The sequence below is a fragment of the Labrus bergylta genome, chromosome 16, assembly GCF_963930695.1.
Source record: "Labrus bergylta chromosome 16, fLabBer1.1, whole genome shotgun sequence".
Classification (NCBI taxonomy): domain Eukaryota; kingdom Metazoa; phylum Chordata; class Actinopteri; order Labriformes; family Labridae; genus Labrus; species Labrus bergylta.
This window is the reverse complement of record NC_089210.1, coordinates 9,224,607-9,364,882: the sequence shown is the minus strand read 5'-3', so window position 1 is coordinate 9,364,882 and position 140,276 is coordinate 9,224,607. Positions and strand designations below refer to the sequence as shown.

Below are 140,276 nucleotides of genomic sequence, written 5' to 3'. Positions count from 1 at the left end.
GAACACTTGCTGTTTACGTGATAGTGCTTTGGTGAAGAGTTTATTATTGGTCATTGCATTCTATCCTCCAATTCACTGTTGAAAATGCAAACAAAAAGGAAGACAAACTGGTCAATCACGTTAGGTTAATTAATATCTAATTAAAGGTTTGTTCAGATGTAATTATCGGAATGAGTCTGTGAAATCAGCCATCAGACCATTTTCCCATGCTTTGGTCCATACTATTACTTGAACAGGCAAGCCTCTGGTTTCCAACCCAAATCCCGATATGGACTGAGCTTCTGTATATCTTTCTAGCGTCTACTGTCTATGTTGTGTTTTATTATCATTAATTTGTATTATATTCCTTGGCGGGATATTTACCACCCTGTCCTCTAAAATGACGGAAAGCAGGAAAGTCTAACACAACCTCTGAGTAACATCACCTTCTCTTAATCAGCCTGGCTCCCCTTTTCTTCATGACTCTTTGGCCATGTAAAGGGAGAAGCAGGCGGGTAATAGCGACAAATTTAGTGGCTTAAACGACGACAGCTTTACGACGCCTGAGCGGCCTCTATGACTCCATTCCTGTCGGATTCTATTAGCTTGGTCTGCACCGTGCGTTTCGATTGGCTCTTGGCCTATTCCCAGCAGTTACTGAAGCACCTCCCGTAAATAAACCAAATGGTTGCATCTTGTAGTGTGTATGTGTGTGTGTGTGTGGGGGGGGGGGCTCTTGTGTGAAGAAAGATCTGACAAAGTGGTTGAGTAGTTTAATATTGAGCATCGAGCTGAAAGGACAGAGTCGAGCTGAAATGCATCAGTGTGAGAGTTTAAATCTGACTAGCATTTAAGAAGAAATACAAGCAGCCAGGGGAGAGAGGCACTCTTAAATCAAGACAAGTGGTCTCATTCCTCTACAAACACACACACACACACACACCTATAAACAAAAAGAAAAATGTCTCTATCCAGCAGCTGCCAGGTGGAAGTCTAAAAAAGGCCACCTGTCTAATAACAGTTTCTGATGCGCACAGCTCAGCAATATGAAACCAAGCATCTGCCCGCTGCCCTCCAAATTGATCTTGTTAACAGCTTGCAAAACTGTGTTCCTCTTTTTATCCGATTTATTTGGGTTTTCTCCCATCCCAAAAAATAAGTTTGTGTTTATCAATACAAGCAATCATGTCTTGAGGATGCAATATGTTTCGCACCAGCTCTCGATAGCCAGGTGTCAAGGAGCACACAGTGTTTCCATCAGGATAGTTTTTTTTTTTTGTTATTATGTTCACTACCAACTATGTTAAAAAAAAAAAACAGTCTTTTTTTTGGAGAAACCAGAAGCCCCAAGGGTAAAAGAAAAACATGGAAAAATACTAATACCAATAATTAGATTGCAGTTCCTGACATGCTGCGGTTGAATCGGTTTTTTTAATGGCTCTGAGATGATGGCCTTTGAAAAACATTTCATTCGACTAATGAAAATACAAGATGACTGCTGTAAAAAGAAAGGCTGGTGAGACTTTTTCTTACATGGAATCATAAGACTTATTCAGACTGCCCGCTCAAGAAGTGAAATTTCAGCACCCGCAGTGTCTTCACCTGTCGCACATTCGCAACGCCGTAAGGCAACGTTTTTCATGTCAGGAAATGCACAGGAGTACTTAACTCCTCTAAAGATCGCACAAGCTTTTTTGTCACTGAGCAAGCAAACACCAGCAACTGGGCTCAACCATTGACCATCTCCATTTCCTCCTGTTGTACAAGAAGTGAAGCAGAGTTATCCCCTGCGACATGCGCTCACATATTGTGCATTTTGGAGCCAGACAGAGTCTGTGCAGTAGGCTACTGGAACAGAGGTATTGATGTCCCGCCCCTTCCACAAACCAAAACATACATTAACAGTTTAAACGGAAAATATCCTTCAGGTCCATAAAGACCACATCAGAACAGATTCTTGTGACGGTTTGAAGTAGACACTTACAGTATTGAAAAGTGCTTTACTCTGGCAGTCCCGCTCTTGCAGAGGGTTACTCTTGAACTTCCTCCTTTACTCTGCTCAGCCGGTGCTGCAGGAGAAACATTTGACAACAGAGCTGTCAATCATGGCATTATACCCCCTTTTATAGCATCACAAACTAAAACTGCAATTTCAGAATATGAACACTCAGGCATTAATTGAGCTTTAGAACCACCAGTAATGACAGAAACCATGTTGGAGAGAAATGTTTGCAGCCAGTCAGTAGGGGGCGCTCTTAATGATTTGGCATCACTATATGGACCTGTCATGTTAGAATGATTTTTCTCTGCTGGAGAAATAAGTGAGCTACTAGTCCAGTTATTTTTTGCTGATTTACCTGCAAAATTATTTTGGGATCTTTATGCCTTTTTTTTTTTTCACTGAATGTTGTTGGTAGCGGAGACGCGAACAACATGGTTGCTACAACTTTTTCTTATGTATTTTTTCTTAAAATTTTAGCATAAAATGTGGAAGTGTTGCCTCTATTAAGCGTGTGTTTAAAATGTAAAGCATTATTATAATAAAGAAAGTCATCAAGCTTTTGTACAATATTACAGTTTATGAATGCTCTTGCAAAGATTTCTTATTCTTATTAAAGATATCAGATCCTTTTAGTTTAAAAAAAAGTTCATTTTGTTTGACTATGGAATCAGTTTAAGTGACATACAACCGAAATCAGTACAAAGGCCCCGAGAAGAAAACACTGTTTCTTGTTTTGTTTGTTTGTTTCCTTTTTTCAAGTAGAGCTGCAGCTCATTAAAACTTCAAATACTTTTGCAAGGACCAAAATACTGAAAGCCATGAATTTCTCTGTCAGGAATTTCTTTTTAGCACCAGCCATGAAAAGAAACTGTGACGTTGTTGAGAAACAGTGAATGGGGAAGAAAGGAAAGGCAGCCTTTGAGATTTCTTGGAGAAGATTCAATTATTTCACACATTTACTGTTAAGAGTCAAACATTCATTCAGAAATGTCCTAAAGAAACACATTCCTCCCTTCACATGCACAAAGCAACTGAATTTTTAACTTTCACATAAAAGACCAGTGAGAACACTCTCAGCTCAGCTCTTATTATCTAATCAATTCCTGGTATTTTAACACCCTTAATATCAATTTTCACGGCGAGGAAGCCTGTTGGAATTTTTTTTACATTTTCACACCAATAATCCCTCCTGCACTAATTAAATCCACACGGAAAATGACGAAAGGAGCCGAGAAGTTCCTCCTACCAGTTTAGCATCACACATTAACACACCTGCGCCTTTAATAGATTGGTAATCACAGCAAGCTATCGGCTAATATTTCAGCGCCAAAAAGAGCTTTAACCAAGCACAAAGTACAAACATACGTCACATTAGGAATATGACATAGAATAAAAAATAAAAAAAACACATTTAGGCCTTTAAAACTCACCTTTCATTCGTTTTTTTCCGCGTAACAGAGAAAGGTATTTTCAAAAGGAGCGTCAGGTGTTCTTCCTGGTTAAGGTGTGTTCAGTCGCCCAATCAGCGGCTGGCCACGCGCCGTGCCCTCTTTATCATAAAGCTCCCACGCGGGGTTTGTTTAGGTTTTGCAAACACTCGACATTCAATACATTTCTGATTTTGAATGTCTGAAATTAAACCTATATGCTCAGTCTGTGTCTAGAGAAATTAAAGTTGTTGTATTTTTTAATCACCTTTCATCAAGTTAATTCGGATGTAATGATATATATTAAAAAAAAAAGTAATCCAGGGGCCAAATTTGGCATCATAGTTGTTTAAAGAAAAAGAAAACGGAGAGCAGCTAAGGTTAAGTGTTAAGTAACTTTCCACAAGTTAAGGTTATCAGTCCTGCTTAACAGTATTATGTTGCATTATTTTGTAGGCATGTGGGCAGTACTTGAAGGTGGAGCTACTTTTATAATCTTGTTGTTGTTATGTTATATTTATGCATATGTGCAAAAGTATCTATACTGTTTGAAGTATGAACGCTAGTGAAGCTTGTTATAAGTATGTCTACCTTATAGTGTTGTGCATGCATAAATGGGGGTTATTCATCATGTTTATTCCTGACTGTAACATGCCCCTTTGGATCTTGGTGTTTTGTAATATACATGACATCTTAATGAAGGAAACAGATAGACATAACAACCAGTTATTCACTTTAATTTCTTCCCAGAATTGTTGTCAATACAAGACAAAAACATATTTCCTGGCAAGCACTATGAAATGCGGGAAGCTTGTCATGTATATATGTTTTTGTAAATAATTTCCCACATGAAAGTGGGTCATCACATCAAGATACTGTATATGCAAGATGTGTCAGGGCACACAAGATAATGCAACAAGCAATTAAAAATGTACTGAGAATAATGCAAACATGAATCATAGTGCAGTTGTGTTGTAAAGATGTGCAGCTTTACTGGCTTTGATGATCTGGCATGAAAAGACATTTCGTAATATGATTATGATCTTGATGCCAGCATGTAAATTGGCTTTGAAAAGAATAGTGTGCAAGCTTGTTTATGTTGTTGCAGATGTAAGTAGGCAGTGATGCAGATATTAAGTCACCACACATGTGGGTAGCAACCCATGTAGGGTAACTTGGCAAATTAACAGTGTTACAAGAATATCGTGATATGATTTTCTCTTTTGATGGTTGAAATCAAATTCATCCAACTTCAACAAAAGCGCTTGGGATGCACAACGAGTTTGCTGTGAAGCGCATCCAAAAGGTTGTCTGGTGTGATATTTACTTTTAAGGCAAGGGAAATTAGAACAATAAATAAAGAAGAATCTGGCAATTGAATAAAGAGGAGAAGAGAAAAAGTTGTCACGACACCTGGATTGTTTTCTTCTGTTTGATCTCACGAGGAGCCGAATGCTGTCGGGAAGAAATTCAAAGGATCTTTTCACAGGTGGAATTTGAACCACTGTTGTGTGAAACAGTCCACGTTCCCACAGTTTGAATTATATACATCCGTTGATCCTCTGCTCTGGCACTTGGGGTAATAATACAAACTTTTTTTTTTTTGTTTGTTTTAATGTGACGCGCGTCCCTGCATGATTCATAATGTGGAATTTTCCCAGCTGGTGGGATGTTTCAGTACATGAAATTGTATTACTGTGCCACAATCCCGGCTTACTCTACAGGTCTGGCACCGTGTTCAGCCGTGGCTCGGCGCTGGAGTTTAATGCAATTATAAATAAATAAGCATGTGGTCGGGAAGAAGACAGGGCCCTATGGGGACAGGCTTGGAGAAAATAGAGGAAGTTTAATTAAAGCTGCAATCTGCACTCCCACACACACACACACACACACACACACACACACACACACACACACACACACAATAACAGAGGCACACAGTAATATAGGCAAACCAGTTGATTGTGTTTGCATGTGCACTTGCCTTTATAAGAGTTTGTCTTTAACTGCAACCATACAAAAGATATTGTGTGAGTATCCACACTGCTCCATCCATCCATGTGTGCACGTCTTTAAAGGCAAATCAATATAGGAGGAGGGGAATGTATCTGTAGAGTAATCCTGTGTTGCATTCAGGTAAAGCTGCTATTACACTCTCCGCACAAACGATTTCGGCCATGTTTTTTGTTTCATTATTTTTTGCAAAATGATTGAACTGCCAGTCTCTTTGTAATTACCTGAGGGGTGCCGGCAAAGGAACAGCCAGTAAAAAAAAAAAGAAAAAAAAAAAAGGCTGATGAGGGAGTATTGAATTTGCACTTCAATTAGAGTGCTTATAAAGTGTGGATTACACAAGGACTTCGGGGCCACAGCTCTCACTCTATTACCACCAAGCATTATGGGAGGAGGGACAGCAGCTGGGGGGAGGGACGGAGGGGTGGGGTGGACAGTGAAGGCATTGGGGTGAAGAAGCAAGGTGGCGGACAACGATGCGAAAAAGAAAATTAAGAGATGTTGAGCCAAGTGTTTAATCAGATCCATTCAAAGGCTGATAAACTGAGGGGACGAAACGAGGAGGAAAAATAGGAGGGCCATCCATCCGTGTGTGACTCAGGTCTTCCTCTCTGTAAGTTCTGGCCATGGACTCCACAAGGACGTCTAAAAACACACAACCATCTCAGTTTCTTAAACTGCCTGCCACCACTATACTGATTTGTAACGCCTGCGTGCCTGCACTGCTTTCATTTCCACTGCCTGTGTTGTTTAAACAAGTCTTCTCAGAGTTGATGAGGGTATACAGAGGAATTTGTTCAAAAAAAAAAAAAAAGTTGTATAAAAAACAACCTCGACAATGCGTCTGAGTCCCTGAGTTAATTCTCAAATGGATTATTGAGCCAATGAGTGAAAATCACCGGCCATTCAGAGTGGATTTGTCTGCGAGGCAGCGATAAACGACAGCTCGCTTTGCTGCAGCTTAGCTCCTCGATTCGGAGAAGAAGATGCTTGAAGGACATGCTTTTAGAGTAAACAGTGCCAGTGGCAGTGAAGAAAAAAGGGAACATTGATTACTTGGCTGTATATGCATATAAAAGTGATGCGAGATGATACGAATGTGAATAATGATTCATTGTAATAGAGCCTGATGAGGAATTCTTGGCCTTAGGCTACTCTTTTGATTGTGAGATTTTCAAGTGTTTTAAGGTCCTCTTTTTTGACTCTGAAACCACTTTCAATTACTTAACACAGAATTTAGCTGGTATGATACATGTGTAGAGGTCACCTGGATTCAATTTGTTATAAGATATCTGGCAGTAAAGGGGGATGAAAGCTAATGCTAATCGGTCTTGTAGAAATAAAGAAATGCCTTTTGGCTCTTTACAAAAATGGGGATTTCATGTCTGCACGTACCTTTAATCTCCCAGACTCCTGCTATTTTGTGTCTGTTTAGATCATCTACCTCCTTTCCACCTTTCTCCCCCCCCCTCTCTCTCTCTCTCTCTCTCTCTCTCTCTCATTGGTACTGTCAACAAAGAATGTGCAGGCTTCCCACAGGCCCTAAAGGAATCTCTCACACTGCACTCACATAATCACTTCAGACCCGGCTGTTTAGGCCGACATCTCCACTGGGAGTTACCAGCCGCTTGCTGCAGGCCAAATCAGACCGCTGAGTGTAAAAAAAAAAAAAAAAAAAAAAAAAAATCAACTGCAACAGTGAAACAAAGAAGAGCAAGTGAGACAGAGCAGCGTGACCAGTCTGAGAACATCAAGGACTCGTCTTTTTTTTTTTGGTGGCTGAATGTCACACTCTCCTCCTGCAGTAATGGGATGATTTGGTGCCCTCCTGTATGACAATGATAGACTTTAAGAGGCTTCCTTTGAGTATACAACACGCACATATTGTGTAGGAACACAAGTGTGTTCAGGTGTCTGGAAAGTCAAGCATGTGTCTCTTACTGCCATATGACCAGATTGAATTCCACGACTGCGTTTGAAGACTGAATGATGATTCAAAGCATCATCTACTTATATCCAAAAAAGCTGCGTTTAATGACATGTTTAATGACTCATGACGCAGGCAAATGGGCTATATTTAAAATCTCGAAGACGTCAGAAAAAAAATGCCTTTTTTTTCTCCAATTAGAGGCATCCTTTTGGAAACAGAATCACACTTCTTCTATAGAGGCTCAAAAAGGAAGTGCTGACGCCTGGTCCCTTGCTTATGTCAGGCTTTGACAGGCTGGAAATTCATCAAATAATCAAGGTGGGAGAATATTTTAACAATGGCAGGCAGAAGATAACAGAGAAAATACAAAACAGAGAGTTGAATGTATCTGCTTCACTTCCCTTTCTTCTTTTTTCTTCATATTTTTGTTTTTGTCAATTACTTTTTTTGGCTTTGATGTTCAGTTTGGACAAACTCTGGTTAAAGCAAGGGTTAATGATGTTTTCTTTTTGTCAACAAAAAAGCTGCACCTAAAAGTTGCACTCTTGCAGATGTGTTGCTCTGAGTTAGGCATATTTTTATAGGTTGAAAAAAAGCACATCCTTGCTTGAAGCGTACTTTGCCTCAGTGAACCAAATTATTAATATCTTAATTAACAACTACAATACGGAGAAAGTGCGAGACACACAAGCGAAATGAAAGATGCTTGTTCCTTTCAGGCTGTCAGAGAATGAGCTATGCAGCTAAATTTGACTGACTCCAAAAGCTAATTCCCCTCCAGCACTGAAACAGAGACATTTGCATAGTAAAGGCTTACATAGGACCTTAAATGTTTTCAGGGTAAAAAATATGTGGAGTACTACATAAGAAGGCACAAGAGCACATTTAAGGTTTTGAGGACTTTTTAATATTAACTTGCTGAAACAAAGATCAAACAGTTCCGTGTTACAGTTTAGCAAACTTGACTCGTTAAAATTGAAAGGATGAATTGAGGTACTTTTATTCTATAAAGTTGGGGGACTCACAGGAAGCTCGTGTACATTTCAGTTTCATAGGGACACTCACACATACAGACTAAAGGGCAACAGGCTGTCAATTATTGTGAACAAAACACAGCCTGGCAACTCCTACACTGTTAAACCCAAAGACGCTGATGCAGCAAAACATGAGGAACTCTATACTTCATTCGATCTTGGACCAACCTTGATCAACCGAGCCCACTTGTTTTGTCTTACAGCTGATAGTGGCGGAGCTGTTATCACCAACGTAGTTGCATAAAATTACATTAGACAAATTTGGGAAACAGTGTGCATTGACAAATAATATCTAGAGACCATTCACTGTATCTAAGAAGTAGACAAAGCCATGTGATGTCAACTATTGGACAAATTGTGGACTTTTGTTATATTTCATGTATAGAGACAAGTATATTTCTACAAAAGGTTGCAGCTTGAGATGAGGGAATAGTTGGCAAGCGCTATAATCTAGCTTGTTAGCTAGCATGGTAGATTGACAATTTGCTGTGACTATGAGATGTATTGTAATATTAATTCTTGCGAAATGTACTCGTCTTAAAATATAGGATTGTTTTTGGCTCTCAAGTTAGAGAAGATGGTGGGCTGCAGCAGCAAGAGTGGTCATTTTAAGTTATCCGTTTAAGTGTAGTTTACATGCTGAGAGCGAGCTTGTCAGCATGTCCACACACTCTGTTAGCTTATTTTGTCTGATGAATATTGAACTGGTCAACAACCAGCACAAATAGAATCTTTTTCCATAGAAAAATAATAGTCTACTAGCTTATACACCAGCTAATGAGCTTGCCCAAGAGTAGACTCTAGTTTGAAAAGCTGCGTTTGTAGACCCATCCAACTTTCCACTGCTACCCAGATGTCCACATGTGCTAACTCTGGCTTCAGAAAACCAATATGGATGATGCCATATATCTGAACATGAGGCAAAGATAGAACAAGAATGATACAGAATGCACTGACAAAAAGGAATGGCAGAAATGATAAAAGACATCCATTGTTTTGGGGGTTCTGAATGACAGTAGGTATTATTAATCATCAGTGGACAATATGGCCTGATGAATTCAACCCCAAAGATGCCCTGTTCTGTGTCTTTCAAACTTCTGTCATCAACCTCAAATAAAGGAGTTGCTTTGACACAAAGGACGCTGGCTGTCTTTCAAAGATTTGACATGCTTGGCTCGATTTCAAACATGTTGCGTAATTAGGCCTTCACTCTTTCCAATCCTGAAGATAAACAAGGACATGAAAAAAATGCCCAAAAGTCACACCATGAAGAACAAACGGAGCTGCAATTTGTCAACAGAAAAACTGCATGTCATTTACTAAAAACACTTAATTTCTTTCTTGGTGGTGTATATAAAGGGCGTCAGCTGTTTGCTCAAATCTTCTGCTCACTCACCAGAAGTGGAAAATCACTGGAGTCACACAAACTAGGGTGATCTGTTGTCTTGACACAGCCGGGGCATAATGACCTCACCCCACAGGTCGAAACATTTTTCTGTACTCTCTCCCCCAAATGAGGCTGCCTCTGCTCATTAGAGAACCTGCGTTTTAAAAACACAGAAAAACAACCTGTGCTGGGGCCATTAAAGATGCCATTGACTTTTTAATTAAGTCTCATGAAGGGCCTATCAATGTGAGGGTGGTAATGTACGGCGGCGTAAAGCCAATCCCATCCCATTTCTGTGTTCTTTGGGACTTTAACAGATCTTTTCTCATTTCACTCTATTAGCAAAGGTCTGGGATTGTATCACTGCATATCTCAGGAGTCTCCGTGTAATTCATCATCAATTCCCATATTCCAACATTTGATTTGTGAAGCATGTGCAATATGGGCAATTTGCAATATATGCTGTTTGTGGTGCTCAGGTAAATGAATGCAGCATTTAAGTCAAAGAGACATTTCTCCACAGAACAATAAAATATATCGTATTGTATAGCGTATTGTTGTATCATACCTTTCTATTATCGTTACAGTTGTATTGGATCATACCAGATCCCATCTTATAATATCCTACCTCATCCTATGGTACAGTACGGTACAGTTGGGTATCGAATCATATCCTATCCTATCATATTGTATCGCGTCATATTGTGTAGCGTGGTATAGAAAGAAAGGAAGTTGTTCTCATTGATATATGAGTTCTAAAAACAGTCTCCAAGGTCCCTGCCAAGCATTAAAAAGGAACATTTGCACAAAGTCAGCAGGTTGCTAGCTAGCTCAAAAGGAGAGTTTGGACATACATCAGCTTTGATAGTAGGAATATGAAAATCACAGTGTTAATATGCTAAATACCATTTCAAGCCTAAATAGTGCTTATATGTCATATGTGGTGTTGTTGTTTTTGACATTTTGCTGTTTACAAAAGGCCGATAAATTATGAAAGTGCAGGTTTAAGTCTGTCCCAAAAGAGAGGAAATGTATGAATAACTTAAGATTTGAATAAAAAGCAGTTGGAAAAAGAAGAGTTTTAATCAAAAAGTTGTGTGTAACAATAAGTGAAATACGCTGGTCTTGTCACTTTTGATAAAAGATGATTGATTCTCTCCATAAAATGAGGGTGAGGTCCTGTGGACATTTGTGGTTTCATTGTTCTGCCTGTATTACTTCAAACTTATTTTTCTTAGAACATTTTCCCCGATATGTTGACCAGAGCTCAATATTCTAACTAGCTCAAAAGCATTATTGTAAGACTCCTGGCCAGCTGATTGCATGCTCCCCTGGCCTGAACAGTTACACATATTTCATTTTCCTGTGACACTGATGTTTTGTCAGTGATGCTTGTGACATCTCATTAATTACTTCTACAGCGTCAACATTTCATAAGCGCCTTGTGCACGACTTTGTTTCATAGTTGAAAGACAGTCATCGCAAACAGCTTCACTGTCCCTCACGTGTGTGCACTCGTTACACTCAGATAGTACACTCAGACATGTTTTCTCCCTTAAACTTGCATGGTCAAATGTTTTTAAAACCATTGGTTCAAAAATCAACATTTAGAGAAAATAAATCAGCAGACGGGTTGAGGGAGAGTTATAGAGAGTATGAAAACAGAAGGTAAAGAAAGTTTCAGCCACACTGGGGAGACCGCAGGATTTGGCTGGATCCAGATTCAGCTAAAAATTAAGTCTTTTTCCAAATCTGGAATGCCGACATATGAGGATATCAAAACTAACCAACAGAGGAGGAGATGGAGGAAGAACTCAATGAATTAGAAAAAGTTTTTTAAATAAAGTAATTTTTCATCAAGTCGGTAAAGTAAGCAAACTGTTTATCACAACCTAGATCCTCAAACAGACTTTGAATCCCTTCTCTTATTCCGCCTGTGGAGGAATCATGAAGAGGGGGAGATGATGTCGGAGAACCTTCGGTGACTTCTCACATGGGGCAGGTCACACTGATCTCAAATCTTCACTGACAACAGCACTGCTTCCAGAAAGACCTCCTCTGCTGTATCCAGAAGTTGTGAGAAATGAGGTGTGGAACAGTGCATGTGCAAGGGAATCCAAGTCAAACACTAGATGACGGTTAAGGGGAGATTTTCTAAATGCTCTTTTCTGATATGTGATATAATGTCAACCTTTCACGTCATACTCTAAACATTATGTGATTCATCCTCAAATTAAACGTGTGTTTTATTTGTCTGTTTCCTGCAAATCTTGCCACCCACTGATCATACATCAACCAAAAAATATTTAGTATCCCACATATTTTCCCAGAATATACAATGTTTAGGTTGGAATTGCTGAAAAGCAGAATGACTCATAGATAACTTCAGACATATTATGGAACAACATCTCTGAACATTTGTTAATGAATAGCAATAACGCTTTATGATTAGAGTTGTTCCTGGACAAACCGCAGAAAGAATTATATCCAGGGTTGTGCTGGTTAAGGGGAGTTTCAAAACATTGAATTAGGAAGCTTTGATCAAATAAAATAAAAAACATTTCCTCTCCTCCTGGCCCATTGTACTTTGAAGTTTTAGTTATTATTAAATAAAAAAATGTCCAAAAAGTAATTTGAGCAATCAACCAGCTCCCTAAAAAAAATGTTGGTTATCTGCTTATGTTCTACACTAAAATAAAATAAGTTTGTTTTGATGGTATAACCCATTGACCCATGCAATTAATTAAAGTGGCATTTACTTTAGATATTACAGTATGTAAATAGATCTACAGCACTTTGATGAACACATGCTGATGAGATATTTCCACCTCAAAGCATCAAAAGTAAGTCATGTGTTTTTCTCTCCCATATATCTAGAGAGGGGCTCCACATCTTCTCTTCTTCCTCAGCACATTGAACTGCTCCACTAATCGAAGACCTTCAGCCGGGTCCAGGACATTATCTTCAAGAAAGAAGGTAATAGGCTTGGCAATATAAATCAGTGCACAAGAAAACTCTATTATTGGTAAAGTAATGGGGACTGACGTTGTTTGTAAGCTTCAGCTGTTTGCTTAATTGCAGATTTACGAGCAACATTGGCTCTCATTTACATATGTAAATTCTGAGCAGGCCAACAGAGCCGTTCTTGGCAATGCTTCTGTTTGCCTGCAGGAGGAGGAGGGGGGGGAAGAAAAAAAAACGGGGCCGTGTGGCGAGAGAAGGAAGGAGAGGGAGATAAACAAACAGATGGAAGCTAAAATAGAAAAGGGAGATGGAGGGGAGTGTTTAAGAAGTGATGAGCAGAAAGTGAGGCAGAGCTCTGGGGTGAAGTGACGACCTGGCAGGGGAAGATGAGGAACTCAACACTTCACCTGAGAACACATAACAACCGTCTCCACCTTCCCCTAGCAGTCAGGACAAGGAAATAAAAAGAAAACATTGCTCTCTTCTGTAGGTTAAACCAGAGAGTGCCCCCTGCTGGTCGTCTGACAGTTGAATGAGTCCTCTGGGCAATTCCCTGCTAGGTTCAAGGACTCTCGCAGTCACAGTGATGATGTACTCAGGTGTGCACAGATGTTGCCGGGCCTGAGACTGTCATCTGCTAGCATTAGCAGCACTCTGTGTTACTAATTCATATAGACAGCTGGGGACAGTAGTAGCAGGTCCCTGGTGCTTTGCTTGCTTCCAGACAGCCTGCTGTCATCTAATATTGCCGGGGCACGTGTGTGTACACGCCGGTGTTAAAGGAGGAAGCAGGTAATAGCACAACACAACAGACACACTTTTATCTGCATTGTTCCAGTGAGACATTGAACCCTTACTGCATAAAACATGAAGCAGTCTCAGTGATGTCAACCATTGGTTGTTTTAAAGCCCAATGATGGCGGTTCACATATTAGAAACGAGTTAATCAAAGAGTTAAGGCTCCCCTTAAGCGTCATCGTCAACAGCTACAACTCACCCACCTGTCAGTCAAATTCGTTATGCCCCTATTTCTGCAAAACTGAACAAGTCACAACATCGATATAATCCAAAGGGTTGAGTTAAAAAAAATGTAATTCACTTTTTCCAAAAGAGAAATGAGCTAAAGATATCAATTAGATTTTTTAACTAAAACTCTGCATGCTAGGCAACATGGGAACATGCAGAAGGAGAAGGGGTCAAAAATCATTGAGAGAAACAAAAGCTCTTAGCTTAAAGAAATATTTTGCAACTTTAGGGCAGAATACAATACTCTTCCTGTTTGATTGCATTCGTAATTTGTGAGCAGCAATCTCTGAGCCTGATTATATCAATCAGCAGCAAAGAGGATATAGCATAAAACTGATTGAACCTATTCCCAGTTCATGAATATACATTATTAACTCTTCCGTGCAGTATCTGGTTAGAGGGGAAGAATGTGGAAAAAAAACTGAAGTGTGCAGGACTGAATTTCACATTTACAGTACAGCTTGAATGTAATACAATGAATGAATGAAATTGTTTGGTATAAGAAGTGAAGGCCTACCTAACTGATGGGTTCTTACAGGATGATTTTAACCATCAGAGGTCGCTCACCCTGAGCCTTTTTTCAAAATAAGTATGGCGTTCCATGAAGCGGCATCAAGATACGCTGCAGACTGCAGGAATGAAAGCCAGTTACTGATATTCCATTAATGCAACTTGGCAGCAGGCTAGGTTGGTGTCTCGGGTCAATCTCTCTCTCCTTCTCTCGTTTTATACACAGACACACACACGAGCACGCACACACACACACACACACACACACACCCACACACACACACACACACACACACACACACACACACACACACACACACACACACACACACACACACACAGGCACAAAAGGCAGGAGAAATATCGATAAAATTCATTGCCATGTCGCAGCATCTTCTCCCTTTGCTCCCACTCTGTTGACAGACTCCTCGTCTCTTCTTCTGCTGATCTTCAGGCTGTCCTGATTTATAGATCCTCCTAAGGCACCATCAAAGGGCTACCTGTTTTTAGACCTCTTTCTTCTGCTTTACTTATTCACTTTACCCCTTAGTGTGCATGTGTTGTAGAGGTGGTTAAGTAACAGTCTAGAAACTAAAAGTACTCGCAGATTGTGAGGGTTAGAGTGTGTTTATTTTTGTTTGTTTGGGTCTACTCTTCAGCATAGAAAGCCTTTTTTTTAGGACCGCTGTGTGAGGGAAATCATACCGAGGAGCTGCAAAAATTGTGCATGATAAAGTCCCTTTACAGATCTTGGAGAGGATTAGGACATACATGAGAATAGTTGTGTAGAGCTTTCACTTTTCACTCGCAAAAAACAAATTAATCGCCTCAAGTGATGTCATTTGAGTCATAGGCATTTGAGTGATGGCATTAGAAAAAACAATAGTCGTATATGCTTGAGCCATACAGGTGAAGGTCTTTACAAACATATTTCTGCATTTTCATACACAATCCAAAGCCGAGAGAGAGAGAGCAATTTTTGTTCTAGTTTGTTCTCTGAAGCTTTGGTGTCTGAAGAATTATAATTTCCATTTGGAGTACGACCAGTGAACCATGACATTTGAGCAGGCTATATGCAGGAAAAGAGAACATGTGGAGAGCAAGAGATGGGGAACGCTTGGCAAAAATACAATCTTAGGACACATCAGCTATCATATGATTTGATTCGATATAGCTTTTTATTATCATTAATAAGCAGATATCTGCATATTGGAGGAGATAACAATCTAACTGTAGGCATAGTCTTTGAGCTTTAACTATTTGCCTCAGTTAAACCAGACTGTAAACTATAACGAGAAGAAAATGATATATTCTATTTCAGCTTTGATGGTTCAAACATGAGCCTCTTTCTCCCTTACTGCTTTTAATGTGCTATGAACAAATCTCAGATTCAGCACCATGGACAGCTCCTTTGTTGGAATTTGTCAAACACTGGTGAACACAGAGGATAGGGATTATTATTTCCTTCACTTTGCCTTTAATGAGTTCACATTTAGCCAACAAAGACCATGTTAGGCTTGCACATATGTTGCAGGTCTTTGAACGCCTACAAAAACACATTCTCTTTTCCAAATCAATAATCCAATATGTTCAGTCAGAGATAACAGATCATCAGGCGATAGGTGCTACATACGAGGTGCCAAGAGGCGTCTCCGTCACGCCTGGATCACACATTTCAAGTAGAGCAAGGGGGCCCACCAAAAAGCCTCTCCAGGGACTGCCAATCACCTCTGGTAACGATAACACGGGAGACAAATGAAGGCAATAACTAGCAATGGGATTAGACCGCTTATAAAAGTGTGAAAGAGGGAAATTTGGGACATTTGTCTCCTCCACTTCAGAGCCATCGTGGCTGAGCCGAGCAGTGACAAGGAGTGTGAGACTGTGTTTAATGGGGCACATTTGGCTGATGTTATCGGCGCCTTTTTTTATTGTATGTGTTTATGAAATGTGTTCCATCAAACTTGAAGCAGACTTAAAATCCAAAATGTTAAGATTTGGCGTTTGAGGTTTTTTTGAAGGGTTTTTTTTCGGCTTTTTGTGCCTTTACTTAGAGATAGGACAGTGTATTTATCTTTTTTTAACCTTTATTTAACCAGGTAATTAACCCATTGAGATCAAAATCTCGTTCACAAGGGTGACCTGGCCAACAAGGGTGACCTGGCCAACAAGGGTGACCTGGCCAATATCAGTCAGCAGCCAGCAGTCTGAGAGAGAGAGAGTGGGATTGACATCCAGGAGAGGAAGCACAGGTCGGATTCAAACCAAGGCTGCCCGCTTGGAGACTGCCCCCAGCCTCTGTGCTATCGGCGCTCTGTGCCTGAGATTGTGATAGTATTTTGACCAATACAAGCTGAATGAGCATCAATTTCTTTCTATTGCATTCTACAACACGTTTTCTAGTTGAATTTTTACTGAATTGTTTTTCTTACATTTTATTGTTTAAACAGTTGGATTTATTTAGTCTTGCAATTTCTGTTCTATCTTTGCAAGGTTTGGTCTTGTTCTTCATCTCTTTGTTTATATTAGACTCACTCATGGGAGGCATGTTTGTATAAAAGGTGCCATGAAGTTGAATTAAATTGAGTTGGGATCTTCCAGTCCAGGAAATCCATGGAATACTTCAAACTTTTTGAAATTTCAATGCGCTAAAGTAAAGGTTTTTATATATTTGTCTCAGTTAATACTTCCCCTTGTAACCTAAAGTCACTGAAAGTGATGTCCACATGAAACCTCTATTAATTTTGTCCCTCAGCGGAAAATCAGTGACATGACACTTCTGTGTTATCTAAACAAACGTCCTGATGTCTTTTTGAAGTGAACGTTCCCTCCTAGCAGTCTATGTTCACTTCATGTCATTTTGTTCTTTCAGTGCAGACTGTTACCTGCAGGAGGAATCAAATACTTCAGAGTATCTGTAATAAAATCATGTGCTCATGGAGGTGTGCTATCACTCCTTGAACTATAGATTTACACCTCATTTCATATGAGTCTGTCACATCTCGCCTATTACTGCAGGGAACATTATACAAGGGTTTTAAAAAGCTAATGAATAATTGTTAGACAAAACTAAATAATCAGAATGTTTTGACCTAGTGGGTTCTGTCTCATCCATTTAATTTAGTAAAGTGTTTTATTTTTCACACAGGTTTCTGTGCACCTTTTCTTTTATATTTGTTATGTGGAACTAAATCTGTTTTATTACACCTGGTTTCAAAGTAGAGCACTGTAGTAAGGATTGGCGAGAGTATAAATACATCTTTTATATGAGGACTGCATATTAATGTGGGCTTTGAGTCATCACGCAAGGAAAACTTCTTATTGCAGCCTAATGCATTTCATAAAAGAACGCATCAAGGCTTTGTCAACAAATAACCCGGGTCATCAAACAGAAACCAACTGCACATCTATTAAGGCTAATCATAGTGAATAGATGGACCTCAGGGTCCGCTGAGAGCTGAGATTAAACCCAGCAGGCGGCAGCGACAAACAGTACCTGGAACTGAAGTTAATATGCAATGAAAAACAAAACACAAGCGATATTATTTTTCTACTGATCACTCGTTCATGTCTATACGTGACCGCTGATGTTTTCTGGTGATGAATTTATTTGCACAGAAAAGCTGCGTATAAAATGGGTACACTGTGTCTTAACTTCGAATAAAAAAAAAAAAGGGAAACAAATGTTGTGATGTATTTCTTATTTCTTTATGGAGGAAAGTTTGAAGTTCCACGTGATGTGGTGAAAGCAGCCTATAGGACTTCATTTGCATTTTATTTCGGGGCAAGCCGTCCACCGACTGCTGTTCCCTTTTTAAACTCAATCAAAGATGACAGGAAATATGGAGCAAGCTAAATGAGATTCATCTTCTTTTGAAGGGGATTCAACTCAAGGGAGGGAATACCATAAACCAAGAGGAACCTTTAGGAGACTACAGTCCAGAGGAAAATGTAATGTGGACTTGTCCAAACTGGAGTTATAGATCTACCAGCTGCATTTTGCCCTTTTGCTGTTGTTGGTCTGAACTTTAAAAGAAAATTAAACTTGACAGATATCTGACTGAATGTTAGAGTACGGGTGTAATTGTGTCACGGTGGTAGACGAAAAGCTCTCCAATGGGCGAATGGGCCTGTGCTTGTTGTCCACTCAGATGACTTCAGATGGATCCAGTAGGCCTAATTGGCTACATACAGCCTAATCAGACTCGCTGGATTGTCTTGCTTAACATCTTATCCCCACACTTGTATCAATTTTCAACTAAATGAGCTCGGTACACAAGATATGTAGCCAAATTAGCTGGGGGTGGGGGGGGGTGGGGGGGTAGCTGCTGATTCACTGTCTTGCTGTCAGAGCGTTCAGTGAAGGATACTTGGAGTCTTTAGGCTTCAACTGAATCTAGTGTGTGTCCTATGATGTCATATAAATGTCAGAAGTACACTGTAGTCCTGCTTTAGTTCAGTCAATTATTCAGAAAGGTTATACCTCACCCTATAGGTCGGGCCAATTGTGATATATAGCAAATTCCTGGGTGGGGACCAGAGTTTTAGAGGTTTTCATATTTTCAGGATTGTACTTTTTGTACTCTCCAAATGTTTGTTTTTTTATACTCTCCATATCTGGGGTGGGGGTGGGGAGGGTAGTGGAGGTGACATTGCAAAGACTGTTGAGTTCTGTAAAGCCGGTCATGACGTTTTAAACTGCCAGAGCTGGGAAAATGAGGCCTGAAGGAGGGAATACTCTGCATTATCTTCTAAATAATCTTTGCAAATATTCAATACCACTTTAATGAAAACAAGGTCAAGCAACCCCAGAACAGAATTAAATTAACATAAAACAGCTTTGACCTTTTGCAAATAATTACTCTCAGAAAAGAGTTTCTAAATTTTCCTATATTCTTCTGCTACCTCAGAAAATTAGCATTTAACAGCAAAAGGCTTTAGGTAATGCTTCTAAATTAAGGACGTTTGTCCGTTTTTTTAATTAAGGACAAAAGGAAGACAATGTCACATTCTGACAGCATATTGTTGCATTTTTCTATTAGTATTTCCATTCACAAACTATAGAATAAAGTATAAAATCTTTATTTATTTTTTGGAAAAATCAACCACAAATATGAGCAAATAAATAAAAAAACACCAAAAATGTAAGCTTACCTGGTTATTAGATATTAACCATTCGCTAAACCTTGGTTTTAATCTTGCTTGAGACTATTGTTGGAGTGTTTTTCCCTTTCTGTATAACTAAAAAAGCCTTATGAAAAAAGCTTTGTGAAGAGCTGTCGCTGGGGCCTGACACAATTTTACAAGCTCTAAATCTTGTTCTGGCGGTCAGGTTTTATTATTTGCCTGTATACAGTATAAGATTAGGTATATCTTTGATCTAATACAAGTTGCAGCCCTCTTTCACAATTTACAGCTCAGTTGTCTCGAAGCATAAAAGTCTTCTCCTTATTTGTCTTCTGTTTACATCCCTCTGCACGCGCCTAAAGCTTCATTTTTTTTCTGTCATTGATTTAGCATCGACTGTAGAGCTGCAGAGCACTTCAGAACAATACAGACAGCAGAGTCTTTTATCAGAACAGTGTACAAGTGTACCCAAACTGTAGCACAGAGTATAAAAGCCTCTTAGAGGAGTGTAGCTGGTGGAGGGAGTGATGATAAAAGAGGAGAGGAAAAGGAAGCATGAGCTGACGAGTAGAAAGGAGAAGTTGTCTTGGCTTTGGGCAGATGCTGGCTGCACTGCCAGCTGGTGAGGGGTGGGCCCACCTGTCTCTGGCTCTCTCCCCGTCTCCCTCTTCTCCCTCTGCTGTGTAGAAAGCGACAGATGGAGTCCGGAGGTTCTGCTCTGGTCCCGGCACTGCTTCTACATTCTGTCCAGCTCTGGCCTGAGGGCCCCATGCCAGGGGAACATGGAGACGGCGCAAAGCACCCGGCAACTCGGCCCACCATACCACGAGGGTCAATTGCTTACAGAGAGGGGTCGTATACCTCCACCCCTTTTCTCCCACAAACCCCTCTGCTACCTCCTCGTGGATGTTGGCAACAACTGCATCTTTGCTTTGAAGTCCTGGCTGAGCAGAGGCAGTTTTTTTATGCAAACATAACATGCCTTCTCAAGGTCTCTCAGCGATGCCGCTTTGAATTCATCAAGAATTGAGCCTTCATGTAAGATGCTCGTTTCTTCACAGACAGAGAGGGGGAAGTGCTAAATTGGATATGTTGTACATATTGATGTGGTGCTGCATCATCCCCAGGGAGTGCTTTGGATGTGTTGTGATGCATGAGGACTGCGTGACAGATAAGAAAGGAATCCTGATGCAAGGTGGAGGTCAAAGGGTCATGTCAAAACCCAGACGTACAAAAGTCCATCATGGAGTCGCTTGCTGACCTTCGTGTCACTGGTATGTGATAAATCAATGCATTGGGTGTATGAAGAAGCGAGATGAGCTCATTAAGGAGTTAGCCACCCACAATACATGTTCTACTGGACCTCCTATTAACCCCTTGCTCATTTGTTTGTAAAAATACACGTGGCTCTCATTACAATAAGGGACAAAGGGGAAAATGCTAACCCTAACCCATTAACCCAAAATGATTTCTTTGTGGACACTTTAAAATCATTAAGGTTCTTTTCTATCTCTCTGCAGACACTTCTTCTTTCCTGCTTGGGTTAAGTTGGTCTTGATATTCGTGGGCGTCTGTTTCGTGTACAGTAGAGCTGAATTATGACTAATATCCCCTCTCCAAAAGCTGAGTTGCTGAGCTGTTTCTCAACCCAGCAGCCTATATGGCTCCCAGAGGAACCTTTAGAGCACATTAATGGATTCCCTGCCATTCATGAGGAAAATGATTGTGTGAGAAAAATCTTAATTTTTAGTGATTCAAATATTAGACCAAATCCCGTGGTACATTTTGATGTCTTCGGTGGTCCGCAACTTCAATTGCTCAAGATTGAGGAGAATCAAGTTGTCAGGCTCAGGGCAGAGGATTCTAGGTGGGAGTTGAGGCTTTGTTCGATGACAGGCAGTAGTGTTAAACTGTAGCCAAGAGATTTACAGGGAGTTCAACCTGGATTCTTACAGCAGGGATGGTGAAGGCAACAGGGGGTCAGGCTCTGACACCGGTGAGAGAGGTGTGTTAGAGTTAGCCCTGAAGCTAGTGCTAGTTCCAGGCATCCTTAGGCTGCCCCTACAGAACCCCTGTGGAACTCCATAATCCCCAGTGTCAGACTCTAGGCTGGACACACTTTAAACTTCCTAGTTGGCTTCAGTTATGACGTAACTCTCTGTTTTGCAAAATATGTCACATTCCTATCAGAAAAAAACATTCAGTACCTGCCTCGCTCTTCCTTCAAGTTAAAGAGGCATTTCAATTTAAGACACTTAATGCAGTTTATTTGGCTTTTTGCAACACTTTTAATGATTTTTTTAATCAGCAGTTGCATTTGCTTTTGAATTTGCATCGTTTCAGCTGTTGCCAAGTATTTGCACAGGTCAGCCACCGTAGATACTCATTATATATGTTTAAGAGTAGAGAAGTACGAGAGAAAATCCTCAACGGCATCATGGGAGGTCTGTCTTTACTCAGAGGAGAGACAGAGATTTTTGAATTGGCTTTACATTTTTTTTTTATGCTTTGTTTCATTTTTATGCATTGATTTAATGTAAACGATTTCCCCACTGCACAAAAACTGAAATGAGCTTTCGACTGGCCAAAAGATTTCAGCAGTAAAACAATATGAAGGCTGAGGGATGTGTTAAATCAGTCAGTGGAACAGTTTGGACAAAGCTTCTAAATGATCAACAAACATGAAATGAATCCAAAGAGACCAATTTTCGGCAAATAATCAAGCCATTATCATTCATGACTCAATCACAGTGGAAATTACCAAGTCTGTGCTTGTGCCCAGCAGCTGAGAAGAGAGAAGAGCAGACATGTTAAGAAACAACGGGGACGATAATGGAGCTCAAACCAGTTTGTGGCTCCAGTGGGACCAGTGTTCATATGCGTCAGTGGGGTTTGCTGAGATATGGGCGCTCTGCCATACCCGACTCTGATGGAGTGCAAATTAAGTCTTGTTTCATTGTTTGAATGGAAGGCACAGGATGGGGGGAAAAATAACCAAAATCTTTGGAGGCAATATCTGTGGAAAAAAATCACATCAGGAGAGCATTCAGGGACGCCGACTGTGATCATGAGAAAAAGAACATAAATATAATGTCAGATTGTTTTACTTTCCCCATTATACAGTTGTTGAAAGAAGATTTAGATTTTTTGGTGAAGAAAAGTAATGAAAGATATCACTTGAAAGGTAATCTGCAACAAAAAATGTGTGAACTGTTCAAAGGCAAAGCTGCAAGAAACATCTGTTCATGAAAAATCAAGCCAACATAAAATTGCTGAAATTCTATTCTGTAGCGCCCAAGTGAGTTTAGAAGTGGATAAAAGTCAGCGATTGGACGCGATAAACCAGCAAATATGATGGAAGTGGATGCAGAGGCAAAGAAGATAAGATATAATCTTGAGGCAAACGCCAAGCAGATAAACCTTATTTTAAAACCAGGTCTAGTTTTGCATTGTTAGTGACTATTTGATTCATATGTTTGACCTTTTGATAAGGCATAAGCATCCAGGCTTCCAATACCATGGCTTGCTAGCTTTGCTCTATAGCAAGCTAATCAGCCAGACAGTGAACTAGCAATGGGCTTAACTTTACAGATGCTAAATCCAACATTTAACCTTCACTAACTTCTCCTCTCCCATTCCATTCTCCCAAAAACATTGGTATAGCGGCCAACATTTCAAACGTGAACTTGCTCTGAAACTGTTGTCAACAAAATGGCTAACGTCACAACTGCAAGTAACCCAAGTTAGCTTGTCTTACCACCAGTGATCAGCAAATTAATGAAAAATAGTTAAAAGTAACTACTAACTGAGTTACTGCAACCAGTTACTTGGGCAATTAACTTTAGTTTAGCTTCAATACTCATACGAATGTACTTGTTACTTAGTTTTGCTGTGACAGTGTGAGAGGAAACAACTCAAAAAATCATATAGAAAGACACAGACTACAGCTCAACACTATTCTTGTTGTTCAAACTGAGTAGGGAATAATGTCGGTACATGAAAGCTCACCAATGAATCATTATCAGCCTGCATGTGTGCGTAAACAGCATGTGATATTCTTTCACCCAGGATGCTACTTATCCTGCCGTTAGCGTAACCTATGTTGTTGGCTATTTCATGTAAAGTGACAAGTAACGAGTGCTTTTCAATTCGGCTTTTACAATTGTAGTGGAGTTACAATAACGCATTACTAAATTACTCCCAACACTCCTTCCACGAGACATAAACTGGGAAAAACCACAAAGCTTGCTGTGGGTAAACATGGGGGAATGATACATTAAGATTCCTGGCCAAAGGGGTTGTCGATTGAAGACTTTGTTGAAAAGATAGACTAGTAGCAGGACAGTTTTTAAAGTAGAGGAATATACACTCATCTGCCACTTTATTAGGTACAGCTGTTCAACTGCTTGTTAGTGAAAATATCTAATCAGCCTATCACATGTTAGCAACGCAATGCATTAAGCCATGTAGACATGGTCAATAAGATCTTCTGAAGTTCAAACCCAGCACCAGAATGGGGAAAAAAGTTGATTACAGTGACTTTGAAGGTGGTATGGTTGTTGCTAAAAGGGGGTCCAACCCGGTACTAGCAAGGTATACCTAATAAAGTGGCCGATGAGTGAATGTACCCTGTTGAAACATTTACTTTTTCAAAGACATTTAACTGGAGTTTCGCGTTCAGATTCAGGATTCATGGCTTCTTTCTTTATTTTTGCTTTATATAATTTCCAGTTCTTGATTGATTGACACTTTAAGCTCCCCTATCTCCTCTTGGAAGCTAATTTTGTTTTGATATTTTATCTCAATCTGGCTTACATTCAATGTGGGAACCATATGGGACAGACTGATGTTACCATTTTGTCCAAAGTGATTATTTCGCTGCTCTGATGCATTAAGAACATTTTGTGTGTGGCTGAAGGCAAGATAGTGTGCTGTTTGGATGGTTTGTGGTGCGGTGTGAGGAAGATGTGACATTTTGTGGTTTTGTTGGAGATGTGAGTGTTTGGCTTGTTTATTGGTGTTGCTGTTATGAGCATAAGCTGTTTGGATAGTTGGATGGTGTGGTTGGAGGTGTAAGGACATGTTGTTTGGTTGTTTGTGGTGTTGGTGGTGTAAGGATATGCTGTGTGGATGCAGTCCGGTTGCTGGTGTCAGTGGGGCTCTAATCAGCTGTTGGCAGGCGGATGAGCGGGCGGTCTCTCCCCGCAGCGGCACCCCAGGTCGAATGCCGGTTTGAAGTTTAATGATGCCAGCTGCCAGCTCCGCCAGGCTGTGAGCGCTAACGAGCTGGCACTGGCGGCGGACTGGGCCGCAGCGGCAGCACCTGGAAATGTAGCACACGTTTCACAGAGGCGGGGCTCCGCCGGGGCTGTTGAGGGGCCTGCTGGAGACCCAGGACAGCACCAAGAGGCCTGCGTCTCTTTGAAGAGCGCCCCAATTTCCATATTTCATTACGCACTGCTGACTGACAAGGCCCAGCCAGATGTTCTATTTTCAGCTATTTAAATTTTGACCTGCTTTCCTAGCATGGATGCAAAAAGAAAAAATAAGATTCCATCAAAACACAGAAGCCAAGGATGATGGGAAGTTGAATGTGGTGCTTCTGATAGTTTTTTTTTCAGCACTCCTTACGTCTTTCCATCGTATTAGGCACTGATAGAATAATCACACAATAAATGTCGCTCTTTAACTCACATTTCCCTTTGACAATCTGTTCTGAGGCGTTCACTGTCTTGCTCAAGGACTCTATAACAAGACACAATGGCTGTTTCAGGGATCAAACCTGAGACCTTGTATTTATGAAACAACCTCTAAGCATCCCGACCGCCCCAGCTCTGAATTGGCTCCGAAGTGAGTGATGCATGCTCTGAAACAGCACATAAAGCGTGCTCACCAAGCTCCTCTGTCCCTGAGATATCGGGGATGATTAATTCCTGTGGTATTCATGTTGAAACGGCTTTTAGATTGCAGTGTCCTTACTCAATCCCTCATGCAAAAATACATCGACAACCCTGACCTTTTTGTGCATCTGCTGCAAATTGCACTTTGTCATCGTGAGTGAGCAAGCACAAGGATCAATGTGGTTCTGTTGGAATAAAACTTCTACAATGCACTTTCTCTCTCTCTCTCTCTCTCTCTCCCTCTCTCTCTTATTCTCTCTCTCTCTTTAAAGGCTTCGTGTGTATCCATATCTGTGCTTCAGAAAACTTTTGAACCTGGAGTAATGAAGAAGAGAAGAGGGGGGAAAAAATAAAGGAAAAGGATAGAACACATAAGGAACGAGTGGAGAGAAGCGCAGAGTTGAGCACCGAAAGGCATAAAATTAAAAGCGCCCCCTCAGCGAGAATCAGAGAGAGAGGGAGAGAGGCTTTCAGTCATTACTTTACACAGCTCACAGCAGGCGAGTGAAAGCAGTTTATTCCTTGGGTAATGCAGCTGTGAGAGTTTGGGTCTGTGTAAGTCTGTCTAAGTGGAAATAAAGAGGTAATTGAGATGTTACTAAGGCATTAAACAGGCAGTATTGACAGAGATAAAAGAGGATGAAATGTATCACAGCGTATTTTATTCTGTCGAGTTCTGTTCACCACAATACTGTGAGAAATATCTGTTAAGTAACAAAATGAAGACTGGGTATAATGGCGGCGGCACATGTTAAGTAAAGTATCATTGCAAAGCAGTAGCTTATATAGATTAAACACAGGTGTACTAAAGATAAGGTGACATAATTGATAAGCGTTTAGCACTAAGAGGAGTGGTAAAGTGGAGGAGATATCTTTTAGAGCCCAGACTGTGTGATAACATGATAACTTTGCATCTATGTCAAGCTCTTTTAATATTTATTCCCAATTGGAAAGACAAATTGAAGACTATTGCTTACCAGATTGTTTTTTTTTTTGTTTTATTTAGAAATCTGGTATCTAGTTACAGCTTGTTAAATCGTACCATAGGCTCCAGTTCTCCAATACAATTTAGAAATGTCATAATTTAAAGATAACACATCAGAAATTTGTTGTTGACTTGTTTTACTCTGAATAATTGTCTCAATTCTCAATAGGCTGAACGCTTAATATGATCAACAACACAGTTCCTACAAGGGGAAATGTCAATTGTTTATATCAACAATTCAATCTAACAAGATGCAATTTTCACTAAATAATCAAGCCATTAGCATTCATGACTCGATTACAGTGGAAATTACCAAGTCTCTGCTTGTGCCCAGCAGCAGAGAAGAAAAAAAGAGGAGACATGTGAGGAAACAAAAGGGATGATAATAGAGCTTAAACTAGCTTGTGGCTCCAGTGGGACCACTGTTCATATGCGTCATTGTTGTTGTTTTTTTGCGAGATATGGGCGCTCTGCCATACTCGACCGTGATGGAGTGCAAATTGAATCTTGTTTCGTGATTTTGAATAGAAGGCATAGAATGAGCAAAAATGCAGCCAACAATCTATTTGGAGGCAATATCTGTGAAGAAAATCACATTTTGTTTATCACAGCAAATGTTTCATTTTTTCCACAATAAACAGGCGATAAATTTAAATTTCAAGTTTTGTCTAGGAATGATATGAGATCATCTTTCTTAAAGAAAAGTGAATGGGGACAGGTGTTATGTGTGAACTTGTCAAGCACAAAGCAAGAAACCTCAGGGGCTGACAATGTGAACATGGTGCAAAAACAATACCTACAGTACCGCAAATGGCCACCTGAGGCTGGTGAGTCAATCCCCAAGTCTCACATGGTAAAAAGCCCAACATTGCAGCAGAAATGATCATGTTTAGTCAGATATAAGTTCTACAGAAGTTCTAAGGTCTCCAGACTTTTTCTTTATGAAAACTGTAAAAGGGAGAGTTGTGACCTATGCAAACGTGCCATTTGCGTAAGTCACACGTTTAAACATGAAGAGTTGATAAATCTACTTTGAAAAAACTGTTTTGAGAAGAGATTTAAAAAATGAAACTGATTGTGTTCGCTTAATTTCCTCTGTAAAGTGCAACATTGTAAACACATTCCCTTGTAGTTAGTCACACTGGTAAGAAATAAAAAAGAACAATTTAATTAGGGTTAAACCTGCAGATTTTTATATAAGCATGAAATTAGTAATACCAGTTCTGTAAGGAAAGAAAGCAGCCAAAATATTTTTGGGAAAAGGAGATTAATTTCCTGGCAGGGATGGTTTCATGAATGATTAAAAAGAGGGACTTTCCAGCCAACAAAATGTCATCTGAATTTCTGCATAATCTTAAACAGCTGAGATGATGAAATAAAAATATTCAGGATAATAATACTTGAAAAGATTGCACAGGACTCTTTAACTACTGCTGATGTTCTGCCCTTGGTCAACATTGCGTTAGCCTCATGTGTATTTTATGTTCATAACATGAAGTTTGAAAAAGACAAATTTCATATTGCATGTAAATTGTATTTCACTTTCTTCAGGAGGCCATCATTCTTAAGCGGCAACCTTTAAGTTGTTGGAAAATGAAGCTATTGCAGAAGTACAAAAAGCTGCAGTTCCTCATGTGTCCACATCAGACTGGCTCCAAAAACCAGAAAGTCCCATTAACCCCCATATAAAATTGGACATTTGACAGCTGAATTAAACAGGTTTACAGCCTGGTGCTAAAACAGATTTTGGTCTGAATAGCTCATATCTTCATCAGCCCACACTGTTTAGGGGATGGTTTTTATGAAGGTTAAGGGTTGTGCTTAACTAGGGGCGTGGTTAATCCGGCAGCAGGTGTGTTGTAGTTCTTTGCTAGGAGCTTTAAAGGTCACTTCAGCTCCATCTCTTAAGCAATTAAAACACTTGTGTGTATGTTGAAACAAGTACATAAAGTTTATCCATCCTTCCTTGCCTTGCACTCACTTTGAAACTCATACAGCCACTATCAAGATGCTTTAGTGAGGACTTTGTTAGTATGAAAACTGCAGGATTCTCTGCACTCCCCCTGTGGCTGCTCTGCCTCACCTTTGGCGTGACCTTTAGAAGACAATTTGCAGCCGTAGCAATCGCTCTGCGCCTCGCCTCACATTATTTTCCCTCATTATTTTTTCAATGTTACCTTTGCAGTGGGGCAGAGAAAGGGTTGGATTCCACACAGGGGTCGGGGGTCAGGAGTAAGAGGGTAAAGATGCAGGTCAGATTGGCTCTACAGTTGTGGACAGCCTATGTCCTCTGAGAATTCACTGCCATAAAGCCATTTAAACTCTGAACCCTCCAGCTGTCTGTCAAAAACTGACCCTTAGTGGTGACTGTTTTTAGGTTGGGCAGTTAAGAAAGCTCCTCAGCAAGCAGACATGGTGTTGGAGGTTTCTAGAGGTCTTAATTGTCAGAAAACAATAACTTCCCTTTTTTTTTTTTATCCCAGCAGTATTAAAATGGTCCTTTTAGTCATGCTGCTAGCACGGCTTTGGGGCATGTTGATCAGTGCACTCTAGTAGACCGACAATATGCAAACTGTTACATTAAACACACATAATCTTTCACAGAGATTAATGGCCTAAATATTCAAAGTTCTCATGATTTATTCACAGATTATTGAACTTTTCCTTAGCACGACTACAGTTGAAATTTGTGCTTCTGATTCATAATGTATGACAACTATTAAAAGGATTTGAACTGGCAATAAACCCCCATATATTGTTAACTCTTTGCCTTCTACCGTCGTCGTAAAAGCACGTTATAATGCATGTGACTGTTAGTAAGCCCATCACTGCAGAGCCTCAATGAGCTGTAGTGACGACTGTAGACTTGTTGGTTTTTAACAGACTTTATAAAATATGGACGTAGTCTCTGTGACATCACCCATTAGTTCCTAAAGAGGGGCTTTGAAGCCCATTGATGAGGGTCGCCATATTGGAAGGTCTATCTCCACCTAACTTTCAAGCAGTCTAGTGACAGGCAAAGAGTTTGAGTAAAGGCGGGTCTCACTCTCCGCCCATCTGTCTGTCAAATCAGCTGCTTCCTGGGCTTTCCTAGACTGCCTGAAGTGGACAATTGAGGAGCTTCACTTTCATGCATGTTGGAGGTTGCCACTTGTTTTGTATTTTACAGTCATAACAACATAACCAAAGGAACAATTTCTGGCATTTTATTCTTCAGATGTCGAAAATATTAACATTCAAAATCATGAATGCAAAATGTTCAAACACAATCCTCATAATGTTTTTTATAAAAGTATATAAAAGCCCTGATTTACAAAGGGATCATCTGTACTGTAAAAACCCTTAATGCAAACTTAGCTGTTTATGTCAAGTAAACCCGTTACGACTGTTGTTGCATTCAATACAAGAAACCGGATGCTTCACTTGGCATTTCAAGGTGAGATAATTTCGCTTGGCAATTTAAAATAATCACTAAAAAACAGAGACAGGTAGCTAATAACGTCCAACTACACTGGCAGCATGAAATAACGCTGCCTTTAACTGAGAGGTGATTCATTAGTTCTTTACTTTCATCTTTTTTTCCCTTCTATCAGCCTACAACAGGTCTTTGTTGTCTAGCCACACAGCATGTCACTTATTTTCATTTTGCCTTCACCAAATTGAAAATCACAAGTCACGTCAACAAATAAATGAGCTCGGCACAATTCACGTATTTTCACATTATTTGAAATATTGGAAAAGTGAAGCTCTTACAAACTGTGCCAAAGTAAATTTTCATTTCACCAGATGAGAAAAAAAAAACATCCAGTCATTGAGGTGGGTTAAGTTTTAGATGTGGCCTTCTGCGCAAATACAAAGGTCTCCTTGACATTTTCGGCACAGCGTTGGCTGCTCATCCTTGTCGCATTTCTCAGAGCTGCAGGGACGGCGCGACCTGTTGACATTTACAAGCTCATCTGGATGAGAATGATGGCATTCTATAAGGAGTCACACCTCCACGTCTCCCACTATAGAGTCCTGTTTCCTCTGCTTTAGTGTCACACATGGACATGTTATTGCTTTAAACAAACATAAGTCAACCTTTACTGGAGAGATCAGGTTACTGCTCTCATCTTTTTCCAGTGCGCATCAGTAGAATCTTTTGAAAGCTTGGAATGATTGCAGTTGATGTACAGGACAGCTGGTTGGCCTAACAACTGGACTGAATACTTGAGGTTTCATCACCTTATTATCTGGAATGTCACAGCCACTACCAGAGGGACCCGCTGAAACGCCACCAGGTAGAAGTCTGCCCCTGCTATACTGATAAGGCTCTGGAAAGCAGCCAAGACCTGTGCCACGTAATGCAACAGCAGCTGAGTGAAGGCAGGACGGAGGTGAAACGAGGAGAAAGCAACACTCTGCTTCAATAACAGCCAGGCATGATGTAACTGTAAACAATGTGGTCTGGGTGGTAAAGCAAATTAAGTATAACAGATATGCATTAAAAAGACAAAACAAACAAAGATGATGCAGTATATGGAAAGCAAAATGCTCATTGATAAAAACACAACAAAAAAAAGGACCGAATTATTTTCTCTGTATGGAGGAGAAAAGACTCCTTCAATTTATTGACAACCACTGACAATCAAAATCAATAGACACGGTTTCAAAAGAACCAATGAGATGCAATGGGGAAACTTAAATATGAATCGTTGTGCGGGTGAAGCCTCTGCATCCCTCAGGCTCCTGGAGATAGTTCAACGTAGCGCTGTGCGGATCAGCTCGTCTTTGTACTTTTGGTCCAGCAGACGTGATGTTTAGAAATCTGGGCCCTGCTTCTTCAGCTTGCTGTAGTCCATGTTAACAGCGTAAAACTGAGAACACAAACAAATCGAAGGTCAGGAACAAACACTTCCAATACAATAATGGGAAATGGGGAGTTTTTGTTTTAGGGTACTGTCCTTCAATCTTAGACAATTATTATTATTTATTTTTTGATTGATTAAAGCTTCTTGTAATAAATTTAGATGTTCTTGGCAATATTACAGATTCTTTAAACTCCTACTATTGCTTTTGAAGTTAACGACTTCATCAGATTTGTTAGTGAAGGTCAGATTTAACCAGATTATGTCCTTTGATTAATCAGACTAATAGACTAAATCCCATGGCTCAGCACAAACCTGGCAAAATTCCATCATGAGCCCTGAACTAAAACACCTTTTCTCAACAGCAATTGAAATCAACACAGCATTAATTGAAAGGTAAGAGGGGGACTGGGGCACACCTTGTACTGATCAGTGGGGGCCATCTTGTTCCAGGGCTCTGGGTTGTTCTTGCGATCCCAGCTGCAGAGAAGAAAACAGGGTCACGACAGCTAAATCAACAGAGAAAAACTGTAAGATACATTCCCCCCCTCTTCTAACATGCATTTCTAATTAAATGTAGATTCACCCACATACTTGGGATGTTGTGAGGGAGAAGGAATTACATTTTTTTTTTTATGTATTGTGTCATAAATGTTCTCCTCACCAGACATCAGGGTTTCTCAGGCCCAGACGTGCCAGGTACATCATGGACATGGCTGCTCCTCCACCGATGAAGAAGAAGAGTGGGATCAGCTGTGATGTCAGACAAGAAGGTTAGACCCTTTGTTACCTTAAAAGTCAACTTGGAGGCGTTTTAAGAGAAAACACAGAGACTGCAGACAGCTTTTATATACAGAAACAGTTGCCCTACTAAACTAACTAAGGCTTACACACATTTGCAACTAACACATGCCCATTAAATGTGACTGTAATGCACTTCAACATAACCTCAAGCCAGTTGCCCTTGCGACCTGAAGCTGTCATGTGTTGAGATTAGTCAGTTTAAACCCATTATTTGCTTTATTTACATATTTTTATCAGATACAACTTCTTAACCAAGCTAGTCTATTCAAATGGAATTCAAATTCTTAAGTAACATCGCGTACACCTTGCTAAATATATACTTTTCTTGTACGTAAACATCACGCACAGCTATTCGCTACCTAGCCAGCTGACTTGCTAACTAGTAGCATCAAATGCTACTTTCAGCTCAGCAGCGGACCCTCTTCTGGTGACCTGATTTGACTCCTAAGCATCGACTGCCACAAGTTTTTACACTCGTGTTATACTAAATTCAATTAATTTGTAAAAACAAAAAAAACAAAAAACAATGAAGCATCCTTCTTGTTGGACCAAAATGTCTCAAAGTCAGTGCGGTCAAAGACTAGTTGTGCTAAGCTAAGTTAGCTACACTAACTCGCAGGGAAGGGTCAGGTTTACAATAACAACTCTTGAAATTCATATTTATTGTAAATAAACGGGGGTGTACTCACGGCTGGGTGGCTTCTCAGCTGTTTGCGGACTGTGGCGAGCATTTTTTTGGTAGTTGTTTAGATGGATTTATCTCAATTTGTACAGGAATAAACGGATTACCGACAGTGTTGCCAGAGCGCTGCGCAATTTCATCTGCAGGTTTGAGCGGAAGGAAAGGCCGAGAGAAGTAGGATGCTGCACAGACTGCCTGACCGTCAGCAGCGAAAAACACATGTTTAGTAGTTATTATTATTAATATTATTATTATATGACATGTGTAATGTATAGCTGTGAAACTGCATGTAATAAATGCAGATTTATTTAGTATTGTTTCATTAAAATGTTTTCTCGATTCAACTTTTACAGCATTTTATTCTGGCAAAACTAACTTAAAAAAAAAAAAAAATGTCCCTTTTATTTATTTTTATTTCATTTGTCAATTTTATTTCATTAAAAAAAAAAAAACAATAAAGTTAAGAAAAACAAACAAACATAAAAATCTCAAATTTTGAATGAAAAGGAGCAGAAAGATTAATCTTATAATATTTGCTTTCAACCCGAAACAAAACCAGCCCAAACACCCATACTGATATAAGTCACTCACCAAGTCGTCTTACTTTATAATTTAAAATAATAATGTAAAAAAGGTTCAGAAGAGATTATCTTTTTCTTTTTTTTAGGTGGTAGTAGGTTATTATCTTTACCTTATGTAACATTAATTGTTCAATTTTAGATTATAATGCAGCATTAAGTGAAAAGCAGCTAATTAGTTATCAACTTCTCTGAAGAACATGATGGAGATAACCAGTTTATTGCTCCAGTGCAGTCTCCTTTATCAATGCGAGTTGAACAGTCCTTACAACAATATAACAGCAGGGGGCGCTGTTTTTTTTCACCAGATTAGAGAGAAGCTACATTTGTTTTCAACAGTACCTAAATCAGGGTTGGGCCACATGCGGCCCCCATCAACCCTAAACGTGGCCCTCAGGTCATTTTTTACACATCAATTAATTGGAAACATTTAGAAAACATGACAAAATCTGCCATGAAATCATGAAAATCAGAAATATGTACATAATATTTGACAACTGGTATATGTTAAGATAAATTTGAGACATAATTGACCGTAATTGATTTTGTATACTACAATTTGGCCCTCTGGCAGTGAGAATTAAATGAATGTGGCCCTTGCTGTGACCAAAGTTGCCCCCTCCCTGACCTAAATTATAACAATTATAACACCCGTGCTTAAACGGTTATATCTCCGGTACATTCCCACTTTTATATTGGATTAAACACTATTATTTAAGCAGACGACACAGGCTTGGGGCGTAGTGACATCTTTTTTCAATAATTTTGAGTTTAAGTAATGAATGGTTAAACACCTTGGTAATAAACTATTTCATTAAAAACAGGTTGAATAAGTAGGTTGCCTGTGGTTATCTTTTTCCCTTCTAGCATTAATAAGTGCTGATCAATATAATGTGCTTGTTTGCTATTTTTGAGTCAGAAATCAACCAGAGATGAGAATCTAGACCAACTAAAGATTTCCGAACCATTAAAGTTTTCCTAAAACAAAACAAAAGACACCATGATTTTATAACAATTTCCCTTTTTAAGTTACGTTCAGCTAGAAGAAAATAAAGTTCAAACAATTCAATAGTAAGATTGGACATAACACAATAGTTTACATACAACCGTTTATATTTTATAATAACATGATGCTTGGCCAAATGTTTGCCAAGAAATTGACTACATGTGTGATTATTGCACATATTCAAGCGTCAACTTGTAAACCAAACCTTTTTTGGAAGTTTATGATTGAAATGTAGGAGATTTCTGTTTCAGGCCTTGCTTGTTTCAGTATCTATCCGAGGGGGGTGAGTTGGTTTCAAAAACAGATACTTGTCTCTTTGTCTTACAGCCCTTCATAATTCCTCTGCTGCTGTGTGGCGTCTTGCAGTTAAAAACAAAAAGATGCGAGTGGCTTCTTTGCAGTTCATCCAGGACTTGATCCCAAGTTAACCGTGTCTCTTCAACATATCCACTGTACACAACAGAAGCTGAAGTTGAAAATTACAAGAGCTCCCTTAAACACAGTGAAGTTAAAGATCTGACCATAGCAACAAAAAAAACAAACCCCGAGGCACATACAGGATGCCTGTTCATGATGTCATGTGAAAATAAGATACTGGCTATAGAGTGTTTCTTCTTGTTCTGCAATCTTTCCCTCAGGTGCGCCGTATGTTTCAGTGGGTCGTCTTCTTTGGGCCCTTGCCAAATTTAGCATCAAATCCGAGACCTGAAGTGAGAAAACCAAAGACACGTGATTAAACAGTAAGGGTTAGCATCAGTAGCTAAACACAAATGATGTTACACTTAGGTTCTCACTATTGGCTTTTACAAATTCAACCTTTAAAAACACAAAACATCATGAGCATTTGAACATCTTATTGAAACATGTCAGTGTTAAATGTAATTACTGACTTACAGCTATTCTCTCAATGCATTATTTACCATACAGTTTACATAGGAAGTCTAAGTGCTCCCCAATTGGGCCTTAGTTTTTTTTGTTTTTTCATAAACCCATACAGTAACCATCTCGGGCAACAACTTATGGCTTCAAACATGTTTTTGCAAGCAGTTTACCATTGAAGACATCGATTTTAAAACAAACCATGCACCAATTAGAAAAATATGGGCTCTTTGGAGCTGGGCCAAAAAGACAGTGACACTGAATCCAGAGAGGGCAACAACGTGCTTAAACAGAATAAACTCTCACCGAGAAACACCAGGATGGTGCCAACCCACTGCATTGTGCTCATAACGTTGCCGAACAGAATAACCGAGCCGAGGATGGTGAAGAACTTCCTGGTGGTGGTGACGATGGAGCAGGTCAGGGGCCCAAAGTACACCACCGTCATGAAGATGAAGGTCTGGATATGGAATTTAAAAAAAAAAAAAAAAGACATTTGGACACACACACACACACACACACACACACACACACACACACACACACACACACACACACACACACACACACACACACACACACACACACACACACACACACACACACACACACACACACACACACACACACACACACACACACACACACACACACACACACACACACACACACACACACACACACACACACACACACACACACACACACACACACACACACACACACACACACACACACACACACACACACACACACACACACACACACACACACACACACACACACACACACACACACACACACACACACACACACACACACACACACACACACACACACACACACACACACACACACACAAGGTTCATGACATAAAATAAGTAATTCCAAAGCTTTTACTCAAGGACATATTTATTTCGCAACACAATATGGCTCATCATCTACGTGCACCTTCATCATCAAGCCCTCTTCTCCAGACACTCACCTGGCCTAAAGCACTGGTTACTCCGAACAGAAGAATGTTGTAGATGATGCTCGGGTTGCGTTCAGTAAAACTAAGGAAGTCCCAAACTTCCCCTGTCCACAACACAGCTGAAAGCAGAAGAACAAAAAAGCATTGATGATGAATTTAGTGTCACACATTTGTTTCTTGATCATCTTTGGCACAGACGTGTAGAAACCAAATCAAAGCACAAATGTTCACAGCGTGGTCATATAGCACCACCGTGTGGAGTAATGCTGGAACAACATTTAGATTGAAATCTTTGTGTGGGGGCGTCATTAATCCGTGGGAGTGACGGTACTAGAAAACCTTCCTATCTTGGGAAATAACAGCACTTCAAAGCGATCAAAGGCAGAATTATTGCAAGGGTAGCAAAAGCGTCTTAAACGGAGGACGTCTGAAGACTTTACAACGCAGTTTAACTCTGGATTCTTTTAAAACAAATACAGCCTTTTTTTTTGTGATACGCCCTTTTAAAGCAAGAAGCAGATATGCAGCAGAGATGGAAACCTTCTCAGAGATAGAAGACGCTGCCAATTAGTTTGCTATAAGACAGATAACAGGCTCCCAGTTCTCATGCTGCTTTTGATCGTATCTTTCAGCCCATTAGTGCCTCACATTAGAAAACACCTCATTAGACCCCATTTGTTTTACGCACCTTAGTCTTTACAGTATTGAGGCAACAAAAGGTGCAGCATTCCTTATCTATAAAAGAGAACACTGAACACTTTCCCCTCCACTGAATTAATGACATTCTGCAACTCGGAAAATTGTGATCACCTTTTTCCGAAAAAGCCTCTAATGCAGATCATATTGTTTACTGATTGGAACGCCATTACTTCGAGCATCACAGCAGCTGTTTGTTGTGGTCAAAAGGAACGCAGCACATTACAGAGACAGCTATGACACAACTCGGCTGTAACCATCAATCACCTTCAAAAAGATAAAACGTCAAGCTGCAGTTTGATCGTGTGTTGAGTTTACGAGCAGTTTAAGAAGACAGCATGGTCAAAAAAAAAAGAGCTTAACCCCGTATTTAAGATATACTTAGTGATGCACCGATGCGTCGGTATTGGCCGATTGCTTCCCTGTTGACAGACATCGGCCTATCAGCAAATAATGTCGCATGCCCCCATGTCAGTGGCTGACGTGTATCTGTTGTGTTGCATAAATATAATGCATGTTAGTATGCGTAACTGCTGATTCCAGAAGAGGACCTGTTTGACAAAGTCTTATTTGTTTTCATGTTAATTGAGAAGGAAACTGTCGGCAGTGATGCATAATCACATCCCTCATTGAAAATATAGACGTGAATAATTACCAAAATGGAAAAACAATGTAATCTGCCATTGGCTACCCTGTTAAACATCAGTGTTCACAATGGGTGGATTCTAAAAATCATCTGATCTGGGATTTAGGTTAAGGAAACCCAATGAGTGGCATTTACAAGTTTAAGCTCAAGCAATAGGCAACAACATGCCAATCAGTGCCAGGTTCTGCACAGTAACACTACATCAGTTTGATGAAAATATAACTCAGAACTGTATGATGCCACAAAAGTTCACTGATTTACCTGTAAATCTTTTAAAGTGGGATTATTAAGGGAAAGCTTGACAACAGAACACTCAGCGCACCAGTCTTTCTGTATCGTTCTGTGATATTTTGGCAGTACTGAACCACATCAAGGTGATTCTTCTCATTAGTTTCTCCTCTCTGACAGCAGGGAGCCAATCAGGAAACAGCCTCGGTGCAGGCACATGTTCAGGCGAGACAGGAGTTTGGCAGAGAGCAACAGCGGACTCACCCAGTCCCAGCACCAGAGTAGACCACAAGTTGATGTTGAGCATCATGTGGTTGGCACTCGTCTGGAAGCGGGCCCTCATGTGGTCCTGCGCCACACCAGTGAGGCCGTCCAATGTCAGCGAGACGAGCTATGACGCAGCAGACACAAAACAATGAAAGAGAAGTGTCACATTAATTTACAACACATGGTAATAAATGTGCTATGAAATGGATGGGACACAAAGGCGTATGAACTCACCAACAGAATCTCTCCAAACCCAAACACATGGTCGTCTGCAACCGCTGAGCTCTTGTTTGGTTTGTAGAGAAACAGAGCGACACCGCTCACAATGAGCAGCACACACAGGTACTTAGCCAGAGGATACTTCTTCCTCAGTATTGTCACACCAAGGATCATCACTGCAACAGCACAACAACAGCATGGTGGATGGTTTGTAGCCATGGATATCACAGGGACATCGCTACAGTTTGCATTAATCCTACCTTGGATACAGTGTCAGGTCTACAACCCTGTGAGGGGGCAAATATGGATGGAGTGTGTTTGAGTGTCAGAATGTGAACTCGAGATAACCAAGAAGTAAGAGTGGGGATATAACATTCAACGTCTAAACACAACATACTGTAGCCTGAGGAACAGACTGTATATTTGGAGGAGAAAAAAAAAAAAAGTGTACTCAGTGTACTCCTTGAACAGTTTAAACAGTTTCACTTGAACCTGTACTCTATTCACAGCACATTACACCACGACACCTGCAAGGTTCTGGGTCCGTCAATATTGACACAGATTAGCATGAAGTTTAGACTAGAAGGAGGGCGGTGAAATGACTGCACATTTTTTTCAATGACAAAATCTACACAACGTTGATGAGTCCATCTAAGAATCTTTTGATTGATTTTTAATTGCTCTTATTCTTTCATTCTTTCTTCGATTGTATGTATTTTCCTTGTTGATCTTTTGTGTTTGCCTTATTGTTTGAATTGTAAACACTACTCTCTCTGTTTGGCTTGACTGTTGATGTTTGTTGTGTTATTTTCCTGAGTTCCTGACTCTGCCTCGTCTTTCAAAGCACTTTATAAACACCTGTTTTTAAACGTGCAATAAGAAATACAATTATCATTATTAATGTGTTTCATAGACATGATACAACAACAAATAAGCAATTTTGTTATGTGAAGAACATGAGATGTATGAATGAACTGTACCTGATCATGAGTTGGGTGTTTTAACTAACTCTCTCTGTTTTGTTCAAAGATTTTGTAGAATCCAGAACAGAGAAATATATATATATATAAAGGCCTTGTAATCACATGTTACTAATACCAGCTAGTTTTCTATAAGTAGTAGTTTAGGCAGGTAAATAGTAACGTCATCATGTACCTGGTATAGGTTTGCAGGATTTCCCCAATACCTAAAAATGTAAAAACATAGCTTTAGGATACTATGGCACAATGTATTATTAGTACAAAAAAACAACACAAACAAATTGTGGCAAGTTTTTGAAATTGGCAGATTCACCTGTGTGGGGTAGTTGACATACAGAAGGGCAGAGTTACTAGAGACCATGGCTCCAAGATAAGAAAGGGAACACACTCCATAGAGCCAGCTCTTAGTGGTGTCCGGTTTGGAGCCCTCAAAAAACTGGATCACTAATGATGAAGAGGAATATTTTACTTCATTTAAAAAAATAAAAACACACAACTTGGTCGCTTGTAATGCAAATATTATAGTCAGGTTCATGAGTTATAATAAAAAAAAAAGGAGTGAATTTCTCATTTATGACAATCCAAAGAGATTTCTTTGGAATGTCACAACTTCCTCAATATATATCCAGGACATACTTACAGAATTTAGCAAACAGAGCGCTGATAACACACTGAATGAGGACTAACGTCCGGGCGAATCTGAACTTCTCCTTATTGTCACCCTGACCGTAATCCCCTCTGGTGCTGGAAAGGCCAAACAAATATCTCTGTGTTAGGTGCAGGTATCACTTTCAGTATCCTTCCGGGTAGAAACATGGGATTGAAAGTGGAGTGCTTACACAGTTCTCCAAACTATAAAAAAAGCTTCTCACACAGGAGAGGCCATAATGCATTACATTACAACAGACTGGGTGGGGTGTTAGTGGTGACATTTTGTTTGGGGATCAAGAATTTCTAGCAGCTGTGTTGCTTGCTGTTGTGAATGTGCAGCAAGGAACTAGTGTCAGCATTGATGTTTATTTATTTATTTATTTATTTATTTATTTGTTAGGGACAGTGCATATTAATGAACAGCTGTAAAAAAAAAAAAGCCAGATTACAGCAGAAGTGCTAGTTTCCATCTGTTGTCCCAAATACAACGGCACAAGTGACACAAGACAATAACAAAAGGTGTTAACAATTCAGGTTTGAGAAAAAAATAAACAATATTAGAAGAGGTATCACCAGATTAAATGATCATTTTGAAATGTGATATGATCCCTGCTTTTACTCGTGGCACAAGCAACACCCTGCCAACTGTATCTGATCTGCAATAAAGGCTTCGTTCCCTTTGAGTTTTAAAGTAGCTTGTTAAGATTTGACTTTCACTTGAAGAATGAAAGACAATTATTGTAACTGCAGGCTGATGAGAAAAAAGCATTACCACATCTATTAGAGGCTAATGAAAAAAACACAAAAAAAAACACCTTTGTCAACTAACAAGTACAGATCAGCTGCTTTGGGGATTATGTGCCAACTCTTTGACTTTTGTTAACATGAACGCCAAAAATCAGACAATTTAACATCAAACCATTTCACTTTACCTTTTGCAAAAGTCTTGAGTCAGCACAGTCTGTACTTTGTTGTGCACAAGCATTCAGGCCACCATACAATTTGTGGCAGATTTGGAAACACAACGAAAGGAGGGTGTGGTGGTGTAGTGGTTGAAAGTGGTTACTTACATGGTCTCTTGTAATATCCCGTAGTAAAAGTAACAGACGAAGACTCCGAGGAAGCAGACGGCGAACCGTACCCGCATGTTGTCCCACAGCGAGGCGGGCTTCCCGGCTCCTTTTCCTGCAGCCATGCTGTCGTCCAGCAGCCCCGGGATAGAAACTGACACCGCTGCGCTCCCTGAGCCCCGCAGACCGACGTCCCGCTCCACTGTAGCCGACAGTGACGAGCCCGGAAATGGTGCTCGCGTTTTTTTCTTTTACAGTCTTCCGTTAATTTGAGGTCTCGGTGGTAAATTAAGTGGAAGGCTTTTTCCCGCGAAATATCGTCAAAACGCGTCGCGCACATGCACAGTGTGTCTCAAAGCGCGCTAATGGTACCTCGGATCGGTGAAGCTGCAGACAGACAGCAGGGCATCAGGCTATTTAATCATTGCGTCTTTATTCTAATGTATCTTTTTTTTATTATTATTATTATTATTCTCCGACTACTACTCCTACTTCCACTCAAACACTTTACAGTCATATAAATCCCATTTTCAGCTGGGATATTGGAGAACACACTGTCAATGTGGTTCCATTGAGAAATAAAAGCCTATAGTTAGTTGCAGAAAAGCATTGGCGTCAGGAAAATCGTTTTTTTGAGAAAGGACCATGTTGATGTCACCAGTCTAGCCTGATGAATTTAGTTTAATATATGGCACATTTTTTGCAAAAAAAAAAAAATATGTATGTTCTGCGTCACCACGTCACCACGTCAACACAAAACACTTCCAGAGAGGTGAATTATTACGTTTTCTTATTCACGATCAATGGCTCTACATTTTATTTGGCAGTGGTAAAGGCACCTAATAACAAACACGAGGGCCTTCTTTGAGAATGTCGCAATCCCCTTTTGTCGTAGGATGTGGATTAAAATGATTGGTCCATGTAGGGCCAAAGAGAACCTTCTTTGGCTAATCACAAAGCAGATTTCTGTGAAGTGGGAGGGGCTTACAGCAAATCCACGTGTCAAAATCAGGCACAACAACAAGAGAGAAAACCACAGCAGTTGTTAAGGTGTACCTTATATCACCTTAGTATGAACAGTCAGTGGGTATAACAGAGGACATTCTGGATGCCTGTAATTTTGCAGCTTGTGTCGTCAAAATGGCACACTAAGCATTTATTTTTACTTTTATCACCTTAATATGTAAAACGCATTATCAGGCCAGATGAAACACAGGGCAGGCATATACATTTTTAATCAGTTTTTTTATAGGATCATGCTGAAAGAAACAGCTTTTTTTTTTTTTTTTATCCGTATGAACATTAACTTGAACACATCCATGCCAAGAACAATACTTAAACATCAGCTCTTTTCTAGACAGAACCGCATAGTATAAAAAAAAGCTCATATGAAACAAAATAAAAATCACTGTTATGGACTCAAAATTTATTGATAGCGAAAAAAGAAATTGCAGCAGTGTGGTAAGAGCAAACACGCTGCCGTTTGGTAAAGCTATCAAACCTGTTCCTGTGTATAAAATACAAATGCATCCAAACATTTCTTGGGTGAATACAGAAGAGGTATCACCAGCATAGAAAGATACAAAAATATATATGTCTTCCATACATCTTTCCTATACATGCATGTGTAGAAAACTAGCCACCACAAACGAAAGGCCAAAATAATAAGAATAAATCAGAAAGTGTATCAAATTATCTTTTATCTGAACACCAACCACCAATTCAATTGCAAATGCTAATAAGAAAAGTAATACTTGTGTGTTCCAAGTGCTTTGTTTTTTTTTAATTCACTGACATAAAAAGATCTTAATCTGACTGCAGTTTTTGTCAGAACTGCTGATAGAAATAAAAAATACCAAAAAGAGCAATTTCAGATATAATTCAACCAATTTTTTAAGGTCATTTTCCAGCATTTCCCGAACTTCAGCCTTGTGTTTGTTATTCATAGCACAAATAGGTTTGTATCAAGTATCTCCAAGCATCCTGCAGAGGACGTCATTAATAAAGCCGCCAGATTTTAGGCCAGAGTTCAAATGTGATGTTGAAAAGGCTTACAGTCGCAGAGCCTCTTCATTTGATATCAGTGATCACTGTACATTACAGCAGCAGTGATAACCTAGGCGAATACATCTGGTTTCTGCCAGTCCTGATGGTGCAGTGCGGTTTAGTCCAGAGAGGCTCTGCTCACACATCCACCTACTGCATGCCAAGGTGCCTGGTGGGAGAAGCCTGACCTGGGCAGCCTGTGACTGGAGAGACTGACAGGCCCCGGAAGAGGAGGTCCATGGAGGGCAGGAGGGGCTTCAGAAGACTGACGGGGCAGAAAGCAGAGCCTCCATGGGGGGTGAAGTTGACTTTATTTGGGTCAGGACAAGATGGCTGGAGGAGAGGCTCATCCTGACAGGCAGATCTGAGGGTAAAGAGATGCAGAGACGGTTGGCATGTACCTCAGGATACTTTGTTTTCAAGGGCAGGAAAAGCTTTGCTTATAATTAAACATATTCAGAAAATCTAAATAACAAGTCAGAAACAACATTCATTTTCATATTTCTTTGCTAAATAAGTCGTAGTCAATGCCAGATTATAGGACAGAATGAAAAAAAGTATATTTTATATTCTTAACCATTCTTGGTTCTTGAGGGAGATTATTCCAGCCATAGTGAAAGAAATTGCTAACATACTCATACAGTCAATGCAGGGTGCTTTGGTCTAAAGTGTGTTAACTTACATTGCCTCGTCACATACTTGTATTCTCTCACAGCCCTCTGGCGGCTCGCGCTGGAAAGAGCAGGTTTTGGTGGCACGAGGAGAGGAGGAGCAGGTCTGCATCAGAGGAGGGTCAAGTGCAAATAAGGGGAGCGACATAGACGGAGAGAGATGCAGGTTCCCACAGTCCACTCGCTCTGCAAGGAGTGAAGACGTATACAGCGCTTTTAAACACAGTTGACATCATGCAAAAGTTTAGCATACAGTTGATGTGCCGCGTAGTGTCCAACCTGGTTTTCCAATGGGACAGGGTGAGTGTGACGGAGATATCAGAGACAGGTTCAGAGGGCAGGGGGAGTTTGAAGGTGACAGTAGCAAATGATCCAGAGGACAGGGGGAGTTTGACGGAGACAAAAGCGATGGATCTAGAGGACAGGGAGAGTGAGAAGGAGAGAGGAGGGAAGGATCCAGGGGACCTGGGGACGGCTCACTCTGAGAGCCACTGCTGCATCTCTGGGCAGGGTCCGGGGCCCTGTGGCCATCTGGGATATCTAATATCTGAAATACACAGGAGAAAACAAGAGAAAGGATTAGAGTAAAAACTGAGGGCGTAGGAGACTAATAGTTTTAGGTGGGATAACAATCCAGATTTTTTACATAAACGGTTTAAATTATGTTGAAATAGGATTTTATATTCCACTTTCTGTGCTCTAGAATCTCACCTCGTGCTGATCGTCTGCGTTATCAGAGACAAACACTTCCTCCAGCTCCAAGTTCAAACCTTCAACACTCCGTCTCAGGCGCGAGGCGAGTCTGTTCAGAGGCATCAGGGGCAACGTCTGGAGAAATACAAGAAAAATGAAAATCAATACAGAAGAAGCGTGTCTGGTCGTGGACTTTATGCAACCCTTTTTTTCTATTTAATTACAATTATTTAATGGTGTCTAGCTTCAAACTTCCGGGGTTTGAATTGTGGGACAGTTAATTAAAAATGAAAGATTCTCCGCCAGATATTCAAATATTTAAAAGGAATGGTGATCAAAATAATCCTAATCTAAAATCTAGGACATCTAATAGTAGTGTAGCAGTGCCTGAATTCCACGCACTAAAGGCTGCTCAGGGACTTCACATTCAAAAGTTTTGTATTATTAACATTTCTTTCTGATGTTTTCACCCATGTCTCATGTAAAACCCTTAATGACTGACTTGAGATATTGCCCTTGGCACGGTGTTATATGCTGGTTTCAAATAGTCTTTCTGTGACAGCTTGTCACTAACACACGAGCTTGGATGACAGCAGTTCCTAAGAAAAGCACCTGTGTTTTTTTTTATATCTCTGTTACTAAGCTCCTCCTAGTCTGCCTGTGCTTTGGCATTGGTGGTCGGCACGGACATTTTTTTGTTCTATTCATCCGTTTGTTATCTTTTCATGTTGTCAAAAGAAAATCAGAGAGCAAAAGAGCCACCTGAGAGATGCCTGCAGCGTGACCTGCTGGCAGGGGGTGGCGGTGGGGGAGCTCATGTCCGGCAGGGGGAGGGGCGTGGCGGGAGCGCTTCTGCAACTGGCTCCTCAGCTTTGCCACCTGAAAAAAAAAAAAATGATTCGGGAGTCACTTTTTGATTCATCTGAAAAGCGGGAGGTCACTTGCCTCCCCCTCAGGGGCTGTTAATGTTTCACACCATGAGTGGGGAGGCGTTCAGAGTAAGGGGGGGGTGTGAGAATGAGAAACAGGACAATCGATTCATGAACTGCTGAAGAAGTACTCGCCTCCCTAAGGTGCTCAGCGCTGCCCCACGATGCCGAGCGCTTGTGTCCAACAGCGCTCCTTCTTCCTCGCGTCTCCTCGGCCCAGGAACTCGGAGTCTATGCGGGGGAAAAAAAAAAAATCTGATCACAATGTGTGGACAAAGAGTCCAGTGTTTGAACATTTAAATGTAAGGTAGCAAAATGGCCTGTTTCTGTCATGTTTCAGAGGGCTTCTCTTTTCTTCTTTGTTAAACCCGTTGAGTTTGTATGAACACTACAAGCCAAGGTGCATAACAGAAGTGGAGCGCCACATCTCCACAGCTGTGCCCTGCCACACAGCAGCTGTACAGAGGCAGGCAACGAGAAAACCACAAAACAGCCCTGCTTCAACACGCTTCACAAAAACATCCAAACCGCATCTTTGTAGACACTCTAAATATAGTGCAAGGAAGGGCATTCAACACATTTGTTAGCACTCTTTAAGACACCACACTTATTCACAAAGTCATAAACTGTGGAGGTAAAACGTTATCAGAAAAACAGCCACTTCTTCTTTTGTTAATCACAGCGCCGACGCATCCAATTTTCACTCCTATTGTCATACCGATTTCTTCACATTGACTCTGGATCTTCTACCAGGCTGCGTCTGGTCAACTGCTCCCGACTGCTGGCAGTTCATCATCGATTAAAGCCCAGGCCGAGTTGACCAAGACTCGTAGCCCTCCAGGCTCCAAGTCAGCTGCCTTTCACACACTTAGCAACAACCTGATCCCCTCACTTCTTCATCAAGCCATTCATAAGGTGGCTAACATTACACACAAGTCACATAGCTCTCACTGCCTGACCTGCGGCTATGTCGCGGTCTCCTTTCCCCCTCTGAAATAAAACCTGGTCTTTAGGTGTCGGCCTCACAACTCAAGAGAAATCCTACCGGTGCCATAACAGCCTGCAGACACCATCTCCTGCACCTTACTGTTGACTCACATGCAGTCCATCGCTCGGCTAAATAAGTCAGAATGCCGTAAGAGTCAGTCATACAGAGACATGGGTGTTGAGTTACAGCTGGTGACCCCCACAATCATCCAAAACATGAACATGGGTGGGGGGGGGGGGGGGGGCGGGGGTGGGATCATGGGACTCAAAGCTATAAAAAGACGTACTGGTCTGGCAGGGCTAGTGTTTCCATTTTGAACGCCTCATTAACGCGTATTTAATTCCTGTTTGCGATATGGCGTACATAATATAAATAGTGCTTCCTCCCTTGATTATTTAGCTGATTGATTTATCTGTCAATTCTAGTCACGGGATTAAAAGATGAAAGGAATTTATTAAAGTATAAATTATTCAGTCAGCTGTCTAAAGTGAGAAGATGCTTGCTTTTCCTTAACAGTTCAGACTTAAACGATATTCAGTGACATCACGCAAAACAGAGAAAAGCATTCAATTCTCACATTCAAAAGGCAGGGAGAAGAAAGTATTTGGCGTTATTGCTTAAAAAAAAAAAAAAAAAAGCCTCATAAATGTTGCTTTGATGTCAAATTTGTTGGTGCTCATTTCCTTCTGTTCAATCGAAACTCGTTTTTCATGTGTGCACTCGTGAACATTTCTAGATGACTTCAGGACAGACCTGCCCCTGAAAGTTATTCACACATTTGCCCTCGCAGTGTGACGTTTGGTCAGGAGGAGGCAGGACAAGACAAAGGGATCCTGCAGTCAAAATGTATCACCAGACATCCAAGATGGCAGGCGAAAGCAGACGCTGAAGCTAAAAATGACACTTTTTGCCTTTGCATTAACTGCATTCGGACGCATAGTAGAGTGGAAAAGAGTATGAGGCTGCCTTGTTACTTGAATGACGGTCACACTGGTAAGCTCACTTGTAGCGGGTTATAAACGTCATGGTGAATTTTCCTGACTTACCTACGCTGAAATTTTACTAAGGGCCTGTGAGTGAAGGGTCTAAATAAAGCATTGAACAATCAGTAATATCATCTGTAAGTAATGCAGAGGAACTCTTGCTCAGGCTGGGGTGCATGTGTGTGGTTGAGGCGAGTGCTGGGGGATGGGGTGTCTGTATAATGAGGTCAGGAGGGGTCTGCTCCTCACAATGGGGGCAAAGGGGGTTTCGTTTGGGGTTTTAAACTGCGCGAGGAGCGAGGGTGAGGATGTGGAAGCTTGCTTGATTTTTAGTTGGGGCTTTGTGCATCAGTTAGGAGCAAATACAGTGGGGGGGGGGGGGGCAGCAGAGTTTAAAGAAGAACAAAAACAACTTCATCCAGTTGACTGCCTTCTACCCGCAGCGTCAAACTAGAATAACAAGACACCTGCAGAGCCGACGTCACATATCTCATCTTTTATAGACATCGTTAACACAAGGAAGCCAGCGCAGAGAATCATTTTCCTCTCTGTGTGCGTCTTTTCTGCAACATGAAGCAACAGGTTTCACGGCAAAGGTGTTGAGTAGACCTGCTGTTAATTCTGGTGTTATTGCAGTGATAACACAGATTAATGTGACTGTGCCATGATGTATTAATATTCACCTGTGTCGCCTTGTCGTTGACACAGCTGACAGCAGAGCTCTCTGCCTCTTTGGGCCACTGTCCCTGCAGATAGGGTCCAACGATGGTGTCCAAAGAAAGAGTGCGGCGGATGGTGGGTTTGGGCGGGCGTGCTGACGTTCTGTCAGCTTTTGGGAACACAAAAAGAGACACACAATAAGTCAGTGTGTGTATCAAGTTGTGTAAGGTTCTGGAGGAAACAACGTCTTCTGCAGAAGTTATGTAAAAGCCTGTGAGATCATGTTTAGCTTGCAGCAGCACTGCGTGTGACATTTAATGTGGACAAACATTATCTTAACACCAGTGTTTTACAAAATTGCTCCAAGGCTTCCTCCCCACCAACAAGAATGCAGCGTGCAGAGTTGTGTGTGTGCTCGTTGGCAGCTCTTTGTAATCTCTGACAGGTGTGGACCATGCTATTGACCTGGAGCTAAGCCATCACACAGAATATAGCATATCTACCACACACACACAAACACAAAGCATGCTGTCATCAGCCCGGGTTACAGGCCAGGCAGGATGTATAAATAAACAGCACAGCATGCACATTTGACTTTGATGGATACAGTTAGATGACGACAAGCTCGGCGTAAAACAAAGAGGCTGTTGCTGCGTGAGTATGAAACATGCAGCAGAGATCCCACAGGTCAGAGTGCACGAGGGGCCACTCAGAGTCCAAATAACATTATTATTAGCATAGTGTTGTGTTTCAGGGTTAGCCGTTTCTAGTGTTGACTTTACTTTTCATCTCATAGCATGCTGGAAACTTTTGGAACGAATTCAAATAGCAAAGATAATTGAAATTGAAGAAGTTCGCTGCCTGCATAACCCTTCTTTGTTTCAAATTATTTGAGTGTCAAGTCTGGGATTGAAGTCCAATAGTTGTTCTACTTTCTAGTATGACTAGTTTTACATAGTTTAACAATTTCTGTGATTCAGAATGTAAGAACTTGTTCATTGAAACATGACGTGATCAGAACTACTTCAAGTAAGGTGGATGAGTTTCTTTGGGGATGCAACCTGCTGATTTTTTGTTTTTTGTTTTGTTTTTTTGATAATTTTATTGATGAATCTGAAAAATATTATATTTATGAAACAACTAGTTGACTTTTTGTCCGTAGACTTTCCAATCAGAAGTTTCTCAGAGCACCACTTTTCCATCAGATCAACAGCTATTACAGCTTTTAATAAAACAGATAGTTTGAAAATAGTTGCTGCTTCATTTTTATCACCATGACTCAAACTAATTACTTTGACCTACTTTCCTTTGTGACCCAACACAGATCAAAGTTGGGAAGTGTTTTATTTTTCATCAATCAAATCCACTAAATGTAGGTCGTTACCACCAATAATGTAACCTTAACCACTATAAACAGTCTATTGATGATACCTTGACTCCAGATACATTTTGAAGCTCTGGACCACATGGAGGTAAACTCAGATTTAACCCCTTCCTCATTTTCTGTGTGTGTGTGTGTGTGTGTGTGTGTGTGTGTGTGTGTGTGTGTGAGAGTGTGTGTGTGTGTGTGTGTATTTACCCGTCCTGACCTCCCTGCAGAGGAGAGCGGAACCCCTCTGGAGCTGATACGGGACTGTGGCTCTGAGGGGCAGCAGGCTGGGGTTGCTGCACCCCCGAGGTGTTTCTCCACTTCTGCCCGACATCCCCCACTTCTATCTCGGGTTAAGAAAACACACACACACACACACATACACACACACACACACTCAGCTGGCTTTGCTTTTCTTCCTCTTCGGCACAGGCACCCCTCCCTTGCCCACATTCAATCCATCCTCAGAGCTGATCCACAACTCTGACCGGGCAACCAGCTCAAGTTTTGTTTTGAGAAGATGACCATGATCATTTCTGAGGCTTTTAATAATTCATTTCGGGGTTGCAGAGCGTCCAACTCCTCTTTTTAAAGTCGACTTTTATCCGTCATCCTGCGCAAACAACGCGCTTCTATCGCCGTTGTTTCCTTTTTCTGTTGTAAGCGACTAACACAACAGCTCAGCCCCGTGTGTAAATATCTAGTGTGGTAAGCAGGCCTTCAGTCGACGAGCTAGTTGGCTGCTTCAGAATACTACTGAGCACTTATTGGTCTTCACATCCATCCGTCGCGTAAAGGGAAACTCCTCCCAAAACTTAAAGTTCCCTTTTCACTGTTCTCTCCACCTCCACGTCTGGTCTATACCCCTAGATCCATTCATAGGGCTGTGTACGTGTGGTCTCCAAAGTGAGGTTCAGGGACCTCCAAAGGTCACCAACGAAGCTTTAAGGGTCTGCACCTCACTTGAAATTTCAATTGAAACATCATTAAGAAACGCTAATTACCTTCTTTGCATTGGACTATAAAGTCCATACAACATGGCAATAGTTAGTTGATGAGTTAAGGGGTAATATTTGAATCATTCCAAAGTATTCAGGTAATCATCTTTCCTTTAATAAACTATTAAACAGTGAATGCAACGCTGGTGATTTTGATGTATGATTTTTCACAACGTATACTTTGTAACTGTCACAAAACGCCTGGAGAACAATACTTAAACAGAAGAAGCAAAAATGAATACAATTATTAAAACTTAATAAATTCAATACAGGAAATAAAATCAATCAGCGGGGGGTAAAGTGTTAGCTAATAAACTCTCTGTTTCTCATTGGGAATAATGGAGGATGTGATTCAGATTCAGAAATGACTATTTAATCAGGAGGACCTTTATTCACTTTTTCAATAAAATACAAAGAAGGTCCTGATTAAATAATAACTCCTAAAAAGCAGTCAGATGGAAATGCAGTGTTTTATTTGCTCTCTTCTTAACTACAATCTTTAGTCTACAGTTTGATTGAGTGATATTGGAACTTTTGCAATAAGCGCTCATTGTAAGGGCTTTCTACGACAATGCAGAAAGATACACTTTTAACAATGATGGGACACTTGACTCAAACAGCTTCACCTCTAACTTTACAGCAAAGTGACAGGAATGGCACATAAAGAAATAGAATTGAGCACTCTCTCCTACAAATATATCAGAACAAAATAAAGAACTGCTCTTTAAAAGTATACCTATTACCTCATAGACTCCATTATTTGTAAATATTGTCCTAATACAGAAGAAAAAATGCTCCTCCTGTAAATGTATAAAGGGAACACTAGAACATTTGTTTACTCAATGTGTTCATATGACAATGTTTTGGGCCAATTTTTTAAATCTTAAAAAAAAAACTTAAGAATCTTTACTTAAAGCTTTTATATCACCTATTTAAACTGAAAATGCTCTAGAGCACCAGAGGCAGTTAAATGTACGTTCCTAGAAATATAGAAATGATAATGTACATGTTCAACGTTTCTGAAAATCATTAACTTTTTCCTTTGGCGACAGGGTTACGAGTACAAGAGTAGCTAAAGAGTTCCTTTACCACCACCTAGTGGGTTGATGGTGTAACTCCCTGTGAATACCTTGAACTACCAAGGTTTGTGGGCAATTGGCTGCATGTATTGCACGTCAATGTGAGGATATCTGTTTTAAAAAAGAAGCATAAAAATAATGCATATTGGACTCCAGGTGTGACTGTAGTGTGTCTTTAATCTAAAAAAAACAGAAAAGATAAATAACAGGTATTTGTGCTTAAGAACCATTATACAGAGAATAAGAAATGTTACACAGTCATTACATTCACCTTGTGGATGAAACTGTGACATCATCTTACAGTTTGTCACTTAACAACTCTATGCAGTGTTTCACTTCACCTCTTTACGTACCACAATCTATGTGAATCTGGGCAAGAATTCCTCTAACGTTGGCACTTTTAAGAAAATACACACAAGGTACGTTATGAAACCATGTGAGCCCGCTCGTCATTGTATTTGAGTGGAAGATCTACAGACACAAAAACAGGGCAGACCAAGCAAAGCAGTTATTTTCCAAATAAAGGGCTACGTTCTAAATGTACAAGAATGGTGTTTTTCTGCTTTGCTCCATTGTGTTCTACCGTCTCGTGATGCAATAACACAAACAAAAAGTACTGCTGTCAAAAAATGTCTTGACATTGAAATATGAGACGAAAACTATTGTTTTCAAAATGGCCACCGACATCATGCCCAACTCTGTCATGCCTTTTGATATCTTTTACATACACCAACGTAAAAATAGTGAATCTCTGAACTCATAAAACTAGATTTATCATTCTTTACACAACAGATATATCTCTAACATTTGGAAAATAAATTCACTTCAAAATAATAGATTTGTTTCTAATCTAAAGTCTAATCCTGATACAAAGTGAACGCATACAGATATAGTAGTAGTCCTTGACATTTCAGCTATTTTGAATGAAACCGTGTTCTGGGATGATTCAGTGACTGCATGACAGAAGTTCATTAAATGTGTGTTAACTGGTATCTCAAGTTTAACCATCACCCCGCCCTATTGGGCAGGAAAAATCTCTTTATTGCACATGAGTGAAGGGATGCTGGAGCATAAAATCACAGCAGCCTGTGAAGATGCAACAGAGTCCAAAACTTAGACTGAGGAGGCACTCTGAACCCTCAGACGTCCCACGTTTTACAGCAGTATCTGAACAGGACGGAGGGTGCGTTTTTCAAGGAGGATAAAGGATGTAGCAAAGAGGAGAACATATGGCTATCCCATCCAAAAGGATCAGGCTTTTTTTTTTTTTTTTATAGGTGGGGTTGGTGGTAGTTGTAGTTTTAGCTGCCGGGCAGGATGGGGTCAGAGACATGCCTCTGGATCTCCTGCATCTCTGTCGAGGTCTCCAGGTGTTCAGGGAGGGAGGGGTAACGCTGACTGCCACACATCAGTCCAGGAAGAGCTTGAGGAGGGGTGAGGTTCATGGATGGTAGAAGGGGAGGGTCGGTCTCTGGCGACATGGACACGGTGTCATCAGAGGCCACGGTGAGGTGGATCCCACTGGAAAGCGAGTCCTTGGATTTGTGCTTGAAGTCAGAGTCTGGACTCTGGAAAGAGAGCGGGAGTTGAGCCTTACTCAGACAGCAATTGTTTAATGTGCTGAACCTTCATCTAATTTAGCGCTCAAAGAAATAGTTAAATACTTTGGAAATACTGCCACTAAGCTTGGCTGAACATAAAGAATTGAAACAGCTAGCATGTCACTGTCCAAGGTTTTAAAAAAAATCCATTAACTAGCATCTCTAAAAGTCACCACTTGACACTCTACATGTCTTGTTTTATGTGAAATAATTAAAAATTAAGTATAAACACAACACCTGTAGGAGAGAGGCAGTGCTGTCCATCTGTACCGACTGGATTGGGGGGACGGTGTGGATTGTGGGTGCTCCTGTGCCGTACAGGGTGGTGGGGTGAGGCAGGTGAGGGCTTGGGGAGACGGCGCTGTAGGCTGGAGGCACTGGAGCCATCTGCCTCTGGAGGAGCTGCAGGATCACGTTTATGTCTGCTGTCATCCGGGTCTCCAGTCTGGGAGAAGAAGAAAAAAAATCAGCCGATGTGAATTCAGGAATCTCAATGAAATAGATCTCTTTCTAACCTTTTTTTTTTTTTTTTTTTTTGTACTCCTGTCATCTGCTATTTCAAAAATGTCCACTAGGTCTCTCTCTTGCACTCACTGAAATATCTCACTCTAATTCACATAAATTTACAACGGCAGCTATAAATAAGCACATGCTTGCCCTCCTTTACAGAAGACTGTCCTCCACACTTTATTACCTGTATTTGCATTTCCTCCCCCCTCTCTTTTGTGTCATATACATGTAGGAGGTATTAACAACATGCTCACAAGCAGATGGGAATTGATATGCAAACACAGCAGTAGAGGGAGGAGCTTTTAGAAGCATGACTCAGAGGCAAACATTGGCTACAGAGCAATAACAATGAATCACACTGTGTGGATATTGACAGCCATCAGGGGGTATAGCTCAGTGGTAGAGCATTTGACTGCAGATCAAGAGGTCCCCGGTTCAAATCCGGATGCCCCCTGCCAGTATGTTTTCCTACTCACAGAAACAACCGACTCACCTGTTTAGCTGGGACTGCAGCAGCTCCAGCCTGGACTCCAGCTCACTGGGCCGATCCTCAGTGCAGGGTGGAGGGTGGAAACCGGCCCTGAGCGAGGAGGCTCGTTTCTGGCTCTCCGAGAACTGACTGGCCCTGCGGTCTGGCCAGTAGCCATAAAGGCCCGACATTCGGATTGGTGCCGCTGCTGGGAGGAAATAAAATCCCTTTTTTAATTTCTCACACAGCTTGTTGTCTGCTATTGAAAAAAATATAATTGAATATGTGTGCAGAGGATTCAGTAAGAGTGTGTGCTTAACAGGACTGTGAAGTCAAGTATAGCACAACAACTGCAAACAGTCTAACAGTATCCATTTGATGAGAAATGCATAAAGAAGTAGAAGTTTTTACATAAAGCCCTTGATGTAAAGCCAACTAATAGATTTATTTTATTCAACTCAAGTTATTTTTTTGGCTATTCTTATTGGGAAGTTTCAATGTTTGGATGACAACAGGCTGAATGTGTGTACTTAAGATGGACCTGAGGTATTGTGGCACCTCTTAAATAGTTTAAATGAGAACACATTTGGCATTATTCAGACCTGATGGATGAGGGAATGTTTACCTGAGTACGGTGGCCCTCCAAGGTCCACAGGCGGCCCCATTCCAGCCGAGGGTCCGCTGTGAGGCAGGAGGTTGACCACTGCAGGTGGGTAGTCTCTGGTGTCACTGCTGGGGGGGTACAGCTCCACCTTACTTTGTCCCATGGGCTTCGTCTCCTCATCACTCGACTGTGAGCAGATACTGGGGCTGCTGCAGAGGTCATCCCAGTGGGATCCGGTTGTCACACCCTGATGGTGGTTTCCCATCAAACAGGACTGGTCAGGATAAGAGTCGTCACGGTCCATGCCGTCTGTGCAGGCAACAGATGAGACAATGTGGAGAGAGTACACGAAACAGAAACATGAGGAAATGAAAGGACCTTCACTCACCTGGTCGATTTCGGCGCCGCAGGGAGCTTCTCCGATGCCTTGCCCGGCGGTAGCCACATTCAGAGTCCTTGCCAGGAGATGTCTGGTTTATTCTATCTGCCTGATACATATCAGCTTCAGTGATTCGGAAATACACAGCAGGTCTCATACTTTAAGGACATATTTAACACTCGAGAAAATGCCAAAGGACCGTCATCACTTTCAGGATGATGTGGCTATGTGTACATTTCTTTTCTGTGGTGGCACTCACATCTCTCAGATTGAAGGTGATCTCTAAGTTGTTCCAGAACATGTCAGAGAAGTCGGGATACATGTCCAGCACTTCAAGCAGGTCATCTCTCAGGATCTTGTGAAGGTCGCAGTAGGTCAAAGCCCTGACGTCAGCGCTGGATTTGCCCGGCCTCCCATACAGACTGATGGGTTCACCGAAGATGTCGTTCTTTCCTACAGTGACAGACAAGGCAAAAACAAAGTTTGTGTAGCGACAATAATAGCACTTGTTTTAACAATTGCGAAAAGTGAAATACAAAGCATAAGGATGACGGGGATCTAAACAGCATTTCTTGTAAACACAAATAGGCTCCCTAAAACACAGCTAGGAAAGAAACGACCTATGCATGCAGCCTGGATCCGAGTGCTGGGCCTATTGATGATCAATGCCACAGTGGAATGAAAGTGGAGCTGTGCCCAAACACCCCTGGCGACACAAAACAAAGTGAGTGTGTCTTTGTGGTGTAGTTTGAATTGGGGCTTCGTCGGTACAAAAGGTTGAAAGAACAGATAAAACAAAGTGAAAAGGTTTTGGGTTTTCAGCTCACCTAGTATGGCCACCACCACATCGTCCCTGAGGATTTCTATGGAGCCTCTGGATATGAAGTAGAGGGCGGTGAGAATGTCCCCACTGTGAACCAGAGTGTCACCAGGAGGAGCGTGGGCGGTCCTGAAACGCATGGCAAGAGCCCGCAAACAGCCTTTGTTTGCACCGCGAAATGCTTTGCAGTGCTGTAGGAGACTCCGGTTCAGATGGAGGCAGATGTCAGCCTGCAGACACTCAGGGAAGCCTTTTAAAACCTGCAGGGAGACAGTGAGCACTGGGTGAATCTGCTGAAAATGTATTTTTGTTACTTTAAAATTTTCCCTGCAGCCTTTTTTTGTCTTCTATCCCTTAAAAACACGTCATCTAAAAATAGATTTTGAATCTAAAAGGTTCACAGAAAAAGAGAGTGAGAGCTGAGAGAAGGAGAGCAATGTGTCAGATCGATTCAGGCTGGTCACAAAGGACAGTGGCTCCAAGTGAGAATCTATTCTCACATTGAATTGGCACGGGCTATCAGTGCCCTCTGATGCGGTTGGCAGCCCAACCCTAAGTAGCAACATGACGCACATCAGCTCTAAAATTGCAGTCTCAATGGAAACACTCATCTGTGTTGGAATTGTCAAAGGAGCAGCCAGATTTGAACTGGGGACCTTTAAATCTGCAGTTAAACCCTCTGAGCTGTACCACCTTCTCTTTACCATGCAGAGCTGTTTTGATTCATTAACAACACATAGAATCCAAAAACCCAAAAATATGAAAAATTAACTCTTATTCATGAAGCAAATTCACTCAAAGCAACACAGGAAAGATGTACTGTATTTGTGTTCCCTTGAGAATAGAGATGGTAAAGGTTTATTTACGAGAGAAAAAAAGCAGCAGAAACAAGGTGGCCAAACCATGTAGGTCAAAGACTGGTAACAGTGGCAAATCATGACAACTGATATATAGGTTGACAATTTGAGGATAGGAAGTGCACTGACATAAGCAGGCATCAATTGCCTCCTATTATGAACCTCCCCCTTCTGGATTACTTATTAGGAAGACAATTAGGGGATTTTGACTTGAAACTTTTGTCTCAGAATAAAACAAAATAATAATTCTAACGTCAGAATTCTGTTTTTTCTTCTTTGAATACTGAGATGAGAAAACATCAGAGTTCTGATTTGAAAGTCCGTTTTGAAATCCAGAATTCTGACTTCAATCTCAGATTTGAATTCACAGAGAAAAGTCATGTAAATATTTAACGAATGCAGTGTGGACAGCGAGTGTCAGAGAGTTTTGGATTTTGCAGACAAGAAGATCAGATGTGGTATTTAAAGAAAGGGGGCACCCAGAATTGAACTGAGGACCTCTTGATCTGCAGTCAAATGCTCTACCACTGAGCTATACCCCCCATGGCTATTTAAAACCAGAAACAGTGATATGGAATAAAGTTATTTAGGGCAATATTATACAGCTCCATATTTCCAAACAATCCAACAAACAACTTTCCTACAAAAATCTTTCTATCAATTTATCACAACTCAGACAACAAGCTCTTGTGAACTAGTGTGAGCGTGACTTACAGCGTTCATGTCGATGCCGTTGGTGTAGGACCAGGCGTGTTGGAAGTACTCCTCCAGCCTCTGTCTCAGGCCTCCAGGGATCTGATGGAAACGGATGAACTCTTTGACCCTCAGCATCTGGGTGTGGTACCGAGCCGTGCCAGAGTACAGTCTCTGAATGATGGCCGACACGTTTCCAAAGATGCTGGCGTACATCAGAGCTGCAGAGAACAGTAGACAAATACTTTATTTTGGAGGAACTCATTATTAAATGTTTGGATAAGGTTTATTGCCTGTGTTGAAGGTCTTTAAGCAATATGCAGAAAACCTAATCCTAACCCTACTTTTCCAAAACAGAGTCATGAAAAAAACAACTCCTGAAACACAATATAAAAAATAGAAAATCAGGTATAACGATAAGGAGATTGTCAGCTGCAATATTAAGAGTAATAAACATCATCATCAGGGGCGCTGGTAGCGTAGTGGTTATAGAGCGCACACCCACTGTATGGAGGATATAGTCCTCCAAGTGGGCAGCCAAGGTTCAAATCCAACCTCTGGCTTCTTTCTCACGTCATTCTCCACTCTATCTACAGTCTTATCTCTACAATATAAAAAAAAAAACAAGTCTTAAAGAATAAGCTGCATCATCATTGTTTGAAGTAAAAAAGTATTTTAAACCTGCCTTATAAGAAATAAAAATTCTCTAAATATGAGAATACATGCATGAGATATGCATGTTTTTTTTTTACATGCCTGTATTTAAGAGGACAGTTGAAGTGTCCCATCATGATTTAAGTTTTTGTTCCCATTCAGTTCCAACATGGCAAAAAAATAAAACTGAGAATGTGTCTATTTTGTAGCATTCACTTAAAAAAACACGAGGATAAAGGTGCGGTCCTCTTTGGAGTATCTCCTCGACTTAATGTTACCAAGAAGATTCTGAAAAGAATACTTTTAAAGTGACAATAATATCTTTACTACATTCACATTCAATTAAAGTCGCTCAATGGAGGTATTTGATTTGTTCTCGTGAGTGCTCGTCTTCAAAGGGTTCTTATTTCAGACTCACACTCTCTCTACTCACAGCCGATAAGCATGACACAGATGGAGAAGATCTTTTCCGGGTTGGTGTTGGGCGAGACGTTTCCGAAGCCCACACTGGTCAGACTGCTGAAGGTGAAGTACAGAGCTGTGACATACTTGTCCTTGATGGAGGGGCCCGAGGCGGTGTCACTGTCGTTGTACTGTTTTCCGATCTGCTCGGCTAGGTTATCCAGCCAGCCGATCTTCATTCCCCCGATGCGGGCCGAGCCAGTGCGCTCCACGTTGCCGATTGCGTACCAGATACACGCCAGCCAATGAGCGATGAGGGCAAAGGTGCACATGAGGAGAAAAAGAACGGCAGCTCCGTATTCTGAGTAGCGGTCTAACTTCCTGGCCACTCGGACGAGCCTCAGGAGTCTGGCAGTTTTCAGAAGTCCTATCAGAGTGGTCGTCTGAGGCTGGTGGAGAGAGAAGGTGGAGTATTAATCCATGAGAATGTGTATTGAGACCTAAATGTAGCCTTAAGCATGGAAGGTATTAAAACAGAATATAATTACAGCATGACCCACTGACGGTCTAAATCAACCACAATGATCAATTACAATTAACGGCCTCAAAAACATTAAATAAACTCTCACACACTCAGTCTGAGAAACACTTAGAATCAACTGAATCCAGGATCTGAGAGTTGGACCAATCAGTGAACTTTGTGATGGATTCACCATTCAGTCTCCAAAAACTCTAAATGTTGAACTTTGAATTGTGATAAAACACCAATTTTGGTCAACTGTAAGGAAGAAAGTTGGACATTGCAAGAAAAGTGGCTGTTTTTCCACTCTGAATGGCACCATTCAGTCGTCCTTGAGGTGGAATTTCTGTAGTTATTTAGATTATAATGTACAGATGTCATTAGGTTTATTCACTGCTCTCTAATGTCAGTCAGACCTGACAGAGTTCAGTTGTTATTGGAACACCAAGGACAGCTTAGAGAGTGTCAACTGTTCTACCTGATATCTGCAAAGGATGTTTGGTAGACTTGTTGTCTGCTCCAGTGTTATTGACGTCACAGTTTAGTCTAGGTGGGTCAATGTGACACGACCCTGATAATGATGATGTCTTTTAGGATATATGCAATGTCTTTCGAGAAGTTCGGCAGATGTGACTGAGCAAGACACGAGTACAGAAGTGTGATGATGAATCATGTCTCCTCGAGTATTCATCTTATGTATAAACTTTCATCAACGTAAGCCATCTGATGTCAACTGAGTCTTATTGTATGGAGTCAAGTCTTTTCTTCAACAGTCCAAAAGTCTCTGTCCGATTAGCATATTAACAGAAAGATAAGGTATGTAATTAAATTGATCCCTAAAATTGAACACCTTGTCATGTTTGTGTAATTTACCAGTTCACAACCAGATTCAAACTGAGGACGGTTCTTTTATGGTAACCTTAAAGAGATCATATCCCCTAAATCTTCTGGGTGTCTCCTCTTCTTTCTCACCTCTTCAGACCCTGAGCGAAAAATGAGCAGGTCGAAAGGAATGGCAGCCACGATGTCGATGAGGAACCAGCCCTTGAAGTAGTGCTGTGCGATTTGTCCCGGGTGGCTGACCACCTCGTCATTGTGGTTGACGTAGGTGGTCCTAAAGTTGATGAGGATGTCCACGATGAACATGACGTCCACCACCAGGTCGACCACGTTGAGCGGGTTGCAGGTGTAGCCGCAGGGCTCCTCCACCTCGTTGAGAAGGAAGGCGGCCGAGTACGGCGTGAAGATGGCCGTGTAGATAACCAGCAGCAGGATGACCCAGTCCCACACCGCTTTGAAGGGGCTGTAGTGAAGGATGGTCCATTTGTGGATGCGGGGAGCCTGGAGCTTGTACTCTGGCAGCACGTCGGCACCGAGAGACAAAACCTGAGGGACAGAGGGAACGGATGGGGGTAAGATATTACCATCAATTACAAGTGAGATAGAGTAGATTATTCAGAAAGGAAGAACGGCTGATTTATCCCTTTGGACACAGGAACATGGGAGGCGCTCTTTGCTTGCACTCCGGCAAATACTTGGGACACCGAAAAAGAAGGGAACAATAAATCAGCGGTACAGAAGTAACAAAAAGTTGGAAGTTTTATATTTATTAAACATCTACAACGATCCAACTTTTAATTATCATTCACTATCATTCATTCACTAAATATAGCTTTCATGACCAGGTTTAATTTTTGAGGAGTTTAAATTTTTCAGCAGGTTTCATTCTTCAGATGAGGTTTAATATTCATGAAACTGCACCATCCTTCTAACTCAACAACTTCTACTTTGCATGTACTCACTGTGAATCAGAAAGGTTACTGTCCCTTGGAATGGTTCAGCTCAGTGTATTGTTTCTATTTTACATAAAAACACCAAACTAGACAGTTTGAATTTCTTTATTCCTGTAATAACAGTTTAGGCTTTTTGTTCTATCAGTCAAAGTATACTGCTTGGTTCTCAAACTTTTCACAGTGAATACCACCACATCAAATATTTGTAAGTACCACCATTACGGCCAACACTGACTTACAGTAGCGTACATACACAGGAGGCAGTTTTATTCCTGATATGCTTATCCTTTATTAGACCGCAAACCACGCACTGTGCACTGGGCTCATCCTCTGTGCCACTGACTTCAGTTTCTGCTGTGCCGCTCGATTTATTCGCCGCACTTTACTTACTAATATTTCCCGTTTGGAGCCACAAATGGCAAAAAGATTTGAACTGTTACATTTGCTTCCACGGTTTGCCATCACACACATACATACATACATACATACATACATACATACATATAGTACGGTACGCTCAGTATGATGTGAAAGCATAAACTGTTTAAACATGCCCTAAATCTCAGCCCATCGATGGCGGTTGCCAAAGTGGAAATGCTCTCTTGAACTAACTTTCTGTCTATCTGAATCTAGTATCAAACAAAGAGTAGGAGTGAGACGAGCCTAAACCTCCAGGTAAAGCTCAGTCAGATCAGCCATGTCCCTTATTATGTATAACTCTTATCCTTCATAAAGTCAAAACAGTTGAGTTGTAAAAAAAAAAAAAAGTATTCCTCCGTACTGTGTGTGCTGATTTACGTTTTTAAGACCAAATTCATGATTTGAACAAACCTGTAAACATTTAGTAAACAGTTATTTCTGCTGTAAACACTGGCTTTAACAAAAATGTGCGTCTACGAGATGTTTGGGGCTTTGAGGCCAGTCTGAAGTGCACACTCGAGGAACTGAAGTTTTTTCCCATTTCTGCATGAGCTTCTTTTTTCAACACTGGAGGCTGCCACTTTTGTGAAACGATGCGATACAACGTGACACGGCAAGACACGCATTATTGTACCACTAGTTATTTACTCTGGAACTCAAACTGAATGATGAATAAAAATGCCTGTCACGTCACTTCAATTAAGCAAGAAGTTAAAAACTGATCAACAAACAAAAAAAAAATATCACACTAGAAAGCAGCTGTTAATAATGTTGTATGCATTCATGATAAAATGCTCCACACGCTAATGAACACAGCTTGTTTGTGAAGCTGAGAACTGAAATCCAATTCACTTTTCAGTGTGTTAAATGCATGCTTAATGTAAAAAAAAAGAAATTTCTAACAAAAATAGGCAGGTGAATAAGTTACCCCACCCCATTAGGGGAAACATATTCAGACTCTATCAGTTTCTCAGACTCAGTTAGTTTCTCAATATGCGTCATTTCTAAAGCAGCAATAAGATCAGAAACAACTCAACTATTTAGCGGGACAAAAAAAGACCAGCATACAAATCCTCATCCAGAGATTCCACACCTTCCTGATGGATTTCCCTAATTGCATTAACATGCAGACCAACAATAAAAACAGTAAGATAACAGTGACTGTGGCAGCAGAACTAGTTTTATAATCCCACTGACCGGTACTACAGTTAGAGCCTCTTTGTCCAGTGTTTCATCCTGGTCTTGACCACAGCAGTAGAGGTAGAGTTTCTGCAGCCCTACCTGCCTGCTGTGTAGCGGCCATCTTCTCTGCTGCATCACCCTCTTGTATATAAATATACGGACTATTATGAAAAACCTTAAACTCAGCAACTGACAGAGTCTCCGCGTAGCTTTAACTGCTCTTAACCCGGACTACTCACTAAGTCTCCCTTTTTATCGGCGCCATGTGACCACTCCTATCAGAGTTTCGTCAATCGTGAACCAGAATTAAGTACCGACATTGATTGGGCGCCATGCAGAGGAGTGTTTTTAATTCATTGTTAACTGCAAGGTCAGGACACGGTTGCTGATGTAATTAGAGTACTGGTGTGAAAATTCGGTCCGAAGCCCAACTGTTGACATCAACAGCGCCACTATGAAACTACCCAATGCAAAGATGAACGGCACGCATTGTTTTCCTTTCATACCTTCACAAACAGTCCAACAATATTTGCATGTTTAATTTGCATAATCATGGTCATAGTCACCATGACAATAGAGGCTGGATTTGTATGATGAGAAGCTGCAGGTCTTCAACAATAACACATGGACCACAATTAAAGTCAAGCATTGTCAAATCTATTTGGAGTCAAAATCCAGCTTCAAAAATGCTCAGTCTCTCCAACTTTCCAAGTACAGAGGATTGAAATGACCAGAAATAGTCGAAGAAAAGGTACCATGGTCAAAGGTACCTGACAATATTTGATAAACAAAAACGCAGAACGAAGACGTTTATATTGAAGAATGAATTCTGCTTCAGCTTTTGCTCTGTTTCTCTCTACTTTCTGCCCAGGCAGAGTACAATATTTGTAAACAGGGTTGACCCCACAGGATTTTGCACTTATCCTAACAACAACAACATTTGTGTGTCAGTAACGGACCACAGCAGCCGCACAGATGCAAAAAGACAACACTGTAATTAGAAAGTAAACACACGAGCGAAAGTTCATTCATCCAAGAAATGTCAAGGTATTGATGTTGTCCACTCTGGCTCATAATGATCACCAGAGAACTGTCACCGCCAGTTTGCACGCAATGGTGTCCCCCTTCATGATGATGCAGAGTAAACACAGGAAGAGTTTAAAGCTCACAGATATTCAGCTTTACTAAAGGGAGCATATAGACAGTGCAAGGGGGAGAAATAACACATATTTACTATTCCAAAAAGAACTTGTTTGAACTGTGTTTTTATCTTCTGTTATGCTCAATTTGGATTAAAGCAACAATGCAAAGGGCCACATTGTCACATAAAACTCGTTTTAAATACTTACTTTTCTCCCTTGAAAATGTAACTTAATATAGTAACGTTTTAGCCAGTACGTCGTCCTAATCATGTTTTATTTAATCCAAACATAAACACACAACATATTTCTGCACTTTAAAAACACTCGATAAACTTGAAACAGGAGTAAGTGATATGCAAAAGGTTATAAATGCAAAATAAGATGAAGATTCTGTGCACAAATAAGGGACTTTGCCATAGCACAGTGACATGGCATCAGACTTAACCTCCATAAAGATGATGTCGCTCACCTGTGGAGGGAGAAGGGTTAGGTAAGAGGAGAAGAAAGCAACAAAGGAAAGGAAAGGGCAGAGTTTGGGGAGGACACCAGGGCGCTTGAGAGAGTCAGTAAGGCTACTCGAGGTACTCACAGGCTGAAGTTTGTGCTTCAAGCTCATGCTGAATCACACGACACAAGGGCAAACACAGGAAGAAAAGCAGGCAACCTCGGTCCATCAGTTTGTACCTCCCCTCTCTCTCCTGCTGCCTGCCCTGTGTGGAGCCCAGCCCCTATCACAGGATCCTCTTTTAAAACATACAGAAAGCAAAACCCACTGGCTCTATGAATGACGCCTCCTCCACACAACCTAAAGCAGAGTCCTGTGCGTGACATAACACAAAAAAAGTTTGATGTTTACCATCAATAAATGGAGTGTTTAAGAGGTTTGGATTTAACACTCTGCATCATATTCTGCAACTTGTAGGCATTCTGACTTATGGAAATATTTAACAAAACATGGAAATAATTGTATTTGCATGCAAAGTGACTGAAGTAACAATGGCACGTTTATTTCACTTTTTGTATTACCGTTTTCAGGACAGCCAATTATCATAATGTTCAAACAGACAGGCTAGTGTAAAGTCGTGCTGTAGTTTTACAGAGTTCATTTGTTGTTTTTAAACAAACTCAAAGTCACTCAGATATCGTATTTTTATTTAAATCGTTTTTGTTTTTTCAAAGAATGGCTTTAAGATGTTCCTACTTTTCAAAAATATCATGTGGCTTAGTAATAAACCATTTGTTAAGTGTATTTGAGGATAGATATTCATCCCTTTAAAGTTTATTCTTGATCACTATTTAATGTCTGTCACATGCAAAGTTATGACTTCTCTTTGAATAATGAGTTTTAATAAATAAGCATGTTTGAATCACACCACTGTATGAATATAAACATGTTAAAACACACACACTTCAGCTTTGCAGACATACAGTATATGGCCACAAGTAAAGGGTGCATCAAATAGGAAATTCCAGTAGATTCAAACTGTATCCAGATTCTTCCACATTCTCTTGTAGTATCCTCATTCACAGCCAGGGGGCGCCAAATAGACATACTTCATTCCCGGACACAAACAGAGACAACTAGTCAGAGTGTACCGGGGGTTCTCTGCAGTAACCAGTCTTTAACAATCAATCACACTGTGTGCCTCATGTTACACAGACTAATCAATGCGAGCAAAGATCAATGACAACCTTCATTTCCCTTTCTGTAAGGTGCCAATCGAAATCCAATTATAAAGGCTGGATAACCAACCATTTTATTGTATAACCAAAGATAACCAAAAGCAAATTAAGCATATAGATTGGTACAGGTTTGAAAAAAAATGATAGTTATTAAAAAAATGTACACATCGGTAAGTTTATTGACCACTGCTAAAGTTTGTTCACACATGGCAGAAGCAGCAGAGATTGACCTCCAAGCTGACCTGCAGGGTTTGACATTAGTCTTTGAACCCCATGTCTATGATACCACTCCACTCAATTAAAGTTGTTTACCACAACAACAAAAAAAGGGGCAAGAAGAAGATGGAGCTGCGGTATGATTTAGCATGTTTCAGTTGGAGGTTTGTCAGATGTACACAAGAGCATGCACACACTGCCCTCCACGTCCATTAGCTCCAGAGGCCAAGGTCACATATAGCAACAAGCCGCTCAATAAGCTCACAGTTGTTGTGCTTTTTCGCTCACTTTCATAACTGCATCTCACCAGAACCCCTTTTTTTTTTTTTTTTTTTTTACTCTCAACAACAGCTTCACACTCTGTGGTCCCCACACAGACGCACCCACAAAATCTGCTTTAATGTCCAATGGAATTTCCACAAAGCAATCCAAAAACACATCACAATAAAAAGATGGAAGACAATCCTCTAAAAAGTCATGTAGCTTAGTACATTCCCCCACAAAAAAAAATATTTTTGGGCTATTTTGGTCTTTATTGGATAGGACAGCTGAAGAGAGACGGGAGATGTAAGGAGGAGAGAGTGGGGATGACATGCAGCAAAGGCCCAAGGTCAGATTCAAACCAGAACCCGTATTTAATGAATACAATAGCCTCTGTGCATGGGACACATTTCTTCACAAGAAATAATATCACAAAATAAAAGAGATTTGAAATTTGTTCATATATTGTGTGTCATCAGAAGACATGCCGAAAATCGATAAACGTAATAAAAGCCATCTGTCTCCCAAACAACACCTTAAAAAAAAAAAAAAAATACATACCTTACATAGCAAGAGACAAACACTCCACTACCAAACCATTCAGTTTTTATCCAAAGTTTGCGAGACATTAGTAGAGTTGAGATAACAAGTGTTCTGCCGAGCCGAGGAGGCCTTCTGTTCATCCTGTCAGATTTCTCCAAAGGCCACAGAAGCCATGTTGCTTTCTGTTTGTACAGAAAGTCACAGTCTGCTGTGTTCACCACTCTCACTCCTGGTGTGAGAGCTCACTGTCGCCAAGGCAGCAACGTTCAACCACCAAGCTTTAACATTCGCAAACTTGTCAAAAAGCATGCAAATATGTAAATAAATGTAAAATAATGACACAGTGGGTTTCTATAAGCAAAGTCGTGCAGATTCCGACATCATCAGAATATCTCGTAAAGCTCTGAGCAGGTTTTATGAGCTGTATTTCTTAAAGAATAAACCAACAGCCAAACAGATGAAGTGGGACAAAACCAGTAAACTACCCTCTGTGGAAGCCCCTGTGGTAAACTAGGTTAATGTGCTGCAATCTGGGAGTCCCACAGTGTCATACTTCCACCTCTGTCCTGCACAAAACACGCAAATACACAGCAGGTGTGTTCAAGTACTACAAATTCTAATTCGGAAATCTCTTTTTATTCAGTATTCAGTGATGTAGAATTCCTAAAAAAGACAATCTTTCATATGACAGACGAATATTATAATATGTTTTGGGAACAAAAGCTCCACTCCACCAGACTAATTTAACTCTTTCATTACCGAGAAAACGTTACTCGAAGAATTGATTTCCAGCAGAAACCAGACGTGTCATTGGAGTATATTTCCATCGTGCGACAGCTTACAGTGAACACCGGGACACGCTGGTGTGATAACAGGTGGCTGAAGAGTGTGCGCCACTGTTGGTGCTATACACGTCACACCTCAGGTGAGATTATTCTTTCACACTTTCGCCCTGTGACTGCAGATGTCATTTAACATCTTGAGTGAGCCAGAAGCAAAATACCATTTATAGACGTCAATGAACTATATTTGTGCGGAGGCGATGACTGGATTTGAAAGTGCAGGCAGAACGAGGACACACAGAAAAAAACAGGACAAAAAAATGACCTGCTATCAAAGAAAACAACAGGACAAGACACCTGATAGGACTTATAGTTCCTTTCCCAAACATACATAAACCAGTTCACTACATAAATCTGTCATTTCCAGGTGCTGGAGACAGCCAGCAGTCAAATATATTCTGACACTTTTCATCAGAAATCATCTCATTCCTAAATATCAGGCTGAACAAACAACAGGTTTGTGTTATTTTGCCCAATAATTTCCAAGAATAATCACTTTTGGTTATGTTGTAAGAGTCCACCTGATGGCTCTCTAGAAAAAACCTTTTGTGCAGTAACAACCATCTAGGCCCAAATTCTTCCTGTACTTCTCATGATGGATTTTGTCCGGGTTTCAACATACTCTTTTTCATTCGACTCTAATCTTATCAGGCGTTCTATGCGTGCAGTAAGAACCGTTCATATTGACAAGATGCAGAAATGATTCCTCTTACCTGCGTGACCTGAGTGACCTTCTCTGTGACGTTCTGGGTCCGGTCTTTAATCTTGCTCGGTGCGATGATTTCAATCTCGGTGGGCGAGGGAGGCCGCATGCGGTCCGAGCCAAAGGTGAGAGTCACCTGAGGGATCCGGCTGATTGTCCTGTGTCTCATTAGGTCTGAGTCTGACGTGGAGTTCAGAGTGCTGGGCTTTAGATCTGGAGCATCAACAATTGGAAAGAAAAAATATATTGTAGCAGAATTTGCAGCCAGTCCCACTAAAGCAGCCCAAAATGAGTTGTTAATATTGCTTATCGTTGTCTTAGTTAGCATGCTACCATTTTTTTAATCCCTAAATACATTTCCTTGAACTGATGTTGAGTTAATTTCAAAGCCAAATACAGCAATGTCAGACACTCACTGCTGTTGGCTCGGGGGTCTCCAGGTCCAATGCTCCACTCTGCTCTCATGCCATCAATGTCATCCAATGAGGAGGCGCGTCGGAGGCTGCGGACACTATCCCGAGAACAGCTCCGAGGTAACGCTCCCCTTGGGAAGGGGATGCCAGGGTCCAGCCTGTCTGTCAGCAGAGAGCGCTGCGCGGTGGAGGACTGGGCTGTAGGGAAGGGATGGTCCCGGTCCTCTTCAATTAGAGCCTCGGTCTCAGACTGCATGCAGCTCTCTTTAGACGGGATCCGAAACTCTTTGAGAGGGACCTCCTCGATGTTTGGCTGTGGAGAACATGGAACAGGAGGACATGTCACTCACAAAAAAATAAATTGATAAATTGTGCAACCATAAATTGTGCAACCATACCTATGCATAGAATACACAAAAGAAAGGAATGTCTCCCTGCTAAAGAGGCCCAACGTGTACAGAGCATTCGCCTGACTTGGTCAGATAGTTGCAGAGTCAGGTGTGGATGCCGTCAGGAAATAGTTTCTTTAACAAGAAGTGATTCATCAAAACAACAGAGAAGTTAAAATATAAATAAAGGGGTTTCTGAACAGAACTCAACAATGGAAGATTTTTTTTCCCCTTATTCTTCCCTTTGGTGTGTTTCTGGCTGAGATATCAGTCGTTGGATTTTAAACAATTCCCACTGCTATTTGAGGAAGAAGACAGTTGAAAGTGCACAGTGCTTACACTGAATGGTTATGAGTAGCCCGTACCAAAATAAAAGCCGCTCTTCCAACAATTTCGACACAGAAAATTGGGGGGTTTTCAGGGCTCCAAGCACGTTTGAAAATTCAACTTTTGTGTGTATCTTTTAAATGTGATTATGCCAGAGCTAACCTGCAGGTAGTCCACAACCACACCTTCAAACTGATCTTTTGAAAGCGAAGACCTTCTCATGGAGCGCAGCACCGGTAGCCTCATCTTCAACCTGCGATTCTGACCTGAGGGGGAAATTCTTATTCAGCTCAGCTCTTATTAAAACTCAAAGTACTTATACATTTGTTTTTGTATAATAAATGACCAAAACTAGATTTTTCACACAGTCTTCACTTTAGTACATTCATATATTCAATGCTTACTGTGAGAGTTTGTTGTTTGCAGGTAGTAATCTCTACTACATACTTGTAAACTGAAAGACTGTACTCTATTTAAGTTTATAATTAAAATGTCCATGCTGACTGCTGTGATGTCATGTAACGCTACCAAACATTTTCATATGTGCAAACAGAAAATCAACACTTGTTTACAGGTACAGAAAACAAAAAAACATTTATCCATACGACTTCCTAAGTTTGAATGTTTATCATGCAGGTAAAACATAAGAGTAATGTTTACAGTAAATCAATCCTTGGGTGACTCTCTGCTTCAGGCCTGACTTCTTCAGAGAACGATCTATCAGCTCCTGGAAGTCGAGGATGAACATGATGACAATGCCTTCCTCATTTTTCACAGGAACAATGTCCACAAGACACCGTCTACACGTCCCTATGGGAATAGAGAGAGAGAGAGAGAGAGAGAGAGATCTAAATAAAGGGGGCACTCAGATTTGAACCGGGGACCTCTTGATCTGCAGTCAAATGCTCTACCACTGAGCTATACCCCCACATGGAAGTAACTGATGTTTCCATCAGATAGTTTTTATGAGGGAAGGCTTTTAAGGACGGTTATAAAAGGTTCAAAGAGGATGGGGTGGGGGGGATGGAGAGAGGTTCAAAGCTAAAATAGTCTAAATAAGCTCACTCCTGTCAGGTCTAACGTCACTCTGCAATCAGCGTGGTCTAAAAATAGAAACAGGGGAGAGAGACGCTCGCACAAACACACGCCATACGTCACACACACTAAAGTGCCTGCTTTCCCTCCCAATGCATGTGTCCACTGTGACAGGATTTTGTGTCAGGGTAAAAGAAAAACAGGTCAGCCTGGAAGACCGACTGACTTTGTTTTTACTTCCCATGTTTTTAAAAATGTCTGCCTGTTCATCCTGAGAGGACATTTAGAAAAACAAAGCATGGTAAAGACCGTTGGGTAAAAAGGAGAGAGGGGGTTAAAAATACACAGAAAATAACTAATATGGCAACACAGCAGAGGCAATACAAATGGGTTTTAATAGGAGCCTGTTTTAAGAATAGATTAACAATAAAGTATTGAGTCTGAATGCCAGATCTCAACCCAGCTCCTGTTTTAAAGCCGGATTATAAAAGCCTGAGTTTTCAAAAGCATGGCATATCACTGTAAGTGCTTCACAGGGGTGATGTTTGAACCTTTCTTCTTCCTGTGTATAACTCCTCTCCATTTCTGCAGTCTTACCTTCCTTGGCGTAGTAGAGGATCTCCACCTTGCGCTCCTCAGAGCCAAGCAGAGCCTGTGCCAGTTGGGCCAGGGCGCTCTTCATGGTGCCGGGGCCGACCAAGAACTGACAGGTACAGGGCTGCTGCATGATCTCTGCCCTGGCAAAGCCAAACATCTGGCAGAAGCCTTCGTTGCAGTAGATGATGCCGCAGTTCTTCATCTGAGCATTGGCAATCAGAAACTTGCGATCTGAAGGACAGAAGTGTCATACTTCAGTTTAAAAAAGCAGAAATGTCATGTTGTAGTTTAATGTACTGTGGCATAAAGATCCTACTTGAATTGTTAACAACACATACTTTTCAGAACTCACTCCCAGCTCTTCCTTTAACCTTCCCTTACCCCCCAAAAAATACAAAAACACTTCAAGTATCAAGGAGGATACTTGAACACACCTACTGTTGCTTTATTAAAGTTACCACAAAAGTCAATGTTCAAATTGTGTAAAAGTATCTATTATAACACTAAACTTTATACTAAACCCTTTGATTCAACAAATGTATTTAAGTACAGGTGTTTTGAATTATTGCTCTGTGCAATCAGCTGAAGAAGAGTTGATGAGGTCCATCTTTCCATGGTGCTAATGTTGTAAGCGACACAAATTCTCCCAAGGGACCGAGGAGGAGCAGGTGGCCTCTTAAAGATCAGAGCGCCTGTGGCGTCACGCCTGCTCCATTGTTAATTGTGGGAAATTACAGGTTGTCTATGGTCGATCAGGATAAGCCTGTAAGATTGTATCCTTAACTTTTTGTCATTCTTTTGTATTTGTTAATAATTAGCCCATATTCTTAGACTGATAATAATAATAATAATTGTTTATTTACATATTTCAATTTATAATGAATTCTGTCTGACATGTTTTGGTTTTCTTTAAATGGTTCTGGGTGTGTTTTAATGTAAGGAGCAAAAATGTGATCTATTAGCTCTAAATATTTTTTAAAGTTTTAAAATGTATATTGAATTAATTTGGCTCAAATATCTATTTCATGATATAAAACAATGTTTTTCCCATTTAAGTTATTCTCATTAAACTTTAAACTACAAATAAATATTTTTCTTTTATGTTTAATTCAAAGTCAAACTATTTCAGTGGTTTGACTGAGTACGGTGAAAACTGGACCACAGTTATGTTTTTTTTCCTGCATTATTGAACTCTTTGTTGTTTATTAAATGAGTTACTCACTCACAAACATTCTCAGGATTATTTTAAAGCTCGTATACCACCCATTTCCTGTTATTGATTATTGTAGTGCCTGTAGCCTACAAAGGGCCTCTACAGTCACTATGCCAAAAACACTGTCCACCAGGAAAGTGAACTGGGCCAGTTTTGTTCGAGCGTAGCTAATGTGCTGAATGAAGAGTACATACAGTAGGCTTACATATCCTCTACAGCCTCTGAACGGCCTTTTTATTATCCTGATGTGGTGATCTGGGATAAACAGTTTGCAGGCCGCACGGAGTAGAGGGGGACTCACTCAGCCCCTCTCTCTTAAGTAAAAGGTTGAGCCCCGCTGATGGAAAGCACATTCAGTCCAAAGTCATTATCTTGGACCCGGAGCGGAAACACTGATTGTCACACGGTTGCTAAGCAGCACTGCTGTCTGTGTGGCATGTGCACTCACCTGGTGGTCTATTGTGGCTGCACGCGCAACAAATACACACAAAGACATACAGTAGAGGCACAATATCATTTAGAGGGGTTTAATAGCTTAAAGAAGTAATGATGAGCTTTTCTTTTTTAGAGTTGTCACCCATCAGCTATTTCTCCATGTTGAGCTGGCTTCTGATTAGAATGTCCCAGCAATTTTAAAATCATGTTAATGATCCAAAGTGAAGAAGAGCAGGCAAAGGGGGAAATGTACCAAGGAGAAAACTGAAAAACTGAATGGAAAAATTATTGGGGTACTAAATTAGCAGCTTTTAATTTAATTTAATTTAATTTAAATAAGTAATTTCACAAGTAAATCACTGATGTTAGATTTACATGACATGGTAAATGAATATCAAAATGAGCCTAACTTGTCAAAGGAGGAGATTAAATGCAACATCTGTGTTTTATCACAAGCCTCAGCGGCTGTAGACACAAAAAAAAAAAAAGGATTTATTTTTCCATTACAGCTAGTGGAACCTGTGAGCTAATGGAACATAATGTGAGGCATCAGGTGAGCACTCACATGCAGGTGCACTAAACCTACAACATAATGGAGGGCAAACTAAGCAACAATTTCCACACACTCTCTGTCAGCAAATGTGTGGAGATTGATTTAAATCAATAAATACATTTCTCACTCCACATAACCAAAAAGCCTTACATCTGCCGTGATAAAGCATGCCATGATGAGGTCATTGGTGTCTGTTTTATCACCACTTTCTGTAGGGTCAACTACGCACCAGCAGTTTTTCAAAACTTGGGGTATTTAATTTCATTTGCACTTACTTTGCTCGTCGAATTTCCTGATGATAGTGTCCAGGTAGGTGTTCTGGAGCGCAACATGACCGCGTCTCACAGGCATTTTGCTGCTGAGAGAAAACAGCTCCCCGACACATGTACGGCTTTTAATAATAATACATATATATCACAGAAACGAGAGCTCTAATTCAAGTATCAGATTCCTCGTGTAGAAGAGGCGTCAAAAGCACGTTTTCACTCCCTTTTGGTTTTTGATGATAGTGATGGCGAGGGATGGAGCGCGAGAGGACGACGAAAAAGGATGATTGGTTGCCTGGGCGATAACACAAGCAAGGATGGTGCACGCGGATAACAAAAAGTAGACTATGCGAGGCTACAAAAGCCATGTGCGCACACGCGTAAAAACAAACCGCGCATCATTCTCAACATTTTTTTTTTTTCCTTTTTGATTTACAGCAGCCTACTTTGTGAAAGAAAGTTGGGATTAAGCGCAGAATTTCTCAGTTCTTTCTTCAGTCGGAGTTGCTCCCTCGAGTCTGGACACAACACGGTGGAGAGACGACGGTGAAGACGCTATTAGTTAAATATCCCTCATCCACTGGCCCCTGGCTTGACAGCAGCTGTTGTCGGCAGCCGTCAGTTCAGAAAGAGTCACCCAGGACCAGAACGGAAACACAATGCGACTTACTTTCAAATTAAACGCCAAGTAGGCTAATTTCATTGTTTTCACCTTTGGATGTAAAAAAAGACTGACAGCACAAGTAGCTCCCAGGAAGTGAAGCCAAATGATTCAGAGCTCTTCCTCCTCCTGACTGGCATAACCTGTGCCTCTTTCATGTTCACAGATATGGGACAAACTTCATCATGATTGGAAGCTCTACTTAAAATTAAGCAAAAATCATAAAAGTCCTCCATTCCTATCATCATTTATAGAAGTAAGTAATTTTGGATGGCTTGACCCAATTTATCCGAAATGACTTCTTTTAGTAATCGGATGTTTTATTCTGAAAACCATCCCCTGCCTCAACGTTCATTCTGCTGCGTACGACTTGACAGTGGTGTGAGTCTGACATAGTGCAGACTCTTTATCTGTCTACTCTGCTTCACTCAACATCTCAAGTCTCTGGGCTCAAAATAGCAGCATCCTCTCTTTCGGTGACTGCCATCACACTTCTGGAAAATGTATAAATCTGTATTCATGCTAAGCTTTAAAATGGTTATGTGTTGTCTGTGTGAGGTTGTCCTGTCCCTTTAAAAACTTTTGGACCTCAGTTTGTAAGTTGAAGCAAATTGTCCTCGCTCTGCTTTTACACACAAAGTTTCTTTTGGGAACAAAGGGAAAACGTGAGCTTGAGGGGTGGCATTGTGAATCAGAACACACTGATGAGCTTGATAAGTGTCACTAGAGCAGAAAGAGACATGTCAAATACAGAAAAGGTCCAAAATACGGCCAGATGAGAAGAGAAGCTATATGGCTTTACAGCCATATAAGCCTATCGTCAAAGAACTGAGCAGTAAATATGATTAATTCAAACTTGCAACATACAAAAAGACATGCAACTTAGCTTTAACAACTTGTATTTTCACCTGGATGCTAATGAAATCTCTGAACCAAAACTGGGGACACTTAGCTGGCACACACTTCGTATTTAGAGACAGAGCAGACATTCAAGCCACAGTTTCAATTGTATACCTATTTAAAGGTCACATGGAGAGTATTCAAGGAGGTCCGAGACTATTTGTTAGATTCGCACATTGTTAGATTTGTTTAGCTGCCACAGACAGGTTTTATTGACCAGCTGAGTGATGTTTACTGCTGGGAGGTATGTTCACTGGCTTCACTTCCTGCTACTTAAAGTTTCTCCAACTACAACACTGGAATGAGGCCTGCATCAAGTCATGTTGAAGGAGACTGAAGGCAGGGAGAGTGCAGATGGGTACAGAGGGTAGAGGGTGCATTAAAGGTACCATGCCGAGCCACACCTCTTCCAAGCGTGTCAGTATGGAGGACGAGACCTGACAAAAGCATAAATAAATAAATGTATGAATAAATACTGGAATAAATAAATAAAAGAATGAATAAATAAATGTGTGAGAAAATAAATAAAAACTGGTAAATAAATGGGACATAAATATTTAAATGTCTTAAATTTATTTCTACATTTATTTATTTCCACATTTATTTATTTATACATTTATTTATTTCAGGGCCAAGGATCGGAGTACTCTCACTAGTCAAACAAACTGGACTTTAGAGGTGAAGCGTTCTTGTGCACAGTACAGATTGCCTGGTGTGAGTGCGCCATAAAAGTTCTTCTTGTTGTCCTACTTCTTCTTTCTCTTATTATTATTATTATTGTTATTATTATCAATAATAATAATAATAATAATAATAATAATAATAATAATAATTAATAAGTCTAAATCAGCAGGTTTATGACCTCTCCATCTACGATGTCTCAGCTCCACTTTCTTTTGGGAAAAGTGGTCACCATAAACCCGGGTTTATTTATATAGATGTTCCTTCTGTGAGGTGTTTGGAGATCAGAGGGTATGTGGCTCTGTGCTTCAGCAGACAGGCTGAGGTGCTTGTTCTGTGTTCTGTCTCAACAGCTTTGATAATTTAGAGCTAAAAATAACCAAGGAGCATGCCTCCCCATGACCCCTTGGTGTGAGAACCGTGTGAGGCGGGAATGTGCATTTGCAAGAGACAACGAGCTGCTACCCTACATCATATTTGTAAGTTAAACTCTTTTATTACTGTGTTCAGTGCTGTAGAGCATCCCAATGGTTTTGTCCTGATAGAAATGTCCTCATAGATATGAAAACACTTTATTTTTATGACCTTGACCTATATGTGTTTGGTCTGTTTGTCTTTTTGAGATGAGATTCATCTTCATCATTCATTTGTTTGTCAAATTCAAAGATTGGTGTGAAAATATTTGACTACAGGTGTAAGCCCAGTAAAGGGTTTGAGTCGCATATTTGGAATTTTTCTATAATGTTTTTTGTCTTGCCACTTTCTTAACTTTACAGGAAAAAAGCACACCTGGAAAGTTCCATAATCAGCTATCAAACTGTCACAATAGTTATATAAAGTAATTGATTAAGCATGCTTTTCCATTAATTGATTACGTTTTTGATACACTAAATGTTGACAAGAAATATCGTTGCAAACACAATTAGAATAGCTTTGATTGCCAAATGCATGTACATATGAGTTCATATACAAAAATATATATATATAAATTCCATTACGTTCTAGTGCACAAAGGCATTACTTATTGAGAAAAAGTATGAATTGAGAGAACACTTAAAACACTGAATGCACATGTATTTTAACAAAAAGTAGCCTAAAGTATTTTGGTGTTTGAATTCCATGTTTAAGTCTACATGACAGATTGTCACCTGACACTAGCTATGGAAAGATAATGAGCAAATGCTGTTTTCTTTGCTCCATATAACAGCACTGATGGGAAATTGTTTGAGAGTCAGACGTCACAGCGGACTCTTATCTCCCCTGAAATTCCTTCAGCTCAGAGTCGCCTTTCGGTGCAGACCAGAGACCATCCATTCTTCTGATAGCAGCCAGGCTAAACAGATACTCTCTGTACTTTACACACCTCAAGTAACTGAAACACACTTCAATACACAAATCATAAGTGCATTTCTCTCAATCTCAGAGTGAAACCGGACTTCATATCTGGTTTTAGTTATGCTATAATAATTGTCCCCATGCTTCTATTGATATTTAGTTTACTGAATAAATACACATTTTTACTCTAGTTTAAGCCATATCCTATATGTTTTCAATTTTCTATTCTACTCTAAGACATGTGCTTTCATTCTTTATTCAGATATTTTTTGAGCTACCTTTCCAAGCATCCTCCCCAATTATATTGCAAAACTTGAAGTATTTTTTAAAGTGTAAAGCAAATAAACAAACTTTGTTTTTTGTCATTCCTCCCTACCAACCTATTAAAAAGTATTTTGTTTGAAAGGGATGCAATCCAGTCAAATTAGGGTTTAATAGCCATTATGTAATTTATTTTTTCAAAATTCTGTCACCAACGGCAACTTGAAGTGACCAACTTGAGTTTTAACAGGAATATTGGAACAACATTGAATATTGTCAGATGGGGTCCCATTTTGGAGGTGTCCTACTGTCATTGTACAACTTGCACATTCTGAGCCACTGCTTTGGTTCAAAGTTTGTCAGCCCTTGGGGGAGGGGGGGGGGGGTACAAGCCTGGGGTCCCAAGCAGTTGCCTATACCTACACCTCTGCCTCTGTGTTTCCTTAGACAGTGGGCCCTTGAGGAGCTGTGGTGAGGAGTCAAAACGTTACCTTAATATTTTTTTTCATTTGTGAACTGGTAATTTTCCTCCCCCACTGTTAATTTACACCTGAAAGATTGTGGCTCTTTCCTTTGACCTCAAAAACTGTTGAAAAACATACATGAGTATACAACAAATTTTAATCTTGAATTACTGTCCTTGAAATGTGATAATGTTTCTGTCGCTTTTGAATCAAAACTGATCAAACGAAAGTGTGAAAAACAGAACACATGTGATATTTATATCAAGTTTTTTGTTACTTGTTTTTGGCCTTGGCAGTTTTCTCCCTGCCCATGTACATCCTGTGTTCGGTAACACTCATCATCACCCATCTGCTCAACAGTGGGGCCTAGCCAATGGTCAGAAGCAATCAGTCCTGATGAATAGTGTTTGACCACTGCTGTCAAACCTCTAACACCCCCAAGTTAGCTGTCACAACATTTCAGTGGAATAAAACCTGATCAGTGAAGGCATGTGTCGCAATTAAATGACGATTAAAGAAACACGACTTCCGACTAAAACAAGAAAGAATCAACTCCAACAAAAGGTTTTATTGTTGGTAATTTAACAAGCTGCTATAGCATGTAGCATTGGTTAAAAACTAATGTTATATTCACAGATGCAGAGGCTTCTTTAAAAAAGCAGGATTCAGCTGTCTTTGTCATTCTAAGAACGACAGTGAATACAAACTGGGGCTGAATGTTAGAAGAGAAACGGGGGAAGGGGTTTAGTGACGGGGGGGGAGGGCGTTGCAGAGGATAGAAGGTGGGTGGGAGGCACATGGGAACACTAAATTCACATGTGTGTCCTTGGTGACAAGCGCAGCAACAGGCATCTTTGGCGTCGCACAACTCTCATTAGAGCGGGGGGGACTGCCAGGAGAGCCACTGACAGCCTGCAAAGCGAGAAGCTGCGATTATTGTGTTCTAGCTATCACATCTATCCATCCATTCTGTCCTCCAGCCTCTTTCCGTTTTTTTTTTTTTTCACCCCAGCATCTTCCCTTTCAAAATAAAATCAGAACAACACTATAGTGTTTCTTGTGCAGGTTTGTGTCGCGGGATTTGTTCGAGGTTATCTCCACCTTCTGTCTGTTGTAAATCAAACATGTCAGTGGATTACATGGAAGATGGGCAAAGGGTCACATCAGTCCCCAAACACCTCTTCCAACACCTCCAAACTGGCTATGTCCCTCACGCCTCTGCTAGAGAATGATAAAACATGCCCTGACATGTCTTGGTGTCAGAAAAAAATTGATGGGGTCATTTCAGGATGCACTCAAGTGACAGAGGAAACCACCATTTTTCTGTTTGCACAAAGTAAAATCTTGTCGTTTACTGATAAGACCTCGCATCCTGCTCTCGTTAATGTACTGTTACAATTTTTTACGAACAATATGCATGTGTCCTCAATGTAAAGGTTGCCACGGTCACTGCCCTCTTAGTTGATCACATACAAAAATCTAGACATGGATGCTTTAAGGTAAAACAAAGAAACACTGCATTGTGACTATTAAATGATATTAGACTGATTGATTAGTAATATTTACAGTCTATGTATTAGACAGAATTCAGACGTTTAAGAATGGAACTTGAAGTCATAAATTCCGATATTGGTGAAATGTTGTGTCATACTATTTATCTTGATTGATTCTTGATTACTTATTTTGCTTTCTATGGCACTTTGCTTGCTATGGCAATATGTTTTGGGGCCAAGTTTCTGATCACAATGTCCACAGATCATTAAATTAGAGTTATGTTGTTACACTAGATTTAATTTTTGTCTTCTGGTTACCCTTCTAAAGCAGACAAAGCAGGCTGTAAAGGTTTTAAGGGGAGTTAAAAAAATGAGAAGTAAATGGGGCACGATAGCCTATAGTTAGTGCGGAGGCCAGAGTCCTCCAAGCTGGTGGCCAGGGCTCGAATCCGACCTGTGGCTCCTTTCCTGCATGTCTGTCCCCACTCTCTCTCTCTCTCCCCCAATGTCCAACTCTCTCCACTGTCCTTTCTCTAAATAAAGGCAAAAAAGCCCAAAAATAGATCTTAAAAAAAGAAAGAGAGAAGTAATGTGTGCGCACACTTCTTGTCGGTCAGATGTGAGACAGTAATGCACCAGTCGAAAACACCTGAGCAGTCATAAAGGATTTTTAATACAAGACGAGACACACAGACAGATTAGGTGGCTACAACAAATGTATGAAATTAAAAATGACACCGTACAAGGGTTAAATACATTCAAACATCCAACGTCACCTGCTGTCCTGCCAAAAGGTGCTCTATAATACACACACACATGTCTCAATCCCTGTTTTTAACTATCTGAAACCGCATCCTCCATCTTATACTTACTATTACTCATTTCACATACACAAATACCATATGTCAACCTCCACAACGCTACATATTAGATGAACACAATTTGCTACATTTCAAGGCCTCGGCTATGGCAACTAATCTGAAACGATGTTACAAAATCTGGTCCATCAATCAAGTTTAAAATTAAAGTTGACCAACCTGCACCCAACTCAAGTCAAAAAACGTACTGTATGTTTTTAGAGTCATCCTAATGAGTGAGTCAAGCTGTGTTTAATGGTTAAATCATGGCTGTAGGGTAGTTATCTTATTAGCATGCAGATTCTGATAAAAAAAAAGGGTAACACTGAATAATGTGATGACTGTTTGGGGCAGCTTTGGGGGATGGAAATAAAAAAAAAATGTAAGAAGCATTCAAGTCTTCAGATTTCTGGTTGTATAACTTCAAGGAAGATCTTTATGTTCAGTTGTTGACTCCTTTATGATCTGAAAGGAAAAGAGGTGAGAGTTAAATAGACAAAAGAATAGATACATCTTTTGTGACTGATTAGCCAACATTGGGCATCAGGTGTGCTGGCCTACAATGAATACGGTTGAAAATCTGCAGAAGGGTTCAACATTGCCCCCCGGAGGGAATAGAGTCCATGTGCAGATCAGCTGCTTTTGTATGAGTGAGTGAGTGAGTGAGTGAGTGAGTGAGTTGTTCTTTAAAAGCACATGCTGTACCTCCCCATCTCGAGTCTCCACAGTTCGAACCAGGATACTCCTCTTCACATGGGCCTCTGGGGTTTTAGTGTCCAGATTGGTTTCTGAAATATCGGTATAAGCAGAGAGAAGGCACAATATTGTACCTCAACAATCCAATATTTTACTCCATCAAAGGAATTTCCCCCCCTGCCATCAAGCATTGTGTCTGACAATAAGTGATGAACAATGAAAGGTGGAAAACATGTCACTCTTTAAAAAAATGTAATTTTAAAGATCTATGAGAAAATTACTCTGTTTGTCATTTTTCTTAGTCATCATTTTATTTTTCATTTTTTGCTTAGGAAAATCCCGGTTATCTCTTACACAGTTTTTTTTAATTTTTTTTATTACAGGTACAGCTTGCTAACCAAGCTAGCTCATAACTTAGTGTCTTATAACTTTGTTCCTGGTCAGCGCTACCCACTTGTCCAAATAGGCTTCATCACTTCTGGATTTAGCAAAAAATAAATCAAAAATGACAATGACCAAAGTGACAAAGCTTTAAACAAAAGTCCATAAAACAGTGTAGTGCTGCAGTCATGGTGGCCCAGACCACTTCTAGAGTCTTTGCTTGTTTACTTGAAATATCATTTCAAAGAATTGAACATGAGGTCATTTTTGATACTAACCTCTAAACTGCAGGTTGGAAAAGCTCTGAACTGGAATGGTGATCCTAGAGGAAGAGAGAGGGAACAATATCAGTTCATAATTATTTACTATCTCAACACACATTTGTCTTCCAAACTCTGGCACACCTGCTCTCCTCTCCCTCCAGCAGCTTCCTGTAGGTGGCAATCTCGATATCCAGAGCCAGTTTGACATTGAGCAGGTCCTGATACTCCTGCAGGTGTCTCGCCATCTCCTCCTTCAGGGCGTGGATCTCCTCCTCTAAGTGGCTCACTGTATCCTGGTAACCTGAAGTCTCCATGGCAAAGCGATCCTCTATCTCACGGAGCTGGCGTTCCAGAGACTCGTTCTCAAAGAAGGGAAGAAGAGAGATATGCACGCTAAAGCTTAAGCTGAAGACCCAGTAACGGACAGCAAACATCTAATGTAGCAGAGTGTAGTATAAAGGCCAATATTATTACTTGAAAGCCTTTTCTGCTGATAAGACAGTTTGTTTCAATACTTTTGTTACTGCAGCGACTACCCCTTCTACTAGTGATGATAATATCTACCATGTATTATTACTGCTCACCATAAACACAACTGCTACAATAGTTCTCCTCTCTATTTTTAAACCATTATAATGCTTACACCACGTTTTTTCTATATAGTACAGTGTACTTGTATAAAATTGGTGATACAGTTTAAAGTCAGCTTTAATGAAGTTTTAAGGTGTTTACATTCATATTTGATAAACAGTGTACACTCGCTTTTTCCATTGTAGTCCATTTTTTATTTGTAAAGTGCTGCTGGACAACGATAACTTACATTAACCCAAAATGTCAGCACAGCTTTAATCTTGGTAAGTGGTAAATGGTCAGCCAAATAAGCTAATGCTGTCCTGATGATATCTTGAACCTAAAGATTTGGGAATATTGTGACACATGCACATGTCTAACGTTCAAGCTTAATTTTCACTATTATTTGCAGCAGTTAACAGGTGGCTTCCATTTAAAGTTACCACCAATCAGTGTTGCAGTATTAGTGTCTAATTTAGGCTGAAATATTTGCTGAAAAACACACGTTTTACTTGACAGTTAGCTGAAAAAAACAAAAACAAAACTTTACGGTTAGCTGTTCTTCCATCTTTGCATCTCTTAAACCAGCGGCATGGTTATTGTAATGTATTTAGAAATTACACTTACAATATAAAGACATATCAATGACACATTTTCCTGCAAAAGTTATTGCTACTTTTTAAAATTTTGCTTATGAGATGTAAACATGTTTCAGCTGAGAGTCATTTCTTAAAGTTTCTGATGTAGTTTTCAATTATTTTTTGGAGTATAGCCTTTAATTTGCACTAAGTATATACACTGTTGTGTTTTCTGTGTATTTTTTGTGGACTTACTGTCCCACGGAGGGCCTCCAGATCGCAGGTCACCACTTGGGTCTGACGCCTGTATTCATTGGCCTCCTGTTTGGCCTGGCGCAGGGCTTCTGCATTACGATTGGCTGCATCTGTCAGGTCAGCAAACTGTTGACAAAGACAAACAGCCTGTGAGTATATGTGATGTCATCACAGTTGCCCTATTAGTCCAATTACAGACAGTGTGATTACTTGTTATTACATTACATAAGTGACACGTAAGGGAGTCTTCTGACCTTGGAGCGGTACCACTCCTCGGTGTCCTGCATGTTCGAGGTTGCCATGGTTTCATACTGGGTCCTGATGTCTCTCAGAGCAGCCGTCAGGTCTGGTTTGGACACATCAAGGTCCACATGCACCTGCTGGGCCACGATCTGCTCCTGCAACTCACGCAGCTCCTGAGCAGGTGGAAGGAGAAATGGAGTGATGTAAGAGGAAACATGTAAAGGCGGTGACTGAATGTGGGTAAAAGGTAAAGGCAGTGACAGGTTACGTTTATTTGAACAGTTCAATTTCGATTCTTACCTCCTCGTGAGTTTTCCTCAGGAAGCTGATCTCATCCTGCAGGGCATCGATCTTTCTCTCTAATTGGACCCGATTTAGGGCCGCCTCATCCACATCCTATGAAAAGAGTGAGGCTTATTTAGAAATGAAGCTATAGACAGACACTTTTTTTTTTTTATGAATTCACTGAAATAATGGCAGAAGTACCTGTCTGAAGGCATTCAAATTGTTCTCTGCATCCTGTCGGAGGCCATTCTCTTCATTCAGCCTGATTGAAACAGAAAAGGGGAGCTCAGAGATGACAATGGATGATGCTAAATCACGACATGGCTTATTTGCCTTTTATCCATCAAGACACATACATTTATACAGCACTGTTTGAACACTTTTAGTATTGATTAACATATGATTAGCAAAACTTAGCTAATTGCATTCATAGACTATAAAACATGGGTGTGGTCTCAGCGACGTCTTATTCATTTCTGAAGAGCCGTTATAAACCCATCGATGGTGGTAGCCATATTGGACATGCTATGTACCTGATTATTGACTGAAGCCTCCTATCAGCTGCCAGTCAACTCAGCTAAGCCTAAGTTCATGCAGAGCTCTCAGCCAGATCAGTTTCTAAGAAATGTTACTCGCTTTAAGAAATGGGCTCTTGGGACTATATCCGCCATTTTTTAACCAGGCTGTAAACATGTTTATTTATGCTTTAAAAATGGGCATGTTATTATGGGATCTAATGTGGATTGCCCAGCTGTTGCATCTAGCCTCAAGTGGACCTTTGAGGTACTGCAGCCTTTTTGAACTAATGCATTGGCTCCATTTTTCAACACTGGAGGTTACAGCTTGGTTTAACTGGAGCAACATGTTGAAATTGTTTCCATTTGAAGGGAAACATGTGACTAAAAATCACAGATATGCTCATCTAGGTGTGTTAGAAATACAAAAAAATATTCAGAACACAGTTTCAGTTTTGCTCTCATGTCTTACTATTTATTTTCTTCTTGCTGCTTTTTTTTGTTGTTGCAAAAAAATCACCATGCACACTCAAGAGCATACAGCTTTTTATCATGAATATGAAACTCCTGTATAAAGGAAAACTAAATAATTGGGGACAAAAAGACTTTTTTTTTTTTAACTGAGAGTTATTGTGCTATACCCTTAGTGCCTCTGTGATGACCAATGCTCAGCTGAAAGGAGAACTTATGCATCATTACACTCTCACTCACATCTAACAGCCAGAGGCCTTTCCCACGGGATGGAGTTCACACACACACACACGCACGCACACACACACACACACAGTCCATACGCTGCCTCACATTCAGACACACACCACCCATTCAGTACATCTGCGGTCCATGAAGAAGCGTGACAACCTCATGTCCCAGACTTTGGGCTAACATCTGTAACATCATTTGCTGAATTGGTTGGTTCCTGAAAAGCAGAAGGAATCACAAAAATGACCTTTGACCTTCCAGGCCCCACCTATCACTATTCACTCCTCTTAGTGGACGAGTTTGACTAAATTAAGTCATAAATACATGCCATGCTTGCCCCTATAGTGGGAAAATATGGCTGTAAGACTGCAGTGAGTTTTTTTTTTTTAGGGTAACAGCACACAAGAGAACATCTGCCTGTCTTTTTGCTCCCATACAGGGCCACCATTGTGTTTGCCTCATTCTTCCGCACTCGCTCAGGCTGCGAGGGGTTCAGTCAGGATCAAGTTTGTAAAGATGGATCCAGGAGTAAAGCTCAGGCAGAGCACAGTGGGCTGCATTCCAGCGAATCGGAGACAGAGTTAATCTGCATATAAATGCATTCGTAATGAAAAAGATGAAAAAAGACTTTGGCAAACTAAATGCATTGTTTATAGGTTAGCTATTTAATAAAAAGTTCAAATAATGAGTTTGCAGAATCAATAACCAAACAAAGAGCTGCAGCAGAAACTATTGGTGACATGGTGTCAGGGGAAATTGCTATTTTTAACCACAGACATGCAAAGAAGCTGTGGTGCAGAAATAACATTACTGACGTTAAGCACACTTCAGAAAAAATGTATCGAAAAATATTTGTTGATAAAGGTTAAAGGCTGGAAGTTGTTTGTTACTCTTCCCCTCTATGTTAATTTCAAACTATTTTTTTCATCATATTTTAAAACTATAAAATAACACTCTTACAGTACAACAATAAAATATAGTGTTTCAGAAATTCCTAGAAACATCCAATGAGACAAATGTCAGAATGAGCTTAAATGTCATCAGCACAGTCTGCATGCATGTCAAATAAGAGGTTTGCAAAAGTCAGAGTTTCAGAACATCTTACATTATGCTTCTAATGAGAGTTATCCTTTGAAAATAAGAGTAAAGGAGAAACATAACAGGATAGTGGAATAGCGTGACTGTAAATACAACTAATCTGATCCCCCTCCCTCAGGAGTCCCACCCTGCTCCTTCATACCTTTGCTTGAGCATGGCCACATCTGATGCCATGTTGTCCCTCTCTATTTCCAGCCGAGCTTTCCCTGAAGTGAGGCCGTCCACCTGCCGTCGCAGCTCCCTCAGCTCCTCCTGGTAGATGTCTCCAAGGCGGCTAGGCTCCTTTCCCCTCAGCTGGTTCAGCTCTGCCACCAGCACCTTGTTCTGCTGCTCCAGCAGACGCACCTTCTCTATGTAGCTGGCAAAACGGTCGTTCAGGCCCATCATCTCCATCTTCTCGTTGGTGCGGGTTTCCTTGTAGTGGGCCTTCATCAGGGTGTCTGCTGAGAAGTCCAGCCGGTCCCCGGAGCTCCCCAGGAGCAGGGCGGTGTTGGTTGAGCCAAAGGAGATCCGGGATATGGGGCTGGAGTGGGTGAGATTGCGAGGGGTGCCATGCCAGGAGGCACGGCTGGAAGAAAGGCCCCCAATTCGGACTCCTGTGCTGCTCGAGCCCTGAGGCCCAAAACGCTTCCTGTAAGAGGAATGGATTCTCTGACTCTCCATGATGTGGAATGAAGCCCACTTGGGGCACAAACAGGGCTTTTATAGAGGCGGGCGAGCCCCCCAAACCCACAGCAGAGAGGCCACAGGGTGCGGCAGAGCGAGGGGAGGGTGGCAGGCAGTGAAAGGGACAAAAAAGGGAGAGCGAAGGGGTGGTGTACATGACACTCAAAGAGCTGTGTGCCAGGGATTGTCCATGCTCGTCCACTCAACGACAAATGTCTCTTGGCCTTCTCCCTCTCTCTCTCTCTCCCTTACTCTCCCCAGCCTCTGACTCACTCCCTCTCTGTCTCACTCTTACTTTCACCCCTTTTTGTCCTACTCTCCTCCTTTCTCTTCGAGCTGAATGAAAAGGAATGTGTGTGACGGGGTCTAGCCACCAATTCAACCTGACCACACATGCGCCCTCCAAAAAAACAGACTCAGAAAGTTTGATCGAACAAAGGGATGGCAATGTTGGGAAGACATTTTCACTCTGTAATCACAGAAAGAAACAGCCGGATGGCCGATTGACATAGGAAGCAGACAATTAGACACAGAGACGGGAGGAAAAAGCACATGTATTGCTGTGATTTACATGTAAGCTATTGGACAACACCCAACACATAACCTGCAGGATTAAGGGTGAATTCCTCTTTGTGAGAGGAGACAAACAGCAAGCAGGACAGGGCCGTTTTTTTTTTTTCTTGTCTTTGGATCAGTTTGTGGCACAGTTACATAACAAAGACATAACTCTTGACAATTAATCATTAAACGTCTGCTTACTTTAATGGGGAAAATGTATAATGTAAACAGATAAGGCTTTAATTAAAGTCACTGTTCTCTGCGTTTCATAGTTTAGAGAAAACATATGACCCAAAACAGACAGAACAGCAGACTTCATATGTGAAAGCGACCTTAGACTGAATCCTTGTTGACGACCGTGCTCCCCACTGACCTGCCTTCTTTGTCCTAATCCCAGAAATTACCCCAGCCTTCTGTCCCTGGCCTTGAGTTCTGTCCCAGCATTCAAAGTTTCTGTTTGCTTCTCCCCTTGGCTGATTTGTGTTTCCTCGCAACAACACTAAAGTGTTCATCTGATTATGGATCTGCTACTCCCAGAACCAACATCTCCCGCACAGTTTTGTTGCCCAGTTTTGAACTGTCGCATGAGTATGTGTGAGCCTCCACTTTACCACACTCGTCTTTGTGCTGGTTCTGAACACCTCGCCCGAGCCCCCTGTCCAGTCCCAAATACTTTTTTAAGACTCTAGCCAATATTGGCACTGAATCGTGTTGTACCTGTCTGCTTGTTGAATCTGCTTCAGTTGGAATTAAAAGCCATTGACAACATCCACTGTTTTCCTGTGTGCTGCAAATTGTGTTCTACAGAAACCACATACAAAATATTCCGATGAAAATATACATATATGTTTATGATTCCTTTTTTTCCCCAATCTCGTGTCCTGACTCAAGAGCACATTCACACACTTACATAGCAGGGGAAGCTTGTAGCCAAGGCTCCAGTGAAACAGTGGGACTTTAGGGTGTTCCCTGTGTTCTGGTTATTAGACGTCCTGATGGTTCTGTAGACAGATGGATGGAGACAAGGGGGAGGAGGGGGGATGTATAGAGGGAGGGAGAGGGTGAGACCTAATCTGAACTCCAGAAAGACTTAAAGGAGCCACATTACCACACTAGTTTGATCCATTACCTTGACAACAGCCACAGAGCCTCAAATGATTCTGTTTTTCTGACTTCTTTTTGAAGAGCAAATGATTTGATGCATGCATACTTGCATACTTGCATGCAAGTGAGCATCACTGAACACAAGAAGAATTAAGGATTTATTTTCATGGCTTATTTACCACAACTACTGTTTACTCCAATGCTGTGTAAATAGTTTTAGCCTATACAAATGTCGTAGTTTTGTCAGGCTCCAAAATCAAAAACAAAATCACAATAGTTAAAAGTATCTAAAACATTTACATTGATCTAAATTTTACAATATCAATATGAAATTGTCCTGCAAAATGTTTACTTCCTACTTTGATCGTCTTTAATACCTATTTCATGGAGTAGAAGATATCATAACCTTGTAGGAAATTATCTAAAAATAAATATTCTAAAGAAGACACATCACGTAAAAACAGTGGTTTAGTTGTTTCGCTGTGCTGTTGCTACAGGTAGTAAAACCACAACAGCAGAGGGACACAATGAACGTCTTTGTTTCTGGCTCGTAAAAATCACAGGGAGTGGAAACCAGTGGTACTGGGAGGCAGTAAATAAAGCCTCGTACGACTCTACTATCTGGCCTCAGAGTGTTGTTTGCTATTAAGGGCGAAAAACAACAACACAGTGTCTTGAATCCCAATTGGACTCTGTTAACAGAGGTTAAACGAGATGGCACACTGTAAGTCTGGCAGAGATTTGTTGACTTTAAACGGCTCCATCGTTAAGGATTGATGTTTGGTTGCATCATTAAGTAGACACTGATTGTTTCTGCTCTCTGGATTTTTTAACAATCTTGAGCGTTGCCTCAGATCTGGTCACTGAGGTAATATGTCCTGAAGATTAAACATTCAGAGAGAGAGCGAGGAGAAAGAGGAGGTGAAGGCCCCTCTCCCTCCTTCCTCGCTGATGCTGAAGTTACTAAAGGGCCAAGTCAAACAGCTGATTCATGTGTCCCACATGAGGAGACCGTTTCATTTGCAGGACGTACGAGGAAAAAGGATGCAGGGTAGAATCTCAATGCTGCTTGACTCTGACTGATCGAGGCCCAAGGAGCTGCCCGCCAGCTAAGTGTGAGTGTGTAATAACCTGCGATTGCTTTGTGCTCTGACATTTTACACCCAGAATACCCAGTGTGAGCCTCTCCATTACCATCAGTCAACCTCACTGACGGCTTAGTACATGGCCACATTCCACATTGGATCCCGACTAACCAGCTGGAAACACGACTGTCACAGCCACACCTCCATCACCTCCTCATAGCCCTGTTTCAAGATGTGTAAATTAAACAAGCAGTATAGACCACATACAATTATAGACTTCACTACCATGTATTCTAGTTCTTCAAGCAATGCAATGGCTTATGGGTACTTGGTCAGGTAACAAAAAGGATGGAGTTTCTCTACCCGAGAAAGGAAACACAGAAAAAACTATGGAGCAAAAAAGAACAGAATAATAACAGCTAATGGAAAAAATCCTTAACTGATCAACATTAAGAGTGTAAAGTATGTTTGGGATCCAGCAGTGAAATGACTGCTTCTGTTTGCTGAACAAGAAGTTAGTTTGAAAACTAGGCAGCTGAATGAACTGAACAATTAAGCAGGTAACATCTAGTCCTGGATACATTTTCATTCATTGTGTAATCTTGGACTGAGCCATTGCAAGTCTTGTTTAACTAAGAGGAATCCCTTTCTCGAAAATGGACTTTAAGTGTGTCGTGCTCACAAGAAGATCAAATTGTCTATGGATATAAACCTCTCATTGCTGCACATCTTTGTATTGAGGGGTAGAAAAAGAATGTGGTCCTTTACATAACTACAGTATAAGCGATAATACCAAAATGTAAAAATAAGGAATTGCGAGTAAAAATCTTGGATTGAAAGTCTTACTAAGGTAGGTGAAGCACTATTTAAATATGCATTATTTACTGTATTATTATTGTTTTTGGTAGACCTGACATCCCTAATGATCATAAGCAGGGGGCTTAACTGGGACAGACAAGCCGGCTATATGACTCAGCACCACTGAACCCAAACAGAGAGAAGTCACAAAGAGACTCTGTGGAGAGCCGGTTCAGGACCGAAGCTGCAGTCTGCCTGTCAGCAGGAATACTAGGGGCCCAAATACAGCACACAGACAGATCTGCATACCAAACCAACATCACATCACTAGCACAGCACTCAGATGTCAAGTCGAACGGTAAACTGGTGCCCAAATCATGTGAGTGTTTGAAAGTTGATCCAGTCTGACGAGCAACAAATCTTTGAATTCAACCGACGATTTCATCCGCAATTTTGAATATTCTTCAGATGTTTTTGTCAGAAATTCGAATCTGAATATTTTGTCTGAATTTTCAAAGAATTTTCATTTGAAAATATGGACTATTTTGGTCATTCATTCTGGGATACGTTGCTATTTTTTTTTTGACAGAAATAATGAAGAATTTGGTGCAATTTTTTCAAAATGTAACTATATTTTTTCAAATGGAAATTATGGGGACTTTTCATCTACTATCAAGACATAAAAGCCAGTAATACTTAGTGTTCTTTGTGCCTAAAATTTTTCAAATGCTGACAGTGTTGGCCTGAACAGCTATACATATAAATTTGGGTATGGTGACAGCACCATCTACTGGATTACAATTGAAGCTGCAGAGAAACTCAGCTCACGCAACAAACCCCACATCTTTTAGTTTATGCCCAAGGTGCGTAAAGGTGCGAGGGTCCGTTCATCACCACACGCTTAAACTTTACTTTTTCTTTTCTGAAAGTAGAGGGTAAATATATATTTACTTCGACTTCTATATCATATCCCTCACTTTTTATGAGCTACTGTGTTATGCACAGCTTTTCAAACTATGCCAGCACAAAGGGAATCCTAAATTGATGCAGGTATCATTGAGGGACATAATCCAAAAAAACACAACATTAAAATGTACGAAAATCTTTTCTTTAATGTCGAAAATTATTCTCTGAGAACAAGCGACATTCACCTACCTCTTTTCCAATCCGAGCCTTTTGGTTAATGTTGTTTGAATTAGACTGTGTCAAAGAAAGGATGAATTACAGATACCAGGAAGCTTCCTAAAGACGTCTCTCTTTGACTGATCTGGGAGCAGTGAGTGACACCACACAGCTGCAGGGTCACCAGGAGAGGAGGGTCCGTGCGGGGTCACGACAGGTCAGCGGGTCAGAGGAATGCTGATAGGAATGCCCTGAGTGTCAGCTAGGGGAGCATCATGTCAGCAGGACAACAAGGATCAGTAGCAGTTCCCCTGGGGGGCCGTGACAGTGGACAACAGGGACAGATTCTGCAGAAACACAGGGAGGAAGAGGAGGAGCAGGACCGTACGCTGGTTGTACATCACTGTGACACTTCACTTCTGACGTGTTCTTTGTCAATCTGTTTTTACCGAACTGTGTTTCCTGTTGTTTCAACCTCATAACAACATAACACTGGAAAGAAAACTTAAAACAAATCAGAACAGTGTGTGAAGAAAACCGGTTACCCCTGGTGACACTTTGTGAACTTGTAATGCTTCAACCTTAAATTAATAATAATGATGTATACTTTACTGATCCTGTGTTTTTTACACTCTGTCTAGTTAACATGCTACACAAACATAGGCTGAAGTACACACACATGCACAAATGGAGGGGTCTCAGAGTGAGGGGGCTGCCTACAGTGGGTGCTCCTGAGCTGGTGGGGGGTTGGGTGCCTTGCTCAGGGGCACCTTGGTGGTGCTCAGGAGGTGGACTGGCACCTCTCCAGCTACCAGGCCAATTTCTGGACTTGGTCTGTGCTGGGATTTGAACCAGCAACTCTATGATTCCCAACCCAGGTCCCTACAGACTGAGCTACTGCTGGTCCCTACAGCTACTGAATAATAATTATTAAATAATTATCATCAAGCTATACATTATACTTCAACAAGTCATACGACACATCTTAAATGAGACCGCTAACCGTTACAAAATGCACTTTAGTAGGATTTTTCTACAGTTCTGTTTTTCATTTTTATAGGGAAGCTGCAAGATAGGAGTAACTAAATGCTCTGTCTTTCACATTTGGAAACACGCTTGCTGCATCTGACATCAAAATGTCTTTCTCTAATCAAAGAAATAAACTGGACCAAGAGTTCAGGGATTGAAGAAAGATGAAAGGGTGAGTTTTATGTGACTGCTTTCTAAGGTATACGATCTCACACAATACCTATTGCTGAAGTTTTAGAGGAAAACAATAAATTAAAGTTTCTTAACTTTTTTTTTTTAGCAGAAGTTTCCGGTTGAAAAAAAAAAAAAAAAAGACAATTACTATGAGCCCAGGGCTTCTGGCTTAGTGGTTTCCAATTATGACTTTATTGAGATGTTAATGATTGTACACTGAAATACCCGGCAGAAATGAAGATTTCCCTGAAACTGTAGATTTTCTGGGAATAAGTGTAATGATATCCACATCTCTTGTCTTTAATCTGACGAAAACACAGCATAATATGTCATGATTCATGAGTCACGTCTGTCTGAGTTTATACATACAGTTCACATATTCCACTCATTAGCAGCCATCTGGACAAATGTGTCAGTGCAATCAGTGTGTGAGCCTTTGAGAGAGAGCGTGTGTGTGTGTGTGTTGAGGCTGTTGGAGCGTGCTGCATTAAGTGTGTATAGGCAGATTCTGTGGAGGTTCTGCTGGCAGGTTATTCTGGACTTCTGCTTCAGGTGCAGCTGGGACTTTCTGCCCAGCGGGTTCTAGAAGAAAAAGTTTCATTATCAAAATATATTCAAAAAAATACTAACGATGACATTACTGCACATATCATTTCTCTTAGACGTTTACCTTTATCCTCCTCTTTATTTGTATCTGGTTTAAATTGAAGTTCTCCGTTAGGACCAGCAGGGGGCTGCACTTCTGCTGCCTGCTGATCCTTCTGTCTCTGTGACATCTCTAACACTGCCTGAAATACGAGACATCACATCGGAAAACACTTTCTGTTCAGGTCGCTGCATCATCAGGGACATTTAATACAATTCCATTAACGTTTGAACTTGTGTCAGGGTCCGATGTAGAGGGACACTCACCTGCTGGTACTCCTTCTTCTGGGCCTCCAGGGCTTTCCCTCTCTCCTTCAGCAGTTCCTGCTCCTGATGCAGAGTCTCCGCCCTCCTCTTAAGCTCCTCCTCTTTGTCTCTGAGCTCCACCTCAAACCGCTGGAGCTCCTCCTCCGTGTACGCCGGCTTGGTTTCCAGTGTCTAGAGAGGCAGCAGGTAATCATCATGTAATAACAGAAATCTACAGGATTATCAAAACGCCTCGTAAACTGGATGGATATTTGATTGATTGATTTGATTTTTTCCCCCCTGACTTTTGACGCAAGGACCAGCAACAACCTAGCTTGCTTGATATTTAAACCTTATGTTGCAACCTTCTTTCCCATTTGATTACTTTATGAAACAATAAGCAGGCAGGTTGATAATGAGGTGTTTTGTGGAGGTGAATCACAAGTTTTGTACACACCAAACCAGTTAAGCCTGTCCAATATTACACCCAGATGATTATTAGGTTGATCCTCTTCAATGGTCTGTATGGCGTGGAGGCCTTTCTCTCCAAAGTCTTCACCCATATATTTGGTTTTGCCTTCATTTGTGAAGTATCTACGAACTACAGCTAGTAGAAGAGTAAAATAAAATCAAGAATATCTCCTGAGCTGACACAAGAGCACTTGAGGGTTAGCTTTGGAAGATGTTAAATCTGCAGCTGATGAGTATTTTTTTTTTTTAGTTGATATTTTCAGGAGTGCATGTCAAAGAACAGATTGAGTTTCTTGAATATTAGTTTCCGGGATCAAAACTTTCAGGTGCTTTCGATGAAAACACTGATTGATGACTATTGATAGCAGCTACTTGAGGATGCTGCTTTAAGTGTGTGAGGTGATAAGAAAAAGGAAACTAGTTCCCATTAAACTTTGCACACACACACTCCCTGGCTGTCCTACCCTTGAACCACTGATCGCTCCTTGATAAGCCACCACTCCCTCTAACCTCAAGTCCACCTCTACGCTCTTTACCTCCCACTCTTTGGGATTATTGAACTCCCTCTTCTCTGTGGATTTGAGGAACTCTTCCAAGCTGACGAGGCGGTCCTGATTTGTATCCACCTTTTTAAACACAGAAACACGGGCAGAATTAGCAGAAAGCCAAGAAAAACGTAAAGCCTGAAACGGCCTCATTTCTAACAATGAAGACAGGAGCAGGGGGTTCAAAGTGACTTACATTCTTCATGACATGCTCCCTCATCCTCAGTCTTTCTTCCTCCATCTCCATCATGTCGTCTTCCTCATTCTTGGGGTCGTAGACCTTCTCCAGCTGGACGAGGGGAGAGAACAGATGTTAGATGCTGTCAGGGGAGCCGTCAATGTCAGTCACGGCATTTTAAAACCAAAACAGGGGGAGAGCTTGAGTTTAAACAACATTTACCTCTTTAGTGAAGAGAGCCTCCAACTCCTGCTCATCTAAAACACCATCTTCATTTGTATCTAAAAAAGCAGAGGAGATATCAGAGTTTTATTCATATGCATATATACTGTATATTAAATGTGTAATCCTTATGATATCTAAATAAAAAAGAGCTGTCACCAACCATGCAGTTTAAAAAATGTTTTCGGGTTGAACTCCTGAGGATCCAGTCCATCGGTTTCCTCCCAAACCTCCCGCAGCTGATTAACACTACCCTGAGTGTGTGGCAGAAATAAAACATGAATGAGGAGAAGACCTTCAGTGGAATTCTCTTCGTTCCCCACCGCAAAAAAAAACAAAAAAAAACCTATATGCGTACCGGAGCGTTGACTTTGGGATGCTGGCTGTGTTTCTCCTTGAGTTCCTGCAGTCTCTTCTCCTCCTTCTCCCTCTTCTCCTGGTCCAGGCCCTTCAGGTACTCCCGTCTCTCGTGCTCTTTCAGCATCTCGTAGCGTTTGAACTCCTCGTGCCTCTCGGCGTCGTAGTTCTCCAAGTCTTTGGTGGCCTAGCCAAAAAAAAAATGAAATATTTATCATCAAAGTTGTTTTTTCTGGAACAGTTGGTATTTGTAACCTGCTCGAGTCTGATCAAATCCGATGTTCAAACCTGGACATAATAATAACTATAAACCATATTCCAGCTGAAGGGAAATACTTTTTTTCCCCACTCTTTGGGATCCAGATATACGTATCTCATGAGAGACTTACTGTTGAAATGAGCAGCTCCAGGTCTTTGGCTTCAAAGTTTTGGTTGTGGTGATCCAGATGTTCAAACTGCTTCAGCAGAGAGGCATGGTCCATCTGCAGAGCTTCAAATCACACACATCAAACGTCAAACACATGCTGGACTTTAAGCACACGCCTTAACATTAACCCTGCTCATCCGGTTTTGTGGTAATATTATAGAGGTGTCACTTATTATTTTACACACGAGAATTTGGCACATTCCATATGTTTTATTTTTTACACATGCTACTTGGGGAAATGATTTGTTTAATTAAGTTTGTACACACACAACATTGAGAATCTGACATTTAGTAATAACATTACAACTTATCATCAAGGTATCATAAGCATTTTTCAAAATGTGAGTTTTCATATACTAAACACAAGATAATAAATAGTTGAGCTTCTTTAAAAAAAATACTTAAACAATAGATTTTAAGGCATCTTCATGTTTTTCCTCATGCCTCTAGAGAAACATCAAATAATCCAACAAAGACATTTCATTTAAATGTGTCTTTAGAGGTTGAAAATGTTGCCACGCTGACTCACTCTGAATGTTGGTGCTGTCCAGTTTGGCCTTGAGCAGCATCCTGAGGCGAGAAACCTCCTGCCGCTTCAGCTCGTCCAGGCGAGTCCGGACATGGTGACTGACCAGATCCAACTCTTTACTGAGACGACCATTCTGACGGAGAACACAAGACATCAGGAAAAAGATAAACCAGGAAGCTCCCCCCCCCACTGAGAATGCAGAGTAACAGAGTGCTTTACAGATAAACATTAGTAAAACTAAAGAAATGGTTATATCTAGTAAAAACAATATTTCTGACTCCTGCCTCACAATCATGGGAGAAATTGTTGAAAAGGTAAACTGCTTTAAATATTTAGGAACTTACATCAATAGTCACCTCAAATTCATAGATAACACAGACTATGTCTTTAAAACAGCTAAAACCTACTTAGGAAGCTCAATGAGTTTGGGGTGAGTAAAAAGGTTCTTGAAATGGTGGTACAAGAATCTGATAGAAAGTATTTTGTCTTTTAACATGGTCGCATGGTACGGGCATTTAGATGTTAAATGTAAAAACAAACTGACAAGAGTGGTCAATACCGCGAGTAAAATCATGACAGGCATGTACTGAACGCTAAAAAGAAAACCCAGGACATAACAAGTGACCCTTCTCATCCACTGCACTCCCACTTCGAAGTGCTTCCATCAGGTCGGCCATTCAGACTGCCAAGAGCCACAAAAAATGTTTATAAAAAATCATTTGTACCAAATGCAATAAAATGATTAAATTCATAAAGGAGAAAATGACCCACCCCCCAACTCTAACTGCACATTGTTTTATGAAATTACTGTTTTTAAACCTATAACTTTATGAAATGTATTAAAACTCTGGCTTATTATTATACTAAATTATTATTTTAAATTCAAGAACCATGCTGACTGTGATGTTGTCGAGGACTACAGGCGCTCTCCTGGTCTCCTGCTGTGCTAGAATGTTGTGTTGTTTGTCATCTGTCTTATTCTTGTGAAGCCGAAGACAATTTTCCACTTTGTGGACAAATAAAGTTCTATTCTCTTCTATTCTAACATTTTGACACTAACCTTGATGTCCTCTGTGTTTGCTGTTTGCAGTTTCTCTCTGAAGTGAGGGTCTGTCTCCAAAACCTCGATCACCTCTCTGAGATACCTGTCATAGTACAGGCCAGTGTCCTACAGGAAGAAGTCAGACACGGGAGGTTATACAAACCAAGCTGCATCTGAAGGGAATCTTTCATTTTAAAAAAACACATTAAATGGCATTACCCCATTCTCCTCTTGCGCCTCCTCTTTAGCTGCCTCTTGGCCTACATTGCGATCTATAGGCACCGACCGGACCCCAACACAGAAGATGGATAGAAGGAGCAGCCAGCCAGGTGTTAAGTTCATCCTCCTGCAAAACACACAATTATGAGCACTTCATTAACTCTGTTATGAAAAGCTTTTTTTTTAAAAGGCTGATGTGTATGACAGAATAAAAAAAAACTAGCCATTATGACAGATTTGTAGTTTTGTCAGTCCTCCTGGTGTGATGTGTGTGTTTGTGAGCTACATTATAACTCATCCAGAAATAATGCACATTCATATTTTATCAGTCACAGTTGTCCATCTGCAAAATTTAAGATTGCTATGACTATCTTTTAATTTTTTCTAATCTTCTATCTTTTAACTTTCTAATATTCTTCTAATATTTAAGATACAATATCTAAAAAAAAAAAAACACACAAAGAAATCACGTAAATAATCTTAATTATTATTTTTAAAAATATATTATTAAATACCCCTAGTAAGAATTCTGATCATTTCTTTTTCGGGTATAATTAACAAAAATATTTTAATGTTAAGGCAGCGGGAGTAGTCGTGTGATTAGATATCTATATTTAGATATAAAATATAAAGATTTAATGATATTGTTCGTCCGTCGCTATTGAGCTAACTAGCTTTAAAGGGACAAACACGGATGCGGATCCGGATCCTTTTTTTTTGGATGGCGTGACTGTGGAATTAAAACGACGTCATGAATGAATCATTTTATGTAATTAAAAAAAAATCTTCAAATATCTCTTATGAAGGAGAAAAAAAAAACCCAGAACATTTACGGTCATCCTCACAGGATCGTGAAATCTTCTCCTGCCCCTCCGTGAGCTCTGAACAGGTTCCAATGTTACCGTGTCTCTTACTAAGCTGTCCCTCTCCTAGCTTCACATTATCTCTCTTTTTTCCTCCCGTGAACATGTTCCGATATATTAAAACGATATCAGCGTTTGTCCCCGACACACAAATGACTTAGAAAGGCTCGTCTCTTACCACAGGTATGTTGAATACACCAGATCCTATGCTCCGAGCACGATCTGTTTTCGCTGTCGGTTAAAAATGACGTCACCAGATATAGCCACCAGTCCAACATGCTACCTTCATGGACTATCGGAAAAAACATATTTTTCACTTGCGAGCTCACATTTAGACTATTTTTATTTTTTTTATTTTTTTGAAATCGGTGAGTTGTTTAAATAAAAGTGATGTATAAAAGATGACAAATGTGGCTTAATATGTAGAAGTTGAAATCATAGATAATGTGCTCATGTCAACTGCCTAAAAGCTCATTATTTAACAGCGTTAGTAAAGGAAAGCATTCTTCCACTTGAAATTACAAGCCAAACTTAAGGTATCATCTAAAAATAAATAATAATAATAATAATAATAATAATAATAATAATAATAATAATATTAATACATAATAATAATAATAATAATAATACATAATAATAATAATATTAATACATAATAATAATAATAATAATACATAATAATAATAATAATACATACTAATACATAATAATAATACACGGAGGCAAAGTACATACAAACGTTTAAAACGTTTAATTGCTTTGAAAAATATATTTGTTGTGTATCATATCAATAAAGAAACACAAAGACATGGCAAAATGAAATAAATTAACATGTTAATGGTCAACAATTGTGCGGGATCATAAATTAAAAGTATAAATATTATGCATCAAAAACATCTAGGCCTATAATAAAATTAATCGAAATAGATAAAATATGGCACGTGGAAAACACATCGATGCAAAAGTTCATCATGAATAAATAAAAATGATAAATTAACATCACTCATTTCAATAATATAAAAACATGTCAGAGCATTTTGAGGTCATAATAGATTTTATATCAGTTTGACTGATGAACTTGAGAGTTTTTTTGATTGATTCCCACTCTCAATGCAATAGTTGGTTGAGTGTTTAGAAATCAATTTCTCTCATGTCAGTGGGCGTCCCAGGCCTTTCGGTCTCCACCTCTTCATCTTTCTCCATCGGGCCCTGCTGAAGCCCACTCCTCAGCCGCTGTCTGAGAGCATACTCGATCATCTCACTGTAGCACTGCAGCACTGCCTGGGATGCAAGACAGAGACATTAAAGCTTTTTGAAACAAATGCAATATTCTTCCTGCTTTTTTCATGACTAGCAAAGTCTGTTTGGATATAATAAAAAAGCATCTATGTGATTCTAAACCCTACAAAAACCCTAACTCTAAATTTAACCAACTTAAACCAAATAAAGAGGTTTTAAGATGTTCATCTCTACTCACCAGGTCAGTCTGACAGAGCTCTGCAAGTGCTTCACCCATAGCAGCCAGCTGAAAGTGGCTTTTGTTGCCCAGACCTCGCAGGGCACTGTTCAGTGAGGCTGCAGCAACAAGTGATGGAGGGGCTCCCATAAAGCGAGAGTCACAGGCACACATAGCAGCCAGGGTGTCGCTGTGCCGCCGCAGTGTGGAGAGCAGCTCCCCCTCAGACTCACCGCCATCTCCTACCCCACTCATTTCCTTCAGTGAGATGAGGAAATGTGGGAGGAAGTCCTGAGGTGTCACTGCTGCCGTGTCCCAGCGGAGGGTGGCGAGGATGACACGCTCCATTTCCTACAGGAGGAAAAACAGGTGGGATTAGGAGTTATATTTTGTAATGTAATGTGATACGGCTGCACAATAATCCAAAAAATAAAATATATTTTTTTCATTTTTAAGATGTATCTTTGTCTGTTTTTCCATTAGCATGATGTATAATAACACTACGAAAAGGTGGGGAAGTTTATTCTTCTTTCTAAAATTGAGGTTTCAACTGAGTTTGCGAGCTTACAATGAATGTCCTTAAAAGTGAGGTTAAATGTCTGTGTGAAATGAGGTAGCAGTAACTGGGAAGGATCACAGACAGTCAAAGAAAAACTCCATTACAGCCCTGACTTTTAGGACTAAAACAGCCCAGCGTGTTGAGTGTCTGACTCACCAGCAGGTTTGAAGCCTGGAAGCTGTATTCAGCTGCAGCACAGAGCGTGTCGGCGGTCACATTGTCACACTCTGTGAGTTTGGAGGAGATGAGGATGCAGCCGGCAGCGAGGCAGTAGGGTGAGACGGGTATGGAGAGAGAGTTAGACAGGAACCTGTCCAGCAGAGAGACAGACAGGGGGAAGACGGCCTCGTCACAGCTGCACTCACAGCACACCTGAAGAGAGGGGGGGGTGGAGATTAGAGATATCAGTTACAGAGGTTACTGAACTCAGCCAAAGACAAAGTGAAGTACAAAAGTGTGTTTCATACCTCCAGGGCCCATTTAGCGAGCTCCTCCCGGCGCTCTGGGTCCCTCTGGATGATGCTGATGTAAAGCATGGAGGGCATGTACCTCTCCTCTACATGCAGCAGCCTCTGGATCACACGGTGCCCCGACACGATGGGGTCCCAGGCGGCCCGCAGCTGAGCCGAACCCCTGATTTGGAGCTGGTTCTGTGCCTCAGTCTGGTTCTGATCATCCTCCTCACACCACAGAGACATATTTCCACCTTGGTCCATTTGCAAAGCTTTCTGGGTAAAATCTGAACTTGCTTACTTCCAAATGAAAAAGAAAGATTGAAGTTTGTGTCCCTCTGTCACCCGAGGGAAGCTGGGAGATTTGTTTTTGGAAATAGTTTTTGACCTCCTGCGGTTCTCGGCTGAATGTCACTCCTCCACGTCGGCCTCAGAGTTTTATACCAACAGGGTGGAGAAAAAAGGAGGAGTGTCATCACAGAGGGAAGGAGGGGGGGGGGGGGAGCCTGTAGAAAGAGAGGCGGGGACCCTCGTGAGTGACATAAAATAATAAGAAGACAACAATAAGAATGCAACAATTGCTCCAACAGGTGGGGAGAGGGAGAGGGAATCAGAGCGATGGGGGGCAGACAAGTGAGGGAGTGGCCCGCAGGGACGATGCAACAGCTTGTGTTCGACAGTGAAAGAGAGAAGGGAGGGGGAAGAAAAAGGGTGTGAGGGGTGAGAGGAGAGAAAAGGTCACATCCAGACTCTGACAATGGGAATGGATTACAAAAGGATGCGTGTTTGTTTACAACGTGAGCAGCAGAGAAGAGATGTCACACTCTGGATGGATGTTGTAAATATCCCCACGCACACATGTGATGCTCATTCATTTTAAACCATCATGTATTCAGTAACTTCACTTGGTTAACAATATTTGTGACTGTGTAATCATCACCAAGACGTGCTTACTTGTATTGTTGTTTGAGCTTTTAACGTCGGGAAAATGTTCAAAACAAATCATTCGAAGGTGTAAGACGGGCTCCAGGAAATTATTATTGGTCAATTTTTTTCAAAAGCCAAACAATTTCAAAATCGTATCAATTTCAAGCGATCAACAACTCAATTGAGAACTGTGGAGAAAAAAAAGTAATGGATCATTGCCTTATTTTATAGTTTTAAACTTGTGATGAGGGTTAGGCGAAAGATTTAGTTATGCTTTCAAGGAATTGAAATCCTGAAAGGTTAAGCCCCGCCTTGTTTCAGAAAGTTTTAAGCGGACACTAAAATACTGAACACTAAATTTGGAGAATGGGTTTAAAGATGTCACAGATACTGAGCTTCATATTCTTGTGAGGATTTTTAAACATGTTTTTTTTTTTCTGTATTGTTTTCATGAAAGTTTTTGTCATTGTCAAACCAACTCCCCCCCCCCCACCACCACCACCACCACCACCACCCGTCCCTCCTCGAGAGCCTGTGGCAATCTGCTGCTCGTGTTTAAAGAGCAGTGAAGTCAGCGTGGAGGGCCGGTGGGCTGGGCGAGGTATGTGCAACAGACAGTGGAGCTGGGCAGGTCAATGAGCCGTATTGTCTCCCTTTACAAATCAGTGTCAGACAACAGCTCCTGGCCTTCTGCCTGCTGCTGGCCCCCTCTCACACACACACACACACACACACACACACACACACACACACACACACTAAGGGTAGACACACTTTTCACACGCTCTCCGGGGACTCCTCTGCCGGTCACAATGGGGTCGCACTCAGCTGTGAGAGGGAACACAGATTGTATTTGACAGTCATTACAGGTGGCTCTTCACACATTAAGGCTTCAATGGCAGCTCATGTTTCTAATAGGAGTTAAATGGACGAGCACACGGACACCATGACTGAAGCTGAGCATCAATTATTCATCCTCTATTCAACATGCAGCTAGGGCTCAGAGTACAGCCGTGGTCAGATTTAAAAGTTTTTAAGACAAAATTAAGAAACTTAACTTCAATCATTGAATGATATTTGAGCAGAACATAGAAACTGTTTCTAATAGATCCTCAATAAATCATTAAAATTAGTCATCTCAAACAAGCATCCTTTATTGTTACTGGTTCTTTTATATTTCACATTGGTGGAAGAAGGAATCCAAAGTTTTCATTCAAGTAGAAATGAAAACGTTGAAGTGCATGAATAAAGGACTTCCTCAGTGAAAGTTCAGTATGAGAAAATGCAAATAACTAAAAATACTAAATAATTCTGAGCTATATTTACTGAAAAAGTAAACCAAAAAGGTATTTATGATGCAGAAAAGTTTTATACCACCATATATGACATCTCAGGTTTTTATAACATGCATCATTGTCAAAGATGGAACTGAATTATGATGGGCTGTTACAAAAAAAAGGAACAGATGAATTGTATACAGTAAATCTTTCTTTTATTTAGTAATATTTACCAAACAGACAAACACACTTTCAATCAATTCAGTATGACTGAAAATGTACAAAAAACAATCAAGTGTATCAGTCATTGAATGCCATGTCCTTAGTGTTTGTTTGTTTTTTTAATAAGTCCAAAATGATCAGCTAAAGCCAGCAGAGAGGTTGTACATTAACAAAATGTTTTACATGGAGAAAATCCAACCTTAAAGTCAAATAAAGAGACCATAAATGAGAGCTAAAAGTCTTGTACATCACAGTTTTCATTGGTGAATGTGGTCACAGTACATAAACAGAACAGCAGCTCTTCTACCATATGGGCTCACTTTCTGCTGCATAGCTGAAATTCCTTATTTTGCACAACACACAAAACAAAAACTGTCAGGCTAAAGAATCCATCTGAGATCACTTCACCCCCCCCCCCCCCCCCCCCATTACGCCTCTGCACATCAGAGTGAAGGCAAAATTTCACATGGGTGTAAACATTGTGGCTTGAAACAACAGTCTGAACAGGGTTAATGTCTGTTTCTGCAGAGTGCTGTTATTCACTTTGTCTGACACCTTCCCCCGCAGCAGTGGTTACAAACATTACAAATAACTAGATAGAAATATCAATCTTATCGCTGACCGTCTTATTTGCCTTTAGGACTCATGTAAAGACATCACTATCAGTTTCAGGACGTTTCATAACCAGTTGAAACTCCTCACAGGAGCTTTAAGTGAAGCTTTGAATGCAGCACTTTTTTTCACAGTGTGTCTTAATCCTTTAACTTCAGTAAATGATCTGATAACTCCTATTCCTCCTGGTACTCAAAAACAAACCAGAGGCTTAAATCTGCTTCTTTGAGTCATCTGACCTAATGACAAGATGAAGAGGACGTAATCCTCCACTATGCAGTCGATTGTAGCATTAGTGAGAGAATATGAGGTTTAAAGCTGTCGACAAGGACCTCGCCTCTGAAGCAGGCTTTGAGAGGGGCTGAAAGCAGATTGAGTTTGAATGAAGGACGGAGTGACTTTGGCTCTGGGGGTCAGGTTGGGGTGGATGGAGAGGGAGATGTAAAGGGTGGGGGTTTAAGAGAAACACAGTGACAGATCGTCGGCCTGTTTAAGCGCCCTACTAAATTCATACGTCCCAGCTGTATTCAAACAACATGTATCGAGGGGGGACAGAGACAGCGACGGGCAGACAGAGAAGAGTGCAGCAGGTCCTGAGAAGGAGGTGTGTCTCCCCCGCCCCTCATTTTCCAGCTCATTTCCCGGGACAGTGGAGAACAGAGGTCCTATTTTCCCCACAGCCATTCACCTCACACAGACACCTGCTGGCAGGAGGAGGGGAGGAAGGGGGGAGGCCAAAGTTTAACCAGTTCACAAGTTAGGACACCACATCACATAAACAAACACTTGTTACGGTTACACTTAAAACAATTACAGTTTTTTTACAACTGTCCTCCCAAATAACACTTTATTATCATTTCTTCTTTACCCTTGTATGTGTTTGATTAAAGAAGTGTGTGAATTATACTTGAGCTTTTCCTCAGATTTCATTTGAATGACTTAACTGTCATCAACCTCATTAATCATCCACAGTCAATGTAAACATCAAATAATGTATCTGAAGCACAAAGACAATCTGAAAGACAAAAGTAGATGTGAAGAATCCTGACATGTTTAGCGTACAACACTGAAAAATAAAAGCTTTGGTTAAAATGTTCCATGATGACCATATCTACAATGACGAGAAGGAAATTTTCATTGTTTTTGCAAAATTAAGGAATTAATCAAAGATGTTTCTCAAAAGACAAAACTAAGAGTTAAAAACTTAAGTGTTTTTATGGACTCAGATGTGAGTTTCAGAGGCCACAAAAACCTTTTAAGCATCTCAAACAGACAACAAAACATTAAAGGTCTTTAGTCTAGATTTAGAGAAAAACTTACCGTAGTTTCTAGTTGGAATTTGGGGATAAGTTTTAATGGTGAGCTGCATCTGTGAACTGCCTGATCTTTTCCTGCCAGCACCCCTTAATGTTCTGCATGAAGTCAGAATGATCTAATGTATTAAGGTTGCAGCTAAAAGCCAGGAAAGTTGTGATGATGTTTATATTTCTTTAGCTGCTTCATGCTCTTTTATGATCGACAGACGGTTCTTTTACACTCTCTTTACTGAGGAAACATCAAATAACACAAAGCAGTGACATGAAGGCAAACACTCAGACTCTGCCTCACTTCATGTCTTGCCTCCTGAGACCCGCCTCCTCAAAAAATAAAAATAAAAAGGGGTGGGCTGCCCTGAAATTTTCTATTTTTTTTAGTGAAAACAGCTGATGTTGCCATTTTGCATTGTTTTTTTGTTTTCATTTTTTATTTACATCAATATTTGCAGATTTATTCAAGTAGTTTAATTACTTTTCTCAACAGCAACTACAAATATTTTCAACCAATGAAGGAAAGGGGAGGAGTTTTCCAATATTTCTTTTTATATTTATCAATGAGGCAGCTTCACATTTTAAAGAGACAGACTACTGTCTATGTATTTTTTAAATCCTGGCTGGAAGAAAATCGCCCGAGAAAGACAGAAGAGAAAAAATACATTTGACAAACTCTTCTTCATTTAGATTCAACCTTTTATTACGTAATAATGAGAGGATGAAAACGTTAAGTCATAATACAGATAATTACAAGGCTTAAAATGTAACGCCACTCATGGAAACTATAAGGCATGCAAAAACTTTGCATAGAGCTGGAATGGCATCATACAGTACTAACAAGGAGAGTTCATCCTTAATTTCTTCCCTTTGCAGGTACAATGGAGAGGGGGGGGGGGGGGGGGCGTCAGGGACATCTCAACCAAAGTACGTTGCGACAAAAAGGACAGGCAGCTATGATTAAATAATGTGTGAGAAGAAGGTAAAAGAGCAGCATGAATAGGAGGAAGGAGAGCAGAGAGAATGGCAGTCATCTTCATCAGAGACATGTGAACACAGAGGACAACATAATGAAAGACACAGAGCACTGCACGCTGTCATGGTGTTTCAACAACGGTAACATTCATGGGTACATTTAAAGAAAAGGGAAAAAAAAAAAAACTTCAACGCCCCCTGCTGTTGACAAACAGTAACAACAGTTTTTCACAGACAGTCACTTTCTCGTTTGATCATATGCATTTATTGTCTTCATATATAAATACTTTCCAATCGTTTGTGTCAATTCACCAGCCAGCCTGCCGTTTTTAAGGATAGGTAGGGACGTGTGCTGAGCTACAAGAAGCAGCGCATGCCTCTGATTGGCTGCTGAGGAGGTGCGTCGTCTCGCTGGCCTGGGAGGCGGGACTGTCCTCCTCTGAGCTGGACGGGACGTAGAGACCCAGAACCTGCAGCACCTTCAGGGGAAGCTCCTGGGGATGAGAGGAGGAAAGGAGAAGTTCAGCAAACCCTGCTGTCATATTCATGCAAGAAATACGACGCATTTTGAAGAGCTTCCATCACCTGAGAATCAGAATTCTATTCTAGGGTATTCTTCTGAGTACATTTCCTGATTTTTTAAAACTAAAACACAGCTAGCATACTCCTAAAACGCCAGCATTGATCAAACGTTCATAAACCCTTACAGACCAAAATCAATAGATAAAAATGTGTTTCTTTATGATCTCAAAACAAGACCCTAAGAATCTACAGAATACTTTATATAGTTTTTTTTGAATGCCTAAAATCACTGCTGGGAGGAAGGTGTGAGACGAAGTGGTTAACAGCACGCTAAAGGAAAAGCCTTTATTGATATTTTTAACAGCAAAGATTCTTGATGAAGTAGGAGCTCAAATGTCTTTCTAAACAGCAGTGTAAGAAGCTGCAGTGCTAATAGAAAATAAGAATGGGGCGGGATACCCTGATTGTTCTTAAAACTACTTAAGACGTTTCTTCAATCTGGAAAACAGCTCACAGAACGTAAAGGGTCTTTTTCTCGCTTGAACTTTCAAAATAAAATGGTACACTTCTAACCAAACAAACCCACTGTGACTCCAGACTGCGACACTCTATGTTGAGCCTTTCTGGCCTTTGAACGCCTCTCACCTTGCACTGAATCAGCTGCAGGTAAATCGCCTCGGCTCCCACCAGAACAGTCTGCAGGTCCAACTTCATCGTCAACTCGTTAATGTGCTGAGGAGATTTCACAGACCCGGGAAACGTGTCAAGTTATGGATAAAGTGTATCAATGCATGCCTCAAAATACACTGACAAACTGTTATTTAACCACAAAAATATATTTAAAATATAAAATATACATGGAACACACCTTCAGGATAGTGTTAAAGTCGTGGTCAGAGCCAATCAGCTCTCCTCTCTGGGACTGCAGGATGGAGCAGGCGATCAGCAGGTGGAAGTTGTCACATGGGAGTCGACTCCAGAGGACCTGAGGAAGAAAAAAAAAAAGAAAGAAAGAAGCTTGAAACTAAGATACTCTAAGGGGTTACTTAACACTTACATAATACAGGAGTGACTCGTCTGTTGCTGCCCTATCCAGTTTGTATTGCTGTGTGACTTTTAGAGCTTCTAGCTTGGCTCTAACACAACAAACTAACTAAATGACTGACAAGTGTAGGCAGAGGAAGACCATCACTCGGCAATATATAATGTATATTTCTGTCAATGTAGTCTGGTGGCCTTAAGAGAGCAAAGTAGGAAACAACTTTTATTGATCATCAAAATGCTCTGACCTTATTAAAAGGTCTCATTCTGAAGCTTTCGTTTCCAGAATGTTTTTATACAGATTTTACAACAGTGACCAAAACGAGATCTTTGATTGGATGTCATTTGTAATGTAATCCTTTGGAGTAAAGGCTCCTGGTCAGCCATGACAGTTTTTTGGCTGGATCAATCAACCAGAGCAGTACCACAACTTTACCAATCACTCCCCTCTAAAATGGAAAAGATTCCCTGATTACTGTCGGATATAATGTCACGACCCAGTATGAGGCCTAACACCATGAAGGTTGCAGGAATAGAGCCACAACTGACTGTCCTGCAGACGTCTGAGCACGTCATCACACTCGTCCTGTGTGTGCAGCTGCAGCGCTCTCACCTCCCACAAGGTGAGGATGTCCTCGAAGGAGAACTCTCTCTTGAACCAGATGAGCAGCCAGCGGAAACAGAAGCAGAGGGAGCCGCTGTCCTGAGAGTCTGGTGGACAGAAGAAGCATGTCGTATTGATGAAGTGTCCTTTGATAACCAGTCATATCAAAAGTTATATCCCATACACCTTTAACAAACCTTTTTAATACCCTGGAGTTTCAGTAAATCACATTCTCTTATTCCCACACATTTCCATTCTTATCATGCATATCAACAGGGTGTGCCGCCATCCTGCTGCTAAATGTTTCTATACATATTTAACAGATTCTAAAGCTTAGCCTGGAGGTTGCGTTATGTTTCATTCGCCTCTTATTTTCCACATTCTTCTTCACTTCTTCCACTTTCAGTTGCATTATCCTCAGAACTGTAGCCAAAAGTGCGCAGTACAGCCTCGTTGGGCTTTTATTTTCAGCCGATCCAGTCTGACGGGACCGGCTTGAGCTGACTCACCCAGGAAGTCGTACAGCTCGGGGTCCAGAGCCTTCAGCAGGATAGTGAGCTGCAGGAGCTGCTGCTTCATGGCCTCCTGAGACTCCTCGAAGTTCTGGTGCTGCAGAGACAAAAGGAGATTTTGGATTTGTGTCTAAATATGAATTTACTTTTGAACCTTCTCAGACAGTAAACAACAACAGGATGAAAAGGAAAGGTTACACCATGCACACATAAAGCTTGAAGCATGGACCAGGCGTAGGTCACACAGTTAGTTTGATAGATGTCTGAAGTCAGAGAACCTTTTAGAATCATGTCCTTCATTTAAACTGTTTAACAGAGAAAGCAGGGAATGAAACCATTAAAATGCTGCTGCAGGCTTGTGCCGTCTGTTTTCATTCAAAACTGCTGATGAAGCATGAAGTCACCTCACAGGAATCTAAATATCTGACGCCACAAAGCTAAACAACACTTTAAGCTTTGAGTCAAACTTTCTGTTCTGCTTTGTGTCGCCTCCTGAGCTCTGCCCACAGTGACGCAGTGACACGTACGCCCTCTGAATCAACGGTCACACCTCAACAAGAAGCAAGAACAACTGTGTGTTTTTTTGTTTTTTTTTTGTGTCTGGCATTAAAAAGGTATATTAAGACATTTGTACTCACCACCAGCTCCATGAAGCCTGTCAGACACCAGAAGGACTCCACCTCGTTCTGGGTGACGAAGAGGAGAGGAGAGAGGAGATCGCTCATCCCCTGGACGTAACCTGGACAGAGAGAAGACACAGGCATCAGGGTGGGAGGAAAACTATTCATTAGAAACTCAGATCATCTAAAACATCCCTATTCATGAGGAAAAAGCCAAACCAACTACAGATACAACCAAGATCAACCCAGAGGCTTACTGAAATGTAACCGTGTTGAAATGTCAAACTTTAAGACTGGAGGGACACTGATATATATGTGTGTGTGTGTGTGTGTGTGTGTGTGTTTCCATGCGCTCTCATTTCCAGTTTCTTACCCATCAAACAAGACTAGACAGCAAGTTCCTCAAAACCAGGATCAGGCCTTTTCCAGGTTTTTTGAAACCAGGATTTGATGTTTGCAATGAAACTAGAGTTGCTTATAAAGAATGCAAGAAAGACATTTATTTTAAAAAGCTAGAATCAGTCAGAAAAGTGTCTTTAGTGGCTGTGAGTATACCTGGTTGACCTGCCTGGCTTCAACCTCAGTGTGAGAAACAGCGCGCTGTCACCTGACAGGTTAAGATGTCTGTCCTTCTTCTTGTGTAATGCTGAAATTAATAATTCATCTGCCAATAGTACTTGTGTTGGGTGATGGTTGAATGGTCGATGCAACACTTTGCAAACAATCCTTCTTAACTGACCTATCTGTTAAGAATAATATTCTGTGTCTAACCCTCCTTCCTCCTTTTTTTTTTTTGCTTTTTGTCAAATTGGATCATTTCCTTTATTATTTTTAGGGATTGTCATCATCATGTCACACTGGTGAGAGCATCATGTGCCTCCTGTCATGTGTAGTGTCAGATCACTGAACTACGTACCAAGATCAAAGTTGTACATGCAGTACGTCATCAGCACGTCGTGCAGCAGAGTCAGTCCTGGATTGTCGTTCCCAGAGAAGAACGTGTTGTTTCTGTCCGTCCTGCTGACGTCTCTCTCTGTCGCGACACAACAGAGACAGCTGAACATGAGTCTTTATATCATTCGTCACAGGCAGCTGACTGATAACCAGGAGAGAGAGATCTGTTTGTTTGACAGATTACATCACTGACCAATCAGGCTTCTGTATCCTCTGAGGAGGGAGTTCCTCATCTCCTGCTCTTCACTCACTGACTTCCACTGCACCTTCATCCTGAAGTACTCGTCCCTGCACACACACACACACACACACACACACACACACACACACACACACACACACACACACACACACACACACACACACACACACACACACACACACACACACACACACACACACACACACACACACACACACACACACACACACACACACACACACACACACACACACACACACACACACACACACACACACACAGGTTGATAAACAACTAGAGGAAGAGAAAACAATACTGTATTGTATCCAGTCTTTAAGTTACATGTTGGGCTACAGGCATTAACTGGTTAGCTTAGCACAAAGAGAAACAGCTAAGCGTAGCTCAGTCCAAAGGTAACAAAACGGACCTTACAGCAGATTTTAAAATTCCCAAATTCAATCTTAAAACTTCTGCAATGAAAGCTAGAAATTCACGCCACAGCCTACTTTCATATTTTTGGCTTATTGTGATTTCAGTTTTGGGAGCATTTTCAAATATGTCTTTTCCCCGAGAATCTGTTAAACGTGATGGTTAGTAATGGTAAGCCGCAGCTGTTGTGTTTTTCATTTCTGATCCATGTTATCAGGATAACGCACTCTACATCTCTTAGTGGCCCTCTGTCACTGTCATTTCCTTTGCACTACACTAAACAAAAAGTAATGACATCTTCAACTAAAGAAAAAATAGGCTCAACCTGTGTCCTTTTCTTGGATTGATTTAAACAGAAATATGCACTCAAGGATCTCCAGTATCTGCTTGTGTAGGATTCTTTTTTTCAGGGTTAAAGGTTAGATAAATATTGATCCATTTGTGCAAACACTCCTTTAAAAAAAAAAAAAAAAGTCAAACAGTGGTTCTGAATGTATGTGTTCGACTTTTTTTTCTTGCTTGTTCAAAAAACACTAACGTTTTGAGCCGCAGGATGTCCTCTCTCTCCTTGGTGGTGCTGTTCCACGGATAAAAGCCAAGCAGGAACTTCCACGCCTCCTTCCTGAGGGACGGCGTGATGCCCTGCAGAGGACAAATCATGTTTTTTTTTTGTTTTTTTTAAACATGAACCTCCTTGTAGATAAAGGGGTTAAAAAAGTAACATAGTGTGTCTTCTTCAGTATATGACTGTGGCTGTGTTCTGTCTCACCCCTCTGAACACCATTTCTTTGATCCTCTCTGGGTTCTTCACGCGCCCCTCTGGGTCCAGAAACTCCTCCCACTTATCCAGAGGTCGCCCCCGGGTTACACGTGGTCTGGGACCGAGCTCTACCCCCTTGATAGAAAGACAAAAAACATAAACAACTGATTCATGATTCTCGTGTCTCTACACATGATTTTGGTTCCACATGATTTTGCTTCCTCCGTACACATGTGATGAGTTCAAAGCCTGGCTCGTCATCGGACTGGGGGGGCAAACTGGGATCCTGAGTGGTACGAGAGGGGTTATGGGAATCTGGAGGTCGAAGTGCGGCCTTGAAGAAGTTGGTGACTTTTGAGAATCCGCCAAATGTGGTGGCGTACGGGTCCTGGATGAATCTCTACTCGGGCGATCAAAGAAAAGACAAAGAAGAATTTAAAAAAAAAAAAAAAACATTACCAAAATGATCTGCCCTGCAAAAACATTGTTTGTTTTCATCATGTCAGATTTTTGGCTGGAATGTGAGTTGATTTTTGGTGATGACATTCAAGCACATAACACATGTTCCAATATCGTTCCACATGATCGACCGTTGAAACGACTCTCAGACAAAATTACCAAAACAAGATCCGAGCCTCCATCGTCGAGGAGCTGCAGTTTGTCGAAGGACTGCGAGAGAGCGCCCGAGTCCTGAGGATAGGCCAGAAAGAGCCGCCCGTCAACCGGAGACCTGACGACGACAACAAAAGGCTGTGTGATTGACAGAACAAGGAGTCAAACCATCTGCTGAAATCACAGACAATCATTCTCACTGGTCCAGGATGATGTAGTACTGCAGCGCCCTGAACAGCTCCCTGGTTCCTCCTCTGTGGAAGTGCAGCGGGGGCAGCGGGTCCCCACCTCGACTCGTCAGCACCAGGAAGTTTCGACCCAACGAGAAGCGAGCCCTTCGGAGGGAGTACAACTCTGAGAGCGGCAGAGAGAACGACCACTGACCTGCGGGGGAAATAAGGGATTTCAATTTTTGAAAGAAAAAAACACAATCGCTGACTATTTTTTTTTTTTTTATTATTGATTCATCGGTTCAGTCATTTTTTTTAAAACAGCAAGTCAAAAAACATTCTGATACCGGTTCAATAACTGTCGGGAATTTCTGCCTTTTTCTTTATCATTTGGGTTTTGGGATGTTTGGACAAAACAATGGGATGGTTGGTAGCAATTTAAAGATATCATTTTAGGATCCTGGAAAGAGATCCCTCAGCTCTTTGACACTGACTGGACAAAATCAATGATCATTTTATCAATAATCAGGATATTAGATGGTTATACGAAACAATATTTATTTGCTGCTCTAGCTTTGTCTTTCTTATTTTAACTGTGAGGGAAAGTGGCAGAAGAGTGAACTGCACCTGAGTCTCTGACCGGGACTTGCTCCCGATCTTTCTTCACCGTGCTGATAACAGCCCAATCAGGCTCATACCCCGGGTCAAAGTTTGTATCCTCCTCCCCTCCTTCTCCATCCTGACAATAACAAAAGATTCAAATGAGATTACTTAAGAAATACATAGGAGGGAAAAAAAAACACTCATACAGTTTCTATATGGGGGTGATGTCTGACCTTTTTGGTGTAGAGAACAGCAGGGGCACTGCGACCCTCATCCTCCAGCGGGCTCCACTCTAATGCAGGCACCCCAACCTAAAGCAAAAAGCAAGGTCATTAACTCTTTTTTTTTTTTTTAGGTTTCTCCTCTTTGTGCGGGAACAACTTTGATAAACACCGGACTTGCTCACCCGCTCTACAATGCGGATGAATCCTGGGATTGTGTTTTCCTGATTACTCCTCTTGGCATTTGTGTGGAGATACACCCCCTCCTTCTCGAATATCAGCTGAGGAATACAACAACAACAAAAAAAGATACATTATTATAATTGATTACATCTGACCGTTAAGTCCAAAAAAACCAACAAATGTTCCAGGATACTGGGGGGGAGAGAGTCTTGACAACAGGTTGGATGACTTGGTCGGTATATTTTCAAAAACCACATCAAATTGTAAATTCTATAATAGATATACTCGTTCAACAAGTCTGCATAATCTGTCACATCAGATACATTTGACGGTATGTGGAAGTCACTATCACCACTTCAGTGTTTGAATATGAACTGGATTTTGAAAATTTCAACAACAACAAAAAAATCAGAGAATCGAAAAAGACCAAGTACTTTGAGTTTTCTGTTGTATCTTTCATCACTACGCTGATTTACACAAGTTTTATGTCACCTGAAAACATTTTTCTTTTCTTTCTATATTTATTTATCTGAAATGTAAAAAAATAAATGAGTGGAAATGATCAGGTTAATTCTAAGCATGTTAGAACAAGGGAAGTGTTATTTGTGCCCTGACATAGAAAACACACAAATCCTGAAATGTTGTGGAAAAAGGAATTGCAAAATAAACAGCAAACAATTAAAATAAACGATTGGCCTAAAAATACAATCTCAAGCTAACCCGTAGCTGACACAGTTCAGATAAATCCCTTTAAAAAATCTGCTTGTCACTAAAAGCCAGGGGTCACATGGTGGTTGTTTCTGCCCCGTCAGATCAGTCTGTGAAACAAAAACACAAGAGGAAACTTTGATAGATTTTACTATCACGAACTAAAAAAACCCCACTGACTTCGAAGACACGTTTTCAGGTTCATCTTGTTATTCATAAACAACACAGATGACAACAATACACATGTAGCAACCAAGTGTTGTGTTACTGCTTCATCATGTGTTATTGAGCGCTAGCTTGAAGTGGTAACAACAGCTAACGTTGACAGCAAACTCGGTTATTTCCAGCTATAATTTCACATTTGGCATTTGGAAGGGGAAGCTGTGGACAATCGATTGTTTTACAACTTGACACGTTAAAATTATTATTATTTTTTACCTTGTAATCTTCAACGCTTTGCTCCATTCTTCTCTCACCTCTGGCTCGACTGGTTTTCCAAAATAAAAGTTACGTCACGTTTCCTGACGACGGAAAACCCCGCCCCCAAAGGAGACGTCAACAGTAGGAGTGTGGGGTTACTTGACCGGTAGTTGATAAACTGGTTTATTTTTAATTTTTAAAAGGGGGCAAACAAAACACAGAAACACACTGTGTCGGAGGGGAAAAAGGATAATTTTAATACTTAAATTTTAATCCTGATTTAAAAGGATGTTAAAATATACTATAATGTCTAACTTGACGTTTGAATGTAGTTCTCAATACTGACCGCTAGAGGGCAATAAACACTCATGATTCTTAACAACACTGCCCTACAAAGGCAAAAAAGGCAGTAACTTCAATTTTTTTCGAAAATGAGTTTTTGTCATTTTTGGAACATTACAGATTTATCATGTGGACAAATATCTTGAGTCAATTGTGTTGTTCTTTTGAGAAAATAGTAGGTTGTATTTGCCTTAACTTCCAAAAGCCCTCAAGAAACCAAGGCAGAGTCCAGAATGCTCAAACTGAGTTAAGGTCTTCTGCCTTTGTTTTACTGCTGATCAAAGTGAAGTTACTGTTTTACTGCAGTGGAGTTAAGGTGTTATGCCTTTGTTTTAATATCTGTCATCAAGCACTTAATTGTGCCATGATCACTAGATTTCATCTGTATGTTATCATTATTATCATATACTGATTTAATATAGTGATCAGCAACCAAGGGCGCTAACAAATGGAAGTTACTGCCTTTTGTCCTTGGCATGACGCCTTACTATTGTACAGGCAATGCAACGGCAGAGTACCTTAACTTCAAAATAAGGGTCAAAGGTCATGTTTAAGCTCAAGATTTTTATGTACATTAATAACCTGATTAAAAAGACAAAGAATTGCCACATTTCCAATATTCTGCCTGCAACTCATTTGGTTGGACAACAAAAAGACTTTTAAAGTCATTTTTCTCAGTTCTACTCTCTGGTGACTTAAGGTCTTTTGCCTTTGTAGGGCAGAATAGCGAGGTAGTCGATTAGAAATGACAGGATACTAACCTAACCTGTCAACCAAAAAATGTTTAATTAAAAAAAAAAAAAGATTGTGGAATGATACTGTCTCTTAAATAACTATTTCTCAAGTTAAATTCCCAAAATATTATAATACTTTGTACACGTACAGAAGTTTTTATTATTATGAATATTTAAAAATTAAAAAATTAAAATTACTAGCAGCTCAAAAAATTAGCAGCTAGTTGGAGCTGCTAATTGTTTCAAATACTATACATTACAGCTAATATATCAAAATACTATACATGTAAAAAAAAAAAAAAAAAAAGAGTGAGTACTCCTGAATTATCATTTATTGTGAAACTTTGTTCCATATAATGATTTAAAAAAATACTTTTTTCCTCGATAAGTTTTATGACCTATTTTTTATTGTACCTATTACTTTTAGTGCATTGATTTGGTCAGAAAGCTGCTTCTGTTTTTCTATCCTCTTAGGTGAGGAGGATTTAACGGTACGTGCACGTACGGCACGTACATGTGGACAAGGCGAGTACGAGCCCGCCCATTGATATCGGTCACGTGTGCAACGTGCGTTCGATTGGAAGTCTGTAAACAGGTGACGTCAGTGCTGCGTCAAGTTGGCAACAATGTAGTAGAAACAAGACCGGATGTGAGCTGATATTATGAGCCTTCAAGTTCAAATACTTTTTTTCCACCCAGATAAAAATCGGGGCATCTTATGAGTAATTATCAAATAAGCTTGATTTGCCACGTTAAGAAAAATATATATGAAGAGATGTACTTAGTTTATGTTGATAATTCCTTTTATAAAACAATACATATATATTTTTGGATGTACAAAAAGCACACACCATACATACAAACTATTCTGTACAATATATAGAGCATGTTTTATGATGTGTTTTACAGAGAAAATATGTAGAGGTTGCAAAATTGCATGATTATGTCCATTAGAAAATGTGTTTTGCTTTACATTGGAACAAAAAAAAAAGTATACACAGTTCTTGTAGACATGTTTACGGACTGATTCCATCAAGATATGATAGGACTGATGTAAAAGATCATCTGACCCATAAAGACAATTAGAATATTCTTATTTGTTCAAAATACTGTTTCTGAATCAGACACATGTTTAAAATAAATGTTTGTGAAGTTATCGAGACACAAAACAAAAATAGCTATTTATTAATATGTTCGCCCGAAAAAAAAAAAAGGTTCATCAATGACAAATTGGCACACATATCTCTCACAGATACCATTTCTTTATTCACTCAGCTGTGCGTCGAGAGTGTCGTCTTTTATTTTGAAAGGCTTCGACGGAAAAGCTGCAAATAGTCCTTGCTGGCTTGCTGCTGCTGGTGTAGAGCCTGGCTAGGGGAGAGAAACCGTGGGAGAAGGTAGAAAACGTATGATTAAAAAAAAGAAGTAAAGTTCAGATTGATAGACATCTGGCAACGGTGAAGAAAGTAACCGAACAGGTAGGTGAACACCTCGACTCGTTTCTCTCATTTACGCTTTGCTCGCCTCGGCTCCTGCTGAAGCCTTTCTGACAAATGGAGGTGAAATGTGGCTCCGTCAGAAAAGAGGTTGCACACAACACTAGATAAACAACATGATGATCAACAACAACAGCTGCAGCAGCAGCAGCAGCAGCGACAGCAGCAGCAGCCGTGCAGGAGAGTCCGCAGCACGCAGCTTAAAGAGAGACAGACGATTGTGAAGGAAGAGGATCAATAGAGAGCAAGACTCATGGTGAAGCCACAGCAGCTAACCTTACAGTAGCTTCAGTGGTTAGCATGGATTGCTGACAAGCTGGTGGAGGTGGCTAGATCTGCAACAGTCAGGACAGAGGAGTTTGCATTGGGTGTTTACATCCACACGTTTAAATGTGCAATCACTCCCTTTGCAACTCTTCTCTTAAAGACAAAAAAAAGATGCACCCTTTACTGCACTAATAGTGACATCTTTTCTTCATCTTTTCAAGGTATCACCAGCAACTTGGCAACATCTCTTCTCTCCCCTGGCTCTCCCAGTGCTTAAGGACACCACCCAACACATCATATCATTAAGTCACCCAGTGCCTCTGTACCTGATCGATCATTAAACTCCTCTTCATCTTCACCAGTGCAAAAAAAAAAGTAAACTTACACCAGCAGGACAAGAAGAATCACAAAGGAAGTGATTTTTTTTTTCTTTTAAAAAAAAAAAGAAGCATTTTGATCAAAGTCAGATGAACCACAGCTACCAAAGTTTCGTGTCAACATTGTAATCAGCTCAGTATCCAAACCTCTTTTTAGTCTAAACCTTAAAAAAAACAAACAAAAAAAAACTCGTCATCACTCATCAGCATTACTCTCGTCACGTCTAACTGAAGAAACCTGCAGACAAACATAGCACCATTATGGCCTCCATCACCTACTCATCCGAGCCCGAGATCCCGGACAACCACAAAGAGAGCTGGCTGGCGCTACTTTCTGCAGCGGAAGCGTATTGCCAAAAGTCTGGCTGTGACCTGGCCATTCTTACGGCTTGTAAGAAGTTCAGGTCACTGGCCGGAGAGGGAGAGGGGGTGAGGAAACGGGAGAGCAGCAGTGCCTTTCCCACAGAGTGTGATTTCTCCTATAACGTGTGGGGGCAAGGCTTTCTTGCCGAGTCGGCGCGTCGCTACATGGACGACATCGGCGTGCTGCACTCCACGACCATGCTAACAGCCCAAAAACACACGCGCCAAGCGGGAGGAGAGGGAGCGACCAAGCTGGTGGTTGACCTTACCTCTGACCCGGCGCATAGAGGGGTGAGTGGCTTGGCGTTCTGATTGAATTCTGCTCTGTGATGCGCATGAAGTAAATCCACAACACGGTGGATTTCTTTGTTGTTCCAGAACTATACAGGAGACGGCAGCGTGGGCGGAGTCAGTCCCAACAGCAGAATGTACTCCCAAAGCTACCCGTCGATCTACAGCTCGGGAGCCCTGATGGGTCAGGGCGCCGCGCAGAACGGCAACGGGGAGAGAGAGAGGGAGAAGAGCCTGCTGGAGGCCGAGCGGGGGAGACAGATGTCGGCCATCGTGGACCTGGAGGAAGAGTGTGAGGATGAGGAAGATGAGGAGGATATGGATGAGAGGAGACCCTACGGGAATGAAAGTGCTGGTGAGGAATGAAGTCATGCACGCTGGTCTTTTTAAACTGGAGTTCTTTTGTTTATTAATTTGGGGGTCTGACTATCTAATATCTGGTATTTCTCCAGTTAGTCATTTAAACTTGCAGCGCGTCTTTGATCCCAAAAACAGAATATATGTATCATTTTGCTACAGGGGTCTTCTCGATGGACGAGGACTCTCTATCTCGGGACTGTGAGCCGTTCTTTGAATCCGATGGGGAGGAGGAGAGCACGGATGGTGAGAGTTTTTTTTTTTTTTTGTGTGTGTGTGTGTCTGTGTGTTCAGACACATCTGTAACAGATCCCAACATGAAAGCCTCATCCACACACTGTAACTTCTTCTTCCTGTCACACAGGCTCTCTGAGTGAGGACGCCCCTCCACCGACGCGCGGCATGGCCATGGGGCAGGCTTCGTACTCGTCCCGGCACGCCAACACCATGGCTCTGGCCCGCTCGCTTCCCGTGTCTGTGCCTGTGTGGGGCTGCAGGGGCGGCAGAGCTGCTCCGGGGGACAACAGCAGTGGAGAACGGGTGAGCACATCACACTAAGTTGTCCCGTACCGTGCAGGACTAACGGGGGCCTGAGCGGTCACCTCTTGTACACAACGCCCGTAATACAACACATGCATGGCTTTACGTAAATATGAAGCGTGCTGAGTTTACAAGACAGGCGGACTGGAAAATAAATAAAAAATACATGGGAGGCGCGGTCGAGTCAGAGTCTGCACATCAGAGAACACGAGAGCTGCTTTGTGGCTTATTTTGAGTCATTTTTAGTGAGGTACAGACAGAACAGGAGCTGGCGGTGTTTTAAGTCAAGCCGGGTGTTTTGTATGGAGTGTCTCCTCCTCGATCGCCCCAGCTAACGTGAGCTACACCTGGGTCTGTGGTGTCTGCAGCGCCGGTTCAGTAGAAGCGTGTTGCTGTTAACATCGCCGCTTCGTTCAAGTTTTTCTTCCTGCACACAGCTTCCAACTCACCATGTTATTCTTGTCTTTAAACTCGAGCGGGTAAAAACAAGGTTGGTGTTGTAGAGACAGAAAGCTCACAGCTGAATGATAACCTGTCTGTGTTTGTTTACAGCCTGCAGGATGCTGCTGTACTGACATTAACATAACCTCACTGGCTTGTTTTCAGCTTCTTCACATGAAGAATGAGTAGCAGCTTTAAATGCCAGTAATTATAACGGCATTATTAAATCTGAAAAGTAACTTTTTTGTTACTAGTTACAGCAAATAATAATGGTGTTACAGTAACGCATTACTTAGTAACGCGTTAGTCCCAACACTGGTAGTCACACGTCCATGTTGAAGCCGCTGGAATCATTGAGACAGAGCGAGGGCCCATCTTTGAATGTGAGTGTTATTTTAACAAACCACAACTGATAAATCCTACCCACTCTATCTTTAAGCACAGGCTGTTTTTATTTCATTTTATGATGCAACAACTAACAGCCCATGACCATCAACTAATGTGGTTGTAAAATCTCTGTGACTACAGTTCAAGGTTGTGTGGGTGGAAAATATTTTGCAAATAACCGAGAAATTGAAATAAAATCCCGCCAGACGTTTGTCATAAAAATGAGAAATTGGATTGCAATTTTAAAATTTCTGTCTAGGTTTTTCCTTTTAGCCATCTCAGCTACATACAAAGCTTTGATAAACAGGAAACTCTGCTTGACGTGTTTCTCTACCATCACAACATTGTTTTTTTTTTTTTTTCCAGGTGGGCTGCGCTGATCTGGAACACATCGCTGCCAGCATGAAGGCCCTGCTGGCCCCCGGAGCCACCGATGGGACAGAAATGTTTGGGGCCTTGCCTCGGCCCCGTCTTAACACAGGAGACTTCTCCCTCAAGCACTGAGAGAGAGAGAGAGAGAGAGAGAATCAGAGCGAAAACATGAAAGTGGAGGGATGTTGTGTAATGACAGGAGAAAACCCGATCAGCTGGCAGATGTGGCGTTCAGTATGTGAAGCAGTGTGAAAGCTAGTACCTCCATGCACTAACCAAAATTAACGGCACATGCTTCGAGGAGTAACTTACAAAAAAAAATGTTATAAACACTAATGACATCTAAAACACTAGCCCCCCCATCCCCTCTTTGTCACTACACATTTCACAGAGCCACTATCCCACATCACTACAATAGGATCGGACCTAAAGATGTCCAACAGGGACACTAAAACTACCTGGCCGATTGTGAATTGTTACAAACCGTCTGCGCTGATGGAGGTTTGTGGAAGCTTGGCCTCTGGTAAAAAAAAAAAAAAATAATCCTATGAGATGATGAGAACCTTAGAAACAGCCGTTGATATGGGGTTGATCGTTGGCTTTGGTGCTGCTCTAATGGCTGATACCATTCTGAGCTAAGTGCTGTAAAATACAGACTGGAAGCAAAGATAAAAGCTAGCCTGACCATGTCCAAATTCAAAATTACTCCCAAAACACCTTTAAAATTACATAAGTAACACCTTAGGAAATCTATTTTTTAATCTGTACACAAGCAGGAATACAATATCGCAAGTTGTAGTTCCCAAGTGTGTCCTTAGCGTTATTCTGCATTAGCATAACGTTGGCAAAACAGAACAACAACCACTGTACTGACATCAAAGGGGTTAAGCTAACTGCTAGCCTTGTAACCACATCTCATAAACACCTGATTTAAGACGACTTAGCCAAGTTATACTCTGAGCAGTAAAACAAGGGAACATAATAAAGTGCTATAACTAAGTTTTAAAAGAGGTTCATTGATTATATAAGTTCATTACATTGTTTAATTTAGATATTGCTACCAGCATTGGTGGTTTTACTGCAATCTTGAAAATGTTTGTTGACACTCAACCAATGGGAGATATCATTTCTGTCGGTGTAGCCTTTAGCTAGCTGTTTCCCCCTGTTACCAGTAGTTATGCTAAGCTTAGCATTTTCCAGCTCTTGCTTTAGGCCTTGCTATCATACAGGGCAGTAAATGCTAAATTCTTAGCATGTAGCACAAGAGCCAGTGATCTCCCTGAATCATATGGATGTTTTCTCTTCATGCTCTTTTCCTTTAACAGGTAAATAAAACAAAACAGGCTAGTTGCTGTTCACCCCCCCCCAACCCGCCCTTTCACCCCTAAAAAAAACCAAAACATCTATTTCTTAGAGGGTTCGAAAGCAGAGAAATGATTGACTTCACAAGAAGCTTGTGGTGTTTAAAAATGTGAGCGGAGGACACCAGCAACTCCTCCTAACATGCCTGTTTGTACTTTTACTTTTATGCCAATGAATGACTGACTGATAGAATGATTGTAAAAATCGATACTGAGTTAAAGAGGATGGTGTGTTGTGTTCAGTTTTTGTTTTTTGTTTTTTTGCTCCAGTGTAGTGCAAGTTGTTCAGAATGACTGAATGTGTGAGAAACTGTGTGAAAGAGAGAAATAGAATGGTTTGAAAGGAAAAAAAAAATGTCCATATCTGACATTTTAAAAGAAGCAACTAAGTATTATGTTAAGTACTTTTATGTTTCAATAAAGGAGCAACACCAAATAAAAAAAGAAACGACTCGCTGTGTAATTTCATGTGAAAAGAATGCAATATCTTTAACAGCCTCTAGAGGGCCTCGTTACTTACTGTAAAAGGGAAAAATACAAGTAATGTATGATTGAAGACGCAAATAATTACAGCGTCAGTGATGATACACAACGCAACATTTATTGACTCCATTCAGCACTTGAAAAAGATACAGTTAGCATTCTACTTACTTGAAAACCCTTAAGTGTCACAAAAACAAGACCTTGCCTACAATTTTAAGTGAAATATAAATTGATAAACAGTAGTTAATAAAATAGTTAGACATCTTTGGATATAATATGAAATAAAAATGCTTTCTTCATGCACCAGAGAAAGCAAACACAACCTCCAAAGATATATCACGGTGCTTTACAACTCCCAACACTTGTTCCCCAAACATCACAACCTTTTCATTTCCCTCTTAACAACTTTTAAATGTACACACGTTCTAAACCCTCTGCTGTGTCACTGGTCCTTTTTCCGAATAAGGCCGAACGAATTTGTTCCGACCCAGAACCCAGGGTAGATCTTCTCCTGGATGCTGGCCTTAAACTTGTGAATCAGCCGCACCTCCATCTGGTCCTCGCCCTCCACCACGAGGAACTTGATGATGCCAGCTGGCTGGTCCACGTAGACGCCCATCTTTGAAGTCTTGGGGAACGTGATGTCCACATTCTCGCCGTTGTGCCACACTTGGTAGCAGGCGCCTGACCAACCGACACCCCAGGAGCCGTTGTTCTCTCCAAGGCCGCAGGGCCCGTCCTGGCCCTTCCTGGGTGCGCTGTCACAGACCACCCCGATCACAACCCAGCCATCATAATCCACCTCCCAGTACCCCCGATGACCCAGCAAATTCTCCTTACACAGGACCTAAAGACAGGAGATGAGGTGAGCTTCAGTTCAAAGTTACACAAAATTAAACTTCTACTATGATGGCACTTGGTAGAAAACTAAACTGGATGTAATAGTTATTTTAGACTTTTGGCCACAAAAGCAGGACTTTGACATGATTGCACTGGTAGTGTTTTTGCTGATAAAAATACTTGTTTGTTTCAGGCCTTGTAACAGCTAACAGTTTTACATGATACTTGATTCTTAAATTCTATTTAACACACTTCAGAGACAACAAATAAGTCAGCTGCTGAGTAATGAAAATTATTAAAGGGTAAAAAATGTGATGTAAGTGACAACAGTAAGTATTCCTACAGAGACCAGTGGGGTAAAGAAACATTTATTCATTATTAATTAAATGTAGTAGCCTATAATTTGAAGCTGCTTCACTGATGCCGAAGTGTTTACATTCTCAACAATTCTTCTCCAATACAGTTCTAATGGAACAAGTCAAGTAACCATTTAGGTTTTAGACTAGCCCACCTGTGGGGAGTGTTCATATCTCTCAGGTCTGTTGGGATATGGGCAGACTGCATCGGATGTACGAGCCACCTTTGAACCCCCCTCTGAAATCCACAGCAGCTTCTGTGCAGTTTTATCATCCAGAGTGATGGGGATCCAATCTGAGAGCATGAATAAGGAAAAAGGAAATGGAAAAAAAACAATATTAATTTTTGTGCAGACTACTTCCGTCAGCTTTGTAACTATTTTTTTAAGAAACCTTACATTTCATGAAGTCAGCTCTGGTGGTGGGTTCAGGGACATTGGGCTCATATGGCGGCAGCTTTTCTGAGGGGACAAACATCAGAAGAGGGAGATTCATTATAAATCTCATTCATCTCAAGTTCATTTAAAGGTATTGTTGTCCTTTGGTTATTGAGGAAGACTTTCCCACATGTTGGTCTTTACCTTCTTGAGCGCTGCTGTTTTTCCTTCCTGGAAAAGAAAAATAGAGAACGTGGTTACACTGCTACCTGCCACAGTTTGACAACAAGTCCAATACTTGATATTTGAAATATGTTAAAGGCTCTTTATTCATTTAATGTTGAATATCATAAACGAAAAAGGCTTAATTCACAATCACTGACTATAGAAATAGATGTAGCCTCTGGATTTAGAAGTTCCTTAAACCTGCATTATTTCTGACGGCCAGCAGGGGGACTCCAATAGTTACAGAAGGAAGTCTGATTATATTTGAGGTTATGAAAAATGACTGTTCTTCGCTTATTTAAGAGAAATTCTCTTACTTTTTCTCCTACTTTGATTTTTGCTTTAATAGGTGACTGTATATTACAGCTCAATAAAGACCCAGCAATGTAGCCTACATATTTAGCACATGGTGGTAACACAATAAAATATAGCAGTGAACAAGGGTGTTGTCAAATTCAATGCATTGATACTCTGACCGTTACTCATAATGTTTTCAGTTCATGTAATTAAAATTGCCAAAAGCCAAGTTTTCAAGTAAACATGGATGACGAATACACTTCGGCTGGCCAGTTAGCTAGCTAGGGCTAATGTTAGCTGATTACGTCGTATTAAGCTAACAACACTTGGAACTTAATGTAGTTGTTTAGTGAAAACCTGATTTACAAAAAGGCAAATAGCTAAAGAGCTTAAGATGTTTGTGTTTGTGTTTCTGGTACATGTGACTGAGTTGAATTGTGTTTGTTAACTGTAGTGTAAAATAATGTAATGCATAGTTTCAAGCCTTTGGTAGTGCTATCCACAACTTCGGTGCACACAAATGAGGTCCTGATTTTCTTATTGATGTGACTGTTTGTGTAGTAAAAAAGTAAAAACAAAAAGGATATTAGGGGCTGTAAAAGACTTTAAAACCACAGTTAAAAAACACCAGGATAGCTGGGTTGTTCTTTAAAGGCCAGGGAAAGATCATTACAGTCGTTTAATTTCCTTGGCATAAATACAGGAAGAGGTTTTTTGAAATCTTGTTGGGATATGAAAAGCCAAACCATGCTGGCTTCTCATATTTTTCATAAGCCTCTCTCTTCATTGATGTTTCTGTCCGGCTGTCATTTATCCGTAATAGATCATCAACTACTCTCAACATGCTGTAAATCAAAGAGGGGAATGAGTGCTATGTGGGCTCAGCACTGATTCATGAAGTTCCCCTCGTGCCAGCGTTGGTTTAGGTTTCAACATAAGGAATTTAAAAGGTCGGAGCATCCACTTGTTAAGGACACACATCATGACCACTGACAGCAGGATTCTCATTCTATGAATATACTTTCTATATGATGCGGTTACTTCTTACTGCTGAGGGTATGTTTGTCATGTTGTGGGCTGGTGTTTGTTCCTCGTCCAGCATGTCAGTCATTTCATCTTCAGACTTTCTCCGAAAAGTTAGATCTAAATACTGACTGGCCTGATCATGATCCGACACCCCTCTGGGTGTGCTCAAGTTACTGTTTTTCTCAGATTTCACACAGTCCACATCATTCTTACTTATCTATCAGATGGTTACATCATCATGTCATCCTTTGCTATGGCCAAATTTAGACAGAAACGCCTCAATTTACCAGTGTCCATGTATGGAGGCTTTCAAAAAAGACCATTGCTGTGTTGTAATGCAAACTTAGACAGAGCACAGCATGTGTAGAGTTTCTATCTATATGTATGATTCTTTTGGGTTAAAAATATGTCTTAAAGAAGTATGGAGGCCAGACATGAAAATAGTTTTTTTTTTTTTTTTTTTTTTTTTGCATTTGAAGAAAATAGTTAAATGTAAAATTAATCAGTAAGGTTACCTTTACTTTGACAACTTTAAAAGTCAAGTTAAATGTCGAGAATAAATACAAAAAACAGAATAATTTCAAACTAAAATAAGAAAGGGAAGATTTTTTCTTTCCATATTGAGAAAAAGGTTGAAATGTACGTTAAAAATAAACGTTCAAATCTGATTTAATTTTTCATACAAAATTGAAAAGTATGACTTCACTCTCGATATTTTTTTTTTTATTCTTGACAGCCATTTTTACAGAAAAGCTATACATTCCTCCTGTGTTTATTTTTCTTCATATTAGGGATCACTTGTAATCCTCCATAGCTATAGTACCTCAGGTTTGGGCAGTCACCACATTTTAAAAAAGCCCCATTACTACATGCTAAAATAGTCCAAAGTTACATGCCGCAATTATTTGGCTGCAATGTGACATCCAAAAAAGTTTTCTTAATAAAAAACACATGTGGTCAACAGTGTGAGAGAGTTCAAAGCTGACTGTGTCTCTGTGATCACAGTAAGGACGAGCACCCTGAGGAGGCAACTCAGCTCTTTTAAGAGGGATGGTTGATTCCAGCACATATCTGAGCTTGAGAAACTTAGCTACTGCAGCCTGCCTGACCCTCTGCTGGGAAAGACGCCAGCCATGTACCAACTGGCAGGTGTAAATGTGAGCCTGGTATAACATCTGCAGACACCAGATGAGATGAGATGAGATGATGGCATTACTTTCATTCGTTCGTGACGGCCTGTGGTTATTTTCAGTGTTGTTGTCGTTTTCCAAAGCGCAAAGGGCAGACTTTAAAGACCGTTTGTTTGAAGGCAGAGATTCACTAATTTCAGTACTTTTTGCTCAAAGGAAAGAACTAAATAAACACTGCATTGTGGTTTCATTATGTGGAATACAATTACCTGCATGCATGGGAGTCACAAAGACCTGAAAATTTAATAATTATTTGGCCTACAGAGCCTGGTGAAGCTAAGGTTCGGACTACAGACCAAATGAGATTTTGGATGTTTTCAAGTGTAGTTTTGCATAATGTTAGACTTTTATACAAAGTGAGCTTCATTGTTTGTCCATGTACATTGGATAGAAAACATAAAGACAAGCGGAGGGATTTGGCAGGACTGGGAGCGATCAAGTGAAGGCCATGCAATCCTCTTTTGAAATTAGCAGGTATGGAAAACGGTGGTGACAGATCACTTCATCTGTCTTTCTACCCTTTCTTCCATGGCACCCATAAAGGAACAGAGCAGGTGAGACTAGGACATGATGAAAGAAAAGCCTTGTGGAACAGTGTCATCAAGGCTTTAAGAGGGAATTACTGGAAGACAGACGTCCACCGTGAAGAAATGAGTCCTCAAATCTATAAGATGTTTCTGGCTTCTTCTGCCAGGGGATTGAAGCCAACAACTCGTGACCTTGGAGTGAGATATCAAGCTGGCAAGTGAGATGGCTGATTGGAGATATGCCATCCGTCCAGTTCGTCTAATCCCCTGCATATTGCTCTCCACACCCAACAGGATCAACAGAAAATCCCCACAGAGATAAACAGATGCTCAGAAAGATTGATGACTTGACATCACAGCCACAGAGGGATTGAGGGAAGCAAAGTGTGAGGAATAAAAATATTTAAGGGCAGCAGGACCAACGGCAACACCTCATGAATCAAGTCAGGAATAAGGGATGCATATCTAAATGAAACTGCTTAAGTTTGAGTTTAAACTGCAAAGAAACACAGCTGGAATTTTAATAAAAATGAGAAAATTTTGAGAAGACCTTGTTGTTAAAGACAAGGTAGAGTTTGGTCTTCATTTCGAGCCATTTACAAGGTACAACAGATAAGTTTTGTCCTTGTGAGCACATGTTTGAAAGAGCTCAACCATAAAGGTCAACGTTGGATGCTGTCTTCAATGTCACGATGGACAGTGACCCTCCCCAGATTCCCCTCTCAGTGGGACAGAGCTACATAATCTGTGCAGATCAGGTTCAAAACATCCTACTGAGACAGCAAGATCAGAAGCTCTTAAGATGAGCGAATGTGGCGGGGGCCCAGACTCATCCCTCTGGTTCCTGTCAAAACTTCCTGGCTTAAAGCCCTGTGCATGAGCGCTGACCACACATGGTTGGTTTTAAAGGAAATGCAACACTTTGAGACGTGGATGGGTAAAGAAATTGGAATAAAGAAAGAGAAAAAGAAAAGGGACTGGTCAGTACAATTTGAGTCACCCTGCACAGAACTACAATGTGAAATGTTTTTTTAAATAATATTTAGTGAGTTTAATGCAACCGGCATTAGCTAATCATACAAGTTTATAAGACGATATTTGTGTCAGACAGACAAAGAAAACTTGAAAGGACCAGGGAGAAGTCAAAGTTCAGAGACCTGTGCTGTATGTTACATAACAGCCCGAATCAAATTGTCATAAATCAAAGCCAGGCAGTCTTTCATATTTTGTTGACTTGAGTTACTGTGCAGCATTTCACACTTATTCAGTGTGGCTGCCAGGGGAGACAGTTGTAACATTTGTAAAGATGAGTTTGTCTTCATTATCAAAGCGATTTTGCAATGTGAGACAGAGCGCAGGGATCAGAGATATACAAAAAAATAAGCAGGGTCAAACTATCTTCATACTTGAGAGTGGAAGAGGCATGAGGCAATGCTGAGACAGATGCATTGGGAGAAAATTGAGACTTTGAACGCGTTCCAGTAAATGCAGAAGATACCATATCGACTTGATGGAGAGGAGTTTCATGGTTTTTGTTGACGTGAGTAATGGGATTGAAGAAAAATAACTAAATTAGTTATGATGGATGATACATTAGTGTGATGTAACTTTATTACATCAAATAAACACCAGATTGAGCACTTTATAATGGTAAAAAAAAAACCAATGAGACGCAATCAAAAAATGTAACCTGTTCATAAAGTGGAAAAAATGAATAGCTAAAATTGTTCACTTTGTAGTTTACAAACACACTTCAATTTAACTTTTGAGGTAGACTGAAGTATAGTTAATTTTTTAATTCTATATTTCTTATATTGATACGTATTTGATGCCAAATGACAAACAGGTGACGCTCTCATCTTGTCTCATAAAGTCAAGTCCCTCACAGAAATGAATAGGAGGAGGGTTTCTTACCAGCTTTCTTGGGCACAGGCATGGTTCCCTTTGTGCTCCAGGTGCTGTTTGGCATCAAACGGGGGGGCTTCTTTTGATAATGCTTGTGCGTCCCTGGAGGGTCACTCTTATTGACTTCCTAAAGCAAGGGAGGGGGGGAGGAGGGAAGTTTTGGTTGGTTGTAAAGGATGATCACTGTCATGACACATGAACCTTTCTAGGGATCAGATGGAGACAAGAAAATACCCAGTATACCCTAAGTATTCACGCTCATTTGCATACACATGGGACGAGCATGTGAGGGATTTACACACCCAAGATGAGAAATGATACGAACAAATCTGAGGTTTCTTTTAAATGAATGGAAGAAAGATTTTGCAGCAAAGTGGGAGTCAAAAATCGACGCTGCTTTTCTGACATATTTCTAAGGACTCTGTTGACAAAATTCAAATGGTTGGCTTTGTTTTGTTACCTTTAGCAACATGACCAAAACTGACCCAAGGGTGACAGAATTTTATTTAAACTGACCCTGAAACATGCTATAGGTGTTTGTTTCTGCAAAGAGGAGCCAGGGCGGTCAGTATGTAAGATGGAAGCCAGCTACTCACTGGGAGACCTGTCGTCGGACTCCAGATCCCATCAATCAACAGCTGCTGTAGGGGCACTCTTGCAAAGAACTTGGAATAACGTGTACTGAACTGCTGATGTGGTCAGAGCTTGAAAATAACAGCTTGTAAGTAGTCCGCACTCACAGATATTAATGACATTTCAGTCTCCTCAAGTGACCACTTTTAATTAATCACGTTTATTTGTAGTGAGCCATTTAAATGTCAGAATGTTGACTTTAATTATCCAAAATTAAAATGTTATTCAGTTACTGCAATGGCTTTTTTCCTTTTAAAGAACTTTACCATTTGTTTTGTATGCCAAACATACAACATTGTCATTAGGTTTCTTTGTTTGAATTTCATTCATTTTCTTAAGGGAACATTGTGCATATAGAATGGTATGAATTGTTAAACCTTAACAATGCAGAAGCACAACTTCAATCAACAACCTCACAGTCCAGTAAGTCATAAACAAATCGATGCTGGAAACCTTGTTGTGGTGCAATTTAAAAAAAAAAAAAACTTGCTACATAAGGGAAAGTTATGGGGGTTGTTTGTGGGGCTGGGTCTAATCAGAGGAGGGTGGGTTTGTGTAAAATCGGCCAGATTAAGGGAAGTCCTAACTTGAGGGTAAAAGGGAGTATACATGAATAGCAAATAAGTAGACTGAATTAAGAAATGTCTATGAAAACTGGAAGACCAGACTTATTAACCTTATTGGTTACGTTTGGAACATACGAAAAGCCTTGAACCCTTGGGTGCGAACAAGCTAAAAACAAATAAGGCTATAACAAAGGGATATTGGCAAACAAAAAAAACATGCTAGGCAGTATTCATAACATTTCTCATGTGAAATGGATACAATCTACATGAACACCAGGTTGCTTATTTCTTAAGCCCTCAAGAGTTTTTTTTAAATGTTTTAGCTAACATCACCTTTAGCTAGAAATTTGAATTGTGTAAGTGCAATAAACATAAATGTTTACAAAGAATTGGCTAAAAGCTAACATTAGGCAGCAGCCTCATTTCCAGAAGCATTCACTTTATTCCTGTAGCTAACTTGACCGTTAGCTACACATTGTTTTGTTTTGTCATATGGTTAAATTTATGTTAGCTACTAACTTAATGATGCTGGTCTCGATATTATTGATGATGATGATGGTAATGACGATGGTTTTTGTTTGATAACGATGACTTATAAGATGGTTTCTATACTGATTAGAGCTCTCAATAACTGCAGTCAATGTTGTGCTTTGCCTCTGTGCAATGCCTGTCAGCACCTGTGTGTCCAATCGGACTCAAAGCTGATCGTTTGCTCTTACTGACATTGTTCCCTTTTTTCTAGATCCTTGCTTGTGTTGTACTTACTCTCTGATGTACGTCGCTTTGGATAAAAGCGTCTGCTACGTGAATAGTAGAATTGTAGCTAGGCACTGGCTCTTCAAACATGAAGTGTCGTCTAACGTTAGCTTACAGAACGATGTTATCTTTCTCCATGTCTCTTCAATTGCTATACAATTGGTAAGTTGTGAATTGATAACAGATTCTGTGAACAACCACAGTGTATCAGATGTGTGTCTTATACTTTTAAAATACAGAAAAACAAATATATGATTTTTGTACTTGAATATAGCACTTAGCTAAAATACTTTACTGCATTTCAAAACTGAATGGATCAGCTCTCTCTGCGAGATGATGGTATCACAAGTAGAAAGGTATAAAAGTTCTTATTTCTTATTCTCCGCAGCACTCAAAGACAGTAATACATGCTCAAGAAGATGATGTTTTACTGCTGAATTTAAGAGGTATTCTCCCAACAGTGAGCCATCATATTTAATCGGGTACTTGGTGTCTCTCGTGAACCTTAGGGTCTAGAGGGCTTCTTTCAAAGGCATGTCTTAATTGATAAAACTTAATAGGCAATAGCTCCCTGTCACGAGAAAGCGTCCCCCTGCTATTAAAAACAGAATTTTAATGAAGCCTAAGTGCCCGCTTAGCACTGACTCCTTTAATACCAGATATGCTCTTTGAGAGGCATGAAAACAAATTTCAACACCTGCTGCTTACTGCTGTCAGTGAGAAGGCTTAAATAGTATTGTACCATGACCTTTGGGTGCGTTTAGGAGTTCTATGTACAACACTATACACTCAACGATCACTCTGTAATATGCCAGTGTACATTACTAGCAGGCTTGGCCATTAAACATCCTATCGTGTTACTTCATTACACGCTAACATGATGGTGCCAGGATGACATGTATAGCCGCGGGATACAATAAGTGTGAGGCTGTAATCTGTGAAGGCCTGCTGGGATGCTTTTCAGGGACTGTCGAGACTTCCCCTTGTCATTTTCGTCGCTCTCACCTGATTGACAAGGCAGGTGCTTCCTCCTTCTCACTCTCTGCCCAGTGTTTCTGTGCAAGTGTGTTCTGCTCTCAGTATGAACACTGCCAAGAGTGTGTCTATTAAACTAATGTTTCATGGTAGATGGTATTAAAAAAAAAAGTCTTTGGTGGAAAAAAAGAGTAACTATATAAAAACATTATTTTACAAGTTAAAGTTCAAGTCCTACATTAGTAAAAGTTCAAAAGTAATGTTAGCTTAATGTAGCTGAAGCTAAAAGAATGTGTTTCGGGAACAAACTGCCCTTGAATGATAGCGATTCACCAACACAGCTGCTTAAAATGTTAGTAGTATTTCTATTGCTTTAAACAAAATAAATTTGATAGATATTTCCAACTGTATATTCTCAGAGACCGTATCACACCAAGCTAAGAGGTTATGTAATCTAATTAAAGATGAAATATAAAAAAAAAATTTTTTTGTTATTATCTGTCAAAATCTAAATTTTTTAAATCAAATTTAGCTAAATAAAACTTGTTTATTTTATCCCAAAAAAAATCTGAATGTAGAAACATGAAATAACTATCTCAAAAAACAACATAGATCATTTTGTTGAATATACGTGTGAACATGTTCATATTTTTAGTCACAAGGTCTTTTGACAACAGGTACAATTAGAGTATTTTTAATTACTGTATTCCCTAAAAACTGGTACATTTGGTACAGATTTGAGTAATTGATCCGGCCTGATCATCGTTACTAACAATGCATAGTGAAAGTGTCTAGATTTACAGGGTGAAAACGACACGCTAAAATCAACAGCCCCTCCCCACAGCTTTAGTGCAACATTAACCTTGTAACTGCTCCTAAATCATGACATATACTTAGGGGGGGTCCTTCCCAACATATGGTGTCTTGCTGACATTCATGGTCTCCAAGCGACACATAGCCATGACATTTATGAGTTACGGCTCCTATGCTACTGGCATCCCTGTTTCATATTTGTTAACTCCCCTCCTCTCCCCATCCACACTCTCTGTTGTGTTCTTCTGCCGTAATCTTCTGTATTACATTTTGGTCCTGTTATCTTCTCTTCGTTTCATTATAACCATTTGGGCACTTAAACATCTAGTCAATTAACAGACACAGGTTTACAGGAAAATGATTTACAGCCTGAACAGTTTGAGTGTAGTGGGAAATGCTCTGCATTCATAAATGACACAACAGGAAGAGAACTATAAAAAGTAACTAGTTTCGCATGCTTGGTTGTCATGGAGGGGCTACCCCGATACATAATGTGTTTCGTGCATCAATTGACTGAAAAAACAAATTGTGATTAATCACAGTAGAGGCTGTGATAAATCATGATTTTAGGCACAAATGGATTTACCTTCAAAGATTTCAAGTGGGGCCCAGACCACCCTGGCCACCCACTGTATCTGCCCCTGTCACACAGAGTCCATCCAGCTCATCGTGCACACCACTAACAATCCAAAGGTGCTTATTATGCAACATTATGGAGGCACGCACAACTCAGAAAACGATGCTTGCACTTTGCACAATTTCATCCAGATGTTTACAAATACTCCAACTTGAGCACATACAGTATGCGTATAGCCTACCATTACATAGTTGTAAAAAATTGCAGTAAGGGGATAGTACTATCCCTCATGACTGACTGGCCTGCCTTGGATTGCTCACCTGTTTTGTTTTTTTACAATTTTGGAAGTTCAATGGCATGATTCAGACCTTAGCGAAAGAAATTCACAACATTCAACCACAGGAACTGTGTATGTTGCTTGTCTGTTTAGTTTTTTTTTTTTTACTTTCCCATACATAATTGCAAATTAAAAGTATAGTAGAGCATCCAGTGGGCAGAAGCCAGAACATTCAATCTCTACAAGGGAAGACCCCTACGGGGATTAAAACAAAGAACCAGCCTGCTGTGATGTGTCAGCCCTAAACACCACACTAACAGGCTAGCTTTATGTGCTTTCCAATTCACTTTATGCAATTTCAAAGTGTGGTCCATACTGTGAAAGCTCCCATGTGAATCCAAAGACTTCAAAAGGCATTTTCAGGTTGCTTTCTACCAGGCATTAGGAAGAATGCAGGTTTAAAACACATCCTTTTTTCCACATTGGCTTCGCTCTTTAGACCTGTATGTCCACAGTTCATGGATCTGACTCACACACAGGCAATAATAGCAGATCCCACTAAATCATAACATGAGGGTTACGCTTGAGGATTTGCACATCATTTGTGGACTACAGGCTTCTCTGAGTGACTTATAATTTTAACATCCTTTACTGGAATTTTTTATTTATTTTGTTCCTATTTGGTGTGTGTTCATTTAAGCCCTATTTCATGTTCCTTACTTGTTGAAAGCAGCATATGTTTGTGTGTGGTTTAAATGTACATGCAAACACAGAAAATTCCACTCTCAAAGATCACAAAGTCATGTGTCTCAGTGTCAGTTTCCACCAGCTTCCTGGTAGATGGAAATACATCACACCCCATGTTGAAAGGCCTCCCATGATGCAACTGGTGTTTATGTTCAACAAACATAAACAAACATCTGAGATTGATTTAATATGGCAGAATAAGAGGCTTCTTTGTTGGGTAGGAAAATTAAAAAAAAAATGTCTTATTGTGCTCCTCTGATGATGTTGCTTAAAACACAGATCCAATCACCAACTTGACTTCCATTTAACCTTTGACCTCGCCTGACAGAAGCAGATCTCTTTACAAACAAATGACTCTTTTCCTCCAGCTCCCTGCATTAAGCGTCTCCTGTTTCCCTTCACTGTATTTATCACCTTATTTCTCATGTTGTTCATCCAGAAGTAAATGAAAAGCAGCCACAGAGAAGGACGGTGCTTAAGTGACCCGTGAGGTCATTCTGAGAAAGACCTGCCTGCAGATTAGTCAGGGCCAGAGGCCATTGAAGTGTTGAAGCTCAACCCTGAGTCTCCTTAAATAAGTGAATATTTATCACAGTTGGAAACTAAAAACAGCCAGACTGACTGACAAGGGGAAGAAGATAGGCTCTGTTGACACAATGTTCTGGGACATTCTGTTTCTAAAGCCATATTGTTTAAAGTCTATGATATCATGATTGAAAAACATAACAAAGATAGGTTTCAGGAAGTCTGTTTGCGATCCAGCTGTACTACTCGCCAACTTCAAATGTTGCTTGCTTTTGTCAAATTCAACTCTAAGTGTTTGCTTTGCTTGAATTAAAAAAAAAGACTGAATCATCAGTTGCAATCTTAAAGTTAAAGAGAAATGTTTTTCATCTTTTTTTTATTATTAGAAGTGTATATCAATTCATTTCATATTGATTTTTTAACAAGATTCTTCTTGTATTGAATGATTTAAAAAAAAAAGTGAAGTACTTACAGACAGCAGGTAAAGAAAATATATAATTTGGTTCTGAGTTCTGAGTTTAATCCCTGTCTGAGTAATTTTAAACAGTTGAACAATGAAGAATTTAAATTCTCTGATCCTGTCAAAAAAACTGTTGAAAAATTCCTTCCAAGTCTTTCAAGTTTGAATATGCCTTTCTCCAAATGTTATAATTCTGTGCAAGAAATGTCAAAAACGTCATGTTGAGAAATGGTATGACAGGAGAGACAACTGCACTCACTGTATAATCACAGGAAACTAGAATAAGCCCATGTAAACATTGATGTGAAGCATTAGGAAAAGCATCCTTGCCACTTGTTTGGGAACAGCAGCAGCTGTTCTTATCCCATCGGGGTAAACCCTGCCAGTATTATGAAGGATTAAACTGCTGAGAAGAGGCTTTCTACTTCAAACGTGGTAAACTGACACGGAAGAGGCTCTGGTTTATTTATAATTAAAAGCCAATTGCAGTATATTCTACTTTAACAGTATTAACACTGAAATAATCATAACAAAAGAAGACATCAACATCTTTTTGCAGTTTATGCTGTTCTGATTCTAATAGTACAAGTATAATATAACATTGATGCACTACAATGTGATATATTTTTGATACTAATAATGGTTATTGAGAAAATGATTTTATTCCTTCACTCTGATTCAACTAGTGCTGATACTGAATGTAATCCATACCACCATAACTTCAAACACAGCATCATCATCATCATCCATGTGTCCTTATTGCAAATACAAATCTCAAACTGAATTCTTAATACTTCTATCATATATGATAAATTGGATTTAAAAAAAAAATCCCCAGTCTCCAGTAATAGTAGACAGTCTCAAACGTTTATTACATTTTCAAACAAGTGAACCTGATCATTTTATTGGTAACCTGATAACTGTGAGTAGCTAATGGATGGATGTAACGGAGTTTCAACTCAATCTGAATCTCTAAGAACAAAGAGTCACATCATCAGTGTCAAGTAATAAATACTTTATTTTCACATCAGTATTAAAAATGCAGTCACCTATGGGTTTAACTTGTGTTTGTGTATTAATCCTCCTTAAACAGAATTCTGTACAGCAATGTTAATCTGTCTAAAGCCAGTTATTCTTCAGAAAATGTTTAGTACAATAAAGAAACTGTTGTCCAGTCCATCATCTGCCACCTCCATTAGCTGCCCCACCCCCGGCTCCTCCGCCTGATTGGTCCTGAGCGCCTGACATCATCAGGAAGAGAACAAGCGGCACGATGTACATCCACTGGAGAAGAAGACAAGGGCAAAAAAGGATATTAACAAAACTATATGTTTGTTCAAGATGACTAATTTAGCTGTGATTACAGAGTACTTTTCCCGATCAGGTCATCCCAGATTAGGTTTGAGTTATATTCTAAACAGAGGAGGAGAAAAGGTTAAGTGCGAAAGTGGTGAGATAAAAGAGAAATCTCAGGATCAAACGCCAAACACATGTTCAGCATATTCAACCAGACAGTTAAGATTTAAGATGTCTTGAATGTTTCCAATGGAGGCTTTCTTGTACAAAGACTTGAGAATAAAGAAAACTTGCAATTATCCATCTCAAATGTATTTGGTGTTGAACCTGAAGTAAACTGTGAAAGAGTAGAAAAGGGGGCAATGAGTTGGAAACAAGGAGGTGAGTTTCGGTTAGTCATATTACAGAGGAGGGAAACATAATTTGAGAGAGGAGGAAGGGGGACAGAACGAGCCACAAGTAAGAAAACAGTACTTCTGTGGGAATCAGCTCTGCTCTCTTCCTCCCCCTGCTGGGGGCTGTGCTGAATTGGTGACCATGAGGAAGATTGCACCACCCAGAATCAAATACCACTGGAACACAGCACAGCACCGAGTCAACAAAATGTCACAAGGTCACTGAACAAAGCAAGACACACACACACGCACACACACGCACACACACGCACACACACGCACACACACGCACACACACGCACACACACGCACACACACAGCGCAACAAGCTGGAGGAGAGGTCATACAGAAGCTCAGAGGAGCTGAGTCAAAAAGAGACGAGGACAGTTTCTCTGTGTTTAAAAAACATGGAGCTTGAGTGAGGAGAGCTTTGCACTCCGACTGGCAGCTCAACATTAAGAAGACAGAGTCTCAAAACTGCTTTAAAAATAACAATACCAACTAAACTATACCACTGAATTTGCTGGCAAAATAATCTTGGATGACGAGTCAACTTGTATGATCAAGTCAGCAGAATCAAACAGAAGAATGGATGAATAGATGTGGGTCCCAAACTATGACACCATGATAATAAACAACAAACCTGTTTGGTTCTGAGTCACAAACTTTTTTCCCTGGAGCTCCCCCTACTTGTAGCCGAGAAAAACTGAGCCCTACACTTTCTCCTACACTGTCTTGTCTTTTCCTGTCAATACATTGATTTTGGCAAAGGGAGTTTTGATTATATTATTTTGTCTGCAGGTGATTGAACAGCTAGAGCTGGCATCCAACACATCCCAGGGGGCGGGCATATTACTGTTCATAAACATGTCAACATATAAATGAAGCATTCTCCCCTGAGTAGACAAAAAGTGGGTTTTTAAGGTTTATACAAATCAGTGAGTAACCAGTCAGACTGTAGGACTTAAAGTTTACTCCTTAGGGCTTCTTGGAGAATAAAACAAAAAACTGGTCTAGAAATAAAGTAAACAATGCATCTTTTCCCCTTGGTCTGATCCAAATAAACTGAAGCAAATGCATGAAATGGTTCTTATACTGAGAATCACTGAATCAGACAGTGACAACAAACCAAACATTTGCAATAATTAGGACTTTTTCAAAGACTTACATTACTGACATGTCCTTTATCATTTATTTAAACAAATGCTGCAGGCAAGTTGTGTATAAGAAGTTGGAGTGCTTCTGATTGAGCTTGAAAAAACTGAATGAACTAAATCAGCATTTCATGTTTTCATTAACTTTATGAGCTATTGCATATTACAGAGATCAGAGAAGAATTACCAAAGGCAAAGTGAATATCTTTAGGAACAGCGTGCCAGCCTTATCTGCAGTTTTCAGCGGGACTACTTACATATTTAGCAAAGAACGATTTCTGCTCCTGTGGATTCTTTTCTTTCTTCGCAGTTTCCAGATCCATTCGTTCAAGGAACAGAGCTGTCTCGGGCCTGAAAGAAAGCAGGTAATTAGTATTCAAAGAAACACAAAAACAGACGGTGTATTTGAAAGTCAGACTTGTTTCTTCCTGTGGGGGGAAAATTATGTGAGGCTTCTTTGCAGAAAACTGAATCAAAGAAATCTAAACAAAGAAGCCACCCAAGAGGATTTCACTTCTGCAGACAGCCAAGATGTGGATGGTAGAAATGTACTCAAGCTTATTTAACAAATCAAGAACTGACCCTGGTGCATTAACAGGAGCCATTATGCTGAGTGTGGTGTTGAAAATCTCAAGATCAACTTCATCCTCGACCTCGGTGCCCCTGCAGGCTCCAGGTATTGTTACTATGGAGATGCCAATTAGGTACCCAGACACGTCAGTGTGGATGCTGATGACGTCGCTCAGATGGGACTCAACCATGGCACACTGAGGATCAGAGCAGAATAGAAGTTATAATCAGAACAAGCATTAGGAAAGATTTTAATGTTACCCTGAAGGATTAAGTTGCATTACAGTTGCTCTCATTCCAGAATATAAATTTAAGTATAGTAAGAAGTAGATATATAATAAATACTGAAAAAGTATATGCATTATTCTTTTATGAAGCATGATCCCATATCTGCTACGGCAATAATATTTCCATTATACTTCAATAAAAATCACTACACATGGGATCTATAAATTCCTTCTTTTAGTATTAAACCGTTTACTGTAGCAAAGCAGTGCACAGAAAAAGTATTAACTAATCATTCATACACCGCCCACAAAACAGCGAGAGTAATTGGGGACTATGTGTCTCGCCCAAGGACACATCTGACATGTGCCGCATGAGCTGGGGATCGACCCCTCAACCTTCCAGTCGAGAGAAACCGACTCTACCAACTGAGCCACAGCTGACCCTAGTAGCAGCCAGCGGCATAAGAGTTTAGACATATTTATTGTTCGGCATTGTGGTCCTGAATGAATTCAAATGTTAATAATAAGTTAAACCGATTTGTGATTCTGGGACCGACCAGCAAAGGTGCAGGCTGTAAGTTTAGCCAGCTAGTTCCCAAAAACAACCAAAAAATATCTATTAATAATTTTTTCAAAACAAAGTACATGGCCCTAAATACATAAAGACCTTGAAAATAGATGTCATTTGATTAACAAGCCCCAGGGCGTATCAAAATCAATAAATGTCTCAATGTGCTGATACTCTCACTCCTCTAATAAAGTTGTATTAAATAGAAACTGTAAACATCTTTTTGCAGTATACTCTCCTGGTAATATATTATATACATAAGATAAGTTAAATACACACAGCTCTGACAAATGCTGTGAGGTATCCCTCCATCTGGCGCTCTGTCTGTCGGTCTGCCTGCAGGAAAACACGAGGAACTCTGATTCTGTACAGACCGTCCACTGCAGCCACTTCCTGTGGAGTCATTCAAAACAAACATGTCAGAGATGCAGGAAAATGATCTGTTTTGTTTAGTTTCTTAGGATCCCCATTCCTCCTGGGGTCCACAACAACCATTACAGTGTGACTGTGTCAACTTACAACTTAAAACCAATGTAACACTCGTGAAAATAAACAACACTCTTGTGATAGCTCAAAGTCTTTTTCAAACTCTAGTAATTATTAACCATCAATGCCCATTTTGCTGCTGTCACAAGACAGTTTTGTTTGTGGCATGGGTATGAGCATAATGTGTCCCAAAGGTAATTAAGCTTGTAGTTAAAAAAATGAGAAATAAAAAGCTAAAGATCCTGTTAATAAACATTACTTCAACTTCCTCCTGTTTTACCTTCAGTTTGACCCTGTCTTCTTCAGAAAGCTGGTTCTGACTGAGTGAGAGGCTGTGCTCCCTGCCAGCTTTCAACACCAGCGCTCCACGCACACGAAACTTTGCTACATCATCTGAAACAAGGAGGACAAAGGGCATATAAACCTAACAGGTAGGGCATAGAAAGCTAACAGGTAGGGCATAGAAAGATAAACAGGTAGGGTAAATAAAGGTAAACAGGTAGGGTAAATAAAGATAAACAGGTAGGGTATATAAAGCTAACAGGTAGGGTAAATAAAGATAAACAGGTAGGGTATATAAAGATAAACAGGTAGGGTATATAAAGGTAAACAGGTAGGGTATATAAAGGTAAACAGGTAGGGTATATAAAGGTAAACAGGTAGGGCATATAAAGATAAACAGGTAGGGTATATAAAGGTAAACAGGTAGGGTATATAAAGGTAAACAGGTAGGGCATATAAAGATAAACAGGTAGGGTAAATAAAGATAAACAGGTAGGGTATATAAAGCTAACAGGTAGGGTAAATAAAGATAAACAGGTAGGGTATATAAAGATAAACAGGTAGGGTATATAAAGATAAACAGGTAGGGTATATAAAGGTAGGGTAAATAAAGATAAACAGGTAGGGTATATAAAGATAAACAGGTAGGGTATATAAAGGTAGGGTAAATAAAGATAAACAGGTAGGGTATATAAAGATAAACAGGTAGGGTATATAAAGGTAAACAGGTAGGGTATATAAAGGTAAACAGGTAGGATAAATAAAGGTAAACAGGTAGGGTATATAAAGATAAACAGGTAG

The 140,276-nt window shown here is 40.5% G+C and overlaps 11 protein-coding genes and 3 non-coding genes across 18 annotated transcripts in view; 2 read left to right on the top strand and 12 right to left on the bottom strand.

Annotated features, from left to right (window-relative positions):
- Positions 1-30,853: 30,853 nt before the first annotated feature.
- Positions 30,854-32,785, bottom strand: ndufa4a (NDUFA4 mitochondrial complex associated a). Its single transcript, XM_020655604.3, has 4 exons — positions 32,625-32,785; positions 31,796-31,884; positions 31,551-31,611; positions 30,854-31,140 (listed from the first exon to the last, which is right to left on the bottom strand). The coding sequence occupies exons 1-4, from the start codon at positions 32,664-32,666 to the stop codon at positions 31,084-31,086; spliced, it is 249 nt and encodes an 82-aa protein (XP_020511260.1). The 5' UTR covers positions 32,667-32,785; the 3' UTR covers positions 30,854-31,083.
- A 1,414-nt stretch (positions 32,786-34,199) lies between these two features.
- Positions 34,200-41,436, bottom strand: slc35b1 (solute carrier family 35 member B1). Its single transcript, XM_020655603.3, has 9 exons — positions 40,811-41,436; positions 39,730-39,833; positions 39,403-39,533; positions 39,265-39,295; positions 38,125-38,285; positions 37,888-38,014; positions 36,066-36,172; positions 35,387-35,540; positions 34,200-34,906 (listed from the first exon to the last, which is right to left on the bottom strand). The coding sequence occupies exons 1-9, from the start codon at positions 40,933-40,935 to the stop codon at positions 34,854-34,856; spliced, it is 993 nt and encodes a 330-aa protein (XP_020511259.1). The 5' UTR covers positions 40,936-41,436; the 3' UTR covers positions 34,200-34,853.
- Positions 41,437-41,583: 147 nt separating this feature from the next.
- Positions 41,584-49,920, bottom strand: fam117aa (family with sequence similarity 117 member Aa). Of its 5 annotated transcripts, XM_065964413.1 has the most exons (9): positions 49,360-49,916; positions 47,804-47,949; positions 45,285-45,380; positions 44,983-45,099; positions 44,239-44,355; positions 43,907-44,074; positions 43,807-43,864; positions 43,539-43,713; positions 41,584-43,220 (listed from the first exon to the last, which is right to left on the bottom strand). In XM_065964413.1, exons 1-9 carry the CDS (start codon positions 49,481-49,483, stop codon positions 43,007-43,009), a joined length of 1,215 nt encoding a protein of 404 aa, XP_065820485.1. In that variant the 5' UTR covers positions 49,484-49,916; the 3' UTR covers positions 41,584-43,006. The 5 variants fall into 5 exon arrangements, with proteins under 5 accessions (XP_065820485.1, XP_020511267.2, XP_065820487.1 ...); XM_020655611.3 differs by having other exon boundaries at positions 43,807-44,074; positions 49,360-49,910; XM_065964416.1 differs by having other exon boundaries at positions 43,051-43,220; positions 43,556-43,713; positions 43,807-44,074; positions 49,360-49,920.
- A 683-nt stretch (positions 49,921-50,603) lies between these two features.
- kcnh6a (potassium voltage-gated channel, subfamily H (eag-related), member 6a) lies at positions 50,604-73,331 on the bottom strand. Its single transcript, XM_020655602.3, has 16 exons — positions 72,758-73,331; positions 70,282-70,512; positions 69,310-69,459; positions 68,812-68,915; positions 67,937-68,246; positions 67,531-67,733; positions 59,708-60,121; positions 58,247-58,664; positions 57,181-57,380; positions 55,617-55,869; positions 55,049-55,242; positions 54,799-54,898; positions 54,432-54,719; positions 53,831-54,014; positions 53,065-53,272; positions 50,604-52,794 (listed from the first exon to the last, which is right to left on the bottom strand). Exons 1-16 carry the CDS (start codon positions 72,831-72,833, stop codon positions 52,528-52,530), a joined length of 3,600 nt encoding a protein of 1,199 aa, XP_020511258.2. The 5' UTR covers positions 72,834-73,331; the 3' UTR covers positions 50,604-52,527.
- trnac-gca (transfer RNA cysteine (anticodon GCA)) lies at positions 53,720-53,791 on the top strand. The gene has a single exon. It is a non-coding gene; the product is annotated as a tRNA-Cys (tRNA).
- On the bottom strand, positions 56,937-57,008 carry trnac-gca (transfer RNA cysteine (anticodon GCA)). Its single transcript has one exon. It is a non-coding gene; the product is annotated as a tRNA-Cys (tRNA).
- On the bottom strand, positions 69,506-69,577 carry trnac-gca (transfer RNA cysteine (anticodon GCA)). The gene has a single exon. It is a non-coding gene; the product is annotated as a tRNA-Cys (tRNA).
- Positions 73,332-79,195: 5,864 nt separating the features above from the next.
- On the bottom strand, positions 79,196-85,751 carry gfap (glial fibrillary acidic protein). The gene is made up of 9 exons (XM_020655606.3): positions 85,129-85,751; positions 82,873-82,933; positions 82,687-82,782; positions 82,398-82,559; positions 82,144-82,269; positions 80,882-81,102; positions 80,756-80,799; positions 80,106-80,188; positions 79,196-79,865 (listed from the first exon to the last, which is right to left on the bottom strand). Exons 1-9 carry the CDS (start codon positions 85,647-85,649, stop codon positions 79,824-79,826), a joined length of 1,356 nt encoding a protein of 451 aa, XP_020511262.1. The 5' UTR covers positions 85,650-85,751; the 3' UTR covers positions 79,196-79,823.
- A 5,944-nt stretch (positions 85,752-91,695) lies between these two features.
- On the bottom strand, positions 91,696-97,554 carry nucb1 (nucleobindin 1). Its single transcript, XM_020655605.2, has 13 exons — positions 97,445-97,554; positions 96,404-96,530; positions 96,203-96,310; positions 95,143-95,275; positions 94,576-94,676; positions 94,188-94,373; positions 93,993-94,083; positions 93,830-93,888; positions 93,626-93,718; positions 93,421-93,510; positions 92,435-92,605; positions 92,193-92,310; positions 91,696-92,104 (listed from the first exon to the last, which is right to left on the bottom strand). The coding sequence occupies exons 2-13, from the start codon at positions 96,524-96,526 to the stop codon at positions 92,010-92,012; spliced, it is 1,368 nt and encodes a 455-aa protein (XP_020511261.1). The 5' UTR covers positions 96,527-96,530; positions 97,445-97,554; the 3' UTR covers positions 91,696-92,009.
- Positions 97,555-98,028: 474 nt separating this feature from the next.
- On the bottom strand, positions 98,029-100,130 carry ccndx (cyclin Dx). The gene is made up of 4 exons (XM_020655613.2): positions 99,749-100,130; positions 99,438-99,653; positions 98,744-99,073; positions 98,029-98,547 (listed from the first exon to the last, which is right to left on the bottom strand). The coding sequence occupies exons 1-4, from the start codon at positions 99,995-99,997 to the stop codon at positions 98,398-98,400; spliced, it is 945 nt and encodes a 314-aa protein (XP_020511269.2). The 5' UTR covers positions 99,998-100,130; the 3' UTR covers positions 98,029-98,397.
- Positions 100,131-104,763: 4,633 nt separating this feature from the next.
- Positions 104,764-113,734, bottom strand: tbc1d17 (TBC1 domain family, member 17). Its single transcript, XM_020655612.3, has 17 exons — positions 113,633-113,734; positions 112,489-112,584; positions 112,316-112,393; positions 112,107-112,218; positions 111,510-111,693; positions 111,316-111,427; positions 110,927-111,097; positions 110,707-110,832; positions 110,476-110,579; positions 109,500-109,594; positions 109,269-109,385; positions 108,371-108,471; positions 107,730-107,829; positions 107,230-107,327; positions 106,444-106,560; positions 106,221-106,307; positions 104,764-105,547 (listed from the first exon to the last, which is right to left on the bottom strand). The coding sequence occupies exons 1-17, from the start codon at positions 113,657-113,659 to the stop codon at positions 105,383-105,385; spliced, it is 1,890 nt and encodes a 629-aa protein (XP_020511268.1). The 5' UTR covers positions 113,660-113,734; the 3' UTR covers positions 104,764-105,382.
- A 2,278-nt stretch (positions 113,735-116,012) lies between these two features.
- On the top strand, positions 116,013-120,957 carry akt1s1 (AKT1 substrate 1 (proline-rich)). Its single transcript, XM_020655607.3, has 6 exons — positions 116,013-116,168; positions 116,675-117,484; positions 117,572-117,839; positions 118,004-118,087; positions 118,206-118,381; positions 119,576-120,957. Exons 2-6 carry the CDS (start codon positions 117,092-117,094, stop codon positions 119,711-119,713), a joined length of 1,059 nt encoding a protein of 352 aa, XP_020511263.1. The 5' UTR covers positions 116,013-116,168; positions 116,675-117,091; the 3' UTR covers positions 119,714-120,957.
- Positions 120,958-121,521: 564 nt separating this feature from the next.
- On the bottom strand, positions 121,522-128,307 carry zgc:195001 (uncharacterized protein LOC567531 homolog). The gene is made up of 5 exons (XM_020655608.3): positions 128,178-128,307; positions 123,203-123,229; positions 123,020-123,082; positions 122,777-122,916; positions 121,522-122,272 (listed from the first exon to the last, which is right to left on the bottom strand). The coding sequence occupies exons 1-5, from the start codon at positions 128,230-128,232 to the stop codon at positions 121,868-121,870; spliced, it is 690 nt and encodes a 229-aa protein (XP_020511264.2). The 5' UTR covers positions 128,233-128,307; the 3' UTR covers positions 121,522-121,867.
- Positions 128,308-135,497: 7,190 nt separating this feature from the next.
- emc10 (ER membrane protein complex subunit 10) overlaps positions 135,498-140,276 on the bottom strand; it is a 5,931-nt gene continuing 1,152 nt past the window's right edge. The window contains exons 3-7 of the mRNA XM_020655600.3: positions 139,474-139,586; positions 138,987-139,100; positions 137,925-138,109; positions 137,600-137,693; positions 135,498-135,781 (exon numbers count right to left, since the gene is read on the bottom strand). Of these exons, the coding sequence (XP_020511256.1) occupies positions 135,677-135,781; positions 137,600-137,693; positions 137,925-138,109; positions 138,987-139,100; positions 139,474-139,586 (611 nt within the window). The 3' untranslated portion in view covers positions 135,498-135,676. The remainder of the gene's footprint in view (positions 135,782-137,599; positions 137,694-137,924; positions 138,110-138,986; positions 139,101-139,473; positions 139,587-140,276) is intronic.

What these genes read in the sequence shown, in the direction of transcription:
- ndufa4a (XM_020655604.3), bottom strand. Translation starts at nt 32,666, where the DNA reads ATGCTCGCCACAGTCCGCAAACAGCTGAGAAGCCACCCAGCC. An exon ending in AGCTGAGAAGCCACCCAGCC is followed by an intron (nt 31,885 to 32,624) that starts GTGAGTACACCC and finishes CTGACATCACAG; the next exon opens with CTGATCCCACTCTTCTTCTT. An exon ending in CTGAGAAACCCTGATGTCTG is followed by an intron (nt 31,612 to 31,795) that starts GTGAGGAGAACA and finishes TCTTCTCTGCAG; the next exon opens with CTGGGATCGCAAGAACAACC.
- slc35b1 (XM_020655603.3), bottom strand. Translation starts at nt 40,935, where the DNA reads ATGGCTGCAGGAAAAGGAGCCGGGAAGCCCGCCTCGCTGTGGGACAAC. An exon ending in TACTCTGGTGCTGGGACTGG is followed by an intron (nt 36,173 to 37,887) that starts GTGAGTCCGCTG and finishes TTCTGCTTTCAG; the next exon opens with CTGTGTTGTGGACAGGGGAA. An exon ending in TAACCAGTGCTTTAGGCCAG is followed by an intron (nt 35,541 to 36,065) that starts GTGAGTGTCTGG and finishes TTCCATATCCAG; the next exon opens with ACCTTCATCTTCATGACGGT.
- zgc:195001 (XM_020655608.3), bottom strand. Translation starts at nt 128,232, where the DNA reads ATGCCAAACAGCACCTGGAGCACAAAGGGAACCATGCCTGTGCCCAAG. An exon ending in AAACAGCAGCGCTCAAGAAG is followed by an intron (nt 123,083 to 123,202) that starts GTAAAGACCAAC and finishes TTGTCCCCTCAG; the next exon opens with AAAAGCTGCCGCCATATGAG. An exon ending in CAGAGCTGACTTCATGAAAT is followed by an intron (nt 122,917 to 123,019) that starts GTAAGGTTTCTT and finishes TCATGCTCTCAG; the next exon opens with ATTGGATCCCCATCACTCTG.
- tbc1d17 (XM_020655612.3), bottom strand. Translation starts at nt 113,659, where the DNA reads ATGGAGCAAAGCGTTGAAGATTACAAG. An exon ending in CTGTTCTCTACACCAAAAAG is followed by an intron (nt 112,219 to 112,315) that starts GTCAGACATCAC and finishes TGTTATTGTCAG; the next exon opens with GATGGAGAAGGAGGGGAGGA. An exon ending in GAGGCTCGGATCTTGTTTTG is followed by an intron (nt 111,098 to 111,315) that starts GTAATTTTGTCT and finishes TCGCCCGAGTAG; the next exon opens with AGATTCATCCAGGACCCGTA.
- gfap (XM_020655606.3), bottom strand. Translation starts at nt 85,649, where the DNA reads ATGGAGAGTCAGAGAATCCATTCCTCTTACAGGAAGCGTTTTGGGCCT. An exon ending in ATTTGAATGCCTTCAGACAG is followed by an intron (nt 82,783 to 82,872) that starts GTACTTCTGCCA and finishes CTCTTTTCATAG; the next exon opens with GATGTGGATGAGGCGGCCCT. An exon ending in AGGAGTGGTACCGCTCCAAG is followed by an intron (nt 82,270 to 82,397) that starts GTCAGAAGACTC and finishes CTTTGTCAACAG; the next exon opens with TTTGCTGACCTGACAGATGC.
- ccndx (XM_020655613.2), bottom strand. Translation starts at nt 99,997, where the DNA reads ATGGACCAAGGTGGAAATATGTCTCTGTGGTGTGAGGAGGATGATCAG. An exon ending in TCCAGGCTTCAAACCTGCTG is followed by an intron (nt 99,074 to 99,437) that starts GTGAGTCAGACA and finishes TTCCTCCTGTAG; the next exon opens with GAAATGGAGCGTGTCATCCT. An exon ending in AGCTCTGTCAGACTGACCTG is followed by an intron (nt 98,548 to 98,743) that starts GTGAGTAGAGAT and finishes CTTGCATCCCAG; the next exon opens with GCAGTGCTGCAGTGCTACAG.
- akt1s1 (XM_020655607.3), top strand. Translation starts at nt 117,092, where the DNA reads ATGGCCTCCATCACCTACTCATCCGAGCCCGAGATCCCGGACAACCAC. An exon ending in CTACGGGAATGAAAGTGCTG is followed by an intron (nt 117,840 to 118,003) that starts GTGAGGAATGAA and finishes ATTTTGCTACAG; the next exon opens with GGGTCTTCTCGATGGACGAG. An exon ending in GGAGGAGGAGAGCACGGATG is followed by an intron (nt 118,088 to 118,205) that starts GTGAGAGTTTTT and finishes CCTGTCACACAG; the next exon opens with GCTCTCTGAGTGAGGACGCC.
- kcnh6a (XM_020655602.3), bottom strand. Translation starts at nt 72,833, where the DNA reads ATGCCTGTGAGACGCGGTCATGTTGCGCTCCAGAACACCTACCTGGAC. An exon ending in CTGCAGTCCCAGCTAAACAG is followed by an intron (nt 53,273 to 53,830) that starts GTGAGTCGGTTG and finishes TTCTTCTCCCAG; the next exon opens with ACTGGAGACCCGGATGACAG. An exon ending in GCACTGCCTCTCTCCTACAG is followed by an intron (nt 52,795 to 53,064) that starts GTGTTGTGTTTA and finishes CTCTCTTTCCAG; the next exon opens with AGTCCAGACTCTGACTTCAA.
- nucb1 (XM_020655605.2), bottom strand. Translation starts at nt 96,526, where the DNA reads ATGAACTTAACACCTGGCTGGCTGCTCCTTCTATCCATCTTCTGTGTT. An exon ending in AGGCGCAAGAGGAGAATGGG is followed by an intron (nt 96,311 to 96,403) that starts GTAATGCCATTT and finishes TTCTTCCTGTAG; the next exon opens with GACACTGGCCTGTACTATGA. An exon ending in GGACAGCACCAACATTCAGA is followed by an intron (nt 94,677 to 95,142) that starts GTGAGTCAGCGT and finishes TGTGATTTGAAG; the next exon opens with CTCTGCAGATGGACCATGCC.
- fam117aa (XM_020655611.3), bottom strand. Translation starts at nt 49,483, where the DNA reads ATGTCGGGCAGAAGTGGAGAAACACCTCGGGGGTGCAGCAACCCCAGC. An exon ending in TCAACGACAAGGCGACACAG is followed by an intron (nt 45,381 to 47,803) that starts GTGAATATTAAT and finishes TCCCCCGCATAG; the next exon opens with ACTCCGAGTTCCTGGGCCGA. An exon ending in ACGCAGACGATCAGCACGAG is followed by an intron (nt 44,075 to 44,238) that starts GTGAGATTCTAG and finishes TGTGTATTTCAG; the next exon opens with ATATTAGATATCCCAGATGG.